The 144,179-nt window shown below is 41.3% G+C and overlaps 1 protein-coding gene across 2 annotated transcripts; it reads left to right on the top strand.

The window, feature by feature from the left end:
* The first annotated feature begins 82,885 nt into the window (after positions 1-82,885).
* EYA2 (EYA transcriptional coactivator and phosphatase 2) lies at positions 82,886-142,974 on the top strand. Of its 2 annotated transcripts, XM_075166416.1 has the most exons (16): positions 82,886-83,004; positions 84,884-84,928; positions 88,205-88,253; positions 88,875-89,017; positions 91,922-92,038; positions 107,868-107,935; positions 109,892-110,069; positions 111,715-111,842; positions 112,346-112,429; positions 126,226-126,315; positions 133,107-133,165; positions 135,400-135,560; positions 136,569-136,683; positions 137,292-137,413; positions 138,228-138,328; positions 142,493-142,974. In XM_075166416.1, the coding sequence occupies exons 1-16, from the start codon at positions 82,896-82,898 to the stop codon at positions 142,571-142,573; spliced, it is 1,650 nt and encodes a 549-aa protein (XP_075022517.1). In that variant the 5' UTR covers positions 82,886-82,895; the 3' UTR covers positions 142,574-142,974. The 2 variants fall into 2 exon arrangements, with proteins under 2 accessions (XP_075022517.1, XP_075022518.1); XM_075166417.1 differs by lacking the exon at positions 84,884-84,928.
* Positions 142,975-144,179: the final 1,205 nt, after the last annotated feature.

Raw genomic sequence — 144,179 nt, 5'->3', positions numbered from 1 at the left:
TGCCCTGCCATAGCTACAAACATAACTCCTGAACCTCTGCAGCAAAGGAGGAGGCTGAGAACAGGAGCAGTTTAGTCCTGAAGGTCAACAACGACAGGATTTAATTTTGCTCCATAGAGGCCTGTGTGCCTCTATTAGCATATATACATATTCACAGTCTCATTAGTCCCTCTTCTCCTTGCTCCCTGGCTGGTAGAGCCCCTTCAGTCCTGCCAGGGCCACAACCCATGGAGGCTCCACGAAACAACACGAAACACGGCTCATCTGGGGCATCCTGAACTATCAGTGGCAGGAAAAAATGGCAAATCTAAGCCTTGTGACTGAAAAACATGAAAGCTGTTTTTCCATCCTCATCTCTAACAAATCTTGTTCTTCGTTCCTAGAAAGCAAGGTCAACTCCATAAATCAAGAAGTCTGTGGATTTGGGGTTTTACATTAACACCTTCATTCATGCTTTGCCATGACCTCTTGGATTGGGGTGAACTATTCTACTGTGCTGGGAAATGGCAGCTCCAGAGCCAAATTTAGCACCTAGAAAATTTCCCTTGGCTCTTAGGTGCCATAATTTTAAACCTGACTCCCTGCTTAAAGACAAAGTCATGCCTACATTTGATTTCAGGTGTTGCATACAATAATTTGAGAAGTTAAATGGGTATCTGGCAAGTCTCTGACTATGGAGGGGGCTGGAAAATATTATTTGGAGCCAGAATTGCAGCTTTCTTGGCTATGGTCTGTACTCTGTCTACCAACGTCAGCTCTGCATTTAGTCTTTCACTGATTTTCTCAAGTACCACAAATGGTGAAGTTTTGCTCAGCTGGAGAATCACCATTAATAAATACAGCTGGATTGGAATACCTAACAAAGGGTGAAAAACTGGGCCTGTGATAGTTATTTATAATGTCTCTTAGGACAGTTAAAAGTAACTGAAAGGTCTCTGGAGTTTTAGAGCTTTCTTCTCACTCCACTCTACGGCTTCCACTCTTTCTTTTGCTCTGTTTTTTCATATGAAATATGGCCTATCCTGGAAATTCATTTTTAAAAAAATCAAAACTCTGAAGAAACTCACAAAAGGCACCTTGCAATGGTTAAGACGCAGCGAGCCACCACAAGAAAGCTACTGATGATGCCACCATGATGCCTGCAAAGGAAAGGCTCCTGGAAGGGCACGGTCTCCCAGAGATAGCTAACTCTAACTTTGGTCACAGCAAGCGGGTGCTTAAGGTTCCTTTTAATGCTGCACAAATCCTGCATTTAAATGCACAAATCCTTCCAGCTTTCCAATGCGGAGCTGATGCTTTACTTACTGTCAAACCTGCCCACAGCCTCAGCAAGTCTGTAAGAAAGGTACCTCGGTTCTCATCTCCCTAGTCTCTGTTCAGAGCTTTTGATGTTGCTCAGGGACAAGATTAGGCTGCTGTATCTGTGCCAGAGACTCGATATTTTCCACCTGTGGTAAGCACGCTTGAAACACTATAACAAATGAGCTCTTAGAGTGCTTCACCTTCTGCAATCCAGTGCTGACCAGAGTAGATCTATATAACTCGGTGGTCACCAACACTGGTACATCTACTTTGGAGCTGCTTGTGGGATGGGAGGTGCTGGAAGGGTTCAAGAAGAAGAGGCAATACTGAAGGGGGAATGAAACTATATCATAAATTAAACTTTTACTCAGAATTTTTAAACTTCGAATTTTGTAATTTCAAAACAGCTGTAATTCCAGTGATGAATGAAGAAAGAATTTCTTTATTAAAGATTCAGCACTCCTCACTGCTTGGATAAGATGTAAGCACTCCAAGTACTCTAAATAAAAAAAATCTATTCCCAAGTCTGACCATCATGCTATAAAGGCCTGTTCCTTAACAGGCTACAAAGGCCTTGTGTTTCTTAACTTATAAATACCAATGGACAGAAAATAAGTTAAACCCAGAATACTCCTGCAACCTTCTTAATCAACTGTAAAAAGGGAAAAGAAAAAAAAAGTACCCATGGATACAACCACATTCAGCAATAACATATAGAAATCATAGTTAATGTCAGCTGGGGTGCAGGATGCTGAGAAGCTATCAATGCTGTGGTGTTAGATATACACATATCTAAGCAGAATCAAGCACTCTCCAAGGAAGCTTTAAGAGCCACGGATCTGAGCTTACTATCTGACCCCGGTATAGTGCCACAAACGCATTCCTCGCGGTCTCACACACCATATACCTGGTTCCTCTATAAAGAGATGAGATCTCAGACCTCAGATCTTCCCTCAATGAGGCAGCAGTGCCTCCTGCTGTACTCCAGGCTGCAATTATTCCCAGACTTCCAGTTCTGTCTGGTTTCAGTTACCAGCGAAGCTACGGTTGGCATTTTGAGAAGAACTGAGGTGAGTAATGGAAGATGTGTCTAACTGGCCTCAACAGCTCTGGAAACATCAGCCTGTGTCACAGAAATACACTCTGCACAATCCCGCGTGGGACCACAGCGAGTTGTGCACTGGGTGAGGCAGCCTGAAACACCCGACAGATATTCTGTTCATAAACCAGCTTTTAATGCATTTCTGAGCATGTTTGAGTATCACAGCACACCAGGGCTGATCTGTAGCACCCACAGGGTTTCAACCTACTTGGACACACTCCCCTCCTCTTGCTTTAACACGTTTCAGTACTAATCTGCAGGAAGCCCTGCTGCAGCACTGCAACCTTCTGCTGAACAGACTTTCACTTGTGCTGATCCATGACAAACTATCACAGTTGGGGAATGCTGACTGTATCATAGCCCACGTGAATGCCAAGTCTGGCTTAATCCAAAAACATCAGAAAAAGGAACTTGGGGTCAATCTTACTTAAGGAATGTGCCAAACTTCCTGGAGGTCACAGCGAGAGAACAAGCCCAATGTTTTACCTCTGAAATGGAGAGACAGAGAGGGTTTAAATCCTTTTGAGTCATCAGCCTGTAAAGCAGGTAGACTAGCAAAATAAAAGAGGGGCTTGTCTCTGCTCTGGGCTGTAAGTGGGAGCCTTTCACTGCAGAGGGTTCTTCCTCCCCCTCGGGTGGTTTTCTGCATATCAGGTACAAAAATCTCTTTGAAAAACAGCAAGTCAAATCTTTCAAAACAATCATTATGATAACAAAGAAGAATAATAATGTTAAAGACTACTCTGCCACCAGGACTTCCACCCAAAAAATTTCTGAAGGCTGTTTATCAAACCTCAGTGTGGGGCAGCTGGCTCTGGGGAAGAACATCCACAACAAGCACCTCCACAACTTGGTGTGGTCATTTCTCGCTGCAGTCAGAAGAGCTTTGCTGGTGGGGCTGCTCGAGCCAGAGGATGAGGCTCTGGGCTGTCCTCAACGCACACCGACAGGCGCTGGCAGCCCACCATCCTTCCCTCCCCAGGGCTACGTTAATCCCAATAACATGCCCCCAGTACTTAGGTCAGATAATGGTACTGCCGAGATGGATGTCCGTCTGTCCCACCCTCACATCATTTGAATCAATCTTGTTTGCCTGACTTCCAGGCTTTGGGGCTACGTAATGTCTGCAAAGTGGTTTGAGACCTTTGACTCAAAAGATGCCATGGGTGCAAAGGACAGTCTTTTCATTCCCAGGCAAGTTTCAGACAACCAGTAAGTTTCACAGCACATGTGGGAGACTTCTACATTTTATATTTGGAGAAACTGAGGCAGGAGGTTACACGGTTTCTAAAGACCACCAAACGAAACTGTGGGAGTGCCAGGAACTAGGCGTAGATAGCCAAAGCTCTTCAAATGACCTGTTCCATTAGATAAATCTCTTTTCTACTCCTTTTCCATTAAGGATCAAGAAATATCCTAACACTCCCGCTAACAGAAGGCAGAAAAGGACATTTATACCTGAAACAAGTTTCATCAGGGAACAGGGCTCCCAAATAACCTTCTTCATGCAGGTGCCGGTTCAGTGGCAGGACCTGGAAGCTGTGACACCTCCCTTGCCAGGACCGTCTGCGACCACAGGGCTCCTGCCAGCCTGGCTCTGGAGGCTTGTGCCAAGCCCAGCTCTGCTGCAGTAATCCCCTATCATCAGCACGTCCAGGAAAAATGTAGTCTACAAGCTGTGATGCCAACATCACTGCAGTGATGAGCCCTAGGAAGGAGTGCCAGGATGAATGTTAGCTCTTCTGTAACTAGAAGCTGCAGAAGTGGTAGCTAAAGACCTAACTGAGTGGTGGGCAAAGCCTTGCAAGGATGGCCTCTGCTGAGGAGAAGGTCGAAAGAGCAAGGAGGGACTCGTTTGGAGGCAAGAAGGTACCTGTGAACACTAGTAGAATCACTCCAGACTTACTCTGGGATAAATGAGAGAAAAAACTTAGTCTTGTGCATGTACAGCCAGAAGTCAATGCATGCAAAACCTGAGTAACACGGGGGAAGTATTTTTCCTCACTTCTTTCCCCCTTTTCCCCTTTTCATACTTCTTTTTTTCCTCATCCCAGAGGAAAAGCCTGATCCATCAGCTGACAGGCAATCCACATATGATTTCAAATTTTCCTGAAACTCTCCTCAGAAATACTTTTCCTTAGAAAATTATCTGCTCCCTCTGCAGACCAAAGAGAGCATCATCTTCTAAGCATCTCTGCAAACCAAGTCAGACTTCTAAATCTTAGGCAGTTCAAGATTCACAGCATAAAACTGGGAGATTTCAGGAGTTCTTCATAGCTCTGTTACTGAATTCTTAGAACAGAGCAAGCACTGCATTTGGGCAGTGATGCAAAAATATTAATTTGCATTATTAAGACAGTTTTCTTCAGCTTCATTGACTGTCGTCTTTCCAAAATTGTCCTTGAGAGTAAGCAATCAGAAAAGTAATCCTTCTGACATCAATAGGAGTGTGAACATGTGCCATCTTTTCTGAAACGAACTATTTGATGCTCATTGTCAGCCAGAGGAAGGAAGATGTGACCACAGCATCTGTCTGCATTCTTATCACAGACATTTTGTGCGCCGTAGCAAGAAATGCTCAAAGTGAAAGTTTTTATAAGGGAAGGGGAAGAGGTTTCTCTACTTCATGCACTAAGATCTGACAAAGAATATTTGCAGAAAGGCAACTTTGAATTCATACAGGCAGATCTTCAAAAGAAAATATAATGCTAAAGATTCAGCTCTTCAGAGACTAAGGAGACTGCTCCTGTGCCAACCACCTAGTACTAAAAACACAGTAAGTTCACAAATGAACTACACCTGCAAGTAATTGAAGCAACGAGCATGCATCAGGCTGCTGCAAGACAGTTCAAGAGTACAACTAGGAATATGTTAATTGCTGTTAATTTTGTGATCTGCTTCATCTGTTACACTGTCCCTTTGCTTAATTGTTTTTTACTTGCTTATCTGTTGAAATTAAGCATCCCAGCTCCCTTTCCCAGGTCACCAGTTAAAAGGACTTACCAGAGTAGGTTCCTTAATTTTGAACAGTGAGACAGGTCCAGGTATAATTGCAGAAATTCATTTATCCTGCCCAGCCAGCAGTTACATCTGACGGACTTTCTGGTTGTCACAATTTTTCTAGAGCCTTCCCGTCTTAGCAGAGCAGCAGCTTCCATGCTAACCTGAAAAGGCTCGGCCAGACTCTTTTGCATTTTTTTTTATTTGAAATAGCCCAGTTTTAGCTTTCTCTGCAGAAGAAGACTTAGGAAAGGTCTTTTCTTTCATGCATCTTCACAGCTTTGTGCCAGGATCTAATGAGACTCTGAACCAAAGCTGACACAGTCAGTCTCAGACAGAATAATCTCTTCTCGCAGTGCACAGAAGTGGTTTTTGGACTGGTTTCCTTTCTCTCAGGCAATTATAGGTGATTTTAAAGAGGCAGGTGTTGTCAGATTCCTCCTTTGTCTGACAGGCTTTTTTTTCCCCCTTGGCTTTCTCTTTTCTGAACAATAATAAAAAAGTTGGCATTTCTGGGGGACTTCCCAAATTTCTGACCACACTCACCACAGGGTTGCATTCCAGCATAAAATCCCAGCCATTTCCTGTTTTTCTGACACAACTAGTAAACAAGCACCCCAAAAGATCAGCATTTATAGGGAGGAGCTGTGGGTAATCTGCTGGCAAATGACTGCAGTTAAGTACAATTTTATATTTATGAAGAACTCTCTTCTCGTGATAAAAGACAAAGGTATTTTTCCTACTTACTATACACTTAAGAATAACATCTTAGCTGAGCATTTTGTTACAATCTGATAGCCAGAAATATCCTTGGAGGAATAAAACTACCTATTACAAACCCTATGAAGAGCCTGGCAATTAGAAGCAATTAGGATCCCCATTAGCCTTTTGCAGCTCTCACCCAGCTGCTCGCTCCAGCCTCCTGACTATCTTAGTGGCCCTTCACTGGACTCCCTCCAGTTTATTACTATCTTAAACTGGGGAGCCCAGAACCAGCGTTTCTCTCCAGGAGGGGTCACACAGCTGTGGAGCAGAGGGAAATCACCATTTTCTCCAACCTGCTGGCTGCACTTTTATTAACACAGCCTGATGTGCCTTCGTCACCTTTGTGTTCATCATTCCTTCCCTCCTCTTGCTTTCCTTGTGAAGAGATTAACAGATTCCTTCAATCAAAGATAATTTTCATGTGCTCTTTATCTTTGCATTGTACCAAAAAAAATTAATAAAATGAGGTGTTATTGGGTTTGCAAGAACCTCACAGTTTTTGCAAAACTTCAGCCTTAATTTACCCTACTTTTCAGATATACTCTGGTTCTAGGAAAGCCTGAAGGAATGGAAATGGGGCCCAGAATTGAAGGCTTGAGCAAATGTTAGACAGCTGCGTGCATCCTTCCAAAGTAAAACAGATACTGAATGTAGCTGCTTGGAAATGAGGATTTTCTGCTTCTGCTATGCTTGTCATTTTGCAAGTTCTTGTTTTATTTATCGGTTTAGATGCACCTGACCTTGTCTGTTCCATCTTGAAAACCTCCTTGTGCAGAGACAGCAGCTGGGCAACCATCCCACTCACAGCCCCGAGCAAAGCAATCAAATAACCCAACGAGTCTGTAGATATGTTTGTTTCAGACATTGTTTAAGCAAAAAGAGGGGGGGAAAGAACTTAATGAGGTTCACCAACCTTCACCAGAACAGATGCAGAAGGAAATCCCTCTGGGTTGCTCAGCTCACTATCGCTGCCGTCTCCCGTGGCTCTCTCTGACCTGCCCACCCCGTCTCCTTCTCCCCAGCTGCCCCTTCCGATGTCCTTACCTAACCGAGATGCAGCAATAAACTCACCTGGGTAAAAAACCACCCTGTAGGAAAAGAGAAGAAAAAGTCACTCTTTGTACAAATTTCTGTCCCGATGATGAAAATGTCAAATGAAAACGTATCTCCCCTCCAATCATGGCATGATGTCAAACACTGGGTCTCTTTTCCCTGCCCCTGCTTTCCGCAGTGCCCACAGGGTGATTTTGGGAGCTCTCCCCTCCACACAGGCCAGACAAGGCGGGAACCCGAGGGAGCTGTGGCTGCGCGCCCCGGCCCTGCCTCGGAGCCCTCTCGCTGCTGCCAGATATTCGCCAGAGGACTCCGTGTCCCTTCAATCTGGCTTCAGGGATCTAGATGGTATCTTCATTCTCTTTAAATGGGGATCAAAAAAAAAAGGCCCTTGGATCCAAACACACCTGAGCTGCTGAGGAGTGTCGAGCTGGCTCTGCCTTCCGCTCCTGTTCTCCGGGCTGGTGACACCACCCACCTGTGAGCTACACCACGAGTGGTCTTTGTCTTGTACACTGCCTTCCATATATACTTGTACAGTGATATGAAGAGGGACTCTATTTCCTCTGAAAGACAACGGGTAGGCGCCCCGGGCAGGTACAGAGATCAGCCAAAGGCAGTCCATGGCGCTGGTGGTGGCACCCAAGCCCTCTGCCCTGCTTAGGATGGAGATCTGGCTCGGCTCAAGGCCTCTGGCCTCATCAAGATTGAAAATTGAGATTGGACGCCCTCTTGTGCCATCCGGTCCCCTGGAGCAGGGTGGCTGGCAGGGGCTGGTGAGGGACCGACCAGGGTCACCCCAGTCCCGGCCCCACCAGAGCCCCTGGGAGCAAAGCCTGGGCTCGGCTGCAGCTCCAGCCCTGCACCCTCCAGGGACCACAACCATTAATCTCATTTCTGTCACCAGTTGGGATAGCATTGGCAGGGCCGGTCCTCAGCTGCCCTGCAATGAGGTCAGTCTTTTACACCAGGGAAAAGTCTCTGCAAAATGCCTTTAAACCAGAACCACAAAAGCCTACATCCACTTTGCAACAGGTAAATGAAAATGTAAGCGTCGAGGAAACCAAGGATCCGTCCTCTCGTGCACAGTAAACAACTTCTCCACCCCCAGGATCATTTCTTGGCTCCTCTCTCTTTAAATCATCAGTGTCACAGTGAAAAAACCAGAAGGACTCAGTCCCTTAAAGCTCTTTCCTCTTTTTGCCTGTCATTTAATTAAATTATCCTATAATGAAATCTTTCCCTAATGAGTCAGTGTTTAATAATTTATTAGACACTGAAGCCCTGCTTGGAGTCTCATCAATTATGTATCACAGCACCAGGCACTTTCAATCTCTCTTTTTTCATTTCTCATTCACTTCATTAAAAGCCCCAGCCTTGCTGCTTCTAGGTTTCAATTCACTTGTCCAGGCTTAGAGGTCAGCTCATTGATACCTGTTTTGCCCAGTGCTCACCAACAGATGTGTGTGGGCATGTGTTAGCTGGTCTAGAATATAGGTGGCATCTGTGTACATGTCTGTGCACACATGTACCGGAGCTTGGGTCTGACCTTGTCTGACCTTGGGCCTTTCTGCCTGTGAGCAAGAATGTGCATTTATCACAGATTTATTCAGATTGTCACGTAGGTGTATGTATATATGTTTGTAGATTTGTAAAATCTGTGTATGTGTAGGTGTATTTCTGTTAGTGCTTGTGCATCTACATCTATAAGGTAATATTTGCTTCTACATCCATGCAGGTATACATCAGTACTGGCATTCCTGCCCGCCCAGTGAGCCAGCACACTCTTCTAACTGCAGGGAACAAGTTTATCTTACTCCGCTATCGCTTTCATTTTTGTTCTCCTTAAAACAATAGCGCATATAACTTGTAGGAATCAGTCCGGAAATATTATACATGAGCTGTAATGAGTTTGTATCTACTGAAGTGATCAGGAAGGGACTTCCAAGTACACATTGCTGCAGTCCTAACCGTCACCCACAGAGTAATTTGGGGAAGGAGCTGACTTTTCACTGAGGTTTCCCATCCCATGCACTATCAGCCCTCTGCAGTCTGTAGAGCACTAAGCCTTTACACAGACTAAGCTCCCTTAGTTACACCGAGGTAGTTCTGGAGTCAGTAACTCCACTGACTACTTATCCTGGGAGCATTTTTCTGTGAAGATTCGTGTAAAGTACACTGCTATTAAAAAATGAGTCTAGGGGAACAGTTTCCCCAAAAACTTCAAAAAGTTTCCCCAAAAACTTTCCCCAAAAACTTCAAACAGTTTCCCCAAAAACTTCATTCTAAAACTTCACCCATTTGCTCCAGGTTTTTTCATTAAGTCTTCTCAATTACCATAAAAACGTAATTAGTTTAGTCTCCAGTTTTGGAGCGGAGAGTCAAGCTCCATTGTTTCTAACTCATGGGATGTTGTCGATAATCCTGGTGTGCTGGTGCTCAGGAGAGCTGAGAGGTCTGGAGCAGGCGAAGCCCCTGCTCCACACGCCGGCATCAGGAGCACAGCTCAGTGTGACGACACCGGCAGTAGCAGAGCAGATCTGGTGTTGAACGGACACTGTCCTGTGGAGGTACAGAGTTTTTTGGTTTCTTTTCCTGAGGAAAGCCATGCTTAGCCCGTACCCGAATTTGGGCACACTGAAACACCACTGGTTTATCACAATGGCTTATTCCAAGAGAGAAACAGACCCACAGCACATGCACTGGGTCACCGCGTGTTCCCAATGACCAGACTCGGACTGATCAGGAGGAACCTAGGGCAGAAGTAATCCCTTCTCCTCTGCACAACCAGCACAGACTTAGCACAGCCTGGTGCTGCTCCATCTGACCGCTGCCTCCGTTAGATGGGTGCTACTCCCGTCCCTGGTGACATGGGCTGGGATGGTGTTGGTCCACTCTTCCACTCCCACTTACTAATGTTTCCAAGAATGGGAAAATCACACTCACTCACATGTACATGCATTTGCATTTTGAATACTTAACTAGACAGCTGTGCATGGGAAAGATTTTTTTGATCAATTTATACCCCAAAGCACAAAATTCGATTTTCCTTTTAATTATCTTATCAAGCTTTTCTAAAAGAGTTGTTAGCTGAAACAATCTCATCAGGTCTTTCAAATAATCTACTGTGATTTTAGAGGGTTGTCTTTACCTTAAATTGTTTCTTTCAAAGTGAACACTTCCCCACAACCATAGTAAAAGAATCTGTAACAGACACCAATAAAACGCATTTCACTAATTAAATGATAATTTTTTTTTTTTAAAAAGGATGTAGCCTTCCAAAACAACCCTGTATTGGTGTTACTGGAACCCTGTGTTGCTCATCAATAATTATTCTGTGTCAATAGGCCATTAACTATTAATCCCAGTGCTGGCCATTTGAGAACTTTACATCAACACTCTTGTTATTTTACACATTGCTTCTCATCTTATTAAGTGACTTGCACATATGGACAAGAGCACAGTCTCACAAATGAGCCCATGTCAATAACGTACAGGACACCACCTCCGATAAGGAAGGGGGAGAATCGCAAGGAAATGAATATGTCTGGAGCTATCATGAGTATTTATTTACATTGAGAAGAAAGAGAAGCCACTTTTGAAGAGCTTATTGTATTACCTAAGCTGAACTTCCAACATATGTTCACTCTCAACCACATTCTAGCTTCATTTTTTTTATCCTTAAAGCAAATTTGGTGTTAGTGAAAGATGCCAGACTGACGAGCAGAGTTCACTGCTCGCCGCCCAAATGAGCTCCTCTCCAGGCTCAGCTCCCTGCTGCTACCTGTTGCAGACAGATGATTTCCAGGGTGAGAACTGAGCTCGCTGACCCAGCCCTATAGTACTACCAAAGAATATCACCTCCAGGAATGCGTTCTCCAGAATAAGAGAGACAACAAGGGAAGAGTTTAATAGTTTTGATTCTCACCCTTTTCTTCAACAGTATCTTGCAGCTAAAATGCATTCAATGCAAAAAGCAGGAGCGACATTTTACTTTAATGGTGAAAAATGGTCCATCAATAAACAGTGTTTTTTCAAATTATTTCAATATGCTGAACATTGTTGCTCCCGACAAATTCTATCCAGGCACCTAATTTATGATCTCAAATCAAACCCTGACCTGTTGATTTTAACCTGATTCTTCTGTAAGTCACCCTAGAAATATTTTGATTCCCCAAGTGGCTTTTCTCTTCCTTCCAAGTAACAGTTGTGCAAGTCCACAAAGCTTCTCCAAGCAATTATTCAACTGGACAAACTAAGAAATACAATATCCTGTATCCAGCTACTAGAGATGTCCCTACAGTATTCCTCAGGCTGTTACGGAAGGTGACTGACAAAGTTTTGAAAAGTCCTATTAGTGACGTATATGGTGAGACTGAAGGGGAAAGAATACTTACTTCTTGTTTTAACTCTAGCAGAGAAATAGAAGTGAGGGGGTAAGCAAAGAACAGAGATTCGCAGTATGTGTCGAGCATGCGGCAACACAGCAGCCAGACAAACATGCGCACACACAGATAGAATTGAAAAATATTGAAGTGGCAATTGCTACTCTGTGATTGCGTGGTTCTAATTCCTGGCATTTAGTTGGCCAGAATTCAGCAGGAATTGGTGCGTCTTCAACGGAGAGAAATGATGACAGTGCAACAGCTGTGCTCTCTAGCACACTGCGTAATGATATTCAGGTTTTATGGTTCTTTCTTTGGTTTGATTCCCAATAGCAACTATCCTATTATCCGTGGTCGAGACAGGTTAGCACCTGCTAAAAGCAATTTCTCATAAATTAGTTCATGTCAGCCCTTGAATGGCTGCTAGTTAAGCCTAAGGTTCGCCCGTACCCCTCCGCAGCGTCTCTGCTCGTGCAGATGGCCTCTCCCCGCAGCTGTGCACCGGAGCCGGGCAGCCCAGCAGAACAATCGGGGCAGTGTGCGAGCTCTGCCAGGTTGTGCGGGGCGTTTGCACGGGGACCCACACCTGTGCTGTGCAGATGGTAAATGTGCTCCTTCCCTTTGGGGGAGTGCAGAGGAGGAGTGCACAGAGTTTCTGTTTGCATCTAAACCCGGGTATCCCTTTAGGAGAGGGGTCAGCGGGCCTGGCTCGCTGCAGGGGGCAGAGCCCACACCTTGCACTGGGTCCCTGAGCAGCCTAAGGGAACTGGCACTGGAAAATGTGTCCTCTGTCAGGAGTCAGCAGGTCCGTGGCTCAGACTTGACTGATGTGTAAAGTGGGGCTCACCCAGCCACGCCGGATTCTTCCTGAACGTTGGCCATCATTTTTACATAACATATTTCCAACTCAACACTTGAAGGAAGATCTTGGACTCTCCTTTACCAAGCACCTGAGGCCAAACTCAGCCCTAAGTTAATGCCACCGTGAAGATAAGGATGGTCCTTGACTTAAGAGCAAAATTTGAGTCACTCAGCTGTAAAACGCAGGTCTGCCTCCAGTTCTCCCTGCCCTTTGGCTGCTAGAGATTAACACGTGCTTCATGCTCTCTGCGTAGACCCACGCGTGTCTGTTTGTGCCCACTCCATGTACAACTCCAGAGTCAGCATCATACAACGAGACCCATGAGCAACAGCTTTGCAGGCTGAGCTGCCGGCGTTGACCTTGGCGCGGACGAGCCGTTTGCAGGACGGCGCACACAGATGGAACATTTCCTCGACACAGACAGACCTTATATTACACAGAGTCCAGTAGGTCACTGTAAGTGCTTTGAATCAATGAAGCATCTCACGAGAGCCCGTGCAGGCCCCCGAACTGGGATGAAACCTGATCTTGCAGCTCAATGTGTTCCACAATTTTTCAACTGCATCGAAAACAAGGGGGCTACGGGGCAAGCAGTTGTCTCTCTTGAGGAAATAGCCAGACAAGGATGAGGTTTACACGAGGCATGTTCAGGATCATCAAACTAGGATTTCAACAGACCAAAACAAAAAGTAACAGTTGTGAATAGGTGGAAGCAACAAAGCCTGATGCCAGTCAGTTGACTGACAGTGGCCAAAGCATGAGTGATCAGCGCAACACATTTGCCAGTTATGGTGATTTCATTGACCTGTCATTATAGAGCAGCATTTTCTGCAGATGCCACAATTATCCCTTTGCAGACCAGGGAGCCTTGTTTTCACGTGTGCTACTGGGCTCCAGTCCTTCCCTTCACCTGCACATCCCAACCAGTGAGAGCTGCAGGAAGCCTCTACAGCCTGCCCAAAGGAGGCACAACGGCTACTGGGAAATGGTACCTTTTTCCTCACCTCCATTATCACACCTATTTTTGTTTTTTTATAACTCTAGACTCCCTTTTTTATTTCCGACAGTTTTGTTACTGCCTTTGTTTTCATTTCCAGAGGATAATTTTCTCTTTGTTTTTTCCCCTGCATCTCTTCTTCCTACACAGTGTTTCTCATTTTTCTTTTCCACTCAGTCCTACCACCTCCTATGCTCTTGAAACCATACATTTCCCCAGCTCCTTCTTCCTTTTCAATTGTAGACAGCTTTTACTTTTAACACAGCAATTTCTTTAGCTGTTGGACAATGTACTAAACACTGCCCAGAGATTTGGGTTTCCAACTAGAGGGAGGCTGAGCAGACATTTTACCCTTCCTCGGGGGTAGTGATAATGCGACACACTTTTCAAGCAAAACACGGATGACTCGCTAAGCAGTTTCGAATTCATGTTAGCTAACAACCAAACTGGACTGACACACTTCATCGACAAAAGTGGTAATGACTCTTGAGAAAAACATTAAATGACATATTTTACCTGGGAAAAAAGTGACCATCGGAGCAGACCCCGGATCCCGTTAAAGTGGTGCGGGTACGCACAGGTGCAGAGCCCTCGGCAGTCATCACTCCTACAAAACAGTATTTTCACCATATGCAATTTCTCAACACTTGAACCCCAGCAACAGCAAGTACTAGCAAGCATACAGCACGGGTGCTCAGGAGTTAGATAGTCACAGGGCTAGGTGCACCGATCATGCAGGACAGCACTTGCCATCCAACAGGCTTGGCTGTCTGAATAACAAAAAGTACCAGGAAAGTTGGAAAAAGGTATGAGAGTCAATGCAGGAAAGTCACGGTCAGCAAGAGCATAAAGACCTCAGTTTATAGCACCAGACAGGGTAAAAAAAAAGAAAAAGCCTACCAGAGCCAACTTCATCTGTCATAGGCAAGCTGATTACAATCAATAGACACTTAATGGTCTCTCAGAGTCCCATCTGGGCAATTAGCAATAGCATTAAGCAAGCAAAGACATATTGTAAGTCTGTTTGTTCAGTGGAAGTGACAGAAAAGAGAAATAAGAAACCAAATTACATTTTTAGATCCAAATTCTTCTCTCATTAATACTGCATGAAACCTACTGCCCCTGGTAAAAATGGAACAAATGTCAAAGTTTTTCTTTTCTTCCTGCAATTTTCTGACTAATTCTTTTGTTTTAAATTTTAAAAATTCAATCTCAGTTTCAAGCTGTAATAAAACCTATGGAAGTCAGGAGGTAAATATGAGTGCCAGTGAAGGAAAGAGTGGCCTTTGGGGTATTTCTTTTACAACCAAATAAATCAAAAATAATGATTTTGAATGCCCCAGACTTCATTAAAATCAAAGAGCAGCATTCACATTTTCACTTTCTCAACCCTAAAATGCAGCAAATATCATCCCAGGCTTTCTGAGGACAGAAAATAGCACTAAAAATAATTGAAAAAAGGAAAGTTTTCTGTACATCTTTTATTTTGTTCATGGCAAACACTGAAGAGTAACATATTAATCAGGCAAAAGTACTTAATGTGCTCTCAGTTTTATTAAATATGACACCGCTGCATTATGAATGACAAAATCATGTATCTACAAGTCATATAACTAAATTACTGTCTCCACTGTGATCTCAGGACACTTTTTTTGAGAAATGGAGTAGATCCAGTATCTTGCAGAAATTTATCTGATTGTCCTAAATTTTTCTCCTGCAATTCACCTGACCCACTATTGTGCAAATTTTGACCTGTGATTTCATAGAAAATAAAGACTAAGGTGGTTGTTGTATGGGGATAATATTTTCTATTATAAATTGTGCTCTTTTAGTGTCTACCAATCCAGATCTTCCAAAAATAACAGGGAAAGTAAATTATGAGTATGTGAAGTTCCTTTGTGAGATGTGCTTAATTATTATCGCACAAGCAAGATAGGAATCTGTGCACACAGCTGACAAATTGGGTGCACTCTTGCATTAAAAGTAATTACCTGTTTTGTGTGCCATCAGTGAACTTACATGGATGAGACAAATTATCATACAGAAGTCAAGTCTATAATATAAAAAAATCAATTTGAAAGCTTTTTTATCAGCTCAAGACTTTAGAGAGTCTGTCAGAGAGTAAAGTGTTAGGCTCCATAAATTCTGGCAAGTTATTAGCACCTTTCTATATCCAAGCTGAGCTACTACGATCAAATTTGCAGGAGATGCTTTTAACTTAAGCCATGGAATTTTGCAGACAAAACAGACAAATTGCACAAACGTATGTCAATTTGCCAATGGAAAGCCATATTCTATACGTAAGTCTATACATAAGTTATGTTGAGGAATTAAAAAGAACTGGTGAAATATGCATTCTTTATGCATTTGCTCCGTGGCATATCTCTGAATTGAAGATGATAATCTCAAAATGATAGAGCAAGAAAACACCACAGCTCTGAGCACGCTAAACCTGTATTATGGTAACTTACTGCATTACTTACCGGTGTAACAGAGCTCCTTTGAGCTCGGTGTTGCCCCTCTAAGAATCAAATTACATTTTAAACCTGCAGTGCTACTATTTTTCTTATCTTTGATCTACTGTACGAAGCAATTTTAAATCTGTCCTGAGTGGACCTGTTTTCAACAAACGTTTTAACTATTGCACTGGTGGTGAGCTCTGAACGCCAGCAGCAGCAAATCGCTTGTAAATACTTAGTAAATCACTTTATCTGAAACAGTTGTCAGTGAGATAGAGCCTGTGTTTCTTTGCAAAATCTTATCTAAGAAAGAGTTCTTTATAATGGCTTTATTAAATACTGTAGAAGACTGACAGTTCTCCAAACTGACAGCCATAACAACTGAGCCACAACCAGATGCCAAGAGTCAGGCCACGGTATTATATTTGGCAGGATAGGTTGCTGAAATGTTTCTAGTCATTGAATTTCTTCTTTAAAATCCCTTCCTTTCCTCTGCCATAATGAGTTTTGCAAACATATATAAAAGATGGCACTGAGACAGCTTGTAACATATTGACTGGGTTAACCAGGTCTGCCTAGAAGGGTTTTAGGTATGAAAGTGATACTGAAAGCAATCCTGAATCCTGGCTGCTAGCTCCTAATTGATTTACATAAATGTTTATGTGACTCTGATTTGATAAACATTCCGTGCAACGTTAAGGGATTTGTAGGACAGATTTTTACAGCTTACCATTTGGTCTCCATTTATCAGCAGAGACAGAGATCGGACAGAAAAGGGCCAGAAGGAGAGGCAGAGAAGGACTAGGAGATCTAGTGTCAGAGGTACTAAACATCAGATTAAGTTTATCATTTCTGATGGGCTGTTATTAAAGGTTTCTGGGCTCCCCAGTACAACAGAGACATGGACATACTGGAGCGAGTCCAGCAAAGGGCAAGAAAGATGATTAAGGGACTGGAGCATCCGGCATATGAAGAGAGGCTTAGAGCTGGGACTGTTCAACCTGGAGAAGAGAAGCCTCCTGGGGGACCTCATTAATGTGTACAAACATCTGATGGGAGGCAGATGAGAAGATGGCTCAGTGGTTTCCAGTGGCAGGACAACAGGCAGTGGACACAAAATCAAACCCAAAAAAATCCATTTAAACACATAAAACCCCTTTTTTATGGTGAGAGTGGTCAGACACTGGACCAGGTTGCCCAGAGAGGTTGTGGAGGTACTCAAAACCAACTGGACATGGCCTTGAGCAACCTGCTCTGGCTGACCCTGTTTTCAGCAGGGGGCTGGACTAGATGATCTCCAGAGAACCCTTCCACCCTCAGCACCTCTGTGATTCTGCTGTGCAGATGGGGTCCGAGCAGCGATAAACTGCCACATCATCTTGACTTACGCCATCGGAAATGTTGGATTTGTAGCAAGATACTGAAGACAAAAGTGATTTCTGCTACATTCTTGATTCTGTAGATTGATTTGGTGGCACACAAAATATGTTGATAATTTATCGTTTATTACTGTCGAACACAGTGGCAGCACTGTTTTTTTTCTGAACACAGTGTGGGTGTCTGTACGCTAATGACAATATCCTACACCTGGGTATAATTGTCATTATTAATACTGATGTAAATGAAATGTTAATTCTTGCTAATAGATTAAACTATGAAACGCTTTAAGAGCAGAATTACTACAATAAAAGCAATTGGGTTGTTTCTTTGTAATTTGATGGCCCACAGAAGTGCAGAAACATATCTTATGGCTTTACAAATCTGTGATAATTTCCTTCAACTTTTACTTTTATTGCCTTGTCATTAAATTCACATTGAGTTCTTAAAACAAAAATGTTTAAAACAGATGTGGCTGTTAAAGTTACAATATGAATTTTACAACCCTAAATTTTATGACACTGAAAGAAATTTCAGCCACCAAAGTCAGAGACAAGAATGGAAGCAGAAGGCAGCTCTAAGAGTGACAGATTTCTGTAATTACCAAAAACTTAAGCTAACATAATGCATTCATTATACACTAATTTTGTAAGTCAGTGCTCAGAAAGAAAATTATCCAAAACCCTATGAATTATCAGGACTGAATAGCAAACAAACAAGAAAAAAAAGAGAGGTAAAGCTTTAATATCTTAGTTCCACTTCTGCCCTTTATCAGTTTCCTCTATGGATCTAATTTACAGGACCTAAATAGTTCGCTGCACAGTGATCCACACAGTGTCTTTCAAGCAATCCTAAGGCAAAGATTCATTCTAACAAAAATCATAATTTTCATGATATTTTGGAGAGGAAATTCAACTTCCATTTAATCTGACTATAAAAAACCTGATATCTGATTTCACCAGAAGTTCCACTATGGAGAGACAGACAGACAGAAATGTAGACGTGGTCTCTTTATGTCTTAAAATAATTCATAACAAGTGTAGGAATGACCTCTCACAGTGTATTATCCCACACAATATGTTTTCTGATCTTTCATGTGAACGGCTCCATGCTAATTCCTCATTTCCTGGATTTGAGTCTGCGTGCCACTACCCTTCACCAGTATGCGCACGTTCCCTTCATGTGCTCCCTTTCAGCAAGAAACATCTTCTCACGTTGAATATTCTTCTCAGGTCAGGTTCAGCAGGGTTACATCATGGTTATCCCAAGTGTGAAAGGTAAAAAACTGACTTCAGCCTCCCTTCTTGTTTTCTCTTTCTCTCAATTTTTATTGCCTTTCCAGTTCTATAGATCTCTAAAGCTTTGATCCTCCTAGCAACTGTATTTCTGTCTTTTCTAAGGCAATTCATATCAATGGTCATTTGCTGAATTCGAAGTCTACATATTTCAGATATGGACTGGCTAACTCTCTTTACAATAAAACATCCATAATTTGGTTTAAAACCCGTCCTCTTTTTGTTGTTTATTAAGTTCTACACACCTCATCTTTGTAATTGATCTAAGAACTTTTAGTGAGGGTTTAAATCTTATGCTCAAGGAAAGTGGAAATTCCAGACCAAAATAATCTTTAGTGAGACTGTATCATCTCTCCGTTGCCGCGAGAGCATGCTGTGACGTTTCCCTTTTGGGTTTCAGTGGGATGTGTATTTAAATAAAGACTGGTATCACCTAATTAACCCATGCAATCAAGTTGCTAAAAAGATTTTTTTTTTATTTATATACTCTCAATTTTTAATTGGCTCGATGTTGTTCTTTAACTCGGTCTCTCCCAGAGAGCATCTGAGCAGTACTCCTGCCAGCAGAGGCGTCCCGGCACTACACTGCTCTGTGTTTCTTCTCTCTATCTCCAGCTCTCCTGCAAGTGAGTTCCTTTGGACGTTTCCCTGTTCCCCAACTCCTTCTTCTTGCTTCTATTTTGCTCAGGGCCGGGTAGAGGCTTTCCAGCCTTGTGCTGGTCCTTGATTTACTGCTTTTCCTCCCATGCACTTCACAGTAACTTCCTCGTGCTTGTTATTCCCATAATCTCAAGCACATCCTAGAAAACGCAGCTCTGTCAGTCAGCCACATTATGACGTACGCTTTTGGCTTCAGCAGAGAAAAAACCTTTTCCTCTTCTTTCCCAGTCGTCCCGAGCTCCAGCTCCTCTTCACCAGCAGCCACATTACCTCACGATTTCGGCAGCCCTCCCTCTGATCTCCCCCTTCCCTCGTGACTGATCTCAACGCTGGCCAGGTAACTTTCCATATTAGCAACTAATCTCTCTGCTCCCATATGGCTGGGGTCAGTCATCATTTCCATGACTTATTTGTTTCAATATCTGTAAAAAGTGAGGAAGTCCTTGGCATCAAGTAGCTTTAAATGATGTCAGGGGTCAACCGTGTCTTTGTTCCAGCACCGTAAATGTTCCCTCGTGCCTGCGCTCACCTCCGAACTCTGCCCTGTAGCGAGCAAGGGGGTAACACAGGTGTCTTTCCTTCTCATTTAATTTACTGCAGACATTATTATATCCATAACAGTTCAGTTAAAAATAATACGGTCCCTTTTCTATCGGCCAAGTCGTAGGTGCCTGAGAAACGTCTAAGTTAGGAGGGTAAGTCTGGGGCTTGCAGGGAAATCTGATAAAATACTGCTTCCATTTCCAGCATCACAACATCAGCAAGTCTCAAATCTCTCTCAAAATCTCGCATCCATGTGAGCTCACAAAGGCAAGAGAGGGGAAAATAGAGATATAAAATGATCTTCAAAAAAAAAACCAGTGATCTGAGTTGCCAGAAAGCAGAAGCTCCATCGCTTAAGGGATGTATGTAGCTCAGTTTGACAGCTATCAGTCCATTTTGCTCAGCTCTATTAAACTTCATCTGTTTTAAAATTATTTTCTTATAATTCCTCCCCCATTGCTGTGCAAGACCTACAAGTAAGGACACTTTTACAAGTAAAGCATATATATCTATGAGCATCTTGGCTCCTCTGTCATCTAGACATGTTCAGAGTAGGACTGAATATCTCTTTGATTAATGCTAATGCTTGATTAGCGTACTAATGCTCTTATGAATGGTAGTAAGCCATCACACAGGAAAAAGTGTTACATGAAACGTTTCTCCTGCCAGGAGAAGATGATCTAACAGACCTCTTAACGTTTTAATTTTTATAATTTATTGTAGCTAATTTATGTGCAACTTGCATGCTATAGTATAGTGTTAACATTACTCGAGAAGTCAGAAATATCTCTGATATTAAAAGACTCATGCACATATATAAAGTCACATATATGCTGAAATGCTTAAATAGCCTCCAGACGTTTACAAGCCTGGCTATTGCATGTAGCTTCAGAAAAGGTATTTCTTTGCTGAAAGTATCACCATCAGTTCCCATTCACAAATAGTTTGGACATGATATAATAGTGACACTGCTCCAAACCAGGCAGCCCCCAGATTTCACAGATGTGCTGTGTAGCTGGCTGCCACCCAAGCAGCGATATACCCCAGTCAGAGCCGTGCGAAGAGATTTCACCCAGAACGTCAGACCAGCTCCTCCCTAGGACTGCAGAAAGCAGAGTTCGAGCTGTGTTTGTCAGCACTAACCTGCACGTTTTCATCAGCAACAAAAAAAGATGGGGCATCATCCACAAGTAATACCAGCTGGGGCGTCCTCCGAGACAGCACTACGTTTCCTTTTGTGCTTAGGGAAAAAGGAATACCCAAAAGAACGATGGGAATAAATTCCACCTGCTGTTTCAGGACATGTTCAAGAGCTAATTAAGGCTCTTCTGGTCACAAGCCCACTATACAAGGAGGCAAAACAGGAGGAGCAGAGGGTCTGTGTAAGGTTTTCATCACATTAGGCTGCTCAAAGTGTTGCTTTTTAGATCCTGACATGCTGACCCACCTGGGTGATGTTTCCGAAGCTTAGAAATACTGTAAAAATAACAATCTCACACACATTTCACTGAGAAGTTCTTGCCTTCTCCCTTCTTTTTAGTAAGGACTTAACATTTGGTGTTGTAGGAATCAGCATGGTGCCTGGATCTTTTGCAGTCCCTAGTGTGACACCTTTGCCTATGTCTGACTAATTCATGCAGTTCAGAAATGCTAGTCTGCAAATACTCATCGGAGTCTCGTGGAAGCTGAGTAGCTATCTTCTCTACTTAGTTGTAAAAGGGGGCTAGTAATATGATTGACTATTGCAGCATTGATGCAAAGGTGAAGTAATTGATTCTGAGAAGCATTCAGATACGACGGTGGTACCACCACGGAAATGTACACAAGTAAATTAACTTTCATATTCCGGCAGCATCTGAATGATGTGCAGTATAAAATATCTGGGACCGCATATTAAAAGTGGATATAAAAATCCTGAATAGCCAGTGAGCATCCAGTGGATGAAGCAGTACAGGATAATGCAATTATGATTTCACTGAATCAAGCGGGGGTGGGGGTGGGGAGGAAGGCTGTATTAAACTTACAACATTAATTCTTGACTATCCTAGGTTTTGAGTGCTTGAATTAACGATTTCGACATATTTTGTAAAATGTAATAAAAACAAGTTTTATGCATATCTTAATGATTTCAATGGAAGTGCATGTAGATATTACTAGACAGCATATAGTATCCCTGACACTTTTCTCCAAGTTACATTATAACAGGGTCTTGCACATGAGAGAAAGTAGAGATACCTGTGAAATACAAGCAGGCATCCATTTCTTGTACCAGCTATGGCATTGAGGAATACCTTGGACCTCAACTCAGCTTTAAAGTTCCTGTCGAGCAGCTTTCCAGCTTCTTGCAGTTTCCCTGATAAACGCACTCATAGAAAATGCCAGTAGGAAAACTTGATATTACGTGAAACTAATCTGGTTTCACATTCTGTCATAGCCTCCAAACCAAGTACCTCCCTGCTGAAAGATTTGTGTACCTGTGTTGCCCTGAAAACTGCAAAGACAGGAACAGATGGTTTAGACACACAAATGAGTTGATTACAACAGTTTAAGCTAAGCTTAACCTCTGGATTTGGGCCTCTTTGTACTCTGCAGATGAGTGATAACCAAGTAGACACTATCTCACACATAAAAACTGGGAAACATTTTTGCAAGGTCCTGGGAAATGAAATATCAGAGCTGTAAATGGAGTCCTCCCACATCTTCCCCAATATGGAGTTAACATCCCCAATGTGCAAACAGTCAAAACTGTGTCTGCACAAAGACTGTCAAACTGTGCTTTGGGATGTGGCCCTCCAAACAGCCCATAAGCTTTTGGAATGGCCCTGCCTTTTGTTATGGTCATGCAAAACATGAAGTCACAATTGCAGAAATTTCATTCTCACTCATTCTTCCTGCTCCACGTACCCATTGACACCTGTACAGCCCCTTTCACATGAGCAGCTCAGCAGGTAATGAAGATGGTGACCAAAGTTATCGTTTGCTGATGCGTACACAGCGGCACTGGAAAATAACATTCTTGTAATTCATTCCCAGCTTTGGTAGAAAAAGCATCTCCCTGGTGCAATGTCCCTTGTCCTGCCATCCCGCGGCAGAGCTGGGGACAAACACGCTGCAGGGACTGCAGCGTGCTTTCACATATGGAGCAGCTCAGCCTGGGCCAGGGCTGAAGCACTTTGATGGGGAAGAGAAATTTTTTACTTTATTTTCACTTACCATGGGATGTACAAATGAGAACCCATCAGTGCTGCAGTGGAGGCAAAAGTACAGTTTGGCTCTGAAGAGCATCTTTATAAAAGACCATCATGGAGTATTTACTCCTTCTCACTTTGATTTCCATATAAAAATATATGTATATTACAAGTAAATATTGTTTAATAAGAGTTAAATTACCAAGATCAAAGTCTGTTTCGTGTGTGTGAGTTCTTTCAGCCCTATACCTTCATCAGCATGATTCTGTAGGTCAAATTAGCAATATTATGGTACCCCACTGCCTTAATGAGTTTAAACAGGTGAATTTAGTGAACTTGGATTTGTATAATTGAATGCTCAGTTTGATGATTCTTCATTGCTTTGGTTCTTTCAGGCTAACAGAAGTAAAAATCAGTAAAAACATTTTTTTGGCACTGGAGGCAGTGGATCTGACTGAATACAGAAAAACAGCAGATTGACTGAAACGGTTCCATTATTACATGGTCATTTTGAATGTTGAACTTCACTTTAAGCCAAAGAACATGCTAAAGAAAATAAAGCTTGAATATATTGTTCCCACATTTGCAAACCACTAACATAAGAATATTTTTGAGCATCCTAAATATTCACCATTTTTGGCTATAACTTTATCTCAGTCACCATCTCCAATGCCAAGTTTATTTTTAAAGAGCAGCCTAGTTCCTGCTCCTTCAGGTTTATGCAGACAGCTGTTTTGTTTTGCTCTTCCCATGCTATGAAAAATCTGTCATTCAGTATTTAATTCTAGCACCTAACTGCCTCTCTTGGGACAACAGAGGAGCCTCCAACAAATATGAACCCATCAAGATCCCCAAGTAGGATAAAAAACCCCAAAGTGAAGGCTAAAGGAAAACAGCAGGTCAGGAAGCTCAAAGGCTTGTAGCGTTGATTTCTTTGGCACAAAAACCACTGGGTTAGTCCAGTCCGTACTCTGATTTAAATGGAATTATCCTGAGGTAAAAATAAAGGAATGCAGTGGTGAATCAGGCTCATTGTCTAGATTTAGCACAAAGCTGAGATGAAGGCACTGGGCTGTGTGTGATGCAAGGTGTAAATGAACAACACGCGTGAGCAAGGCTTGATCTGTTCCTTATGGCGCTCGCTAAACTGTATGTCAGGTATTTGTCTGCACAGCTCCTTAGGCCACGCAGGACTCATCCGTTTTGTAATAATAAAAAGATTTGGCTGCTACATCAAGATCTTAAAAAAACAATTGGGGCCAAATGGTACAATAAGACTCCACCATTTCTCTGTCAAAATTTGGAAGAAGCCACTTTTAATTGGGGAGTGTTTAAGGCAGCACCCTTGTGTTTGTCAATATGTACTTGGGAGCAATTTGCTTCTAATCCTTTCATGTGGCTGCCCAACAACTGCATTTGACTTTTTCACCCCGTGTGAAGGTTTAAGGGCTGCTCCTGCTGCAGCTCCTCCCCTCCTCCTTGTTATCCAAAGCAATAGCTGTTCCCTGCCCTGAAAACCTGCAGAAAGCAGGGGTTTGGCTGGCCAGTCGCACAGACTGCAAAGTTTCAGGTGGGGAGAGGCTGTGGGAAGAAACCAGGCTGGGGAAGAGTGGAAGATCGGTAACTTATCAAGCCCTTAACATGGCTTTCAGCAAATAGTGCTCTACTGTGCTTTATATCCCTCAGGAAAACTGAAGGCAGGTGACTCAGCCTGACTTCAGGCTGTTTTAAACACTGCACTGTGTGCATTGGGTATCAGCACGAGCAAGGGGCTCATCAGACGTTCTGGGTGTCCTGAAACAGGACGGTTGCATGCTCATGGTAATAAGGCTTGTCAATTAGACTCGCATTTTTGTGAATTGCCATGCACATTGAGCATTTTTTAAGAGGGGCCCATAAGACAGACAGAGATAACCAGAAAAGCACCCACTGGAATACGCAGAGCTTTTGCCCAAGTGTTGCAGCATTTGAAGTTCTCTTTAAAGCAACAGCCCTAATGGTATGTTACTAGATAACGAGATATGACTTCATTTGAAATATATGAAGTATATTGAAAATCACAGTTATGAGGACGATCTAAACCCTTAAAAGCTCAAAGAGCACATCATGATTGTTTTAAGCATCAACGGACCTTTCCTTACACCAGTGAGGGAACCTCCCTGCGGTGCTGGAGCTGTGGGATTAGCAGCACTGTCAGATTAGCAGATCTGGGTGTACCCGAGACTCCCAGAGAGGCAAGTGACACTTCTTGAAGCAGCTTCCTGCCCTTACAAGATATCTTTTCTGGAGATTTTCATATCTCACTATAATCCGGTTGAATTTTAAACAGACTTAGCTGAAAAGGGGCTTCTCACTGTGTTTCACAATACCTGGCACTGGCTGCTCCAACAGTGAGCACAAACGCCCTAAGAAAAACACTAGTTCAGCCATAATTTCCTGTCTTTCTGTTTCTGCTTTTCGGGGTTATGCATACCATTACCTAGAGCTTAGCAGTGTTGTGAAAGACACTAACCAAGTGTAATGACTTGGGGAATTCAGCTCACTTTAGAGTTTCCAGAAATTTTTCTCCCCCAAGAAGTTTTTCCAGCTATTTTATAGGCACCAGAAGGAAAAACAATTTGCCCAGACAGCAGCAGCGTGAGCTATCTTTGGATTCACACTGTCAAAAGCAGAAGGCTTTTGCTGGGCAACTCTCAAAGTGTGCATGCCACCAGATTTAATCAAGGAAACTCAAGTTCATGTCCTATTTTGCAAGAGGTATATTCCTCTAGGGCTAGGCACACCTCCAGAGAAAACTCATCACTGCTGTGGAGCAAAACTGAGAGGGCAAATGCTTTAAGGTTGGAAACATCCCCACACTGCTCCTGCACTGCCCGGTGACCACTGGCCTGCAGAGCCGGGACCGCAGCTTTGCTTGGGCATTTGCAAACTGTGGGGCACTGCAGTGGGGCACTGGTGCTGCTTTCAGCACCGTGTGCCTGGCAGCAGCCCATGCAAAGCCCCTTGGTGGGTCTTCCAAAAAGTCAAGAAGGTCCCTCATGGTTGTCAAAAGTTGTAATAAGTATTCTTGGGTTTTTTGTTCTTTTGTTAGACAGATAACTTTGATTTGGGAATGTCTGTTTAACTAGGAGACAGACTAATTTGGGAAGCCCATTCTGTTCCACAAATGACACTAGGGTTATACCAGCCCAACTAGAAAAACTATCAACAACCAAGGCAGAGAAGAAGAGACAGATTCTGTTATCTTTGCTCACCTAAACTAGCACTTCTGTAAAAATAACCCCATGGAAGCTGACAGCGATTGAATGAGAAAAAGCTCAGTATTTAAATAATATTCAAATAGCGTAAGAATCCCTCTTTTTGTAATAACAAAAATGAATGTCAAGGGTGATGATGATCAACACCAGTAAGGAGCAAAGTATGCTTCTTTTTAAAGGGAAAACATCTGCTCTGTTTTGTTTTTTCCTGAACACTGTGAAAATAGTTGGGTTTGCCTCAGGAGGTAGAAAAGGTTTCACTCCTCTAGTAATGCCTTCATTTTTCTTCTGACCCCTTGGATCATTTAATTGGGCTCCTTTTAAAGCCAGAATGTAGGTAAACTGCATGCATAATTAGCCAGCTGGGTCCCCTGCCAAGAGTGTGTCATTTAGTATCTGTGAGTGCCAGCAGGGTCAGGCATGACACATGGCGCAGTTCTGAAAAGCAAACAACCTTAAGGTCTTGTCCATAAAACACGGGACACGTTCAGGGCTCTATTGGGCTCTTTCAGCAGTTTCTCATGCATGACCAGAGGTGTGGATTTTATGTGCAACTCATAAAGAAAACTCTCTAATTTGCACGCCACAAGCACTAGCAGGTGATGGCTCAGGGTAGCAGAGGAGGTGAAAAAACTGTGGCAAAGACATTAAACTGCGTCTGCATGTAAAGAATACCCTTTTCCTTTTAGTGCAGGCATCACTTGCCATTTGATGGCTTCAGGAGCTAAGCAGCAAGTTTGAAACATGGTTGGGAATCACTGCTTCATATCCCAGGAGGATTAGCTCAGCCCCTTTGGGAGGTGAAATTTTAGGAATCTACTTCTAAGTGCATTTTAATTTGCATGAAATGCTCTGGCAGCGTCCACCCTTCGCTTTCAGTGCGAACGTGGTACTTTGCACAGCCACCAGAGCGTTAACGGTGCCCTGGCCGTGCGGTCGCTGGCACCAAATCCTGGGTGGATTTTGCAGAAGGGTGTGTATAAACGAACTCCAGGCATCTCTGCAGCCACTTTAAAAGCACTTGTAGTAACAGAGCTGCATTGCGCTGTGTTTCTGCCTTTGCTGGAAGTTATCAGTCATGATAGGGTCTCCAGCAAGGAGACGCACTGAGATTTATCCAGAACTGATGAACAGAGGGACTGTTTCCTGACCACAATAGAGTAATTTAATGCATCATTACTATACCATCACTTCCATTGAGTCACTCTTACCCCAAATATCTGCCTTGCCTTCCTTTAATTTCCTTCCAAAATCCAGATGAGACTCACACATGTGACAAAGCGTTACCTGCCTGCACACAGCGAGGTGCATCAGACATCTCCTGCTTCAAGAGGCTCCTGTTTCCATCAGTTACCTTTGCTCTTGCCCTGGTCAGCTGTGACTCTGCCACTGGAGAGTCATCCACTCGTTCAAGGGTACGATGCCAAATCCATTGTAAAAAAAAAGCTTATTTTGATGAGGAGGACTTTCACGCTTCATGTGGAAAACAGAACACAGAAAGCACTCATAAAACCAGTGATTAGGAAATATGCTGACATTCATAGCCCGGTTGTGAGAGACCCAAAGCCAAGACCTAGACGTACGTCCCAGCAGTTCTTTTCTCGTCAAGCGCTCACATGGTTCCTCCTCACCGCCTCACAACCAGCTCTGTAAAGCACACTCGGAACTCCCGTGCATTTTCAAAGAGCCACAGGCAAAGGATGAGCAGGGAGTGTTTCAAGGATGCCGGTATCCCAGGATGCCCACACCGCCTCTTACCACTGACATTTCTTTATTTTGGACACTTCATAGGCCACTGCTTTTATTTGTTGAGGTGTGGGCAAACTTGCAGTTTCAAAATATAAAGACCTGCCAGATCTTTTTATTTCTTAGTATTTCAGTATCTCACTTCTAAGTAGGAAAGCTAGTATCTCGTCTGTGTGCTTGCTTATGTAAGGTACGTGGAAATGCTGACAAATTCATCCATTCCAGAAGCTGGAGATTTAAGAAAAACACACTGTGAGACTCTCAACAGTCATAAGACTTTGATGTTTTGAATGATGGCGTTTCCACCACTTCCACTGGAGACTACCCCAACAGGTCCCTCTATACTCATGTTGCTGTTACTCAGCAGTTTTGTATTTTCACTACAAAACCACTCCTTTCATATCATTCTTGACATCCCATACAGAGGAAGTCCAAAGTATGGCGGTTTCTCAATTCTCTGTAACACTTAGGGATATGAGATTAATACATTTATGTGGTCCACTTCACGTTATCACATGATTGTCTTCAGGAAATGAAAGGGGCCAGAGCTTTTACACATTTTTAAGCATATACCAAAAATAATTATTAAAAAAAAACCCTCTCCAATCTTCTTGTTTAACAAAGAAGATATTGTTTGGAAGATAGAAAATAAATTAATTTTCTACTATGACCTCATTAAAGTTGGATTTAAGTTCCAACCCAAAAGAATTTTAGAACAACATTAGTCTCTTGCCCTTAAATCTCCATCTATTGAAGCTGGTCTATTTATTAATTTCCCTGCCAGAAAGCATATTTTGACTGGCCTGCAAGCTGAGCAGACAGTCTCTCCCCAGAAGCTCACACATGAGGGCCATTTCCTTATTCATTTCTTCTCAGCAAAGAGGGTGTTTCCAACCATATCATTTTTAATCAAAGCACTCTTGACTCAGACACAATTGTTCACATTGACGGACAGATGGGGATTTGATCCCGACCCAAGAAAACAAAAAAGCAGAAAGGGCAGCGCCTCTCTTATCTGCAACGAATGAACAAGATTAGCCATAACCTGTTTTCTTCTCACCATACAACAAATCCAGTGTGTGCTCTCAGCACAGCCGTAGATTCTCATCTTGTAATTTTTAATACAAGACATATACAGCCTGAGGGAACAAATTACTCTTCTGTATTCAACATGCTTCAGTGCCTTCAGAGGACTGTGCTTGAGAAACACAGTTACTTTGCTTGGCAGGAAAAGCCTTTGAAAACAAAGGAGAGGGCTCTCTGCGATGAAAGTCAAGTTCATCCCAAAAGCAACAAAAGAAAGAAGTTTGGGAAGTTGGACATGCTTTGGTGGAAAACTGTCAAGACACGAGTTTACTTTCTAAGTGGCACCGTACATCAAATTGTTCTGTGCAATCCCAAAGCATGACTGTCTCAAAAAAAACCAAAAAAAAACCCCAACAGTTTGAAATCGGCAGGACTCTGTATCCCAACTTTCCCGTTTGGAACCTGGAGCTGAGCAGAGAGGACAGGGGAGCCCTTCTCTTCCCTCTCCCCCCTTCCGTCTGTCTGCTGCTAAAACCTCAGCTCTTCAGGACAGGCACTCTTTTCTCATGTGAAAGCGCAAGAAAATGGGATCTCAAATGCTACTGAAATAAAAATACCAGTGAGAGATGAAAAACGCGTGGGTCTCTATAAATAAGAGAGAGTGGGCTCGCTGTCTGATACCCTTCTGCAGCTGTGCCAACCACGTGTGCACTAAATCATAACAGTGTAGGCCTCCACACTCAAAATAGTGATATTAATTTAAGAATGAGATTTTAAAAGTTACAGTTTGAGAGATCTTATTTGTTTCATTCAGCGTGAGTGGGTTTTGAGCCCATGAAAGCAATGAAAACTAGAAACTCATTTTACCACAAAAAATAAAAAAAAAAAAAAGAAGAAAGAAAGAAAGAAAAGTGATTTTTGTGTAATTGCCTGTCTTCAGAAACAAAAACCCACAAACAGTAAATTTATTTTTACTGAGCTAGGAAACGGGGGTCTTTTTTATGTTGAATATTTGACAAATCACATCAAATGCTCCATTTGAATTTCCTTTTCCCTATGCTTTGCTACATGAGGATTTCTATTTCTATTTCTCTGACTGCAGTACTTCACACTAACCGACCTACAGTACTTCTACTTTTTTTGTATAAGTACTCTCCATAAAAACCTTTTTCAAGAAAAATCCAATTGCAAAGACTGCCACTTTTCTGTTTTCCAGAAATGTTTTCAAATATGATATCATTCTATTTCCATTTTAAATGGTCCAAATGAAAATATCAAAATATTGCTGCTTTATACTGCATCCGTTCAGAACATCATTTCAGGTTTGGCAACTGAACATTCTTGTTTTCTACCTCTGCTGGCAGGGCAGGAGGGTTTCCAATTTCTTAACTTTCTCCCTCTCTACAAAAAACAATATGGCTTGTAAAGAGCATGAAAAGAGAAAGAAAAAATGTAAAAAAAAGTGATATTACTTTGCTTAGGGGATGTAAATGGTGTTTATTTACCCCCTGTCTCTCTTGAAAAGATTTAATTAGAATGCCATTTTCAGATACAGATTTTTCTTTCTCTTTTTTTTTTTATAGAATTGAGATTTTCCTATGCATTTAAGTCCAATAGCCAAGTCCAAACTACAGCCCTATTTTCTCTTAAAAATGTAACCTTGTTCTATATGCCTCTCTTCCTAAACAGTTACGCAGGTTTGGGAACAATGCAGGCTGTATTTTCCAGTTTGCAAGTAATAAAGTGTAACTTCCAGGAAGGAAACCCAGGATAAAGTATCCTGTCATCTTTCCATACAATGGCTGGTATATTCATTTGCAGAACTAAGGATGCAAAAATATACACAGACATTAAATGTAATTTTAGTGTACCTACAATTGCACGGGTAATGACGATACTTTTGTTTGTTAGTTTGTGGGCATACTTGTCTAAGTGCAATGTTTTTCAGTCTGGTCTGAAAATCTGAACTCACATACAGACGAATTCTATCGAGTATCTTCCTTACTAACAATTGTCATAACAACAAAGAAAAAACATATGTAAAAGTTTACATATACAGTGCCTATTAACACAGACTCAAAAAAAAATAGTATATATGCTCCCTGCAGTGAATTTGATTTTGTCTGGTCTGTAACTAAATTCCCCTGATACTCCAGTTTTATGACGGTGTGATGTAGTGGTAAATCAGGGCCATACTGATGATCTAAATCAGAATAACCAGCATGTTTTTCATTTCAGAAGCAAAAAAAAAAAAGTTTGCGAGAGAAAGTTTGCCAGTTTCAGCACTTCCTGGCCGCCAAGAACATTTACTGAAAATCAATGGTCTGTCCAAAAACTAATGTGAGCAGGAATCGTAGTGCAGCTGTTCAGAATCTATACTGCTTCCTAGGCAAAGTTTCTAAGCCCTTTCAGTCCTTTAGAATAATAAAAATGATTAATGGTCTTGAACACTGTGAACCAAGTGTTTTGAAGTGTAACCTGCTACTTGTAATGCACTCAATATTTCTGATCTGCATTGTACTGGCATACGGGGCCTCTGGAAGTTAATGTTAAAACGGGCAACATTTGAAATGAATGAAGAGAGGCTCATGAAGTCCGACGGCAAAATCATTTTCTCCCAAACCAAGACATTATTTTCCATCAGTTTGTAAAGGCAAAAAAGAAGTGACTGTAAATATATATAAATATATATCACTTTCTATAAACATATATTCTAAGAGAGCAATGCGGATACCACACAATATTTTATCAGCAAAATGCTCCATCTCATTCAGTGCAAGAGTTTGCCATAAAGGGACCTCAACCTGTTTTGGAGAAACATAAAAGTGTTGGGTCTTCCCAGAGACTGTGTGCAGCAGAAAGAGGCTCAAAAGTTTTATGGAACAAATCTTCCACCTGGGCCTTCTGTATTCCTGCCCCTTTTGGGCGCAGCCCCAGCCGTAAGCACAACCCTTGGGGCCAGTTGGATCTATGTCAAGAGTTGGTAGATTCACCTAAATAATAAAACCCAGTGGGGCACAGTAAAGTGCTGGTGACCAGCAGACACCGGGCACCTGCAGGGTACAATCGCACGGGTCACCCTGGGGCACCCCTTTGGTTGGCACCAAGCCCGTCTCCAGCTGCCGCACGCCTGATCCCCGGGTCTGCTCGCACCCAGGCTGCGGTTGCACAACCACCTCGCTCCGAAAAATTGGACTCAAGCCTAAGCTGTTAGCTGACTCCCCGTTTACCCCGACTTGTTTGCTCATGCCCTGTACCAAACTCATGCAAACAAACTGATGAATTTGGACCTCACCTATTTCTGAGGGCCCTCACCTGAATTGAGGGCCCTGAAAAGAGGCCTTAATTGCCCTGACCAGCCTCACCTGGGACCCCCACCCATGGCCCAGGAGCTCTATTTAAGCTCAGCACCAGGATGCCTGAGCTGGAGGTGTTTGTGTCTCCAGCCCTGGCTCCTGGGTGGACTTTGGCTCTGTGCTGTAGGTGGCTCACCTCTGGTCTTCTCTTTGGCTCCTTCTGTTTTTGTACCTCGCTGGGCTCCCTGGACCTGGTTCATCGCTCCCTGTGTCTGGGGCTCTCAATGGGCTCCATTGCCAGTATCCACTACTGCCTGTGCTGGGGTCGTACTTGGTTCCTGGGTCACCTTCCCTTAGGAATCTGTTGGCATTTGCTGCTCCCTGAAAAACATAAACTTTAAGTGAAAAGTTGTTGGGGGTGGAAAAAGAGCAACAAAATATAATGGAACAGGAGAAAGCTTGACCACTGGATTGGATCTCCACCGCTGCTTCAGCATCCCTGCTGCCTGTACTTCCCCGTCTGCTTGTTGGGTGTAATAGAAGCTTGGGAAAGCATTATAAGGAACACTCAGTTAACATTTATAGAGAGGTAATGTGCTAAGTTCTTTTACGAAACTTTTTACTCTAAATTTACAGGCCTTATATGCAATATTATTTTGGGGACAGCATATTGTATTCATTAGATATTTCAAATGGTATAAACAAGGCAGTAGAAGTACTCAAATTGCTGCAAGCCAGATGGAGATCTTATCATACTACCTCCCACAATTTAGAATAACTTCTTTTTGAAAGCCCCAAGTTCCTCTCTTATAGCATAGCAGATGAGTGAATCTCCTGGGTCAATGCTGAACTGTGCCATGTGGAGCAGGTATTTGCCTGTCCCCTCTCTCCGCTAAGGACGGACACAAAGTGCAGCCTCCTGCCTGAGCACTCGCTGCACGGACGCACGCTAGTGGAAGGTGCCTGTAGGTTTAAACAAAAAGAAAGTAAAAATTAGATCATGAGAAGTCACATTTTTGGAGCATAAGGGAACATTTTAGACTAATCATCTTCTTGAGCACAGAAAGACAAGGAAATATTTTACCAGGGTCAGTTTTTAAAAGAATTATCCTAGGTAAATTGATCTGCAGAGAATTGCTCCCAAAACTATAAATCATATTGATTTACTTGTTTTACACTTCTAAAGGGTGACCAATGAGTTATCGGAAGGGTGCACGGAGCCCTTGGTCTCACAGATTGAGGATGTGTCTTATTCCTGCCTGTAATGTGGATTAGCAAGATGCAAATGATCCCTCTGTTATAATAAACAGAAAGGGAACTATTATGTTTCTTCTCAATTTAAAAAAAAAAGAGAATAGACTATTTGTGATTTCCTAGCACCGCCTGACTAGATCAGAGTTTCTTAAATTTCACTGTATTTGCATGGCAGTTAGGAAAGAGCACTTATTCTTTTAACTTGGGGTGGATCTTTACAGCTTGTAATTGCATGCATTCATTAAATGTAGTATAAGTTGCACTCTGGAAGCATATCTCCTTTGACATTTTCCAGTTCTTCAGCATATAACATTCTGCCTTTTCAATAGTTTATAAAACAAATTTAAAAGTCCAATGAATACTAATGATGGGAAAATAGCAAAATGTTCTTATGCATCTATTGTATTCTCAGTTTGTTTTAAAATATTTAACAGCCATGTTTTGGAGCAATTTTTAAAATATGTTAAATTTTCTAATTAAAGTTGTGAGGCAGCCAGATTGACTCACCTGAACAGAGCAATTAGTTTGGCAGAATTGACTCATGATCATTCTACCTGACAGCATTCCCTTTTGTGAGAATGTAACTCTTACTGTGAAAATGTTGTACTAAGCAAACCTTAGTTCCGCTCGTAAATCAGTTCGATGAAAGGTTTGAAAGCCTGTTTCTATGGTGTAGTTAAATTACATTGAAAGTACAAATGAATTTGTCCCTAGTTTTTCTATCAAGTATAATGGGATTTAAAGAAAAGTTCACTAATGATAGAGTACAGTTTAGAAAGCCAGGTAAGATTTCTTGAACGAAAGTAGATAGAATTTAGGTAAACGTTCTCGAAGTTTAAACTAACATACTGAAGCGTTTGTCTTTGATTATCAATTTTAATGTACATAGTAATGAGACTTTATTCCCATGGGGACAGGCATATTAAAAAAAGTTCCAGAGCGCTTGCATTCAGATTCCTAAAATCAAACTCCTTGCAGTCAAAATCAGATGTAAAGTTGGAAGAAGGATGCCTTTTTGTTCATGTGAATGAACTTTCCAAATACTTGCCAATTCTACAAGATAACTTAAATGGAAGATTTCTGGAAGACTAGTCAGCCACTTTGTACCAGCAGTGCTGCTGTCGCAGCAACAGCTGAGGAACTTTGATGCTCTTGCATCAAAAGCTAACCAGTGCCTCATTTGGAGCCCACCCAAAATTCAGCTTTTTTTGGCTTCCTATAACATCAACTACCTGGAGGCAGATGCAACATTATATGGGTCAGAAGCAACTTCAGTGATGTCCCTGAATTACGTTTTGCCTCATGCACACTGCTCTAGTCATAAAGGAACAGAGCCAAAAGTTGTAATTTATGAGTAGGTTTGCCAGTCTATGGGATTCATAAGTCTTCCCTGAGGAGGAAGCTGATATCTACAAAATACTTCACCTGAAGTGTAAAGAAAGGAAAAAAAGCTAATGACCCCTGAGAAAACAACTGCACAAATACCTTCCATTTTCCTTCGTAGCCACATGAGTGGACTATGTGTCGTCTTTTTGGACCACAAATACATCTTATTTTCAAAGGGAATGTTCTTTTATTAAAAATGAATACAAGTTTTCTTCATCTAACTTATAATGCACATATTGATTAGAATTGAAAACTGGCCATTTCCCAGCTCTGCTCTAGTGTAAAAAACCCACAGTCATGCACCTCCTCTCCAAATGGATCGCTGTCCAGATTCTTCCTAGTGAGTTTTTAACTACTGGTAATTGAAATAACATATCAAATCTTAACTTTAAAATACTGCTTTAGCTCTGTCTCCGGTCAGGCTTTCAAATCTCCCCTGCAGACCATCACTCCTCCCACCAGCAGAGCCGTGGCCATTTCCCATGTTCGGAACTGGGCTCATAACTGCATGTGCCGAAGTGAGTCAGCAGGAAGCGTGTATTTGCATATAATGCTCCATGCCAAGCTAAGAAGGCAGCACAACACATGAATTTTGCTCTCCCATTATGTTATTAAAAGAGCTCTTAAAAAAACTCATGGAAAAAAAAAGATAAAAATGGTCACAAAAGTTACTTTCTGTTTTAATACCTTTCCATGCAAACCAATTGTTATGCAGTTGTGCTCACAGGTGAAATTGGTTTTATTCGTATTGTTAGAGATGGCTGCCTGCAGTAAAGAGTGGCAGCATCCCACCCTGCAACAAATCATAAATTTTTTGTCAATGCATGTATTATTTGTGAAATTTCATTGTCTTCATAGTACAAATCATTTTTCTGCTAAAGCACAGGGAAACAGGAAGGACGGAGTAGAGGGATCTTTTGTTTCTACAGGAGAAATTCCAAGCAAAATAGTGGGAGGGTATTTTAAAAAAAAAAAAAAAAGTAGTAAAAAATTCTGTTTTTTTTCATTTCAAGCCAGTAGTGGAAATTGATTAATGAAGCCCGTCTGTAGCCGGTACAAAGGGCCAAATCTTCAGTTAATATAAAATAGCAAGCTTCTACTTTTAAAAACCAGAAAGAGGAAGGGGACATAAAACTAAAAAACAAACAGGCATATTTGATCATTTAGTGGTGAAAAGATCAGGCACTCCTCAGTTGCAGGGTTTTATTTTTGTGCATTGTGTCAACGATTGGAAACCATATGTTTTAAGACCAGCTTCAATAGTATCAGTAGCTGCAGTCCTCCTCTCAGATTACTTTTTACTGCCTGCCTAATTTTGAGCTTTAATAGCTAACATGCACTTTGTTTATCAGTTACAAATGTTCTGAATTTTGATGAAGCAGGCTAAACAACACATATCGGTTTATCATCAGTACTAAAGACCCAACTAACAATTTGTTTAATATTGTGGCCTGCGACTTAGCAAACAAGTATTTCTTAGAATAAGAAGAATCATCTTGAAGTTGATGGCTCTAGTTCTGAATGCTGAATGCGAGATGTTAGCACTGGGATCCTGACACAGCTCTTGTCATCCCTGGAAGAATCCATCCTACAAGGTGCTGAGCCTTTTGGCATCAAAAGTGCAACCAAGTACAGCACCGTTAAGTCCCCTCGGATGGCACTCCTGTTAAACAGCCAGGCCCGTATTAAGTGCTTTATTGCACTGAGGTCAGTCTGGCAGTATTAAGATTAAATATATGTTTAAAGTCTTTCCAGAATCAGATTCTTAGTACCTTGCAGGATTGAGCACTAGTACATGAAATAGCTCTTTTTTAAAGTAATTCTCTTTAGCTGTACAACGAAGAAATTCAAAATAGTCTCTAGCTTGTGTTATTTATCCTCTAATTACTTGAGGACAGAGTACCTCTCCTCTGTTTTTAAAGCACTGCATAAATTAACGATGTTCTAACAATAACAGCAGCAGCAATTCTGGGCATTTACCAGAGAGGAAGCAACCATTAGTCTTGAGAATGAAATTTCACTGCAGTCCACAAAATAATGTGTTAGGAAATATTATGGTTGCCAACTTTCGCAATTTTGTTGAAAGTCTTCTAAAATGTGAGGGTTGGGGTGTTTTGGGTTTGTTGGGGTTTTTTTTTCCACAAAGCCTTTTTTTTTTTCCCCCTCCACAAAGCCTGAGCTCTGGCATCATGTGAAAACATGAAAATGTGAGATTCTCAGTTTTAATTTTAGAATACAAGTAAGTTACTCAGCATTGTGGTTGCAAAGAGAAATTGAAAACATGAACCCAAGGGCCAGAGAACAATTAGTAAGAGCCCGAAATTAATTGCTTTTAAAATCTTACACTTTGTAAAGCAATTTCATGACACTCAGGGTCTGACTCAGGGTGTTTCTATGCTTGGAGTTAACCATATTCAGTACCCCAATAAATCCTCTATACCCTTTTTGAGGGCTTCTCACCTTGGTTTGTACCAGAGGGTGGCATCACATTTTAATTGTCAGAGAGGATGCTGAAGTTAAATATTGGCTCATTTTTTGTTCTTGAAAATGAAACCAGTTGTTTGTACTGATGTAACTCTGTGCATTTTGACGATGAGGTGGACAGCAGAAACCAGAAATCTTTCCTCAAGGGAAATACACCTTCCATAGTAACTAAACTTGGGGATCTAGCTCCTTGCCTCCTCAAAGGAGAGTCAGAGGTGTAGCTGTAGGCTCTCCCACACTATGAGATAAGCTCTCTGGATCCCAGGCTCTGGCAGAAGGCGGCTCCCTGTGGTCCCTAAGGATAGGGTATGGGGTGGCTGCTCAGGTTCCCCAGGGTGTCCAAGGAAGGACAGCACTGGGATCCTGACACAGCTCTTCAATCTGTCCAGGACACTGTCACCTAGCCAGGTGATTGGGAGCATTTCCATTTGGTGAATACGTGGAGCTTTCTGCACAGTTTCCCTTTATTCTTTAAGTTATGGTACATGGGAGTAAGCACAGGGTAACAAGTCAGGCAAACCCCCTTCTAAATCTGGCTTGGTCTTTGACAAAACAACTCCATCACTGAGAAATCCCTGGCGTTATATGACTGCCAGTGACCCAGGCTGATGAAATGGAGACTTTTAATTGAGCCAACTACTAGGACTTGCTCCTACTTTCTCTTGTCTTGCAGCCTGGTACCCCATGCAGCTGTATGACCTATGTACCCCAACCCACAGTCTCATCTGTGGGGCAGAAACCATTTTGTTCCCCTGCCTTTCTAAATTGCTTGGTTTACAGGTCTACAGGTATTTTGCTGGATACTAACAATGATGAAAATACTTAAAATTCCTAATTGAAAAATATCCTTTATCTTCCGCTTTGCACCCTTTTCCCACTGTGTCCTTACCTACTTTTCTAAATATTGCATACAATGTTTTCAGTAAATAGAAAGGATATTACAGTAGACAAATAATGTTTACCCACCAGCTCAAGAAAGGTGTTTCTGGCACCAATTCACAAGTTACAAAAATTACTTATACTGAAAAGGACAAGGAGTGTCTTTTTGTGTGCAGGGTGCTGTACAAACAATGAGGTCCTGGTCTCTGACTGCATTACCACAAACAATACTAATTCTTAAATACCTGCCTGGCTTTAAGCACTTAAGTAAATAATTGTATTGATTGTTGTAGGACCATTCACATGCATAAAACTAAGCATATATTCAAATATGTTGTGAAATCAGGGGTCGAGTGAATTTTGCATGCAAGGCATTTTCAGATGATTAGTATATATGAACTCACTTGTTAAGACCAACTTCAAAAGGAGCTAATGTGGCAATCAGTTTTTTGGGCAGGGCAGCGGGGGAAAGGAAAAGATTTTTTCTGAAGACGGATCTAACGGCTTTCTTGTACTCCAGAGACTCCTCACCAGAACCACGATTACAGGCAAGAAAGGCAGCAAGGAAGTCCCCCAAACCAGCGATCTCTCCGAGTTTAATGTGAGAGCGGTGTAAACTCAGAACTGCAGATAATCCATGGGGAAATCAGAGGGTTAGTGCTGAGAACTGATGGGGAATAACAATTGAAAGAGCTTTGGTTTTTCTAGGCCGGCGGGAGGTAGCTCATGCTAGGAAGCCTGCCAGCTCTGAACTGATGCTGGGAGCTTTGTCTCCTTTGGATTGTAGGAACACACTTTGCAGTCGAACTGATCTGAGAGATTTTGATAGTAAAAACAGCTGTCTCATTGCAATGATGTTTTTGTTCCATTGTCAAAATTTTGAGTTAAATCCATGAGTGGGCTGCAGCTTGTTCAAGCCCTGAACTCAACACCCTTTGTGCTCCTTTGGCTTTTCCTCTGCGGTTCATGGGATATCCCCTTCCTGAGGAAAGGGCTAGGTGTAATAAAAACCGTCAGGGCGAGGACTTGCAGGTCTCCTCCGATGCCTCTCCAGTGCTGGAGAGACAGAACTGGAGAGCTGCAGTCTGCTCAGACTAGTCAGAAAGTGGGAATAAAGACGAAGAGTGGGGTGTGGAAACGAAACACCCCAATGCCACTGTGGCCGGGCTGCATCCCCAGCAAGCAGGTACGCCGGTGGGAAGGGGAAGCTGTGTGGTACCTGTGCCGTGTGTGGGGACAGGCCGCCATGGCCAAGGTGAAGCTGTGCACATGATGTACAGCACAAGGGGATGCGTGGAGGGTGCATGCGGTGGGAGGCCCCAGCCCCATCTCCGCAGAATGAGTCCTCCGAAGGTGCCTGTTGCCCCCCTCTTGGACGTGTGGAGAAGCAGATGACGTACCTGATAGAGGCAGCTGACACCAGGCAGGAGCAGAAGTCCCCCTCAAGGTGCATGTGCCAGAGATTGCCTCTGGTTTTGTGCTGACATGGGAGATGGGGCAGCACCTCACAAAGCCACTCTGGTTCCCTTGAGGAGATCAGAGCTTGAACCAAGATCACCCGGGGGCTTTGACCCTCTGGGGAGCCAGGAGCTGTGTGACGCTCTGTGTTTGTGAGCGCAGAGGGATGGCTTGTGCGAGTGAAGCTATTTCTGCAGGTCTGTAGGACCTACGGCTCTGCGGCACAGTGTGCGTAAGAAAAACAGACGTCCACAAAAGCCCTTCTTTTTAAATTGGTATTTTAAAATTGTCACTATAGATCAGTAACACAAGGACTGTAGTGAGAATGATTATTTTCACGGAAGCAGAGCCTACAGCTAACGTTGTATTCAAGCGTCCAAGTTCTAAACCACGAATCTCTCTTAAAAACTTGCAGCTAAATGTACGTCGATAGCACCGACAAAGCTAAAACTGTCGCTACGAAAGCAAAAAAGCCTGTTAGGAGAGTACCTGCTATCAGGGAAAACACCGACTGGCTTTTGTTAGGAAACGCGGGGGAAGCGGCCGGGACAGCTCTCCCTCCAGCCAGACCGGCGGCGGTGGGTCGCACGGGGCAAGTTTGGGACAATAGCAGAAGGGCTGCCAGGGCGTCCCCGCGCTCCGGCCGGGCCCCGCGGCGTGCGGGAGCCGCGGGAGGCTCCTCCTCCGCCCCGGCACCGCGCCGCGGGCAGCGCAGCCGTGCGGGCGCTGGGACACCTCCGAGGGCGCACGCTGCGACACGCCGCGGCCCCACGCGTGCGGTAGGTGCGGCGCGGGCCGGCCACCCCCGACGGCGGGCAGCCCGGGGAAAGCCCCGCGGTGCTGTTAGGGGCCGGCGGTCCGGGTGACAGGCTGCCGTGGGGGGCGGAGGGGCCGGGTGTTCCGGCCTGGCTACCGGGGAAGCAACAGGTCAGATGAACCGATTAAAAATCCCCGCGTCGTCCCTCGTGCTGCGTGTGCCGGCGGACCGGCTCCGCTCCGCTCCGCACCCCCGCGGGCTCCGGCGGCAGGCGCGGCGGGGAGGGGGGTGGGCGCGCCGCGGGCGCAGCGCGGGGTGCGGAGCCGCCGCCCCGCTCCGCTCCCTTCCGCGGGCATGCGCGCCTGCCTCGCACATGCTCACTGCGCCCGCAGCGGGCGCGCACACTCCGCAGCGCTGCGGCTCCGCGCTGCCCCTCCGGTGAGTATGGGCAGGGGGGTACGGCCGCGGAGCGGCTTGTCTTGCGCGCCGCTTCCCGCGCCCGCGGAGGCGGCCGGCGGCAGCGGGCTCTCGAGCGGGGCTTTGCGTGCCCGCGGCTAGTCCGAAGTGTGAAACCGCCTCCGCGTGTCGCGCGCCGGGCGGTGCGCGGAGCGGCGCGGAGCGGGGCGGGGGGCAGGGCGCTGCCGCGGAGCGGGGCGCTCGCCCCGAAACCCGTCGGGGGACGGCGGCGTTGGCGGAGCGCGGTGAGCCGCCCTCCGCGGGCGCGGAGCGGCGCCTTCCGTGGCGTGAGGCGCGGCGGCGCGTTGGGGTCCTGCGTGCGGAGTTGCGACCAAGAATTAACCGAGGTAGTTAATTGATGCGCGGCGTTTGACTTTACCTTAAAGCTGGCTTCGTTTAGTAATTATTTCAAAAACTGAAGCGTGCGTTTAAATAAAATGAGTCAATGCTCTTTTTCGCGGTTGTTCATACGAGGAAAACTACACTGTGATTTATGCAGTTTAAGTAAACTTTTTTGAGTGTTAAATTATGCTTGAGCCCAGTGAATGGCCTCTAAAGGAAATTATTCATAGTATACAACTGCTGTTTTTCAAGCATTTCAAATAATGATATCTTCTGTTGTATAAAATTTTAATTGTTAAAATGCATATGGTTAACAGTTTATTGGTCTACATCAAATTTATTAACAGGAATTTTGTGCAGTGTAGTATCAAATTCACACATCTCTTAGCGCTGTTAAAGGCAATGGCAGCAATGGTTTATTGTTTAATCTTTCCTGTGGACTTTGAGAATTTCCTATCTCTCCAATGCCATCCATAGAGGGGTTTCCCCCCACCAGTATATTGAGAAGGCATATCTAAATTCTTTCTGCGTGTTTACATCTGTGTGTAGCGCGGTCTGGTCCCTAAAAGTTGGCATATATTTAAACTAGTTGTTCTATGTCTAAGCTAATGTTTCTTAGCTCCTTTCATATATTTAGTGTTGCATTGTTTTGTGTTACATGTTGCTACATACAGGATAAATTCTTTCTTCTCGTCCCTTTTGACATGGATAAGCCATTTCTATTCTTAAACAAAGCTGAATTTTTATTTCTACTTTGAAATTCGAGGCATCATGTGGCCTCAAATGTTACACATACAAATAGGAAAGACTTGCAGTACAAATGCCTTGAAAATAATCAATGCTTGCAGCTTTGGAAACGTTCCAGAAACTTTTTAAGCATGTTTTGAAAATTCACTTGAAATGGCACAGCAGCTGATAACTTGATTTAATTATTCTAACTTATGTCTCTTAAAAAAAAATCTTAATGTGTGATGCAAAATTAAATTGTGAAGTTATTGAGTCAAATATTGAGTCAAATCGTCCATGCAATTCTTGTGCCTCTTCTACTCCCCCACCAACAGGTCAAAACACTTGGCTATATAACAAGCGGTGTACTCTTTTGGTTTTAGGCTCATCGATTTGTTTTGCTTTGCTTTGTTTAGCCCATTCCCCTCAGCTCATTTTCTTTTAAAATACTACATAGAGACTTGATTCCCATGACTCACTAATCTTATCACCATTATTTGGTTGAAATGTTTGAAATGGGCTCCTGTTTCAAATATCTCACAACCTTGGCAGTCTTAAATTTCATTAGAAAAGCTTCATTAGGGAAAAATAAAAATGTTGTTGATAATTCCCCCTCCAACAGTAAGTCCCGTATTCAACTACCTGATATGTGCAGATACGCCTTGATTATAAAAAGGAATTAAACTCAGGTATTCATACGAAGAACTTGATCTCAGAATATCACTTAAAGAATCTTGTGTGTTGCTGTGTTGTGTGTTGCTTAGGTAGTTGATATGCTAGATTTTTTGAAAATTAAATAATTTAACTATCAATCCTGCAAAAATTAGTTGCATGCTTAACTTCAAGCCTATAAGGCATCCTATAAGGCATCCTACATCCATACTGGCTGTATTTGTATGTCAGTGTGTATATGTACACACTGCTGACAAAGAAAACAATTAAAGAAGTTAGTAATTTTCTGCTGTCTTCTCAACTGTTATTTATGATGTATAGTAGTAAAACAGCTATTCTGAAATCAGCTATAATTCTCTTCAGTAAGATTTGTTTCTTCTGTGCCAAATTTTGCAGTAACCAGATGGTTTTAAGGTGTCTTCAACTGGAGAACAAGCAAAACCAGTGCTTAAGACTAATTATTCCTTGCAGTAAATTTCTTCTGCAATAAATTCACAGGTTGTTAGACTTAATCTGTGGAAATGATTGTTAAGATTACTTGTGCAGTGAAAAATGCTTTCAAAATTTTGTGAAAACTAGGAAAAGTTCTTAGAATGCTAAGAAAATATTTTTGAATTAATTTTGCCTGGCTGGAGTAACTTTTATTAGGGACAAACTGTTAAATGAAGTTGCAAATTCAAATCCTTTTCATAAACCATAGAATGCAGCAGTGTTAACATGAAGATTTTTAATATATCCCATAAGTGGAGGGGTCATTTGGTAGATCAAGTAGGGAAGTCTTGTACTGCCGTTTCCTATGTATAGTTACCGTATGCATGTGTATTATTGACGGCAATAGCAATATAAACTTGATTAGTACATGGTGTAGTCTCCTAGACTAACAATCAGGTTCTTTTCATTAAATTTCATGTTGTACTACACAGGACGGAAAATAGTTATACCAAGAAGGAACAAAAAATATGTTCAGAGCTATAAACAATGGCATATACAAAATTAAAGCCATTCAGGTTTTAGATACATCTTCCTTTTCAGTGGCTTAATTTAATAAAAAGTACAAGGTGGTTTTTGGTTTTTTTTTTAAACTGTGTATCTACTTAAAAAAAAAAAAGGTATGACTCCTCAAACCTCTTGGCATAATATTCACTTTGATATAAACAGGTAGAACTGTTTTTCCCTCCCTTTTCTACTGACCATCCTGGTTGCGACTGTTTGTTAAGAGGTCTCATCAGAAAACAATTGTTCATGGCAGTCTAATTCTTAAAACAATACTTCATCTTTATTTGCAGATCTTAACTCAAGTAATGATGTTTAACAAACACCTTGTTTTAATCGGGTGAGGATAAGCCCCTCAATTAGGATGCAAATAATTGCTCATCTCGATTGGGTCATTTGGGGCCTGGAGGTGTTGCCATTTGCAGGTAGATTTGGTGCTACCAGGGTATCGAAGCAGGAGGGAGGAGAAAGCGGGAATAAGGATTTAGGACTATGCAGTCGTCTTGCAAAATATTTTTTGATCATGGCATACAAAACCAGATCCAGTTCCTTTCAGCAAGCTGTTCAGCTGCTCTTGATTTACAGCTGAAAGAGGTGTGAGAGGAAAATGGCATCCAAAATAGTGGTCACTGCATAGATGGCTCCAGTGAGTGTGTCACAGAGTGAATATTTAATTAGAAATAGTCAAACCTCTTTTCACTCACTCTTTCTACTTGGGCTCTAATTATGTATTTTAATTATTTCAAAGGTGTGTAAAATGAGAGGAGAAAGATTACATGGGCATAATCCTTCCCATTTAAAATTATTTGTCTGCAGCTGCTTAAGTCCTAGCATTAGGAGTCACGTATAAACATGTTTGTTTAACATCAGCGTTATCTGTTAGATTGTACATGGTTCATTAACATGGAGAGAATACGTTTCGTTTAATACTGCGTGGGAGCTGCCAGAGGTCAGAGGAGGTTGTTTGCCTGAAGTCGAGATGGCATCTTGGCTTTGCACTCATTCTGTTTGTCACCTCTGCTGTCTCCGGGAAATACTTCATTAGTGCCGTGCTAAGGTATTTTCCCTTGCGTTTATGTATAGAGGCTCTGTGGAAAGCCAGAAGTCTGCTGCAGGGTTGCGGTAAGGTTTATGGGGAATTTTAAGGAAGGTTTGTTGTAATTTATGGAGGATTGTTTTAGTTGGGGTTCGATTAGAAAAAGTGGCTTGGAAAGGGAGGAGCAGCAGGGGAGAGGGGAGCCCGGGACGTTGTTGTGGTGCCCACAAAGTGCGTGGCTGTAAATCGTGGGATTTTACAGAACTGGGGAGGTGGGGGTCTGATGGCTTGGGAAGTTCAGAGCATTTTGTGTGCCAGTGAATAATGTTTTGTTGGTGTGGCTAGGTCACAGTCAGACTCAAAACAGCTGTACCTGTTTTGTACCTGGTGGTGATGCTGAGCTGAGACTCAAGAGAAGTGGCACCTCCGTCTGCAGGCGACAGAGCAGGACGGGCCCTTCTGTCTTGACAAAGCTTGCGGGGTGCTGTCCGCTCTTTTGCCTGTTGACTAGGAATGTGCTTGAATATATGAAACTATATCAGGGGCACTGGAAATACCTTGTATAGAAGTAACCACGGCCTCAAGTTTGAAAAGGTTACTTAAAAAGTTTTAATATGATTTATGGATACAAGCTAATAGCCACGCACTGCGCACGGTATTGAGGGAGAGATGTGCACACGCACACGTATACACAATCTCGTTTTTTATTTGAGCTTCTTGAAAATGTTTCTGAATGTTTCCGACAAGTTGCTGAATTTGTCTAGCCTGATTTGGGTGGTGGGGGTTGTTTGGGCTTTTTTTGCCTCGGAGGGAGAAGATAATTTAAATTTCCGTTAGAAAAAAACAGAAAATTGACTTCTGTGATTTTTATCAAGCAAGGATTCCTGGTATATCATAACAAAAAGGCATTGAATAAAATGAGCATTATTGTTGAGATCAAAGTGGCTGTGGAAGATTCAATGTGAATGAAGCATACCGCAAATGTGCAGTTTTTTAAAAGCGAAACAGTAAAAATAGAAGGGATTTTAAAAAAATAAACTGAACTTCTGTGTTGATTATAAGTTGTAACTGAAGTACACTGAGAGCCTGAATATTGTTTTAAAAAAGCCAGCAAAACAGCTATTTCTAAAAAATAGTAGGTTCCCTCAGAAGGGTAGAGAGAGAGAACAAAAATAAGTGTTATGTTGGGGGGGAATGTCTGGTGTAGGGTTTTTTTTTCTTTGAATTATTTTCAACAAGTACTTACTCTGTTCTGTATTTTTAAGAAATTATGTGGACAGCAATTTTGTTTCTTTACCAAGGCAGTGAAAACACCAAGAATCCTTTTTATAATTTGGAAAGAATGTCAAAAGAATGAAGTAGTTAAACCTAAGTGTATTAGATCATACGCCTTAAATGCATAAATAAGCATAACTGCAATCACAGAAACCAATGTTAAAACCACCAGGAAAACTCACCCACAAACCCTAATGACTTAAAGGGAATGACCTCAGCCATTGTGAAATTTGTGCCTATTTGTTGACTGACATTTTTTTGTAGAAGCAGAGTGCGTGTTTCGTTGGGGTGTGGGATTGTGTTGTTTGAAAGACTGCTGGGGGATTTTTTGTTGTTGCTGCCAGGTTTGAATACAAAGAGTGAAAACGGGATTGAGGCCGGGAGAGCCTGGATATGATTTGGGCCTTAGCAATTTGAAAAGCAGGTGAGGGGTTTGTTATTGATGGACAGAGACTGGTAGAAATTGATTGAAGTTTGTTTTTCAGATGTTAGAAACTTCCTTGATGATAGCCCATTTCGAACTTATTCCCAGCTGGTTTCCTCTTAAGGAAATGAAGGTTTAAAGTATTTGGTTACAAACCTGAGATTTCTTCACGTCCGTGTCTTTGCGTGAGTGCTGCATGAAATGCCGGTGTCATTCATCTCCCCTCTGCTTTTTGGAGAGGAAATTGATGCACGATAGAACCTCAACTTGCCTTTGCTGCAACACCACTTAATAATTCAGGGAAATGGAAGTCTTGAATTATTTCAACAATAATAGACTTCTTTGGGAATGTTTTTAAATAAACCAGTGCTACAGACTGCAAGCCTGGCCAGAGCCCAGTCACTCTGCAGACAAGGTTTCTCTCTGCCCATTCCTGAAAGTGGGCTCCTAATTTTCTGGGTTGCAGTAATTAAAGAAGGTCCAGATTTAATTGCCCCTTCTTAGATGTGCAGAAAGGTTTAAGAAAATTGGTAATTTTATGCTGTTTTGTGCCTAACTCTAGGCGTTCAGTCTCGTGGTGCAGAAATTCTCATTTGCCATCCCTGCTGTTGAGAAGGAAAACAGTCCAGCTAAATAAATAAATAAAAATCCTAAATAAAAAGAACAATTTCATGCGAGTCAGCCCAGATAGTAACTAGTTAACCCACAGGGAGCTGACGCCTCACTCTATGGGGGAAAGGGCAGACTTCGCAGAGAAGCTCAACTGGAGTAGGAAAGCCTGGTACTTCCAAACAAAGACAAGGGGACATGGGGAAAATTTCTTAAACTCAGCAAATGCCTTAAAAACTGGAAATGCCTCTAGGATTACTCAGGCACCCACAAGAAACAGTGAGGGGAAAGTGGGACAGGCATCTGAAATTTTTTTGTTTTTTAAATAGGTTGAGTAAGCAAAGCAATCTGGGGGCCCCAGTTATTTACAACTTAGTCTGCGCACCAAACAGAGAGGCTCGTCAGCTGTCTTAAAGGCAAGTTTTGCATCTATTGCAAATTGCGTCTTTTGATGACACGTTTGATTCAGCTTTTTGCCGTTTAATTGTCCTACAGCTTTTTTGAAATAACTTTGATCAGTTTTGAATCACCAGTTTGATTTCCCTTGCAACCACTCTGCTGTGCTAAATTACCATCTTTAGAGTTTAATTGTAACTATCTGATGAGTCTTTGTAAGTCAAGTCAAAATGTATTTACAAAATACTTTATTTTCAGTAAATGTTGACAAAGTGTGCTTCAGTTTTGTAAACACACAGTTTTGTAAACTGAAGTACTGCTACGCAAATTTATTATTTTTTCCCATTTCTGTGGCTGAAACAACTCAAAAACTTGTTTAGAATTGAGCAATACTTTTTATTTTAAAAAGATTGTTTTTCCACCCTTTAACAAACTAAAAAGCACCATTTTTAATGAAACATGACACTTTTATAAGTAAAACATTTGAATGTTATATTTGCTGTGTCCAGATTTTCCCTTTTTTAATAGGCTAACTTTATTTTTTGAATTTGTAAAAGCATGGGTTTTGCTAGCTTACATTTGGTAAGTGCTACGTTGATACTACTACTCTCCACTGAGATACAGAGGTAGGAGTAAGTCAGCCTTAATGCTTGTAGCAAAACAGATAAATTTTCTCCTTCCTTGTGTTTAGCTGTGGGTAAATATATTAGATCCAGTCCTGCTGCCACTGCAGTTCTCAGTCATTTCACTCAAATAAGGGTTGACCCCTTATTGAGAGGGAGCAGTTTTAAACCTTCTGATCTTTTGTACTTGTTGCACAAGTGCATTTAAAAAAAAAAAAAAAATTAAAAAACCCCACATTGTAACTGCTGTCAATGCAAGTCCAATTGACTTCTTCAGTGCTTAAGCCTTGCAAAACAGGAGCAGGAATCACTGTCTTTCTGTGGTATCCATGCTCATAGGCCTTATTTGCAAAGGTTTTCAGCGGCAGTTAGCAAAAGCTAACAAATGCACATTGGGTGGGAAGCCAGTACAGGTCCCTGAGAGGGAGGTACCGCAGCCCCTGCCCTAACAGTGGATGTATCTTCCTGCACCAAAAGACCTTTGCAGTGGTGTGACTTAGTACTTGGTATAACATCTCCTCTGACCTAATACTCTTAAATGTGCTGGTGGAGTTAGGTCTGCACCAGGAAAATAAGGCAGGTATTAATTTGCTTTCTGTTTATTGAAATAAAATTATCAAGATCCTCATTCTGTTTAGCCTTGGTAGCCTGTTGTGTAAATATCTGCTTTAGAGGAATCTTGTTTTTAACAAAATTCAGTTCTCTCTGAATAAGAGGCAAGCTTAGGTCTCTGACCTGAAATACGTAATCGTTCGGCAATGCTGTAAATGTGTGTAACCCTGTACAAGGCAATGTAAGATATCTTCTGTATGAAAACTTTGACAGACCTTTGCTGTCTCTCCTTAAAATGACTTTGCCCTCTTCAATATCTCTGCACCTGAAAGTTTTAAGTTGTGGTTCAAAAGAAGGCATATTCTGCCCATTATGTATGATTTAATTTTGTTTGTTTGGCAACCATCCTTCCTGTTCACTGCAGCAGATGAATATAATTTGGGGAAGAGAAATGGATGGGGAGGGGTACTAGGGAAGCAAACTGAGTCTTCTGTAAAATATGAGATCCAGCAAAACTTCTGGGCTAGATTAGTTTTGAAACACCACTTATGCCCCCCTGCAAAGTAGGGGTGTGGGGTGGAGACAAATGCTTGATTTGGAATTAAAAGTAATAAAGGATGCTGCTGCGAAAAATCAGATGCATTGACGTTGGAGCCTGGCGCTTTCCTTCTTAAAGCCTTCTCCTTCCCGCACTCCCCCCTGCCACAAATCAGGATTATTCAATCACAACAGCGGTTTAACCGTATCTGCGGTGGAGCGGGATGGTAGCTTAACAATGCACAGAAGCATTGTGCCCTGGTTTAGGACAGGAAGTGGAAAATGAATATTGTTTTGAACTTGAACTTCGTGAGCAGACAGAGAGTAATTATCAGAGCTGGAACTCCCCTGGGAGAAGTGGGGGAGTGATGCACTGTGCTTGTAAGAAGCACTGTGGGATCTTAAATATCTAGTAGAGTTAAACGCTTTGGTTTTACATTTCTGCTTTTTAATTGATCTTCCGCTCCTCATTTTTTCCTTGGCAAATAGAGGAAGAAACAATTGCATGTAGACTTCATGTACTGTTTTTATTGATAGACACCCTCCTGCCCTCCCTTTGCTGGTCGGGCAGGACTTTTAAATTTCTGTCTTGGTCCTGGTATTATTTTCAGTTGTAATTAATGGGGTTACTTAATGGGCCTATTATAACATGGAAAATTGACTTAATTGTTGATTAAGAGCGCATACTTATATGTGAAGCCATTTAATCGGAAGCCCTAAGCCACTTGTGTAGTATTTAGTATTAATTATAAACTGTAGAAGTTTATCTGTCTTATACAGTAGAAAACCCCACTGAAATGACACAAAGTCTGCATAGTTGTGAAGTTAACATTTTTAGTATCAACTTTTTAATAACATATTACTATTAAAATATTACTGACCACTTTCTAGAAAAAAAAAAAAGAAAAAAGGCAAAGCTCTGCCTTCACTGGCTGTTTTTGCCGTATTTCAATGTCTGTGACTTCAGCAAACTGCCTAAGTTTTTTTTGGTTTTTTGCTCTACTTTGGCTGCTACTTTACAAGTTCTTCAACAAAGAATAATCAGTGCAAGGCTTCACCTTTTCTTACAGACTGTGTGATATCTTCCGCAGATTTTTAAAATACTATTCCCTATTAAGTTAGGTAATGAAACAAAGAAGGGAAAAGATTTTTTGCTAACTTTTTGAAGGTGATACTTCTACCTATGGTAGGTATGTGTTTTTTGGTTCTCAGAAAGGAATAATTTGTTATTTTAAAAATAACATTTAAAATGTAGAAGTAAAATTAATTAATTTTCAAAGTAAAATTAAGTACATGTTCTTTATGATAATGTCTCCCTGATCAAGTTCACAAGACTATTTTAATCTTATATTAACACAGTTTTGGGATTCTTTATTTGTGGTGAAGTCTTAAAGGTAGTAAAATTAAGTCACTTTAAAAGAAAATTGTGTGATGATTTATCGTAGTAGAGTAGGCAAAATTCCTCTAGAGATTTTAATATCTTCCACCTGGTATAGAAATGAAAAGAAAATATTCTTTAGCTGGTGACTAATTTGTCACTAATACCCAGGGGTTCCTTCATTACAATGCAAAGATGTCAGTTTTAAGAGAAACGTACAGTGAAAAGACCGAGTGCAACTTCCTGTTGCAGACACTTACAAAAAGGAGAAAAATAAAGGCTGGAAAAAAGCTGAAGCAATGTGAAGGAAGGCTGTAAAGCTATCAATCAGGGCAAAATGGTTGGGGAAGGATTTTACCTGCAGGCTTCAGTGGAATTCGTTAGGATATGTTCGAGGAGGAAAGCCACTCAATACGACTCCAGAGGAGGAGCTCTGACATGCAGTAATACCCAGGCTGATGCTCAGTTCTCCTCCAAACTGCACGTACTGCATCCTGGTAATTGTTTGAGGAGGAACTGTATTGTTTAAAAAAAAGTCACACTCTGCTTACTGATGGCTTTTATACTTTATCACAATGTTAAATGAATTGGGTCCAAGACTTCTAGTTCAGATGAAAATGCTGCTAGAGGATATCTGCAACTACTGACAGCTCAGACCTGACAACAAAGATCACGGTGTCTCTGCCACATCGGTGTCTCTGTCACATCAGTGTCTCGACAAGTCATTTTTCCTAACGGAGAACTCTTCCAGTGTCCAGACATTTGTGTGGTGTCATCACTTTGCCTTTTGCTGCAACAACAAAACTTTGACTCCCCTTCTGTCCTTCTAGTACTGCAGTTTCACAACAGCTCAGTATAAGGAGGGGGGAGCATGAGCTGTCGCAATACCAGGAGAGAGCACAGTGAGGATTTCGGTCTCCCTCCCTTGGGAAACCAATTCTGCACTCATGTCGTATGCAGGTAGGCACAGCAAAACATGAACATGAATATTGGATAGAAGACATCTGCTTATGTCCAGCTTTAGAAATGTGAAGTAGGCGATTGGCAATGGCAGCAGTGTCGGCCTGCGGCAGCAGAATATCTGCAAGCAGCCTCTGTTGCCCACTTTACTGGTGCAAGCATCACAGCAACTGGTCTGGTTTCCGCCGCAGGAGTGGATGCTCTCGGGTGGAGCAGATACCACTATCCCGAGCCCCTGCAGCAGCCGCAATCTTGCTTCTTGAAGGCTTTCTGGTTTACTTTTCCCCTACTTTTTAGTACAACCCAAAAAGTCGCTCAGGAAGCGCGTTAGCGGTAGATGTCTACTACAGAAGTAATGATTCAGTGTTAGGACTGCAGTGATGTAGAGATTTGGGAAGAAGTAGTCAGTACTGCCCCAAACAACGTACATGTTGGAAACAACATGCGTGACAACTTTGTGGTATAAGTGGTTATGTAGCAGAGGGAAGCCCTGGCATGTCCTGCAGACTCCAGGCCATGTTAACACAGTTCTCTGTTTCTTGCTAGAGAGTAAGATTTAATCTCAGTCATTCTACGGTTAGTTAGAGAAAAGGAAGATTTTGTGTTCTGTCAGAACCAGATTATTGGAAAGGAAATTTATTGGTTTTGCTATGTTTCTTTCAGTTTTAGTGTATTCTTCAGTCAGAGCACTGAAGTGAATAAGAAACATTTTTCTATGTGTGGTGGATTGACCTGGGCTGGTGGCCAGATGCCCACCCAGCTCCTCTCCCACTCCCTATCCTCAACAGGTTGGGGGGAGAAAATTAGATGAAAAAGCTCGTGGGTCAAGATAAAGATGGGGAGATCACTTACCAATTACCATCACAGGCAAAACAGACTTGGGGAAAATTAATTTATTACCAGTTGAAATAGCATTGGATGGTGAGAAACAAAGGCAAGAACTAAAACAACTCTGCCTACCCCCTTTCCCAGGCTCAACTTCGCTCCTTCATTCCCGATTCCTCTACCTCCCCCAGAGCGGCCTGGGGGTGGGGAATGGGGGACTGCAGTCAGTATGTAACATTTGCTTCCTAGCACTCCTTCCTCCTCCTCACACTTCTCCCCTACTCCAGCACGGACTCTCTGTGGGCTGCAGTTCCTGTCAGGAGAACTGGCCCCAGCCTGGTCTCTCCAGGAGCTGCAGGGGAATCTGCTCCGGCGCCTGGAGCACCTCCTTCCCGCCTTTCTCTCGGGCCTTGGTGCAGGCCTCGCAGGGCTGTTTCTCTCACGTTTTTCCTTTCCGCCTTGCTGAGTTTTGCCCTTTCGTAAACATGTTTTCACAGAGGTGCCACCGGCTTCTCCGATGGCTCAGCCAGGTCCTGCCGTGGGTGTCTTGCGGATCCGGCTGGAACCGGCACGGGGCAGCCCCTCACCTCTCCTCACAGAGGCCCCTGCAGGACCTGGGTACAGACACCCCAAAGAGTATGACGAGACCAGCACTTTATTAACTCATATCGGGCTGTGATCTGGAGTGATTGCACATCCCATCCGGTGGGAATCGCTGCTGGTTATAGTGTGTTTTACAACAGGGAAGGAAAGGGAAGCGTGACACACAAGGTCAGCCTTGTTTATCCTCCGTCCCACCTGAGGTAAGAGACAAGTCTGTTAATAAGGACGATCCCTGGTCGCTGAAAGCTAAAATTAGATCGATCTTTTCAAAAGTCTCTGAGTTGATGCCAAAAGGCTATTCGGGCATCTTGTGGGCACAAGTGATCCTGCACAGAAAAGTGCACTTGTGCTTTACTAATGTTTAAGGACTGATTTTTTTCGAAAATAATCTGATTGCACTTGTATGCAAGGGCAACATGCTGGCTGTTGAAATGCGTTGTCGTCTTTTAAATGACTGTCTGAACTAGGGCCATGTTTTTTCCATGTTCAGGGTCTTGCTAGATCTGTTTTCTTGAGAGTTTTTTTTTGTTTTAAGTTGCTTGTAATTTTGTAACTGCTCTGAAGATGGGAAAGGCTACTGTAGGGGACCCATCCTCCTCCCCGTCTCTCCAGAGGTCAAGGCTTTTTATACATTTGAGTTTTTGTGTGTGTGTTCTGTTAATATTCATATCAAGAGTGTAGAAACAGGTGAGACGGTCTTGCCATCAAATGGCGGCCATTCTCTGATTTTAATCCTGTGTCCAGGGCTTAAATAACATTTAAAATTTCCTTCAGATGTTGGGCTTCAGGGCTTTTCGAGCCATTAACCCAAAGCTTGTACGGCATCGTTCTTCTACCTGATATATGTTACAAAGGAAGATCTGTGTTCAGTTCCTTATGAGCCACTTGCTATTCCTGTTGGTGATGGCGGCTCTGTGCCTAGGAAGAGCCTGGAGTGTGCAGGGGAGAGTTTGCCTGAGGAGGGCAAAGGATCCTGCTGTTCTCGGTGGAAGTAGGTTTACTTTGAGAGGGATCTTGCCAAAGATTTGCCTGTAGCTGCTAACAAGGTGGTAAGTGAAGATGACTACATGGTGCTAGTGTTATTGCATATATTAATGTGCCAGATGCTCTGTTGGCGAACTAACATTTTGTTGGGCTGCTGCTTCTCAAGAGAGCCTTACATTTATGCTTTTGTCCTGGGAAGCAAGTTAGAAAAGTTATCTGAACGGCAGTCAGTTCAGGAGAGAGCTCTGTGTAAGCATTTTTATGCTTAACCTGACAAGACAAAGTCTTGCCCCAAAATATTGTCTGCCACTCTACAAAGAAACTGTCTGTCTCTCATTAATCATTCAGTGGTCCTTTAACTATATGGTAAACAAAACCCACCAGGCCTGTGTTGTCCTGCTTGCAGCCAATTCTCTTTTGCTCAACACCTCATGCAGAACTTGGTTTGAAACCCAATCTAGCGAGGTGCTGCCTCCCCCAGCAGACATACTATTAATGGCCCAGATGTCTCCTTAATGAAAGGGTTTTGTTGTACCAACATGATGCTTTCTGTCCTTCCTCAAATGGATGTTCTCTGTGTTGATGCAGATACCATTACCAGAAGTAGTAGTATGGAACCTGCAATCTTGTGGTCACTGGAACTTAAAATTCTGTAATTATTCTTGGCATATACTCTTAAAGGTTAGTGCATACTGGGCTTTTTTCAGTGCAACTGAAAATCAAGCCCTGAGTTGTCATCTTTTTTCTTTGTAGTGCCTCAAATGGTTGATACACCCTTGTGACCTTTGGAAGTGCAGTTTGCATTGTAATCCACAAATCAAATGTTAGTAAAGAAGAAATAGCTGGGACTTGTCGAGGCATTTTTCAGATGGTCCCCTGACAGTGAACAGTGAAGTGCTTAGAAGTTGGAGTATTACATATGGCAAAAGGGAAGCCAGGGTTTAGTTGCCAAAATCTGACTACTTTAACTTGCAAGTTGACTGAAAATAGGTATGCTTTGCCCTGAAGTCTTAGCCTAGAAGTTACGCAGCAGTTCGCGACACTGTAAATTTGAAGATTTCCAGGCTCATTTAAGTGCTGTCAACCAAGGCTTGTGTTCAGTCTTAAGCATTTTTCACTTCAGTTAGGAAGACCTGAAATAATCAGTCCTTGGAAAGGAAGCTGTGTTATCCTGACATGAGTTTAAAAGAAATATTTCTCTCAGATTGTAAATGTCCAAAATACACTCCTCAAATTCGTTCTGCTGAATGTTAACTTACGATAGTGAAGGTAAGTGACTGTAAAGTCAGTTTTTGTGTTTAATTAGTTGTATGCATGATTCATTCGTTTTTTTTATTCTCATTCCTTGCCAGTCTTGTGTTTTCACACTGCTGTGAATCTGTGAGTTTGTATTTCAAGGCAATACTTGTGGAATGATGGCCATAGGCTCTCATATTTCATGGACATACTAAGTGCATTTTTGATCTGAGGATTTTGACTCTCTAGATACTGACAAGTCAGATTTTTTTTTTTATACAAGAGATGTGATCCAGTTGTCTTTAACAATGCGCATAATCTCAAAAGAGTAAAATCCTATGCTTACCCCTTGAAAAGCTCTTCAGAAAAAGAATTGCATGGAGGAAAGAACCTGCCAAGCTTTCTTCTGCTTAAAAATGCTTACAAGTACCCTATAGCCAGCCACTCTGTTCGCTGATACTAAACACCAGTGAGCAATCTCCCACCAATTCCTAAATGCTATTTAATTTTCCAGTTATCTAGTAGAGCTTTTTGGCTCTGTTTTTAACTGCAGTAGATGGCTGCCAAGGTATATGCATGACATGAAGTAAACCCCCAAAGTAGTTTGATACCCCTGCAAATAGGACAGTACTGCAAATACCTAAAGTAGATGTCAGGTAAGAATTGCTGACTCAAAGTCTGCACATGAGTGTAGTTTATGGATTAGGTGGAGTGGGCATGGTCCTCAAAGCCTTGTTAAATTAATCTGTTTGTCAGTTAACATTAAAATAGTAAAAGTGGTGCCAACTTCAATTGTATTGGAGTATTTAATTGTAATCCTGTGTTTACAGGGAAGTACAGGTAGCTGTCACCTAAGCAGTGGAGTAATTTCGGCAGACTGTCTTACTTGGCATTAGAACTACAGTCACCCTGTGAGCAATGGGACCCTCCTTATAGCAGTCGTGTTGATAGATTGCAGGTATGGTTTCAAGACTGGCTTAAGCTGACTGAGAGCTGTGTTGACATGGAAAGAAGTGACCTCCTCAGCCTAGCTGCATGTTCCTGTCTCCTCCTCTGTGTTGGCGCTATTGGACATGCTACAAACTGGATCAACTTGCTGATCCAGCTGAGAAGAAGACCAGAAGAAAAATCAGTTTGTTGGTCTGGCTGTAAACAGACTTGCATGGCTGCAGGAGTCTGCTGGAGCTTGTGGCTGGGCTTGGGAGAGGACAGGTTTGCATCTTTGGTCAGTAGTAAGGTCTTTGAATTTTTACAATCATTTGAAGCTAATCAAATCCCGAGATAGATGATAACACAGTTTTGCTATATCCGTTGGTAACTGAACTGCCAGGCAACAATTTGGGAAAGAAGTCAATTTACAAGGTGTAGTCAACTTAGTTGTTGAGGATTAATCAGCTTGATTCTTTAGTTCAGGCATTTTTTCATGTTCCCTCTTTTATTTATGCATTTAATATATAAAATTGCAACCCTTACCTGACTTGGACTTCCAAGAGCATGTGCCAAGTCCTTTCTTGGTCCTTCACCTGGTTCCCGAGGGCACTTTTGCGTAGGTATTTTTGAAATGTGTATGTTAAGCACATTCCACTGGAGGTTCAGAGCAAGATGTGAAGTTTACTGCTGCTTTCTTTTAAGACAGCCAGAGAAGCTGGAGGAGAATCATGGCTGTGTATTGAATGATAAGAGCTCTTGCCCCAGTCATAGGAAGCCCAGGGTGATTTCCTCCAGGCGCAGGCTGTGTGTGATATCCTCGGTGGATAATAGTAACACACTGATTTCATTCCCATTTGGGATCTTGTCAGAAGTGACTTGCCAAAAATCTAACACCAGGTTAGCAGGACAGTGATGAGAATCAGGAATCCTTAATTTCTGGGTTTCTGAAGTCGTCGTGCATTGGCTATTTAAAGACCTCACTAAAATGAGCTGTAGCAATCCCAATTTTTTGGTTGCAATTTGTACAATTTGGAAATTGTATTTTAAAGTAGCATTAACTGTCCCTTCGAGTGGGGTTGGTAGGATTGACTGACTAGCTATTTTAATTACTGAATGTAGGTTACATATATACAAGAAAAACTTCTCTCTGACAAAAGTATATTATATCTTGGCTCTTAGTACTAACCAGCTCAACTTTAATTTCACAGCTTGTTGCCAACAGCTGCCTTACTAAGACATAGTACTCATAATAAATGAAATTTCATGAAAAAAGAAAAATGAAAACTTTGTTCCAGCTGGATTGAAAAGGCAGTTGGAGCATTTCTATCCTTCATATAAAGCTGCCATCCACATAAACATTTCAAATTACTTTTTCATTTTTAATAATCAGGATCAGACCTTTTCTTATTATTGAGGCAAATGCAAGATATTAGAAACATACAATTTCATTCAAAGTCCATTAGTTATTGAATCCTATCCAAAGTTAAGCATTTGAAGTGTTTTGGGAGAAACTCACCTTTTAGTTTCAGGTTTTTGACAACCTACTTGAATGAAAACCCTGAAATGAGCAGACCCCTCTAGTCCTGCTTGATAGCGCTCAGAGGGATGTTAGTTACGTCATTTGCTCTTGGAGCTGTTGCTTGTGTATTGTTGAAGGCTCTGCAGCTGATGAGTGCTTGCCTGGACTACCAACGAGAATCTCAGTTAAATTATCACACAGCCTCTCTGCACATGGAAGAGATTAATTCTCATAGCCACAGACAGAACGAATGCTTTGTACTTAGTACTGTAATGTAAGTTCATGCTGAAATACAGTGCCAGTAACCAACTCCTTTACCAATAAATTCACAGTTCTAATAACCATGTGTTTTAACAGCATCATGATCCCAAAGGATCAAAGAAACATTGATTTATTTAGCTTTGGGTCCCATCCCCCGTTGTTCTCGCTCCTTCGCCTTGCTACCCATGAGCTCTGAAGAGCCATATATGAGATGAAACCCAACAGTTGTTGTATAGTCCACAGCAGGGAGGGACACTTTGCAAAACCACAGAAAAGAACATTTTAGCCAGTAGAAATGACAGGAAGTGTTGTGGGCAGACAGAACACAAACACTAGAGCCTGCTTTGGCCAAGAGTCGGTATCAACCTGTCTAAACTGCCATAAAGTTCTTTATTGACGATAAATGGATTGAAAGTTAAAAATTCAACATCCAAAAAAATTACACTATGCCTGTGGCAAACAACTTTGCTGCTGTACAGAGAAGTTCCTTGGAGACAGCACTGATCTTCCCAAAACCTGGTTGAGGATGCCACTAACGATTTTAGTTCAACAGCGAAGTGTTGGTGTGAGTGTCTAATAAAGCAGGTATGCATTACTCAGTGGAGGTGCCAGCCGCAGAAGCGTTATGTCCTTTACTTCAGACAAGGTGAATAATGCTCACAAGGAGCATTACCGCCCTATAGCTGAGCTATTGGTAATGTGATCATGTGTCCACAGACCTCTGTAAAGGCCCCTTGTCCTATTGCAAGCGTGTGCTAAGACATCGTGTAACATCTCTTGTAAGTAGTCCCTGGGGGCTGTTAGGATTTGTGCCCCAAGGGTTTCCAGAATTGTAGGACTGGTTGATGTTCCTCCTCAAAAGGCCGACCCAATACAAGGTTTCTGAAAATGTGAGTTGACAAAACTATTTAGCAAGCATTACTGAAATTACTTTTTCAAAAGGGTGGCTCATGGTTCAGAGAGTATTTGGTGGCTGTTGTATTACAGCAGCAGGTAGAGGTCCCAGCCCCACTCTGTATGTAGGTGTAACTAAAGTGCTTCTTGCTCCAGAATATTTATTTCTCATGACCAGAGAAAAATGTGTGGAAAACCAGTGTGGACACAAGATACAAATTGCTATGACCAGGTCATTATTTTGTTACAAAGTAAACCAAATATTTGGGGTTTGCCTCTGAATTATACAGCTTTGGGAAAGCTCAATAATTATTAATGGCTAAACATTCTGTTTCTAAGCCTAGAAATCCTGCTTCTGACTAAAAAAAAAATTCATTTGAAAAGAAGAACCTGGGGCTGAGTAGCTGCAACTTTCATTGTGTTTTTCAATCCCATCTTAGATCAGTGCAATGAAATAGAGTTATTGGTTGTATGCAGGCCTATGGGTCTATCAGAACTGGCAATTGTTCGGGCAAAAATAAATTGATACACTGAACAAAAATCCTGTGAGCAATTGGAGAAAATCCTTTTCTGGCATAATTCTTACTTCAGCAGCATAACCATCTTAAAGTATATTGTCACCTTGAGCCGTGCTTTGTTTGCTTGTTTACTGCTGCCTAGGGTCTATAAAGTAGAGATTGCAGCCGGTACTTGAAGCAGCATAAATTTTTGTTGCCAGCAAGAGCCAGAAAGTGTTGTGAGAGGGAGGGAATGATGACATGTTTCTGTGTTTAGGAGCATGTTTCTTAGTTATTTTTCGAAAGGGAAGGTCCAAAAACATGTGCTGCAAAAACATCATTACTTTGTGTCTTTGTAGATGGGAATGGCAGAATTACGTACATGTGTCTGTTCCTATATAGAGAATATATGCTGGAAATATTTAAAAATGAGAATGATTGAATATCTAAAACTGTTCCAACTCTCATATTTTCTCCTGCATCCAACATACAGTGTAAACCTTCTTTTACATTTGATCTATACTGTTCGTAGGTCTTTTATATACACAGAGGGATTTACTGCTTTGTAATCAAGCTGCTGAAGAAAAACGTTGTCCTTCTATTCACTAGGGATGACTGTAATAAATTAAAATGGTTTCCCATTAGCCTCCCCTACTTAGTTGAACCACTTAAAATTACTTTGGACTTTGCCCTTGTCTGACCTCCTCACCTTTGCTCAAACATTTCTGCTTCCAGGAGTGCAGCAGTGTTGGTCCTAGAGCCTTACTTCTGTGACTGAAGCTCAATTAATTTCAGGCTGGAAGCAGAATACCAAGGTGGAGCCCATTTGGAGTTAAAAGAAATGTTTAGTAGTTTTAAAAGCCTAATGCACGGCCTAACTCGCAGGTGATCTCTGGCATCATAGATTCCTGTTAGTGTTAAGAGCTGATTATATCTTGATCGCCTGCATATTTTTCAGTAAGACTGTGTGCATGCAGATGAAGATAGGTTGTTTTGGTTTTAGTTTTTTTTTTTTATTGCTCCTGTGAGGTTTCTGTGGCAATAATGGCTTTACCAGCTTGTGGACAGAACTGTAGAGTTGAAACAACCAAATCTCTGAGGCTTGTCTGAGCACGGAAGTACATTTAAACAAGTATATGTAAAGTTCTCTCTTTGTCCTGGCTATTAAATGCAACCAGAGTTACACTGATTTACAAAACAAACTGCAGGTTTAAAACTTCTGTTCTGTCAAATGTACAACTCTTGTTTTATAACTGATAGTGCCCTAGTGTTAAATGCATACACATTAATCAGTTGTGCTAAAGTAAAAAGAGAGCCACGACAATTATTAGACAGTATATATGCAGTTCAATTCTGGATTGTCATTTTTAGTTACAGTATGAATGGAAGGGCTGGATTTCTTAGTGAGTTCCCAAATCTTGTGTCCTCCTGCCTATTACTTCTCTTTGTATTCAGATTCTAAATTCAGGCTTTATACTTCTCGTGGGCTTGGAATAGTAACTTGGAGGTGATTTGAGATGGTCTCAGTGCACTGTCGTAATCTGAAGAACCTTGGAGAAGATGCCATGCTTGTAACAGTGCAGAGAAATACATGGCATTACTGAATGGGATTCTTTGAAATATTTCAGTGAAATAAATGTGTACGAGGAATGGATAGAGGAATAGTGATAGGATTGAGAAGTTTTTTTAACAATATAAAAATCACTTGTTTACATATAGAAGTCTGACCAGATTGACTTGTTTCTGTGCCAGGAAAGCATGCAGGGCAGGCCCAGAATGACCCCATGTTTGTGGCATGCAGGGTGGTTCAAACGTCTGACTTTGGAGGCACCGTGGAAAATCCCCCTAGCTAACCTTGGGCATGCACATCCTGATAGATGGCGTGCTTATTAATGCTTGCAAATTAATGGCTTATTTTATAGACAATGAAACTGGGTAGAGCTCTAACTATGTCTCAGCACACCCATATTGGCGACAAGTAAATGCATTAGGGAGAGTGCTAACCGCACCCTTCGGAAACACAGCACACTTGTGAGAAGGTAGCAACTGAAAAACAAGCTCAAATGGCATTTAGCAAAGGTATCTTGCAGTAGCCTACTTTTATAGGAATTATATACAATCCATATGATTCAGGAAAAGTTCCAAAACTGTCCTATAAATCCCTGCTATTCCAATTTTGAAATATTTTTGTTAAGCAAGGGCTAACTTGTCAGAACAGAAAAAGCAGCCATAGGATTCTTGGCTGGTCATAGTGAAGGTCTCACATCTTAAATATTTTCAGCTATCTGTGATTATTCCACATAGGTAAAAATAACTGATAGTCTGCATAAATTCGAATAAACACAAGGAAACCACAAGCAGACTGCAAACGTTGCTTGAAGAAAAAAAAACATATCCTGTATGTCATTGATCAAAGTAATCAAACTGTAACTGAGAGCAGTTTGGTATCACTGGTGTTTTCTGGTCAAGAGGATGCTGGGACTAGGGTAACTCGTGGGGGTCATATTATGGCTTTCAGGTGAATTGTATGGCATAGGGAATATCTGCCCAAGAAATGTGAAAAACTACTGAAGTTTCTGAAACTATTTTTGGAATCTCTACTCATGTATCTTGGGCTATTGGGGTGCCAAGGGCAATATTGTGAGCAGTTGAGAAAAGGAAACATGTTCCCTAGTTTTGCAATTGCTGGTGCGCACTTGCACCCTGGGAGGAGAGCAGACCAAGCAGAGCGTTTGCCCAGTGAGGCTTGTCTCCGTTCCAAAGCAAACTCTGGGCTTTTTGCATATGAAAGTATGCAAGAATTCATAATCTGACCCTCTATATTATTTGTGTGTATACATAACCTGCAATTCATTAAAGAAATCCTTGCTGCAGCTCTCTGCCTCTGCAGTGTCTGGGAGCGATGCAGAGATGAAAATGGTCTTAGCAATTGCAAGAGGTTTCATACAAAACCACCAGCTTGAAAGAGCTTATCGCTGGTGAGAGAATGATCTCTGGCATTTCATAAATCATCAGCAGTACTAACATGCTGTTTGGAGATTTGTATCATTAGCAAATTAATCATGTTCAGGAACACTCCCGTAGCAATGTTGGATGAGACGCTGTGCAATGCCTTTCTGCCAAATAAACTGCAGAGAGAGGGGTCTGGGGAATGGGAGGTGGAGAGGAGAAGCCAGGCTCAGCTTTCATATTACCTCAGTGTTATCCTTGATAGCAGTCTTTAAAAATATTTAAACAAAATGACAGTGAAAAGCTTCTTAGCAGCCTGACTTATGCTATTGGCAGAATATAAGGAAGAAATTATTTCTGGTTCTGACATCTTTAGTTTCTGTCCTCACAGGAAGCATCCACAGAAGTTTGCTCAGTTGCCTTCCAAGTCTGTAACATCTCTGCCATCCTCCAGCCCTGGAGTGCAAACGGTCATCAGACTGCTCTAATGTAAGGAAGAGTAGAGATAGTAGGAGCTGCAGTATTTTTATAGGCCACAGGAAAACCTCATTTTGGAGTGAGAACTATACCTGAAGTTCTGCCCACCTGAGTACGCCTGTTGAAAACCGTAGAGCTTTTCTTGGCATGAACCCAAAGTTTTGGTGTAACGGAGGGTAATTTTGCCAGCCTTTCTATAATTTCATTTATACGCTCAGTTTTTCGTAGATCCATGCGGTATTCATGTAACTGTTTTTCCCTTGAATTCACCGAGCTTCAATTTTGAATTCCAAAACCAATTAGCACTATTTCCCATGCATTGCACTCTTGAATGCATACTTAGATTTAAGTTTCCATACAGCTAAGGATAATGTTTATACCACCACCTCTCTGATGTTCTCTCCTCTTCCCTTTAAAAGATAATCATAAACATATACCATAAAAAAAAAAGTGTTGGACTTTTAAATCATGCCAACTTTCAGTTGCTGGGTGTTGCCTGCAAATTCAGTGCTATAGCAATGCAAAAGACCAACAGAACCATTCTGTATCTAGATATTTGATAAACTGCTTTGTATGTAGCCTTTATTTGGCTTTTTTCTTTGACTACACTTTTGTATTAACCAAAATTGAATGCTTCCACTAAGAAGCAATGCAACTAACTTCAGCAACCTGGAATCAGGAAAGTGTATTTCAGGTGTTGTCATACATTACATCGGTCCAGAGACCACCACTACTCATTTTGTGTTCTGGTATAAGTCAGACAACTACAGTTAATGACTAAACCCACAGTATAAATCTGCTGTGTTTCAAGACAGCTGTTAGATTAGTTCTCTCAATTCTTCTGCTGTGCCAGTGGATGCCAGCAAGTTCCAAATTTAAATGCTTTTTAATGCTTTGTGTAGCACTGGACACATTTTATAGAGCTGAGTTGGAGATATGCTATATTGTGCTTAATAAACTACTCTCTAAAATATCCATGATTCAGCTGCTTGTATGGAAAAATGTATGCTTAGCTTTGAGAAAAATCTTAACTCTATAGCTCTCAGTGTCAGGCTATTGTTTTTAAAACTTGGTTTTTTGCTTAAGGTGTGTGTACGTGCTTTTCAAAGTATTTGTCCCACATATTTACTGGCGAAGTGGTATGTGACAGAACAAGGAAAAAGTTGCCTTTTTCAATTAGGTGTTGTTAACCTTTTCCCCAACAAGCCAGAAACTTGAGTTCTTGTGGACAGTCCTATGATAGAGGGAAATAGATGGAGTGTAATTCTAGCAGAAACTTGTTCTGTTTGTTTATAATTTGTACTGAAAGTTTTTGTGGTTTTGTGTTTTTTAATCCAGTGCACAGAAAGGAACAGAGATTATGTTTTTCAGTAGTACTCTGTAACATTTCAAAAGGCTTTTCTCAGGCCCATGTTTCAGGAGCTTTTTTAACTGTTATGTTATACATTCTTCTGGTTTTGTGTTATTTTCTCACTGATTTTTGTCTCTCTCAGTTTCTACTCTACTGACACATGCACACTAAGGAGGTAGTTCCTAGACCAGTTTTAGAGGGAGAAGTTCTGGTACAGGCTCTCCTCTCTTGTGAAAGCTTGCAGTTTGGGATCTTTGTTGCACCCATTTACTCTGCAGTATCTATTGCTGAAAATGCACCCTATTAACCTTCAGGAACTCTGTTAGAAGTGAAAGATGCAGGATTTTAAGGTGTTAGATGAACCTTAATGCTAGTTTGTGAAGGGAAGCTAAACTAAGAGAAGCTGGTTCTCTTAATTGTGGCATTTCAATTCCATGCTTAAATTTGCAGCTGAACTGAATGAATTCAGTTGCTGGGCTCCTAAAGAATCAAAATCCCACAAGCAGGCACACAGGCAGTCTTTGTGATGACAGCCTGTAAAACCAGCAGCTGTCCAGGGGTTAGCAGATTGGTTATGGTTAATGTGAACCATGGCAGGACATGTGCTAATAGAAGATGCACGACATACCTAGCACCTATTGCTCAAGGGTAGAAACAGACCAACTGGGGTAGAATGACTGGAATGGAAGAGTTACACAGCCAAATGTGAATTAAAGGGAGAATTTAGCCATGCAAAAGTTGGGTGTAGGAAGGAAGAGAGATGTTATGTGGTCTAGGAGAAAATAGGAATGTGAGACTTAAGCTTCTGTTCTGTATTGACAACTGCAGGCAGTGTCTGCTCTCTGCATTGGCAGAAGAACAGAGAAAAGTTGTGAAGTAGTAAGGAAAAGTCAGAAATATGCTGGTTTCATGGCATTTTCAGTAGGTGTAGGGTAGCTTTTCTGTCTTTGGCGTTTGTATAGTTTTCTCCCTCACGCCCTTGTGCTGACTTACCTGAATGCAGCACACTATCTTCATGGTTTTGAGTTTAGTATGCTCAGAAGTGGAAAAATGTAGTAATCCCTACTTTACAGAGAAGGGAAATAGAGGCAAGCAGATTAAATATGAGTTGGCTTTGTAAAATACTCCGGTAACAGGAAACCTGTGGCTGACACAGAGCTGAATCCAAGTCTCCCTAATGAGAGCCCTAGCCACTGGACTATGGCATCAAATTTGCCATTTCTGACAATTCCACTTGAGAAAAAAAGTAATTTTTTTCCTAATTGCAGTTTATTGGTGTTAGTATTTTAAGGTGGCCCTCTAATTAGTAGTTCAGGAAATTCGTGTATTACTGTAATACTGTAATTTGTCTGAGCTTAAACCCCTTTACTCCAATTTTTGTTTTAGTCTTGTATATGCACTAGTAAAAAAACCCTGAAATTAGGCATACTTTTCTTTTTTCTTGTTTTTCACGAGAGTTACCAGGACTACTTTTCTGGGAAGAGGGAAAAGAGGTGAGCCGCTGTACTTCCTTTGAAGCCAAGCACTGCATTCAGATATTTTGCACAGTGGTTTCTTGGGTTTTTTGTTTTTGTTTTTTGTAGCTCATTGCTGCAAACAGTGGGGGTCAGCAAGAGCATCTTTGCATGCTGCGTATGAGTGAATTGGTCATATCTGTGCCATCCTGTAGTAGCCGGAGGGAGGAAATTATCTTGATTCTTTTGTCTGTTGTAGAAGTTATTCCATAAAAGTGTCAAAGATAAACTGTGCTGAGGGCGATGAGCTGAAGTTAATCCAATGTCAGGAAACGCATCAACTATTGAACCAGGCTGTCGGGCTACTCTTCTGGTCTGTGAAAGGTTGAGGGCCTTTGAAGTCCCATGCGTGTGAGAGAAATTTGCCTTTAAGCTAGGGATATTGCAGATCAAATCTGAGTTTTAAGTCTGAGGCAATCACCTTCTTAGTGGCACATATAAGCTCAAATATCCAAGAAGCTAAAGTTGGCTTTTACTTGTAGCTGGATTTCTTAATCTGTACAGATGATAAAACTCTTAGATTATTTGAATGAACTCTATCTAGGTAGCTGCCATTTTCTGTACCTGCAAGAAATTTTCTTGAGCTGCCTTGCAGTCCTGTAAATGAAGCAGTCATCTCTGTTGTTGTTTTGAATCCCAGCACTCTTGTGTTTACAGCAGTCCCCTGATTTGGCATTGTGCTTGAGCAGTTGCTGTTGACAGGCGGCCTCAGAGGTCATGAGCTGTATTGCAGAGTAGCTTCTTGAGAGTTGGACTGGTGATCCCAAGGGTAAGTGGTATATAACATGATAGGAGAAAACTGCTCTTTAGTGGAACAAAGTGGGCTTTAAGATGCTAGTTTTGTCACTGAAGCTGTAAACATCTTCCTGTAAAAGATACCATGGTTTGTGGTCATTAAAGTTGTCCTCAGTTTTCAGATTTGACAGGTGTTTTTGAAGAATTTGAAGCCGTCAGAGAAAAAGTTAGGTCATAGTAATCAGATTCTATTCTTTTCAGTTTGTTTGGTTTTTGGGGGTGGGGAAAAAAAAGGTCAAGTTTTCATCTTTAAACCAATTCTTGCTTTTCAGCTATGCCTAAGTAAGTTGCAACAGAAGGCTGTAACTTTTAGATGCCTCCACACACAAATACCATGTTGGATATCCCATTAGGAGTCCTTGTCAGTACTATTTATGAAAGTGCATGGTTACTACTGAGGATCAGATAAATCACTTGAAATCTGCCTTGAGTGTTCTTACATGTTTTGGTGCTAACCAGGTTGGCAAAAAGCTGTTATGGCACCACAAGTGCTTCTGACTTTTATCTGCCTGGTGAAGGTGGTCCCTTGTTTAAGAGTTGGTGCTTATAGAGTTTTAAAATTTGGGGAAATTTGGGGTGGAATATGGAGGTTTTCTGATAGAGGTAAAGAGACTAAAAAAAAAAAAAAACCACCACAACACAAAAACAAAACAGTAGCAGTTGAAAAATGCTGCTATTACATGGCTGTCTAGTTGTCTGTGTGAAATAAGCTGGTGGCATCTGTCCAGTTGCAGGCAGATGTCCACATCACAAATCATCAGACCCTTATATAAAGCAGAGAAAATCAGCCCACGCTCTTTCAGTTCAAGCTGGGAGAGAGGGATACGGTGAAGAAAACTTGCATTTCTCTTCTCCATTCCATCTGCATTTAAAAAAGAAAAATATGTCTACACATCTCTTTCCAGAGCAGTGATCCAGCATCATTGAGTAGGAGCAAATTCCCTCTCAGGAAAGCATGACTGAAAAGTACTGGAAAGAGAAATTTGTTGAGACAGATGTGTTCTTGTATGGATCAAATATTTTTCTTTGAATAATCTAGTGGAACTTGGAGTTGTGCACAGAGATTCTCCTGGCTGATAGGTAGCTAGCTGGTGGTTTTTGCAGGCTCAGTTTGGTATGATGGACATATGAAAGGCCCTGTTATGTTACACTTTGGTCCCTGCTACTGCCCTTAATTTTGACATGCCATTGTAAAACTCTTTAGTTTTCATATATAAGTAGGTGCTAGATTAAGTGGTTAGCTAATCAACGTCTTTGTTCCAGTAACAAAACCATGGTCTCTTTCAGCACTTCTCCGTTTACTGCTCTGTATGCTGTTTATGGCAGCAATGGCAAACCTTTTCAGTGTGTCTGCCAAATTTATTTTAAAGATCATGGTGTTTGGTGCCAACCCTAATCTCTCTTGGTGCCAAACTTGGCTCCCGCAGCAGTAGCTCTACATTGTTAGTCTTGTGCAACAGTTGCATTACATCATGGTGAAAGGAGGAAAAGGGATTTTAAAAATTCCAGTTATTCAAATGCAATAGTCACAGGGGGGAAAAAGAAGACGGAAAACAAAACTCCTGCAGTTCAAATGTCAGTGTCCGTCTGTACTTTGGTAAGTTATTTGAGGCCTGTTTAATATCATAAAATGGCACTTTCAGGAAGTGTTTTTCTTTATCAGATCAGACTTTGCAAAGGAAAACAAGGACGTTTGTGTGAATGGCATTGGGTTGGTGCATTTGTCATTTGGTATTTTCTCTTCCATGCTGCCCTGTGATGTATTAGTTACTGGATGGCAGGATCTCTGCAAAGGTGTTCCATAATTCTTCCTTGTTTGATAACATCCTCTGTAAAAATCCCTTCCCTCTGCCTGGAAAATAAACCTGATGCTAACAGCTTTGGGATCTTGGGTTAGCTTTCACCTGGGCTTAAAGAAAAAGCTTCAGCCTACTGTCACACCAAAACTCTTGGGAAATCAGAGCTCAGCCCACCTGAACCCACAAAGTAAATTAAACTGTCCCATTTTTTATTTCTATGTTGTTATTTTAGCCTGACTTTCAAATATCCACAGAAACAAAATACTAATGGAATAAATATAAAGGAAAACACCATGTAGACATACGCTCTGAGTAAACTCCTCCTCCCCTTGGCTGTTTCCACACTATTGATTGGCATGAGTGACAAACAAAGTGCAGTTATTGCTCAAGCATTGCTTTTGATTAGTTGTCTTTTTTCCTCCCAACATCACCAAGATATGCAGCAATTAGATTGTGTTACTTTGCTCATTGCTGTTGTACTGTAGCTCTTTAAAATGAGAAGTCTGCTCCACTTCAGCTGAACGATAGCCTTCTACGACCACCCTCTGCTCTTTTCAAACAGAGCGAAAGGGTTGTGACTAAGTGAATGTTAGAAGTTTATAAATTTGATTTATTTAACCACAATATTTACTAAATACAGATTGGTAACCTGACTTACTTCAAATCAAAACAGGGAAAGTATATCAGTACAGTTGGATTTCATAATTCATGAGCAAATCAGCTGTACATTCAGGCCATGCACTTGGAAAGCAGCTTCAGGGTTAAGTGGTCATGAACAAGCACCTGCATTTGTAGTACTCTTCATAGCAACTGCATTAGTGCTGTACAAGCTTTGCCTACAGCATTTATGAAGAAGAGTGTGTTAAGCAGGATCAAAAGGAGGGAAGCAGCTCTTTTCATATCGTTAGGCTTAACTAGTTTGACTCAACATGTTTGAAGATGATCCAGCCAGAAAATCACTGTTGATCACAGGATGGTCTAAACTTTGTGAATCTGGTACTTCCATAAACCTTAGCACTAATAGAGCAGTTTTATTCAGAAATCTCATAGACTTACCACCATCATTCCTGTTTTATCAGTAAGGAGAGCAAGGCAGGAGGGTTGAAGGGTGGCTTTCCCTAGCGAGAGCACATGGGCCTCTTGACTTTGGTATTAAATGTGCTGTCCCAGTTTTGCAGAAGTGGGGCAAGAGAGTCCTTCCCATCCGCACAATGTTGAGCCTTAGGGTGAATCCTTGGCCCTGGCAGGCAAACTGCCCTCGGGCCAGGTAGCAGGGCTTGCGTCCCCCTGCTGTGACAGACATGCTCAATCAGCAATTACTTGGGAACCACCAGTTCTGATTTAGTGATGCTTTAATTAAGACCACAGCAAGGAAAATCCAAAATGAAAAAAGAAAAACCCAACCCCCTCCCCCTCCAGCCCTGAAAAGCCTAACCCAAAAATCTATCAGGCAAAGAGAAGCAATTAGGGAAGCCAACTTCGGGGGGCGGGGGGGTGGGGGGGGAGGAGGTTAGAGTTTTTGTTCTCCTTCATGTGTAGTAATGGATTACCACAAAGATTTTTTTTTTTTTTTTAAAAAAAAAAAAAATATGAGGAGCTGAGGGATGGTTGGGAGGCTGCTTAAATTCCAGACTACAAGACCAAGCCAAAGCAGTACAGGGTTTTCAGACACATTGTTAAATTATATTATACTTCAGTTTCTTAAGAAATTGTCTTCAGTTTTGGAGAGACCGCAAACTTTGTTGCATTTCGTTCTGGTATGTAGGGCATCAATTGCATTTAGGACAATGATGCCGGCATTTGTGTTTTCCCTCATCAAGATACTTCATAAATAGATGAAACAGTGTACTAAAGATATAAAACATGAGGCTTTCGTTGCTTCTGAATCCTTGAGAATGATCTTTCTTGGTTTATTCCCACAGACAGATGAGATATTTTTCTCTTCCCTCACTGGGGGCGGGAGGGGGTGAGAAGAGAGTCCCAATCAAAGAAAGATGCTTTCAGCCTTCTACATGTACAACAGACCTTCGTCTTTGTTGTCTTCTCTGGTCGGAAAAAGTCTGACTTGGGGGATTTAACCAAGGAGAGGGTACGTCATTCTCACTCCAGCCTCACCTGTACTGTTATGCTAGACTTCTCCCTCACATCCAAGGTCCTTTTACTAACTTACATTTCATAGTTCTTTTCCCCGTAGCTCTTTTTGAATTATTATTCCCTGAATGCTACTCCTTTACAGGCTGAGAATGGAGGTGCTGACACAGGCTTGTTATAAAGGGGCAGCTTTACCTTTCTCACTGGGTTGTTGGAGCCATTGCAGGACTCTGACAGGTTTAAGGAGTAAATCAAAAGGGTGAAGAAATTCTCATAGTCTAGGAATGGAGAGCTTTTGGACCAAAAATGAGTGAGAGAACATGCCCTGAAGGACAGCTCTTGTGCATCACCTCCTTCTTGGCTGTCTCATGTTCAGGATGGTCATTATTCATCAGCATGGATATTGATATTGCAATGGTGTAACAGATTTCACCTGAAGATTTCAGAGCACTTTCCGGCCCCTAAAAAGAGCTTAATTGGCAGTTTATACTGTATTTCCCAGTTTTACAGAGGCCTTAATGTAGTCCTGAGAAGCTTGCCCAATCTGTTAGTGACAGAGCTTGCGAGCAAAACTGGAATTGCAGTTCTCAGTTGTCTCCTTCAACAACTACACACAATTCTCCCTAGCTGGTGTCAGACCCACCCTTGTGACAACATGCAACCCAGCACTACGTTGCTGTTTGTAGGGGCAGCTGCCAGCCATACAGCATCTAAGGCCCTAGTGCACATGGGCAGCTGAGGCTGCCTACGACATCCTTCTGGCAGGGGTTGGTCAGGGCTTTCTAAGAGAGTCTGCATTATTCAGTCCATCTTGTTTTCCCTAGATCATTCACATGATGTAGCTGCAAAGGTAAGTATGACTGGTAAAGATATCCAGGCCAGTACAAAGTGTGGGTCAATGCACGCTTGGCTCATACAAGGGTTAGCACAGGTCCGTGTCTTCTCTGTCCATGAAATGATGCTTTTGTGGGACAATTTTTAGCAGTATCTTGCCTGTGGACAATGTGGATGCTAATGTGCTCAAGACACCCAAGCACATTTTTCTAAAATCTCCTGCTATTGATACAGTGGTGGTAGCAGTGCCAAGTCTGATGTGGTCCAGTCACAGGGGATAAAACAAAGTGCTTTCCATATTGGAAGAACTCAGTAGAAGCTGCATTGTGTTACTTCAAGATAAACTGCAGCCCTAGGGAAAATTTTATATATATATATTTTGTTATTGCTATTTATTTAGTACAGCAGTACCTGGAGGTCCCACTGAGAGTAGGACACCATTGCACTGGTCAGTGCTTCACATATACAGAAGATAAACACGTGTCCTGCAGTCTCTGCAGGGAAGGCACACAAAGCTCAGAAAGCACAGTGGTGGCACAAAGGACTTGCCTAGGGATCAGCTGAGTTACCAGGCGTGGAGTGGGGAAAAAACTCCAGATTTTCTGAGTTGCAGACCAGGGCTTGATCTGCTATTTCTCTGTGGCAGAACTAATTTTTCTCACTGTGTTCTCTGGGAGAACTGTCACCATGTGAACACCACCCTTTCCTGCACACAGTTACCTGTGGGTTTTATTAAGAGTGTTACCTCTCAACTATTGTGGACAAGTATTTGCTGGTACATTCACTTTTCTGTGGAAACTTCATGAATGATGCCTCGTTCCCCTTTGAATCAAGAGTTCTTCCTTAGGATCTGGCTGGTATAAATGTTTATGGGTAACTATGCACATTTAAATCCACAACAATGTGGAGCCATCCATCTGCGGAGAAAGACAGCTGCCGGCGCTCCCTGTAGCCAGCGCTCCTCTCCCCAAGGTAAAGCTGTCTGGCACTAAACTTCCTGGAAAATGTTTGCCTTTGGCACTCGTTCCAGCTAATGGCCAACTTTCACTGCGTGAAACCGTCTTCATGTCTCTTGGTGTTAAGAAACTATCCAGCTCCTCTCTTCCTTCCCTTGGCTGCTGAGTAGCAGAAGGAAAAATGAAGTTGCTACTCATGTTCAGCTTAAACTGAAATGGAGTGAAAGGCTCCTGAGTGGGACACATGGCTCAGAATGGGTTGTGTTTGCGGTGAGAGGATTAATGTTGCCACATAACTGATGGATGTGTTCAGCCACCAGTCGTAGCTGCTGTAGCAGCTCTCTGCTACTACAGGCCTGTCTGGCAATGGCTTTTGTGTGCTGTTTGCTCGGTGCTTTCCCTCCTGAGCCCTCTGCAACTTGTGATGACTTCTTTGACTTGTCCTGCTGCATTGAATATAGTTTTGCAGAAATTATAACCTGCTGCATTAAATATATAGCTTTACACAAATTATTACGTGAAAATAGGTTCTTTCACGCCATGCTGCAGCTTGGCCCCTGGAGTCTGGGCAGGTGTACTCAAGGCTCCACGGGTGGGAAAGGAAAGCTCTGTTTTCCTCTTGTGATCTTTTCACTACTTTTTGAAGCAAATGTTCGTCTGTGATATTTAGTGCTTTATTTTCTCTACTTCATCTTGCTCTGGTAGAGTTGAAGTAGTTTCTGGCTGCTTAATTTTGCTTGTGTAATTGCTTTACGTTACAATGTATTAATATGAATGTTTTATAAAATAAGGCCCCAGCTCTGCGAACACACACATCAGTGTTTACTCCTGAGAATGAATTTTCTGCTGATAAGACCAGAGTTTCATGTCCAAACATAGATGCTACTCTTTCCTCATCGTGGCATGTGTAAAGCAAAAAACTGAGTGAGGGGAAGAAAAGCCCAAAAAACAACAAACAAAAAATGAGGTTCAAACCCTACTGGCAAGAAGTGATTAAAAAAAATAATTGAGAGAGGCAACAGGGTAAAAATACTAGCCTTAGTCCCATGGTGGCAAATGTGGAGGTGAGCCACTAGCATAGATGTGGGGGAGCATGCTCAGAGGAGGATCGTGGGCAATGGAAAGAATCTTTCATGTCTACAGCTTCATGGCTGGAAAATTTTGACATTTTAAGAAACGATTATGATGATTTCAGCATTTCTCCCACTTACCAACCAGCATTGTTGAGAACATTCTGATGTATTCTTACAGATTTGACAGAAATTACTAATTCTGGTTGCAACCTATTCAGGTTTCCCTTTTGTTTTGCTTCCCCTGTGAATTAGCCACATGCCTGCTAAAGGCCCTGCAAAATACATATTTATCCCAGTGAAAAGGTATGTTAGAAAAGCAAAGTTTTTCCTCATTCTGTGTCAGAATTGTGCTGCTTTTAGTGAAGTTAAATCTATAGTTTTTCTGCAATTGCATGTAGATAGCTCCTGCAGTAGCAGCAGGCAGAGTAACTGCTTTCATCTGTTCTTATGTGGAGCATGGGGTGCATGGGAGAGTGCACTGCTGCTCACACCCATCCCTTCTGTAGTCCCATCCCACAAACCCCACAACTCTGCTAATTCTGAGCACTGCAGAATTTGTGGAAGGAGTTATTTTATTTGTTTTCTTCTCTGTGGAGGTTATTGTTGTTCAAGAATTGTAGGTGACTTAGTTTCTCAGAGCTCCTTTGTCTATAAATTTCAAAGCTAAATGAAATCAGTGACTTGACATAGAAGTAACAAGTAGGCTACAAAACAAAACACATTCTTGCACAGTCCTGTCACAGAACCCAGGTGATTTCAGCATGAATATCTAAATTATCAGCTGTTATTTCGTCATTCCAAATCTCATGATTTTTCTTAAATAATTTTCTTAAATTTTTGTGATTTATGTTTAAGTGAGTTTTTAGCACTTGTGATTCTGAAGAGAAGGGATAAAAAGCATAGTTCTTCAGACTAAAAAGAGGTGCCTAAGTAGTGACAAATAAGTCTTATGAGCTGGACCCTACAGTACCTGGTTTGTGAAGCCCTCCTGTCTTTGGAGGGAGTTGTTTTGTGTTATGGGCCATGATTCTGCAGCTGGAGCTGCCAGAGTGGTTTTCTGCAGTCGCATGCAGCCCTTGCACGCTTGGGGATCTGAATAGGAAGAGGTGTAATGGAATTAAAAAGCTTGTGAATGTCAAAGAGAAATGTGGAGCCTGAAAGAGATTATATATGTACGTTTGTGTGTATGCATATATATGTATGTATACACATACAATTTTATTTTTCAAATGTCTGTAGGCTATAAGCTCTAGCGTTTCTTTACCAACTTAGTCTGTTCTGTGTGGTACGTGTAAGACAGTCCACAGTAAGACAGCTGAGTAATTTTATTCTTTGGCAAATAATAAGATCTTTTGCAAATGTTGCTCCATTTAGCAAACAGGTTCAATAGACCAAAAAAAAGGCATTCTGAAAAATTCAGCTTTCTCATTTTGACTTACTCTAAGTGAAATACTAGTGTTGAAATGAATTTTAAAATACCTAGTGACTCAAAGCAATTATGTAATTAATTTCCTGGTTACACTGCCAGATTGAAAGTCTGTGGTGTGAACCCCATCATTAGCTCACTTTGAATTTTCAAGCTACCTTTCAGACTTTGCCTTCATAATAAACAGTGAAGGTAGCTCGGCTTGTTTGTTTTTATGTGCACTGAATCCCCTTTACCTTGGACTGCTCAACCAGAAAACGCTGATGCTTCCCCTGGTCTATCTTCCTTCAATCTCTTCCCGAGTTAATTGCAGGAAATACAGGGAGGGATCACAGCCCAGCCCGGCCCCCCTCTTTCTTCTCGGTATTGCTCTGTGTCTGCAACGTGGGGATCATGGAAAGAGCGCCTGGAGAAGGGAGTAGTGAAGCCTTGCTAAGAGTAGGAATAACATTTATATGAAGACAACCTGCTTTTTTTAAATCAACAGGTCTGAGACAAGAAAGAAACTGCATCTTTAAAAAAAAAAAACAAACATTGAAAAGCAGTCTAGAATAGCAGGTGATGAAGCCTGGTGAAGCAAGCCAATACTTTTGGAAATTCAGGACTTCCAGGGAAACAAGGCATGCAATTATTTTTGCCAGTCCCGAGCACTCAAAAATTTTAAGGCAGGCTTTCCTCAAAAAAAAAAAAGGTGAAGTTGGCTCAAAAAATTCATGAGACAGGATTTTTCATCTGTTTTTTACTGCCTGGTAGAGCAAGACAGAAAACTTCCAGTGAAAGTAAAATTTCAATCAAAAAGACTGTCTCATTTAAAAAAAACAAAACAAAACAACAAAAAAAACATGGGGAAAGATTTTAAGCTGTTGGAATACTTTGGGTATTTTTAAACAATAGTGGTTTCAGAAGTGTGACAGAAATGGTCTATTTTGTTATTTTCTCAGTTATTTTTCTTGAAATTGTTTAGAATTAACACATTTAAAAAAGAAAAAGGAATTTGAAAATCTTAATGTAAATCCAAACCAATTTTTTTTTACTGTGAAGTGAATCATTTTAGATGTACATGGAATTAATATGGAAAAGGAAGGGCTGTTTTTCTGTGTGAAAAGTTTTCCATTTGACTACTGAATTAACAAACCTATTTGTGATCCAGGTCTTACTTGGATGCTTGTGCTCTTATTTCAAGTTTTGGGGTGGTTGTTTTTGTGTTGGTTTTATTTGTTTAAACTGAAGCACTCTGTGTGTATCTATTACTCGGTTAGAGTTGTAGCTTTTTTTAACATAACCTTATGGCCAGCTACGCCAGTGCTGGACTAAACAAAAGATGAATGTTTCAGAAGACCAACAGTAAGATTTAAAAACTGGGTGACAATATGTGCACAAGGGGAGCGATGAGGGGATGCGAAGAAGCACAGCTCAACACCGCTGTGCCACAGAGGGCTTGGGTGTCCCTGCATGCTCCGTGTGCAGCCTCTGCCCAGCTTTCTCTGAGCCACACAAAAAGCGAGTGGCATCCTGCTTCAGTTGAAATAAAGGTTTTCCTTGCTGTGCGCTCGAGTTTAGCCAATACACCTCCCAGCTTCTTCTTTGTCTTGCCTATTTATTTTTTCTCATCTCTCATACTTGACTCAATCTGATCAGCAGTTGCAAGAAGGGTTAGCTGTGTGCCTGTCATCTGGAGCAGCCTCACTACCATCTCATTTAATTTCTGATTTCAGTCTGATGTGCCTATCTATCACAACTTTTCTTTGTTCCTCTTGGTTTAATCCTTAGCCTGAGATATTCTGTGCTGGAGAATAATGCAACTATGTACCCCCACCCTCAGGTGCTGTGCTACAAGCCATACTACTAGGAGTTCTCTTACTTTTTGTGTCTGGAATAGGCTGGGCAATGATAAATCCAGACAAATACTGCTGCTTTTATTGTCCGATTACGTCAGCGAAAGGCAGCTCTCAGGAATATAAACAGCCTGAGGCACGCTGCCCTGCAGGTCACCTTGAAAGGATATCTTGTCATCGCGGCTGTACTGTCAGTCTTGTACATAAGCATTTACGCCGGCTCAGGTTTAACTTTATGCCTGTTCAGGCCTTTTCCTGCATACATCTATCAGATGTACTTGTGGATGAGCTAAGATTCATTATAAAAGAGAAAATAGCGTCATGGTTTTCACCTGCTGAAGCATTTTTGAGTTCTCGAAATGGAAGGAACAAAGGATCTATTATAGATGGAGAGAAAACGTCCTAACAGTGTGAGGAGGAATGTACTGAAGAGGAAATGAAATTACGTTCCTTTGCTTTTGAAATGTGGATAAAAGTAGCCAAAATCTTCAGTACAGGAGATTCCCTATTATTATACCACATGGAAGGTGGCTGCAAGATAATAGCATTTTCCCTGCTTTTTTTGTGCAGAAGTGGAGTGAAATGGGGAGTGTAATTTTGCAAGCAGTTAGTCCTGGCAAAGCTGGCTAAGCTGCCATGCTTTCCAAGAAGTTAAAACAGTAGAAGTCTTAATTCCCAATGAAAATTAATGAGACATAGCAGGTGCTTTTGAAAATTTTACCCATATGGAAAAAAATTACAACAAATCTCATATTTCTTAGGAATGAAGAAAAGAGAAACTTTTTAGGATTGGGGTTTTGTTTGTTTGTTTTCTTTGAATCAGAGATTGAGAAAGCGATCTTTTTTTTGCAGTTACCTTTTAGTAATTCACTTCTGAAACAAAGTGGGGAATCAGACTGTCTGCTTTTTTATGATGAGTAGCACTGGAGTCATAAAGTTGCAGATTTCTACTTGGTAATCTGCACCATTTTTTGAGGAGAATAAAGGTGAAAGCGGTTGATCAAGTAATTAAAACCAGATAAAGTCATGGAAGCAACACAAAAATGTTACTCTTGCAATTAGACTGCAGTCTCTGTCTCTACTCCTCCCCTTCCCAGCAAAGCTAAGAGCAGAGGACTTGGCTTGTACCACTCCTGCCTAAGGCTCTGTGTTGGCATATGTGTATGTTTAGGAAGATCTAGTGGTTTAAGCTTGTATCTGGCCTCTAGCCAGATACAAGTAAAAATTCTTAAGAAGATCATCACATGGTGTTGTTGCAGGGAGAGTCATTTCTAGATTTGCCTCTCCCCTCATGGACAAACTTTGCTTGCAATTTCTTACTCCCTTAAAGTATCTTGTCTCTCCCATTGTAGGATCTGGAAGGTTTTTCTCAAGGGCAGGAGTCCTGTGTTCTGTTTCTCACCCGCTTCATTCTGTGGGGCTCCTAACTCATCAATTCCTCCACTGATGGCAAATACAGAGCTCATTCTCTTTATTTTTCCCACAACCATGCCAGCTTTTTTCCCCCATACTGTCTTTTACTCCTGGTATGTCATTTCTGAACTGTACCATCAACCTCCTGTTGCTCAAATACTCTCCTAGAGACTGCTGTCATTACAGGGCAAACGCTCTTCCTGGCATACGTTCTCTCTGAAATCTCTTCATCACTTGGCCATTGAGTTTATCCCAGTACTACTTACTGCCCAGGTGTCTTATTTACTGAAAATGCCCTGGAAGTGCTCTTTTGAACATTTGTTCCACTTCATGTACTTGTATGTATTGAAGCCAGAATACTATCTTCTCACCCCGGAAATGGAGTAGAGATGAGTGAAATACGCAGACTCCCGGGAACAAGTCCACTGACGTCACAGTGGGGGTGGAAATGCCCATGGTCCTGAGATGATGCCTTTAGTATGTTGTGGTGAGGATGTTAAAAGCAAGTTAGAACAGACTAAGAGATGCTTTAAATTATGCCCGAGCAGCAGAGGCCCAAGCTTTGGAAGGAGTCTCCTTCATCTCTTGCTGGTGCCTTCTGGCCTTTCAGCTGTGTTGAGCAGATCTGTGGTTGCACCTGCCCACAACGCCATGGTGGTTTCCTGTTTCATCCGTTCAAAATACTATCCATCAGGTTCTCATCACCATCAGTATCCAGAGCACCTTGCTGATTCGGTCTGCACACTGGGTCCCGCTTCGGCATTGCACTTATGCCCATCTTTGAGTATTTGCTGGAGAGAGATGGGATTGCCCAGTAGTTTGATCTTCAGCACACGTTTGAGTGTTTTGAGTTGGAGTCTGGAATCACTGCCTTCGAAACATCATTGTAAAAGATGTGATCAAACATCTTGATCAAAAATTTGAAACCTTAAAATGTTTAATTTGGCATTCCTAGCTTCAGAATGACTGAAAAAGACTTTTATTTTTCTTTTTTCCTTCCTAAACATTAGTAAAGAGAAAAGTTTCTGTTCTTGGCAGAGATTTTGTGGGCCAACTTTCAGGGCAAAATATTGGTTTTTGAGTAGGGGATTCTAATGGAAAAGCTGAGCACCAAATTCACACAAGGTTCTTCTTAATTATAGAAGCCAAAAGCTCTTCCAGATGTCTGTCAGCCCAACATGCTAGATGCTGCCATCACTGGTTTTAATAAAAGCTCATATTCAGCAAACTTTATTACTGATTTACTGTACATTACTTAACCCAGAAAATGTTTTTGCTCTAAAAAGCAAGCAAACAAAGGCCTGGTATTTTCATCAGTTGCACTCCAGCATGTCATTTACTGTGTTAAATACCATCCCGGTTCCATTATTTTACTGAAGATTTTGTGTAGATTGCCATTGTTAAAACTGGAATTTCAGAAACTCTTGTGAAGTGAGAAATGCACATGAACAAATTGGTAAATGGTGCGTGCAAAACAGGCAAAGCCACTAACAATGCAAACACATACATGATATGCACAACCAGACAGGTATGTCTGTGAAAAGTTACCTGTTTGTACATGCAACTAATACATACTCTAAAGAAAAATGGAAGCTGGAAAAAAAAAAAAAAACAGGAAAATGTTATAGAACAAATACAGGGAAGTGTGATGTGACTTTGTGGATACAAAAGTGAAGAGAACAAAACCAATAGAAAAATCATCAGTCAGAGAGTAGCTAATGAAATCTCTAAACAATGATGTAATCAAAGTGCATTAATCATTATAAAAGATCATTTCCCTTTAAACATCTGCTCCCATTCACTTGGCAACAGTCTGGGCAGTGTCATGAATGATGGGGTTTTGGATTATGCTGAAGGGCATGTGTTATCTGAGAAACAATGTAGAACATCCCCAGCTTGACAGGGTCTGGGGCAGCAGTGCTTTTCCTCAATTCAGGTATAGCATTAAGGAAATAAGGGGGGGAAAAAAATCGGACATTGCTTACAGTGGAAGGGAAAACCTGGTATAAAACTGAACCCTCCCTTCTCAGCCATGCAAAGAAAATTTAATTTGGTGCCAATGGATTCGAATAAAGTATTTCCTCTGGGAAAAGAGCCCCTGTCCAGCCTGGTGCTTTTAAGAGAGCCTTAGGAGCCATAGTTGCTTGTAGGAGAGACCTTGTTCCTCCCCACTGAGAAGTAAGCACCACAAAAGCCTTCCTGACCCCTTTCTCTGCGGCAGCCTGGCTGTACCAGTGAAAGAGTGAGATTAGCCGTTTCAGGAGAAAAATCTCTTTTTTCCTCTGGCATAAGCAAAGTGTGCAGAAGGGCCATGACGATCCCTTACTGCCTGACAGTCTGTGGCTCTGAGGCATCTGCCTGCCTCCCTCGTGCCTGAGACTGCCTGTGAAGCGAATGCACATGCGCTTCGGTAAAGCCTCTGTCTGCAGGTACCAGTTTGGAGCATAACTTGCTCCAGTGCTATTAGGACTGAATAAAGTTTCTCGTGGGCTGTGTTTTATTTAGGGTTAGGTCAGGACTCCTGGATTGCCATTTTGTCTCTGCCATTGGACTGAGTCAGTTGGAGAGGAACTTGTACAGCTAGGGACTATTTTTTTATCCTTGTACAAATCTGGTACCTTGTTGCATTTCCATGCAGTTGGTAGCATGGACATTGCTTGTGGGCACAATTGGTGGCCCCTGTGCACCTCCATTTTTACTTCTCTCTTGCTGTGCTTTAGTGTCTGTGTCTAAGGCAGGGAGGGGGAGGCAGGAGTCGTGCTTGTCTTACAGGGACACATCTGACGGTGGAGCCCTTTGAGGCCCACTAGCAACAAAGATCCTCCAGCTGCAAAGCAACACTGATTTTTATGGTAGTCTTGTTTTCTTAGCAAATCTGTAACACATAGCAGTTAGGGAGCATGGATCTCACAAGTGTTGGATTCAGAGTACTGTATTTCTACCTCATTGGTCATTTACTGCTGACTTAAGGTCTCCTTCATGGCACATAATCAGGAAGCCTTTACCAACCTCTGGACTTGAGGCTACATTGGTGGTGAAAAAGCATACGCCCACATGGATTTCCAAGGGAAGCAGACAAGAGGAGCTCAAATCCCATCTGGAGAAAGGAGGACTGGGGCTGCGGACATTGTACATGGTTATGCCGCTTCATACCCATTTTTGGCAATTCTGCAAATTCACAGAGGATGGATGCTTTTTCTGCCTGGGCAGAGTGCCTTTCCAGCTGTTAGGTGGGGAAAGTGGAAATGAACTCAGCTTTGGTCTTTGCTGTTCAGTTACGGGTAAGATACTTAATCTGGTTTGTGCCTGTTCATAACAGTACTTACCCTCTTTGTAAGGGCTTTGTAAAAGTGATTGGAGAAGTTCAGATAAAAAGTATGTGGTTTATTGTTCTCTGTTTCTCAAAGCTGGTAAAGTCATACAGTAGTATTTAAACAGAAAATCAAAACAAACCTCTTTTCTTCTCACGGAAGTGCGTAGATTAGTATTGCAGCAGCCTAGTGTCAAGATTTCAGGTTTAAGTGCCGTTGTCTTTAATTTCATGATGTTTTAGGTGTGCTATAGATTGCTACCAGCCTGTTGCTGCCATGACATTTGCTAGCTTTACAGTCCAGCTCAGATAGGTCCCAGCCTGAGAGCAGGGGTGTGCCAGCTGGCTTTGCAGGTAGTGTGTTCAGTGCTGAGCAGAAAGGGGAGCCCATGCAGGCTGCAGCCAGGTGCCTTGAATCCGCTCGCCACCATATGCCCTCTCTCCCATCTGGGCCCTGCTCTGTCCAAGAGCACAGTTATGCTTTTCCCTACTAGCCCTGATTCCCCCTCAATAGCCTCCAGGGGACTGAAGTGAGGACATACTCTATGTGGCTGCAGAAAGCGAAGAAGGACATAGCGTCTTGAGGAGTCCTCTTTTCATCATTTGTCCTGGACCTGAACCAAAAGCTGCAAAATATATTGGTGTAATCTTAGAAAATTCAAATAGGTTTCCATGGCATTGTGTGTATTTTAAAAAAATGAATACAATTAATTGACAAATTTAGCTTCAGGTTTTCTTTGGCCAGTGGGTTCTTCACAGTTCCAGCTGCAGGCATTGGTTGCACAGGAAACAAAGGCAGAACATTTTTGGGGTAAAGGTGTCCAGGAAACCTACCTTGCATAAAAGCCATCGTGCAGATATCTAATGTAACACACAGTTTCCTTACTGTACTCACCCTGTTGTCGTTACGCAAACCTGCAAACATAGTTATGCAAATCTATGCACTTAATGCCATATTTTGTACCCATCCAAAACATCCAACACTTCCAAGGGAAGCAAGCAGCTCTATTTCAAGCAAGTGTCTTTGGAGCCTAGTTCTGAAAAGGTGTATAGCTGGAGTTAGACACATATATTGAAAACGGTAGTATTCAGATGAATAGACCTATTCACGTTGCGCATAGGGTCTGAAATAATGATTTAGTCGTTTTCTTTTCTGAGCTGTTTGTGTAATGCAGAGTTTGTAAGCTTTCATTATAGTGTAGGTCATGCGCACACGCAATTATGTTTTTCTTTGGAGACTCAAATCCTATATATTGTTCATGTGAAATTTTCAGTTAAATCAGATGAGGTTATTTATGTGAAATGGACTGTCCTTGTATCACTGCCACCTAATGGTCAGGACATTGTAGCTAGGTGCCTGGTTTAGGTGTCCTCTGGAAAACTGATCTTATCACCAGTACTAACCTTATTATCTTGTAAGACTAGATAATGCTGTTAACTGCCCTCGACTTCATTTTCAGCCCATAATAGTCTGTTCTGGAGCCTCACTGGACACTGGTGTGTACATTCTCGCTCTGATAGCATATCAGAGATAAGGGAATTTAGTTTTCAAATGGCAAAATCCAGGAAGAAAGGGAAAGCATTAATCAGATGGGTGTAATCTCCAAGGGAGCAAATACTTCATTTTAATTCAGCATTTCCCTTTGATGAAAACTTTAGTGAATGTTATTATGTGGAATTTATATGAAGCCTGGGTTTAGGTAATCAGCTTTAATATTTATACTCTTAGGGAAAAAAAGTTGAATCATTAGTAAGCATGCATAATTAATGAATAAATTATATTTTTCCTTTGTTTTCCTTCAGGTATAAGGAAATGCTAGATCTAGTGATATCACCCAGCCTGACTGTAAATAGAGAGTGCCCTGACAGACTGAAGCGTAACCTTTCTAACATTTATGCCACGGCTCCAGATGACATAGAAGGTAGGCTGCCTCTTTTGCTTACTGTTTACTGGCTTTAGCATAATGTGTATATATACATGTAACCAAAGGGAACTGGCCACATCCAAGGCCTTTGCCTCTGACAGTTAGTTTTACAGTATAGTGAGCAACTGAGATTTTTGAGTATTTTTTTGTAGACTCTCCAGTTGTGGCTGAATCCTTTAGAATGCAAATGGAATTGAAATGTTTTATATGTAGATATATATCTCTGTAGAGTAGGTGCATACATATGCACAGGTGCATGTATATGTTTGCTCTACTGGAATGATTACAGGTATAAAACATATTTTGTGTAGAGCTGGTAGTTTTTGTTTGGACCCCACTAGAGGGGTAAGGAGCCCCAGTGGCGGCATGAAGGTGAGCCCTGTGCTTCGGTAGCTGTGCTGCTGCTGTTGGGGTGGGGAGCATTGGGGCTCCCAGGCCCAACAACATATCGTGCAGCTAGACAACATTTTGCCAAAGCAGCCCCGTGCCCCAGTTTACATCGCTCTGAGATCATTGCTATCATCTCCAAACGGTTAACCCCGCTGGCCTCTGGTCTGAAGTTTCACATTTGGCAGGTACCAAGGACAAATTCTTTCAGTGGTTGAGGCTCTGATGGAAATTTATCTGCTCTTCTCCTCCTCCTTCCCCCCCATCATACTGTTCAAGTGAAGGAAACAGAAGAATGTTAAATCTGCTAAAAAAATTATTGGCAAGTGATGCAGCTGAACTAGTTCTTGCTAGTACAATCCCAGCTATTGTTTGCTGCGGTCAGGATCTGTCAGCCTTCCTGTTGGAGGGGAGTTAGCAAAAGGCACTGGCTATTATGTTTTAGTAGTATGTTAACCCTTCATTTATAGGCTCTTAGAAGCCAAGATGTTTTGCTTGCATGTTTGCTAAGGCATTAGAAATTGCGTGATTAAATCACATACATCATGACTGCCTATTTACAAGAGCAGTTGAAGGGATAACAATCTAAAGGAAACATCCTTTTAAATGTACGTGTTTGCAGAAAAGATTAGAGCTAGAAATGATTTTTAAATACATCATTTTGTAAACTTCTTGGTACGGGAACGGTTTATTATTATGCGATACAAGTAAGCACCAACATAGCACTTGTACAGTTGGACACCAGTTTGCTAGTGACAAGTCGTGTTGATACATTTCTTATAGAAATAACATGGTTATTTTCCTACAGAATGATACCCTGTGCTACCAAGATTATGCTCCTTCCCTTGAAAATACCTCTTGTTAATTTGAAGAACAGGAAAATACTTGTGTGTTTGTCAAGTCTAAGACTGCCAGAGCTTTTAATGCAATAAATGCACACAAATGTATGCCCTGTATTACACATACAGTTTTAATTTTAGCAAGTCTAGTCTCAATATTTACTTATGAAGATGTCCACATAGATGTCTGGCCTGCTGTTTTCATGAGTGCTTACCATGAGATGTGCAATTATATCAATATAATTTTCAAATGCACATTCTGCCTGTAGTCCTACACTTTTGGGTAGAAACACATGTAGTTTTAACTTGCCTTTTTTTGGCAATGACAGTACCATATTGCATATTCACATGCAGTAAATCCCCACTTGGCGTTCTTGGCAAACGTATTTATTCTGTATTTACCTCTTTCAAAAACAAAAAATTTGAAGATGTAATATTTTTCAAATAGAAAAGAAATTAAGCTTGTGCTCAAACTGTCTGTTCTACTGTTTTTCAAATGTAAAAGGCATTGCGAATTAAATGAATGAAAACTAAAGAAGTATATTTCTTCAATGCAATTCTGTTTGGCAATGCAGAACAGTGTGACAGAAATGGTATAGTTTTTGTTTTCACAATTAAAAAGTCTAATTTTCTAAACTGTTTTCTTTCAGGTAAGTCAAAGCAAATTTTTCAGAGTGAGTTTGAAGTTGAGGCAGGTAAGCCCAGCTTTGAATTTAAAAACAATCTTATTTTCTATATCTGTATGTGTAAATGAATATGTACATTTGTATAACACTATCCTTTGTCAATTTAAAAAAATTTTTTTTTCTTTTTTTAACTAAACCTCTCTGCCTGTTGCTTGGGAAGTAGGTTACTGTTACCCACATTTTATAGATAGAGGAACTGAGGCAGGGTTGCTGCTGGGTTTTACTTTTCTAAGGTGTTTCAGAGTTGTAAGAGCGTGAAGAAGGAGTCCTTATGGTTTTGTTTCAGTCAGTGATTAGGGTGATTCTGTTAGCAATTAGGGCTGTATAAGTTGCACGATCCCTCCCCTGGCACACTCTCCTCCTGCCTGAGCTGTCCTTTGCAAACGGGTGAGTGCTCAGAGCGCGTAGTGTCTGCAGGGGACCCTGGAAGAGGAAAAAAGGGGTTGTAGCTGTGATATTTGCCCTTCTGTGGTGTTTTGGGGGTGTAGTCAGCCAGAGGGAGAGCTCTGGCAGAACTGGGGGACAACTTAGGAGATGGGATCAGAAAGGGCACAAGGCTTGAATTTGTTGTGGAGGAGGGTGCAAGGAGAGGGATGTGGCACAGGAAAGCACTTTGGAGGAGGAAGAGCGAGTGATGAAAGTGTGTTTGATCACAGAGGTTGTATTTGGGCGAGTTTGTTCTGTTTCTTCTTCATACCCAGAGAGGAGAGGAAGGGGGTGGAACAGATGTCCAGCATGGTGCTAGGAAAGACATTAGAGTCCAGCGCATAGGCTTGTGGACAGATGATTCTTGGGGTCTGTTGCTGCACAGATAGATGTACCCAATCTGTTTTTTTCTCTTAATAATAATAAGCAGCAGTATCGATGCAGTCGTGGCCAGCTCACTCTGAAACCTGTTCCCCCCAGACATCAGTGCCTTTTACCAGAGCCGCTTTCCCTAAAGCAATGATGCTGCAGTAACACTGCTCTGATACTGCACGTGAAACAGTTGGGAGACTCTTAAAGGTATGCATGGGGCCAGAAAGCTGTCGCAGTTGGGTTGCAAGCGCTCATCTGCGTGACAGGTTGCTGGGGAGAGAGCTGAGAGGCTTGGGAACATTACCGAAAACAGGCTGTTTGCTTTCAGGTGCAGAGAAGAGTTCAGTAAGCACCTAAGCACAGACGCCTTTATTTTCACATTTTTTATCTATTCTAACTTAATGTGTAGTTCTTATTAAACAAGTGCAATTATCCTGGAGAAGAGAGAAAGGAGTACATGGATTTTATTTTTTATTTTGAGTAAAGTTATCTCTGAAGATTTCCGAGTTTGTGGAAAAAAGGGCCTCCTTTTTGAAGAAAGGGTGCTTTTTAGGTGTTTCCATCTTTTAATCAAATGTTATTGTTTCCTAGGAAATTCAACTCAGTCTTATTAAGCTCAGTATTATGTTTTCTAGGAAACTTAGAATTTCAGTATTATTATTATAGACAGTAAACATTATACAAATTAACATTCTAAAAAAAACCTTGTAATTAATAATTTCAGTTTATTTACATATAGTAGACATTATATAAATCGACATTCTAAAAAAAGAATAATATCTAGTAATTAATGTTTTTAGTTAGAACTCATGCACCTCCATTGGGGTTTTTCCATAAACAAGTGAATAAAGATAAAAATGCATTTTTTAATGAAATTTAGTTTAAGAAGGTATCAGATTAAATGTTTGTGTTTTTAATAATAGTTTGGTGTCATCTCCATGTTATAATGTAAAATGATAAAGTCATCTAAAATGTTGTGGAAAAGGGTTGTGTGGGAAAGAACAATTTCAAAAGAGAGTTAAATCAGGAAGAACGAACATTTCATATATGAGCATGTCGGATCTTTTTGGACATTCTCTCCATGTTTACAGCATAACAAGTTACTCAAACCCATAGGACTATTTGCATGTATTTAGACTTATATGTACTTGCATATTGCATTAAATAAAACATGCTTTAAATGTTTAATTCACCAACTTACAAATGGCTGAACAAATGAAGTGGTGCTGTTTTGGACAACTTCATACTGAAGATAATCCTTCTACAGCATTGAAGGTATGTCCCTGTCAATGCATGGCACAGCACTGCAGATGTTTCCTGCCTGCTGGTAGCAATGTGCAGGCATTGGGGGCACTGCCAGAATCTCCCTTTCCACCCAGCATGTGCACCTGCAGTTGAGAGATCATCTTCTGTGTGAGATTGGGTGATATTTCCTATCCCGTGTAACAAATTACACTATAGATGCCAGCAGCCAATGTCAAGGATGGTGGCGCTGCTGTCAGCGGACAACATGATGCTTGATGTTCTCCCTGTGTGGAGAAGCTGTGTGCAATTAGTCTGGTGTGTTCATTGATGCAGCCAGCAGATAGAGAGGCTGAATCTGTTGTGCCTAATGTCATTACTGATGATTGTGAGGGTGTTTTGGTATTTATAGTGCTGTAATAACATCTAACAGCTCCAGCTAGGAACCGAGAAGCAAAATTTGGATGGCGTTATGGAGGCAACCTGTGTAATACTCATGGTGGCATTTAGGTATGATGTTTTCAGAACAACTTGCAGGCAGCTTGCAGGTTTTAATTTAGATTTTTTTAAAATTTTAATTAATTAAGCCTAAATTTATCTCTGAATAAAGATGGTGGCACATGTTTCTTTGGTAGTGTTGCAGGACACAACAGTTTGGTACATTGGAAGGCAACCTGCACATATAACCTGTGTGATACGTTTTCTACTGGTTTAATATTTTCATTGCTGGCAGGTCAGTAAGGTAGGTTGTAGTTAACTCAAAAAATTCAAGAGTAAGGAGATTTACAATGCTGTGGTTTTAATATTTATTTTGATTTGATGTATTTTAATGAACATTAAAGAAAGTGAGTCATGGTCTAGGAGAATACCAAAAAAAGCAAAAGGGCAAAAAGTACAGTGAGCTTAAATCACTTCAATAATCATAGTAGTTGCTTTTATAGCCTTTAGCAGATGAGTCAGCCCACCAAAGCCCAGCCTCATGATTGATATCCGTCCCGTGAGAAGGAGAAACTGGTAGCTCAGTCAATCAGTATCACCCTCAGTTAAAAACTAAATATATATTTATTTGTTGTTAAGTGGAGAATAGCTTTCTTATCTACTTCAGTTTGTGGAGATTCACTAAAAACAAAGTCTTCTAATTCCTATATATTTTTCTCAAACCAGCAGTGGTAAAAACAGTGGTATCAGCTTGGCCATAGAACAGAACATGATGAAAATCTAAGATCCTTTAATTTTGTTTTCCAGGCAGCAGCAAAGCAGCACCACAGTGTCCTCTCCATCTGTACTCCACAAAGTGAGTGCTCGTGCCAAGTGCTGTAATTTAAAAACTGTGTTTTGCTGAACAGCCATTTTGTGCAGACTTCTGTTACCTTAAAAAATATTCGCCTTAAGCCCATCCACCTGTTCCCCTGCACGTCTCTGGCCCAGTGAAGTAACTGGTTCTTAATCTTGTTAGATATGGAGTGAAAGAAGGTTTGAGGTACTGTGCACTGTATTTTCATACCCCTGTGAATCCAAACCTTATCAGTTTGAATATTGTTGTGTTTATGAGTGACCACAGAGGAGTATGTTGAAATGTCAGAGGTTTCCCATGACACTCGCTTGTTTGGCAAACTCAAAATGAAACATGAAAAATCATAGTGTTGATTTTATTTTATTTTTTTAACTTACACATATTTTGCACAGTCTTAAAGTCCCCATGCATTTAGGTAGCTTAATCTTAATAGCTCATATCAGGAGCTGTATACTGAAACAAACTTTTGCCCCCGTCTAATCAATTCTGAGTTCTCAAAATATTCACCATCATACTTTGGGTATTATTTTATCAAAATGTCTAGAAATGTTATACATGTGCTCTAGAAGATCATGTACAGTAACTATTGCCTTAGACCTTCTGTTTTTTTGTTCTGAATAGACATTATCCCCATATAGTGACAGTCCCATCTTTCCCAACAATGGCAACTTATGGACAGACTCAGTACAGCGCGGGAATCCAGCAGGCTGCTGCATATACTGCCTATCCTCCTCCAGGGCAGCCCTATGGCATACCCTCCTACAGTGAGTACTCCGACATCATGTTACCTTTGAGGACATCTGCCTCTTGCTCCTAGAAAAATATATTTGAAGTCTTAAGCTTTAGAATGAAAGGTCATTTCTGTCTTGGCAATGTTTTCCTCTTAGGCTTAGAGGAAAATCTGACTTTGTTAGGATTACTTTGAGCTATCTATCAGCTCTTGATATCCTGGGTTATGGTCTTCCAAACTAGGTAAGTTTGGAGCCAGTCAGCAGTAGGACTATGAGGCAGCATGAGAAACTCAGATTCAGTAGGATGTGCCACTTAGGAGTAGTAGCTGGTGGGTGTTCCCATGTCTCACTGCCAAGACAAAGTCCCTTGCAGTAAATATGGTATTTAGGTAAACTACATTTTGCCTTCCTTGATTCTTCCTGGGATTTCAATGATACAAGCTACTTTAAGGAAAACTTTTTGTATATTATTATGGAAGAACCAAGACAGGTTGTATATTATTATGGTTAGAACCAAGGGCAGAATAAGACATGGGTAAAATGATACAGAGTACTTTGGTTTTCGAAGACAGTCCGTATTCAAATGGATGGTTGTTAGCTGTAGGTGCAGTAGATATTTCTAACCCCAGTCAGCTTTGTTCCCTGCTTTCCTGCCTTGCCAGCAGCTGTGGGGAGATGGTGCTGGACAGGAGCAGCTGGGGGATTCAGGCAGGGGACTAATTAAACTAAAAGCACTCCTGTCAGGGGAATGCCTGGTAAACCAAGTGTTAAGAGCGTCCTCAAACTCTGCATGGAAATACTGAGCTCTTGAGGGAGCTGGGAAGTTCTTTCCACTCCTAAAGACCAAAGAGATATTGCTCTTGCTTAGGTACAGCTCTTTAACATAAAGCTCTGGGCCCCTTATTCCCAGCTGATCCTGTGAGTGCTGTGTCTTGCAGCATTAAAATGGCTTCACAGTTCTGTTTCCGCTCCTGGTTTCTCTTGTGCTCTTAAACACCTTCGTTTGCTTGGCAAATACAGTATCCCTTCCCAACAAGAAGCTTTTATAAAGCCATTGACAAGGCTTTTACTGAAGGGGAATTTAATGCAATGGTCAGGAAGGCCAGGGAAATGGGCTTTGCAGAGCTGAAGCTCTACCAGGATGATGAGAGGAATGTTTTGAGACCCTTTCCTGGAGCTACTTGTGTGTTTGCATCAGCTGGCTGATTTCCAAGGCAAACTCTGAACAGTTGTCCTGTTAGAGCAGGTGAAAGTAGAGCCATTTGCTACTGCCTAGAGTCTTTAGGGCATACATGTGTCAGGCCCATATGCTGCTTATAAATCCTGTGGATGACCTCTTAGCATCCTTGAACAGTGATTTCCCTCCCCCAGCCCATATACCCTCTCTAAGATACTCAACACAGCATATGAAAAACTCCACCTGGCTGACAACCAAGAACAATGAAGCAGTATTGTTTTTAGGCACAAAAATAAAACTCAGCCGGTTTCTAGACAAAACAGAACATTGTGTGGAAATTAATTTGGTGTTAAGTTATTTCGCTGTCTAACAACAGTTTTTAGACTTCCAAAAAGGCCCATTCGTTGAAGATTAATTGTAGCTGGGGTAGGTTGAATGCTCGCATGCGGAGTGCTGATGTAATTGAAAAGCATGGGATGTTATGAAAAGCAGCTTCCCCGCGCACACTCACAAATCCTTTTGCTTCCCCAGCAGTAATGGAGCCGGACGCTTGCACCAACACATGTTCATTCACTGTCCAAATAAACCTCCTGCATTTCACCATGCAGCATTGTCATCTTGTTGCTAACTTATACTCAAATTGCATTGCAGCTATTCTCACCTAAAGCTAAAAGAAGTGATTTTTATTAGAGAAAACATTATCTGGGAGAACTTATTCCCAACTTGAGCAAATGCAGACTTGTTGCTTTTAAGAGTCATTAAGCTAGAAAACAGCATGTTTGGGGAAAGGCACATGAATTCGACTTGTCTTTTGGCAAGTTTGCCTACAAGTGCTAAAAGATGACAACAGCCTGGGAAGTGTATAAATCCAAAGTCAGAACATCAACAAGGTCTTTGTTTAGTCCCAGCACTCAGGGTGTGTCCAATGGCCGTTTTTTGTTTTGTGCAAATAGGCATGCAAAGGAGGGAAGGATCACGCCAAAGGGTTCATAATGAGACGCACCTTTCAGCTGTTTATTTTAATAATACAGCTGTACAATCTCGGCAGCATCTCAGAATAAAATATCAACCCCTTTCACTACCAGCAAAGGTTTCATCTTGCAATGTTTAATTCAGCTATTGCTGTTCCCCCTGTAAATTGTCAGTTTAATTGCCTGATTTTTAGTAATGAAAAGATTTTTGTGGCTTCGGGGCTTACCTATTATTTCTAAACTGTATGTTATATCTAACTGAATAATGATAATCCTCCTGTATGACTTGCCAATAAATATTTTGCTACCAAAGCTGAAAATATAATGCAAGTAAAAGATAACTCTGTTGAGAACAGAAGTCTTGAAGTTATTTTGCTGAAGGTCCTGTTGCTTTGTTAATCATTGCTTGCATCTGATAACTGTTCAGAAAGTTCATGAGTCAATGAGTTCGTTTAATTCTAAAACAAAACTATTTGTTCAGAAATTGGTTTTGAAAATAATATTATTCATGGTTGTTTCCCCATCTTAGCAAAAGTTCATTCAGGTGTGGATACAGGATGTAGCTGACTCAAATATTATTTGTGATGAATTTACTTGACTCCATTATTTAAGAGTTTACCTGTTTGGTAATGCAGATAATTAAGAAAAAATATAAGAAAGTGTAGGAAACAAAGAGTTTATTAGGTTAAAATCTAGCTGAAAAATTGTTAATTCTTAAACCTGTTTTTTTACACCTTTATGTGACAAACACTCACGTTCTGCTCTTGGTTCCTGCTATATGCCTCAAAGGCATCAAAACAGAGGACAGCCTGAGCCATTCCCCAGGACAGAGTGGGTTTCTTAGCTACGGATCCAGCTTCAGTACCCCGACGGCTGGACAAGCACCGTACACGTACCAGATGCATGGTGAGTATAGCTTGGTGCCTTGCAGGATGTGCTATAAGAAGTCAGAATCCTGTATACCCCCATATTAGACCAATTCTTCTTCTTTTGCAATTACAACAAAAAGCTTAGGTATAGGCAGTCAGGGTAGGGAAGGAGGTAAGTCTTCATAGATCTGTTTTGCTCATCAAGGAATTAATTTCTGGCTGAGGTACTGGATTTAGCACTAGTATACCCTAGAAAAACTTCACATATGATGAATATAAGCTTTGCCTTTCTCCAGAAACTCTGTCTTCTTTTTTTTAATTAATTTTGTGACTGCATACCTGGGATGATTGTGTTAGTGTGAATTCCTAGATTCTGAGTGGAAGCAAAACAAAGGTGGTTTTACACTTCATGCAAGCAGTGATGTTAGTGTTATGCTTCTGCCCTATGCTGTCCTGAACAAACTGCTCTGTGGTTAAACTGCTGTATATTCTCTCCACTATTTTTTTTTTAAAAAGCTGATACCTTGATACTAAAAAAATATTTTTTACTGTTAAGACATAACTAATACCTGCTAAGATACATCTGCCTGTTTTAACTCCCAAAGTACCAACATCATTAATTACCCAGAAATTACTGAGGTAAGGTTCAAAAAAGCAGAGCTGAAAGCAGCTGTTTTTTCCTCAAGGTTACTGAGCTAAGATTTAGTAAGTTTAGAATAACTTTTATTGTTGTCAGAATAATAACTGATTATAAAATAATCAGTTGGATTCCCTTAAGGCTTCAAAGTTAGTGCGTTGTGCTCGTAGCTTTATAACACTTTGTTTTGTTGTACAACCAGGAAAGCCAAAATATACTTTTATTTCTAAAAATAAAACTTAAAGTTCTTTTCCATTTGAGAAGCTGTATGAAACACCAGCTCTCAGGAGACTGAATGTTGACTTGCCAACTCCAAGAAAGTCATGAAAGGGTTTAAATCTGAATTGCCAAGAAGTGTGAAGTAAATGAAAATGGTGGAATTTTGTTTGTGATTCCCTTTAGCCCATTTCTAGCATGGTATTTGATTTCTTTGAGCATTTTGGTGCTGTTGGTCAGAAACCTGAACTGCATACGGCAGATTTTCATTATTTGGCTGGTATTCCATATGCTTTTTCCTCCAGTGTGTATTGTTCCTGATCTTCGTGAATTATTTTGATTTTTATTTATTTATTTTTTAATTTTCCTGGGACTTGCTGAGTCATTAAGCATGAATTGGAGGAGGAGTACTAAAATTTGGATGTACTCTGTGTAATCTGAATTTAAAAACACCTCTCCAGGCAATCCTGCAAAGAATGATGATGAATTCTAACACAACAATAGCAGATGAGAGGAACTGTAGCATAACCATTTCAGCTTTATCAATCATTTTACATGCAAGAAGAATAATGAGTATATTCTGAGAAATAGATTATGACCTTAAAATGTCACTCCATCTCTGTGCCTCCACCTTGGGTCCCCTGGGAGTGCAGTTTCATTCCTCACCCGGAGGCCTCATATTCTGAGTCCACTTTGGTGTTTGTATTGAACTTGAGTAGTAAAAAGTAAAGATTAGATTTTTGTCTTCTGCTAAACCTCAGTGCACCTGCGTTTGAAGGTGCCTTGCATTAAGCATGAATTGCCATGAGTGCATGAACTGAGCCAAGCGTTAAAAAGAGATCAAAATGCAAATATTCTTGGTGTTTCTTAGCAAATATCTTCATTACTGTCAAAGATGTGACAGTAGCACAAATGGACATACCTCAAGTAGTTTAAAATTACCCAATTTATGTGCTGGTGAATGGGAAGATTCAGGAAGCCCATCAGCTGCGCAGGCTAAACGTGCTGCACCCTTTCCTGCTGTGGCTATACATATCCAGACTCACTAGTTTAAAAGCAGCTCAGGTACAACTGCAGCAGCTCTCCCGGCAGCAGTGCTAGTCCGTCTGTACCACATGCACATGAGCTCTTTGAGAGGCTGTTTCACTGGAAGAAAAAAGTCACTCCAAGGGGAGTGACTTGGCTAGAGGGAAGGCAAATGCACACGAGGATAAAGCTCTGCCTTGGCTTTATCCTTCCCTCAGAGATTTTCCAAGGGTTGGAAAACCAAAGAGGAATTGCATGGCTTTCCCAAGTTCTTGTAGAAGCTATGGAAGGGGAGAGAGATCAAGTCTCTCACTTTGCTTTTTGATATTGTTGGGAGTCTTTTTTAAAACCTCTAGGCAAAATGCCCTTTTGTGTCATTACACTTAGCTATAGCCTTTGCAAAACCATCTCTGTCAATTCTCTCAATTCTTCTCAACCCTGAATGTGAAAGGTGGACAGACACATCCACTTCTATTTTAAGTCTGAGAGCAAATAAAATCCTAAACAGTTATGAAAGCTGGGAAACAAGGTAAAACTCATTTTATTCTAGAAACTATTTAAGAAAGCTGAAGACTGAGAGGTGACCCTCTGCTGAGAGTTCACGTGCTAGTTTTGTCAGAGCATATATCTCTAACACTAAGGTGGTTTTGTGGCTTGAATCCCTCATGGGACATGCTGGAGACACCCAGGTTGAACGTGACACAAAAAAAAAAAAACACAACCCCCCAAAAACAACAAAAAAAAACCCTGTAGCCTATGTTTTTTCTTCTGTCACCTTGACTCCTACAAGCTTCATGTGTCCTGCTCCTAACAGGAGTTCAGTTCTTGGCTTCTGTTTTGCTCCTTGAACATACTGATCTTGTCTTGAGATTGTGTTACACTGTCAGCAGTGGAAGTCCTCTCTTTTAAGTAAAACTGTGGCTTGCAGTTACCAGCAATTGTAGGTACTGGAATGTCACAGCTTTGTCGATAGGCTGAAGTGCCAGGTCTGAGCTCTCCCGGAGCAATAGCAGCCATGCTGCCTCCTGACTAACTGCTATATGGTTAGATACTGATGGCTGTAACACCGCGATTGACAAAGTACTGGCGTTTTCTTTTGCTGCCTTGGAAGATCAGTGTATTCCTGTCAAGGTTTCTGTTGGGTTTTCTTTCGCCAGAACACAGCTTCCACAGGTGCTTGGTGTCAGCTTAGAAGAATCTGAGCTGTTTGAGAAGGCAACTCTTGACTCATGTGGGACTCAAGTTTTTAACATGGCCCCTTTGTTCCATCAAGAGGTTTAGACAAACAGATTTTGTGCATCAGCACTTGAAAATGTTACACTTGCAAACAATAGTGACACAACCATGTGTTATACCAAAACAGGCTGGAAGGAACTTCCTGCATATGTATATGAGCATGAATGTGCCCAAAGAGCTTTCAGGTAATGTTCCTTAGGACGATGCTATGGTATTAAGTGAAATCACTTCTTTTCAGATTTTTATGTCGAGAAGAACATTTCAGCCAGCTCACTGAGCCTTTAATGCAAAAGAAAACAGAGAAAAACAGTTTCTGCAAGTGGCAGGTGCTTACTCCAAGGCAAAGCGAGCAGGAGTAAATGTGTCTTCCTGTTGTAAACAAATATTTCCATCTTTCTTCTCCTTGCTCATGAGAGGAACAGTCTGAAGCTCCCTCACCGTATGGTTTATTTACCTTGCTGAGTGCTAGTGAAAGGTTTGAGTGAGAAGCCAGGAGCCTTCCTGTGCTGAGTGCTACCGAGGAATGTGTGCTCAGTGCTTTCCCACGCCACAGCACTTGGGGGTGGGGAAGTGATCGCTCTTCTCCCTACTGCGAGTAAACAATTCTCCATGCCGTCCAGCTCCAGGACCATTGAGACTTTTGCTAAGTTCACATCAGGCCTTTCGGTTACCCCGTTGCTGTCCCAGGCAGGGACTCTGGGTGATGGGCTAAACCAGCTGAAAAGAGCAAATTTTTATTTACATATTTTTATAGAATCAAATTTCAGGGGGACTTTAAGAGTCAAGCTCTTAACCCCAACTTCAAGGACAAAATGTTTATTGCACTGTGTTGAAAAAGAGATCTTGAAGAAGGTGGCTTTCAGGGGATCAGCAAGGAAAGGTATCTCCAGGAGAGTGTGCTGCTTACTTCTGTATTTTAAAGTGTGAGCAAAAAATCGTTTTCTTAAGCTAAGCTCTGCACGTCTTGTAAGATGGTAATAGCTCAAGTGCATAAGTGAAATAACTTTGGTATTGTTTGCCTCCATTGAGAACCAGCTCCCAGAGGAACATAGTGAAGTCATCTGCAGGCGGGCGTGGGTGGTCAGACTGTGAATCTTGAGCAGATTGTGCAGCCTGTGCGATTCCTTCTCACTGTCCCCTCATTGATGAGTTACATGGTCCAGCCAGCAAATAGGCACCCATCGTAGGTGTGTTATGTCAATCACCAAGAAATAAATGACCTCTTGGGTGACAAATACTTTGTCTCAGAGGGCTCTAAGACAAATGTTCTCCTTCAGTAGGTGCCAACGTAGTTGGTGCTGGTTTGTTTGCTGTCATGTTTCTTTGGTACCAGCATTAACTCTGGCTGGGATACATGTGTCGGGTTGCAGCCTCACCTCCCTGGTGGCTATTGTCAGTAACGTACTTCTGAAGCCAAATTCTGCTCTCATTTAAGTCTGTTCGTGTTCATTACAAGCACAGATGATGCAGGTGTAATGGAGTAGCATTCAGCTTTTCATCTTTAATTCCAATTATCAACTGTATGCTGGTTCTTGAGCAAGAACAGAGTCCACTAAAAAGCAAGAATGAGGATAGAACGTTCGTTTGGTCATTAAGCATGTAAAAAAAAAAACCCTATTTTACAGCCAGCCAGAAGGGGAAATCTATTTTCATGCTTCCCTGGCATGAAAATAAATTAAATGTGGAAGGGTTTATAAGCTACATAGCTAATGCAGTATGTCACACACATATATAAATATAAAAGATGAGATTGGCAAGTTCCATAGCTCATAAAAATGACTTGAAATTATATCACAAAGGTACTATAGATTGAAGTAATTATTTTAATTGCCATGTAACAGTGGATATGATAGTATATCATCAGACTTTGAGTAACATTCAAATAGACTGAAATCTGCTATTCACTTATTTACTCTGAAGGAGTGACTTTCTCTTTTTTTTTTTTTTTTTTTAACCAGTGCTCTATACGGTGTTGTTTCGAGTCATTATTGTATTTACAAAATTAATTTGTTTCATAATGAAGTGCAGATATTTGAAATATGCATGTGACCAATCCGGGGATGCCACTCATTTTTACAGTCGTGAATCGGAAGAGGAGGCAACAGCTTACATTAGATTTTTGTCTTTAAAGTGATAAATTTGTAATGCTGGTAAAGAAATGTCGCTTCAAGGTCTGTGCCATTTCATGTAAGCGTACAATTACAGCTCCAAATCCCCAAACAACATCCTAGGCTAGATGTTAGAAGTATATTGTGCTTTTTAGCACACTTTTTTCTAAGTTTACATTTTCTGACAATTTAGCAGTTCAGTGATTTGCTCAGACTTTTGGTAAAATTACTATTCAGTAATGAAATTGAACATAAAACACAAAGATTATATTCAACTTCTGCCCCAAAGAGCTTACCGTCTTAACTGGCAATTGAGGAAACTGCTCGTTGTTGCTGGGGGTGGGGAAGAAATCTTTGGAATATGAGAAACTTATCATTTAATGAGCAATGTAAAATGCAAAGAGAAAACTGTGCCAGCACATTAGCGAACATAGAAAACCATCAGCTATGCAGAGAGAGCAATAGCAGCCAGCTTATAGAGCATTTCCTGTGGTCGCATGAGCATGTGTTACCCCCTTATTGCACATCAGGCCATCTCTTCTCAGCTTGTCATTAATTCCTACACAATGCCTTGCTCTTCAGTTATTACTGCTAAAATGACAGCTGGTATGAAACTATGAAGTTGCACAACAGTTAAAACTGTGGCCAAAGACCACTGTGGATACTGTCGGGCAGAAGATTTGACCACTTTTTTTTTTTTTTTTTTTTAATATCCAAATCTATCTACCCACAAAATACTTTTTACATTACAAAGGAAAATTCAGTTATGTAACAGGGATAACTTTCCTTTGCCAAGGAATTGGAAAGCAGCATGGAGTTCAGTACGGACATAAATTTGGGGCCAAAGACCTACGCAGTGAAATTCTTTGCTACTGCTGAGCATTTGTTTTCTTTGTAGAGTCCATTCTGATCAGCTGTCAAATAATGAATGAATAGAAAGCAGCATTTCTTTTGTGCAACGCTTATTTGAAAAGGACTAATTATATATGTTGCTTATGTTTGTGGAATGAATTGCTTATGAAGTGTTCTCCTGGCCTGAGACCAAGTAAAATCTGAATATTTAATCAATTTAAATGTTTTGTTATGCTGGAAACATTTTGGCTCTTTTTAATATCTGGATAATCTAGACAAATTTTGTTCTGAGAGATGCCTGAATTTCTTGCAATTGTGTGTCAGTTTGCGTGTTACATATTTAATATAAGCCCATAAATATCTATTTGGCATCAATAGTTAGCTCTGCATGCATGAAGGAAGTGGCATGTTTAATTTTAAGCTTGATTCTTTAAGTACTTAGTGATGAAATGTGTGAGAAGGGAAATTTCAATCTACACTTGAGAAATGTGGGTCACACTTTGGCATACAGATAGTGAATCCATCTGAAGTCTCAGAAAATATAGAAGAGCGAGAGCATGTTCTCAGCAAACTGTCACTCAGATGCCTTAGATTCATAAAATTAAAACCTCAGTAGAAAATGAGTAGTCTCTTTCAAAAGCTTCTGCTTCACAGCTGGTTTGCATTAGTTGCAGTCTAAAACTGTGGCAGCAAAGCTGTGCTCCACTCTGTGGTGAGTTCAGCAGGGAGAGGCCTCTCTTCAGGAGGGGTCAGACCTCACTTTTTACAGTGTAAATACAAGGTTCCTCAAAATAACAGCGCAGTCTCCCTTTCAAAGATTTTTAAACACCAGGGGCTGACCATGCTACATTTACTTTGTTTTAAAACGAGCTGTCTTACAGGAGAAGGAAGTCAAGGGGAGAGGCAAAGGTGTTGACAGTGATGCACTGTAAGCTGCAAGGATCTGTGCTACTGTTGTCCAAGGAGAAAGCCCTGCTCTAACTTTTCCCATTTACTGCTTTTTTGAGGTTCCATTCAGAACTCATTCCTTGGTCATTATTAAACAATGAGGGACTTGGGAAGAGGATATGCTATTGGAAGGAGTAGACACCAGGGTGCACGGTCCTGAAGCTAGGGGAGCAAATGTGTGTTTGCAAGAGAGAAATGGTCTGGCAAATCATCTGTAACTTCTGCTCTGTCCGGGTTCATCATGGGTTTATTGTCAATGTCTTTGTCCCTGAGGAACACCAGGATTTGTGGTAAGACTTAAAGCTTGTGTGGGAACACAGGTTCTCATGGCTGAATAGCACCCATGGAAACTCAGAAGTAATGGCAAAATGTTATTAACTGTAGAGATGATGGTGGTACAGCCAAAACCAAGGAATCTTCTCTGAGACAGAGCATTTACTTTGGAGGTATCTTGCGTCTGCTGAGGTGCTCAGGAGGAGGTTTCACCAGAGGGGATGTGTGGAGGAGGGCTCTGCCCACACCCAGCTGCCTGTTGTGAAGAGCTGGCTTGCACTTCATGAGGTTTCATTCTTCTAGTTTGTTTCCTACATTTCAGAGTGTCTGTCCAAATCTCTGTGCTTAAGAACTGCTACAGGTAGTTTTAGAGGGGTATGTTTGAGTGTAAGAAAAGTCATTGGTTCAGTGCAGGAAGTGTTGGATAAAATTCTGTGGTTGTCCTGTACAAAAGATCAGACTTGATATCCATGAAGTCTAGCTGGCTGTCTGGGTGTTCACACTGAAACAAGATGTATGAGTGCTGCCCAGTGATGGTGGTGATACTGTTTGTACATCATCGCTGCAACTATGAGCCTTGTTCATGGATTAGGGTAGATAAAGAGTTAGGAAAAGTATAAAGGAAGAATAATAATACTGATCTGCATTAGAAGCGGTAACTTAAGCACCTTGGCCTCCTACCCAGTGTCAGAAGTTTTGGAGAAATTGCAGAAAATTATTATTTTGAAAGATAAGTTTTGCAAATATTTAGGAGGAACTCTTTCTTCAGTGTGAAAAGCAGTATGGGATGAAGCTTGACAGTTTTGTTTGGCTGTCTGTTATCAGGCTGGCAGAGGATGGCATCAGGGAGATGGAAGCAGGCATGACAGTCATGAATGAGAGAGAAGCAATAAGGTAGGGGGGCAATAGTGAAGGGACTGGATAAAGAAAATACAGTTTGCGTATAGTATGATGAGGAGGTGGGAGCCAACAGAGAAAAAAGGAGTGACGTTTCCCTAACCTGCTGCTTGACTATCTTGGGAGCATTTGTGGAGGTCAGATAGAATACTCAAAACATGGATTAATGATCAAAATCAGCACTTTTGTAGGATGTTAAAAAAAAAAAAAGCATAGGATGGTAACAGCTTGGGAAATTATGAACTTGGCCTTGATTATTCAGCTTATAGTGCAGTTGGCATAGAATATGCTAAAATGTTACAGAAGCTTCACTGAATAATTGATTATTAGTATACCTAATAATGTTTTCTTGAAAATATCTAGAAGGCAATAGAAGAGCTAGTGTAAAATTACATATAAAAATCTATATCAAGAAAATTCATACCTGCATAGTCAAGCACTTGAAAGTTAGGAAACATCAGATTCACAATGCTGGTGCAGTATTTGTACTGCTTTCTGTTGTATCTCATTTCTAGTCACTGTCTGAGGTAATGCTCTGGTGGAAAAAATAGAATGCAGTCATACGATCAAAGACTGTGATGATGTTTGTGGACAAATAAGGTCTGACCCTGCTTCAGTTAGCACAGGCTGTGCAGCTGAGGAGTTTCTTAACTGCTGTGCTAGCATTGGATAACGCTCTTGCATGGGCTTTTTAATATGTAATTTGGATGCACTTTCTATTTATATTGGCAGGGTTTAAACACTGAAACTTCTGCACTACAGTACTGTGACCTCTACGAGAATACCTGCACTGTCTGAAGAAAAGTCCATTGACAGTTATTAAAGATAAAAAGAAGAGGATATAAACTTAGCTTACAAAGTCTGTAACTGGTGGATTAATTGAAGCTGACAAAGCAATACTAGGGCAAAGATCACTCTGCTTTTGTCCTGTTTCTTATACTTTTCTCTGAGCATCCACTGTTGGCCACTGTTGTGTTTTTTTTCCTGGAGGCACTGCAGTACTGAAGCAGTGCATAGAGAAGCTGGAAAAGCCTTGGGGCAAATGCTTGGCTCTAGAGTGTTCAGTAGAGACTTACCATGATCCTAAGTGATGGGTCAAAGAGTGGAGACACAGTGCCCAGATCGCTCTTTTCTTTACCATTGGTATTTAGAGATTCACCTTGCTCAAGGGGAAGGGAATTGCTAAACGTGTGGCTGTGCTTACAGGCCAAATTTTTTACCTCCAGTTGCATGACAGCAGATCTTAATAGGGCTAGTTAGATTTTAATTCTGACCTGGGAACTGGAATCTCGTAGCCACTAAACAGCACAGGAGATGGCAAATCCAGCTTTCCTTTATCATGTCTTGTTATCTGTCAGTGGAGGATTGTGTCCAGGATGAAACTGCAGCTGGAGGAGTCTTTAATCTTTGGAGTCACCCAAATGAAGTCAGTTTTGCTGGTCGTTTTTTCAGCAAGGGATTGCACAGAAACAGTCTACATCGTTGTTGTAATGATGTTCACTTTTTGGGTCAAAATATTTCCTTGTGATTTGTTTTTGAAGACAATCCAGTGTGATTTCCTTCTATAGCTGCAGCATCATTTGATAGGAGTGGTTAAAAGGAACACTTTCTCAAAATATAATAAAATTTAATTGCTTTCCCATGGTTCAAATCCTGAGAGTAAATATAAACCATCCCAGCACTTTCAACGCCATTGTTGAGCTGGAATTGAGCTATATGGGTGACCAGGCTCAAAAGGATGGTAAAAGCCAGGCCCTTAAAACTGCTCTGGTCATCACTTGTTAAAGCTCTTTGAGGCTCTGTGGGTTGAGTACTCCCAGAAGCAGGCAGCAGGGGAAGAGCTTTGACTCAAAAAAACTGTACCGTAAAATGTGTTTTATATCACCATTCAGAGTGCCCGCAAACACCTGGTCAAGCTAGCAGGAGTGAATGGGATTGTAGTGGGAGACAAATGGACGTATTTTAAATGGGTTGTGTATTGGCGAGTATTATCTGCAGGAGGTGTTCATATGCTTCTGGGAGCAATGTCCTTTAACAGACACTGCTGATGTCAAGTGCTGTAACATTGTAGAATCATGCTTTTCATCTAGGTTAATATAGTGTGCTCTTCCCTATACTGTCTGAGCCCTTCCAGACAGAAATACAAGACTGTTTTTGGGGAAGGGTTCATTATGCCTAATGGCAAACAGTTGAGCAATATGCTGCAAAGTACATATGGGTTGAGTTTTTCTTCTCCTTTAACAGGTCAGATAGTCTTGAAATACCTCCACAGCTGACAGCCATGCAACATTTTATGAGTTTTCTTGCCCAATAAATGCAGGCAGATGTTGTAGGATTTGGAACCTTACAAGGCACTGGAGTATAGCTGGTGGGAGGTAGTTTTGATGAGTGCTTAACCTCTCACTAAAAAAGTAGCAGCTTGAAGAAGGCAATATTTACTGCAGGAAACATTAGCTTGTCAGAGACCTAAAGCACTGCAAAGAACCTTTCTGAATGACCATGCAAATCTTCAGCCAGATGTTCTTCATAGCATAGGGTAATGCACACTCTGCTGGGAGTTAGACTAAGGCCTTTCCTTACATCACTCACAGTCAACATTGTTTCCTGTAGGAAAGCAGCTTGCCAATGTAAGAATACACAAGCCATTATATGCAAGCTTGTAAAATACCATGCAATTCAGCTGAACCCTGTAGGCATTTATTTTATTAGTGCTAAGTGATCAAATAATCCTTTGAGAGAACTCTCTCTGGAACCGCTGTGTGATTCGTCTACCAAGTTAGAGGAAACCCTTGGATCTAAGCTTCGTTGTTCTATTTCAAGCATATTCAGAAGTGCTCATGGTAGCCACTCTCTGAATATCCTCATCTCAGTCCAGTGTTCCATCTTCTGAGTGTTCATGGACTCACAATTGCTGCTGGCTACCCAGAGAGCTGTGATAAAAGCCCTGCTGTCCACCTATGTTGAACCTGGGTATCTCCTCCTCTGATTGTTGAGTATTATATTGAATATTGGAAGTGCAAACCATCTGTTCTTCTAAATATAGCAGTGTATTCTTTTTTGAGCAGCACAGGAGACTTGGAGAACACCTCCCTGATGTCAAGGCCCCTCTGACCTGTGAAATGCAAGGACACAAACCTGATTTTCAAAGCTTGCTGTGGTATTGATCTGAACTATACCACAGGCCCATCCTGTCTCTGTAGTCACAACTCCCTAAGACCCCAGTATTCCTATGTCGTACTGTGTATCCATAAGCTGAAAGAAAACTTTTTTTAGCAATGCCGGAGCTTAGTTCTGAAGATACTGAAAATAACCGTGAATATTTCCTTATTTTCTTTACTTGCTCTTACCTGGAAAGGAGGGGAAGAAATGCAGCCTGTTATTGTGGTGACTGAAAGACAGAAAAGGAGAAACTGAGAGGAAGGAGAAGCTGGCAGGAAAGTTTTTGCAGGAGCACAGTTCAGATCACACACCATTGAAATTATCATTGACCATGGCATAGATTTTAAAAAATACTTGAATTAAAAAGGGAATGAGGGGAAAGCAGCAAATGAAATCCATCTGTATGAGAACAGGGATATACCATCAATCAGCTCACAAAGAGTTTCTCTATACGTGTTGCCCTTGGACACTCATATAGAGAAGGGCCACATCTACTTATCAAGGAAAGTGGCACTGGATATGTACAGCATATGCACGCCTTTTATGCGGTGTCTTTTCATGCAAGTGTGTTTGTGATATACATACTTTACAGGAACATTTACAGTACCATACATCTGAAGAGCTATCCTTCTTTAGAGTCCAGATTGTTTTATTACCAGCTAAATGTTCTTTAAGCTACCTGTGAATGAGGGCATTGTGACATTTAGCAACTGGTTTGATTGAACACAGATGTGAACCATATTCCATATGGAGAAGATCCAAAGGGAGAGATCCTAGGCTTGTTTCTGATTTGCAAGTAGAAGTTTGAATGCAATTACTTGACATTGAGCTACCAAGATACATGGAAACAAATCACTTGCTCGCACATCTACAGTATTACAAATGTAAACTCAGCAGCAGTTTGAGATAGTGCACTGTCTTCAGAGGTCAGGGAAAAAAGTCAATGTATGTGAAAGCCAAAGTCCTGTGGAAATGGGCAGTACTCACTCAGAAATGGGAGGGGGCCAGGCATTTGTGTACATTGCTTACCAAGAGGCTTCCTAGGCATGCCCCATTCCATATAAGCACCGCTTTCTAATGTCATTCCAGTCTATCTCTGAATATTAGAAGAAGTGCTGTTACCTGGGGAAAGCATTTGAAAAAAATGGTTACATGGGGAATAGGACTAAATTGATAATGCCAGTATGCAAGGTCTGTTGATAATTTCCCAGCGTTTCTTGAGTGTAAAATTTACTGATGCAAAACTGAAATTGCGCGTGGCAGAATTTATTTTGTTATGGAAATGTTTATTTCTTATCAACAACTTAGGGAGGGAAAGCAAACAGTTGGGGCCAGTTCTGATATGTGTTCTGAACTGCTGAATTCTACAGGGCTGCTCACAGAAACTGTAACTAGCAGGCCTCATTCTCTGCTCATGAAGAGAGAGGGTTTATCCTTGCCTTCATTGCCTGTGGTGCTTCTTTGTTTTCCTTCCATTTGAACTGATGGTGCATCATTAAAAATGTGGTCTCTCCAGTCTAGCCTGTAAAGTGGAATATGGACTGAGCTATAGTAGTCCCAATGAAATAGCTGTAGTCCCCAAGACAAATGTTGTTGAAATGAAATATTTCTGAACCTGAATCTTCAAGAACTTTCTTTTCCATGCAGATAATTGATGTTTTTTTTTTTCCTCCCAACTTTTCATCCTTGTTCATCTGGGAAGAAATTCCAAGTTTTTACTTTGGTTGTTTGGTTGTCTAAGTGTCCTTATCTATAACTATTCTGCTATAACAATACTGAGCTGCCAAGAGACACTGAGCTTAGCAGCTCTCAAGGTATACCCCGGGTAGGGGGGGGTGTTGCATTCTCTGAATGCAGTGCTGTAGAGACAGAAAAAGAATTGTGTTTGATATCAATTTAGACAAACTATACTCAAATGATACTCTTGCTTGGTCAGGATACAATGACAAGGGCCAGAATAAGTGAAAAACCTGAGTTGCCAAAATCTGTTCCCAGGCCTGTTGAACTTCAGGTTATAGGAAATACCAGTCTTAAGTACTTTCACAAGTATGTAAATATGCAGGTAAAAAATCAGGAAGTTTAGTTTCTACCTCTGCACCACATTCCTTCCTTTTGAAAATCCCCTGGGCAGAGGCAGCAAGACTGCAGCAGCCTGTAGGGACACCTGAACTTGGACCTGGGTAGCTCAGCTAAAACGGCAAAAATGTATTCTACGAAACCACAATGTAAAATCCACCACATAGGGTCTAGTCACAATGTACTGTGGGAAGCTATGGAGCATGAGTCGTTCCCCATCCTCTCACCCCTACATTTCTACCCTCTTCTCCCTGCTCACATACCTGCCCTGTGTGTGCATGGACATACTCGCTTTGCACAGCTGGTACAAAGTTCAGAGTAAGTTCATTCCAATTGTGCAGATCTCTCCTTTTTATAATACTCTCTGATTGTTTGGAAACCAGGAAGCTATGGTATCATGTGCAGGTAGCACAGCAATAAACATGTTCTCATCACAATTTACACATAAAGCGTGAGTCCCTCGAGGTAACTCATCCCCCTCTTGACAGCTTTAATAAAGGATGATGGATTGTTTCTAAATGACAGTTTAGGAAGATCAAAAATTCCCCCCTGTATTGTTTTGAGCTCTGGTGTACAAGAGCTGTTTTGTGTTCTGTGAAAGTTGTTTTTGCCTGTAAGCACTGGGGCTCTATTACTCCCCTTCACGGTGGTGAGAAAGGCGTAGTTACCACAGGAATATATTCATCCTGCTGCATAGTCGTCACTTTTTGAAAAACTCTGCAGAAAAGCAAAGCCTAGCGTGGGTGGGAGATGGGGAAATGCCAATAGCTGAATGCGTTGCCGTCTTCGGGATGCTGCTCTGGGCAGTCTCTCCATATGGGTTGTGGGGAGGAGGACAGATTGGATACTGATCCACCCAGAGTTGCCTCTGAGGGGTGAATGCCCGGAGGAGGCATCACCTGAACCCACCTGTGCTGGCTCAGCTTCCCAGTCAGCATATGCAGGGGATTTGGGGAGACCCAGGCCTCCAGGTACTTGGCAGTCACCTGCATCCCCTCTCTGCCTTTTTCGTTTTAAAGACTACATATGGCAGCAAATTAGTTCTGGAGGGCAGAGTCCTCCCTCTTGTTTCTCTTTGGCTTGAGATTTATTTCTCAGTGCATGTGCTTTGTATCTGCACTTGGCAGAGTGGAGTTTGTTCAGCTGTCCGTTCCCTAGCTAATCTGGCGTCTTAAAATAAAAACAAGCAAGTGGATCTTTGGAGAAGGGTTGCCACATGAAGACATGCAGAGAGTCATACGGTTAAAACAGTACTGTTCAAAGTCACTCACGTGGTAAGAAACCAGATAAGAAAAAAGAGCTGAGTGCCTGATGAGGGGTTGGTCTGATGATACATTGAGGTGACAATATGAAGCCCAGACAAGAGCATACTGTGGCCATGCAGCACCAAAATCATACGTGTTTCACTGTGAAAGTAGTGGGTCCAAGTGCTCTTTGGAGCCTGTCGCCTTCCGTTAGGATGGAATATGGCATAGTCCAGCTTTTGTACATGAACAGTCAGCCCTTGGAGCAAGCGCTGTTGCAAAACACTGGAAGAAGACGTTTGGTATAGATTCTCATCAAACCGCACAAACTCAAGAGGAAGTTCTCCACCCCTGTGAAATGGAAAATTTTGAAACAGAAAACAGCATAGACTGGAGTTAAATCAAGACTAGAACTTGCCAGGGGTGCACGATCCAGGGGATGGGAAGCTTGCAGCTCTCCTACCACTTCCCTGTTGGGAGGCAAAGGAGGACTGTCCCTGTAGATCTTTTCTGAACCTTTACTTCTCCACCCATAAAATTTTTGTGGTAATGTTTTCTCCATCTAAGGAGGCCTGGCTGGACATCAGCTGCTTCATTTGGGACAGAACCATGTAAATTCACCTGTCCGTCATTTCTCTTCCTAATATCCCAGGATGAAGCAATGTTTTTGTTCCCTGCTGTTCCAGAAATCTGAGCAATATTGTTTTTATGTTTGGGATATCAACACCAGGGAACAAATTTTCAAAGTCTTCTAAAAATTCCCAGGTACCTGGTCCATAGTGACAGATTCCAGGACATACCTATGCATGAAAGAGTGTGTGTATGGTTGTATACGTAATATGAGGACTTTTCCTACAGGAGGAGATGGTAAAAACTATTCTTCCGTTATTTCTTGGAAAAAGAAGTAACTGAATTTTAAAACTGAATTTTGGGTTGAATCCTTGTTTTCCAGTTTTGTTTACCAGCTCTATAAGTGTGTGTTTTAGTGTATGTAATTGTTGTCTTTGAATGCCTTTCAGTAATGAGACCTCAGTAATAGTCCTAAATCTTTACAGCCTATATTTGTCAAGATTTGTGATACACTTTTTTCCTAGTGAGCAAGTACGTTACTTCCTGTTGGAAATTATTTATATTAATATATCCTGTTACTTTGATTGCTGATGTGTTTTATGACTGTGATATTCTTTCCCTTAGGCACAACAGGGATTTACCAGGGAGCCAATGGCCTGACAAATTCTGCAGGATTCAGTGCTGTGCATCAGGTGTGGTTCAGCATTTATGATTGGCAACTTTGTCATTTACTTTAAACACTTGGAAGATTGGTAGATCAGAGAGATTATTCTGGTGTTTACATATATTTAAGGAAGGTACTGCCATGTGTTTTGCTGAACACCATTTTGCTCTATTCCTGTGGCCTGTCCGTTTGCTGGACTTCTAGGTATCTTGATTAATTTTAAGATGTGTGTATCGATACACAGGCTTGCACAGAGTGCAGTCCTTGCAGGAGGAGGATGTCCTGGCAGTCTCTGCCATGCTGCTGTAGCAGTGCCAAGAGTTTCATCATTCCTCTGCCATCTTACAACTTTCAGATATGTTTTCCATCCTCTACAGAGAGCTCCACTTCTAGGATCCTGTTGTCTGCTGTCTTGGCACTGTGTAATAAATGTGAACAATTTGAAAGAGGCGTTGGCAGGCCCTGATGAATATTGAGCCATCTGAGCTGTCTGTGCGCTTCCTTCTTTGAGAATACACCTGTCTGTGGGCTTCATGCTTCAGATACCTTGATAAATATGTGTGTATAAATAAACAGCATGCATATATACACAAGACAGATGTTTTTCAGTAGCAAATGGCTCTTCTTGATTGGACCAAACAAATGAGTACACCGTCCCAGAAAATGTGTTTTGGTTGGCCAATTTCAATTCCTTGTTTGTAAGGTGATTGTTGACTTGCATTTTTAATGACCACAGTGGAAAATTTCTTTATTACTTCAGTTTTGGCTAAAAACATGGTCAGTAAATGCTGATAGAAGTGCATTTGATTGAAGTGTGAAGGTTACCTAAAAAAGGGAAAAATAATTGGGCTGTTTTCATTATTTTGTGATATTTTTCAAGAGAAAACAATGAAATTCTCTCATTTCTTTTTCAGTTTAATTCTTATTATGACAACTTGAGTCTTTATTCTTGAGAGCTCCCTAGTGACTGAAAGTTAATGAAATAGCTGTGTTACAGACAAAGATGTTCAGGAGGAAAGTGGTTTTAGTATTTCTAAAGTCTATTTGTTATTTAATTTTATTTAATACCAGAGACTAATTAGTATTTCTGAGGAAATAAAAACCTTTTGCTGAAAGACAATCCCCAGAGCATGAACACAGTTCACTATCTGAAAAAGCAAATAGGTAGACAAGAGCAGGAGTTGCAATTAAAACGAAAAGAAACAAATTAAACCTTTTATGTTTTAATTGTCCAGAGAGAAGTTTTCTAATCCATTCCAGTGTCCTGCTTCTCACAAAAAAAAGAACATGTGGGGATAATAGTATGAAGTTTGTTTAGGAGCCTTAAAATCAAGACAAAGGGTTTCATGATACCTCAGCTCCGCAAGATATCTTGCACCTTGTATTTTTAATTCATTTTTCTGTAGGTAGGGAAGATCACTCAGGCATTTAATTCTTGCTGAGATAGTTGGACAATCTCAACTGTGAACATTTCTGCAAAACAATTGTTACTTTTTTCCTTCATTTTTGCAACCTATTCTAACAGCTGATCAGAAAATGTTGCTGGTCATGGGAAAATGCAGCCTGTTTTGCTCCTTTCCTCATCCAATTATTCATTCTGTTCTAATTTCTCAGGTATTTTGTTGTTTACAGAGACTATGTGTTCCATCATGGCTCTTTTCAAAAAGCCGCCCTACTTCACTCCTATATAAAATTGTTGAATCCTGTAATACAAAATGCGTCAGCACTGATGACTAAAATCCTATAGAAAAAGCAGAATTCACCTGATTTCTGACCTCTTGTTGATTGTTGACCCTAATAAAATAGGAGTATGTTTGGGAGAAGCAAAAAATATAATTTCAAAGTGAATGAAACGTGGTTCTTTAGTGAAATTCTTGAGTCATGACTTGCTGCATGTATAGATAACACTGCCTTTGTGGTGCCTTACTCATTTATAAGATAAAACCAGATATACAGAAGTTAGATGTTTCTTTTTTCCTCAAAGGAATATTCATCATATCCAAGCTTTCCTCAAAGCCAGTACTCACAGTATTACAGCTCCTCCTACAACTCTCCATACGTGTCTGCAAACAGCATCAGCCCCTCAGCCATTCCAACCTCCACTTACTCTCTGCAGGAGTCTTCTCAGAATATCACCAGTCAGAGCACAGAATCGCTGTCTGGTAGGTGCATCTCTTCTGTTTTCAGTTTGGCAGTCTCAGCCACCTGTAGACATAAACACTATAACCTTGTTGTTGGAATTTTTTAAAATACGTATCTTTACATGGATAAATCAGATTTCCTAGCACTTAACAGTTCTGCTTACACGGTGCAACACAGGGTTTTGGGAAGAGATTAGAACATCCAAGCTCTCTAAAACCATCCCGTGTCATTTTCATGAGTATGCGAGGTTTGATCTCCTCTAAATGTAGTACAGAAAGATAAAACAATTACATACAAAACCCAGATCAGTACTGAGGCCTAACGTGGGTAGCAATGAGTTCAAAACAAACAGCCATGCTCTGAAAAAGCCCCAGAGTTTCCTGATTGTCTAATGACTTTTTAGCCCATGTCTCTGTCAAGGTTTATATTCACCTCTTACTACAACATGTAATATATGCATTCATAAATAAGTACATCAAGAGAAAGTCCCTCTTTAAAAAATCAGCACAAACTGTTTTTCTAAGTTGAAAGTTCAAGATGAATTCCATGCAAAAAGGCTTCAAAATTGGTGGCCTCTCTTTGAGTGCTTAATTTTTAAAGTCTCAAAGCTTAAATGGTTTATGGAATTACTGATGGATTATGATCCTCTAATGCATTGTTCAAGTACAATCTTCAGATATCACTTCCCTACTGAAGTTTTCATTGGCATGCAATAACATTTATATAAAACGCCACATAATATACGGATGATCACAGCATATGCCCAATTTAGGTCTGCTGACCTATGAAACAAATTTGAACATCTGTGGTTGCTCTAGAAGAAAAATAAACTAATATGTTTTTAAAAAGAAGCAGTCACAGATTGCTCTAAAAGCAGTTGGAGGATTTTCTGTTCCTTAGATCTTATCTCAGTCTTTCTGAGAAAGGGTGATTTCAAAAAGGCTTGTTAGGCACAATCCAAGCTTCTCCGAAGAAGATGATGGTTATTATAGGAAGCTGGAGAGGCCACAACTTAGCAAGGTGAAAAGAAAAATGTATTTGAAATGGATTTGTAGTGTAAGGTAAGTGAAATCCAGACAGCTTTATAAAACTCAAGCTAATCAAAACAGATACTTTATACAAGGGAAGTTCACCTTTGACTGTCTCTTCTCAGTTATTTCTAAAATACTATCCTCTGTGAGATGGAATATGGCTAAACAGGCTAGTTCTTTATTTTTAAATAAAAGTTGATGTTGAAAGTATATTTTTAATCATGAGCATTCATCAAATTTAAAAAAAAAAAAGAAAAAATTTCTTTCAGAAGTTGAATTGGTCTTGGTTTCCTTTTCGATTGTCTTTCTAATTTCTCTTTTGAAAAGCAGGAGGGGAATAAAACTCAAAAACCTATTTTTTTCCAATGAAAAATGTTATAAGGTTTTTGAAGTGACATATCCATTTTAAAATGTTATATATGCAGTCTTGGTGATTTTTGAAATTGTTTTAACAAATCTTAGGAGTTAAAAGTTATTTCTCTAACAACGTCAGCTATTGACATGAAAAGAGTAAGATTTTCTGATGGTGTTTTCACAGTGTTTCTGGTGCTCTCCATTAAAAGGTTTCATGCTTTAATTACAATGCTACAGTGCAAAATCTAAGTTTACAATGGAATTTCTTTTTTCATAATAGGGGAATATTCAACAACACCAGCAAAAGATATAGAAACAGACAGACATCACAGAGGGTCAGATGGCAAGGTACGAGCCCGGTCAAAAAGAAGCAACGATCCTTCCCCTACTGCTGACAGTGAGATTGAGGTAATAACTTTAATTTGTATTCCCTTAGTAAATCCAGCAAAGATAAATGATTGCGTCTATTAGCAAATCCCACCATCAGACTTGTGGGTTGTAAGAGCCAGAATAAAATCAGTAATATAACTGGAGCCTACAGGCATAGGTGGTCAAAATAATTGCTCAATTTCTGTATTATCAGCATCTCAAACTATTCTTTGTATGTACATTTTTTTTCCTTTGGGCTTTTTAGAAGTCTGCTGTTTTGTTCCCCTGACTTGACATGCAACAGGGGATTTCTGTGGTTGTTAGGAGAGCAGACTCTCAGGATGACCAGCACACACGTAGTTCCAAAATTCCTGATGTTTCATTTTGCCTGCTTTCACAAAGCATCTACAGTCAGTGCTCCAAATGGGTTTGAGATCTTAAAAAGCTCTAGTCCAACAGGACATATTTCGTGGCTGAACGAATTCTTGCAATTGCTTAATATGTAACTGTATTTCTTTTTTCTACCCCGTCTGTCATCACAGCGTGTGTTTGTGTGGGATTTGGATGAGACGATAATTATTTTTCACTCCTTACTCACGGGAACCTTTGCATCCAGATATGGGAAGGTAAAATTTAATTTTTTTAGCATTACTGCTTGTCCAGCCAAATTGCATCGGGAACTGTGGGGGCAGCTAATGAGACAGCTTTTCAAACAGATGCTGCCGATTTTATTCAGACACATTTGTATAAATATGTCCTGTGGTATTTCCTTCTAACATGTGAAAAATTAATTTACCTCCCTTTCATGTTGCAAGTAGCCCCTTGTTTTTCAAAAGCTTGTATTGTTCAGCTGCTGCTAGATAGGACATCAGGATGTCTGTTTTCTGCAAGAAAGAACTTATCGAGCAGCCAGACAGCATTAACTCTAGCCTGAATGAGGTAACACATTTTTTTGTTAGACCAGTGTTTTCTTATGAATTTCAGACAACTTTTTAAGAGAGATTTTGTGTTGGTCAGTCTAGGTTGCCATGAAGAAGAGTGACTGTGCTTCCCACATGGCTGCTGAAGCTCCCATTTTTAAGGGATTTTAGGACTATACCTTTAGCTATGCATACTTTCGATACCCCCTTTGAAATGCAGGCAATTCCATTTTTTTAGGTAACTCTCTCTGTGGCTCAACAGACTGAACTTGGCTGCCAAGGAGAAAACACTGGCTCTTGGATTTAGTACCATGTGCTTCAATTTCTTCCTAAGGCAGCTTTTTATGATAAACACTTAAGTCACTTTGAATTACAGAATGTCAAACACTTTTAAATGGGTAGGAAAAAAGACAATATCATTACCTAATTAAAGGTGGATGACCTAGTTGGCAGCTGTTTCCACACATGGCTTTGAACAGTAAGCTTCATCAGGAGACTGGAAAATAACCCTGCTTCTCTCTAGAAAGCAGAAATATGATTTGACATCATTTCATGGCTTTACCAGCTGTACTTGTTTTACGATGGTTATAACAAGCTGAATGTGTAATTAGTAAGATAGATTTATTGTTTGCTGTTAGATGTGCACAGTTGTAAAGGATATAAAATGGTGTTTGTGGTGTGGAAGTCTACTGCAGCACTTGGAATGCTGCTAGCACTTCTAACAGCACCCTCTGAAAACCAAGCACGTGTTTCCAAGCAGGGATTTATTCAGACCCATGTTGTACAAGGTAATTGAAGCAGTTACTTTTCCGAGGGAATGTAATGAGTGAGGCAGTCTGAGGTATACATGTGTAAGCTCAAACCTACTGCCTGCAAAAAATAGAAAGAATTAGGCAGGATCAGGAAACATAAACTTATGCTGCGTAGATCTGCTATGTGGTCATGCTTAGCATTGCGTAGGGGCTGCAGTATGCATATGGAGAATTCCGTTAATGGGCTGACTTTGTCCTAGCATAAAATCTCTGAAGCAGATGCCTTCAGCTGCTGCCTCCTGCACAAGTTTAAAGGTTGTGGGGTTGGGATCTGCTGCATGGGGGCAGATGGTGATGGACCGAGGCGTGTGATGGCCTCGTGGAGGTGAGAAGCCCTGCCACCGCACTACCTGTGAGCTCTTGCTGATGGACTGCCACAAAGGCAGAAGCTGCCATCTCTAGAGCAGCTGGTGTGGGGATGAAGTGGGGTCAGGGAGTGGAGCCAGAAAGAGTTTGTCAAAAGCACTAACCAGTGGCTGAGCTGTTCCTGTGGCCGTGAGAGCAGAGTTAGCCTGCAAAAGGGACTAGGGAGAGAGGAAAACAACATGGAAAGTTGGGGGGTTGTCTGCTTTGGAAGGCCTTTAAAGGTACAAAATTACAAACTTCTGTTGGCTGTTTCCTTTATACAAATGTAAAGCATGATACAAACAGGAATATTTTTTTTGAATGAATGAATCATCTTTTCTATTAAATTACAACAGGTTCTTTGAGAAGCCTCTAGAAGGATTTTTTTTGTAGTTCTTCATTTGTTTCATCAGTATTACATTCCTCAGGGCTTTCCTATAAGGGAAATGGTTGTGTTATAAAAGTATTATAGGCTAACGGCTTGATCCAAAGACAACCAGAGGCTTTGGTGGGCTTTGGAACAGACCTTAAACCAAGAGGGAAATACAGCACACTCAGACAGGCTGTCCTGGGAACCGTTAAATAGTTACACAATTCAAAAATGTTTAAGTGAGCTGAACTATCAAGTACAAGTGAAGCAGTGAGCCAGAGGTTAATAGAGTTTCGGAATCTCTTACTTGAATAATGTAGGAAGCGTTAATCTCAAAGTAAATTAAGTATCAAGGCCTAAAATTCTTATTTTTGTCCATAATTGATCATAAAAGATTCATGTGCCTGTAATTAGACATGCACATGCTTTGAATTGAATCTTACACATGGAGGTCTTGGTTCTGTAGATCTTTCTCCAGAAAAAGTGTCAGTTTATATGATCTTCACCATTCCCCTGACCAACATTAAGCTCCCAGTATCTCCTATCTGTTGCACTGGTAGAGCTGTTGTGCAGCCACTCAAAGAATTGGTCTATAAAGTTGATCAAGGTGAAGAATAACACCTCTTTCTGGGGTGATTTTTCTGGGAAGAGGGAGGAGGAACATCAACCATAGTTTCAGAGATTTGGGTCAAAACTCCTGTGTTATTTAGCTACAAAATCTCAAATGGTTCTGCATGTTGCCCCTTCCTTGGTGATGGCAGCAATAGGGAGCTGTCCAAAAAAAATCTGATTTGGGGGAAAAAAAAAGGAGGGGGGGAAGAATTCACAAAAAGGATTATCAGTTGTAGTCATATTATTAATCATTAATGTTTCGATGTGTGTTTTCTGACCTGATTTCACATGAAAATCCTCTTTATTTGGTTTCTGAGGGAAATCTCTATGGTCCTTGCCACAGATATAGGCTCCTCAGAACATGGACAGTTCATCTCAGGTGTTTAGAAAATAATTTGCTCATAGCAGTAATAGAAGTTAAAACACAAAATTTACTCAAGGTTGAAGCATGAATGACTAGCCCAGCCTAGCTTGCTCCTTTTTTGTCCCCTCTACCCAAACTCTGTGCTCTATCCCATGGATTACACAGTCATCAGACATTTGGTCTTAATGTCTTTCCCATACGGTCACTGCAGTATAACCTTTGTAGTGGCAGTTAGTGGCCTGCAAATTCACATTTCTTTTTGCTTTCTTGCCCATGGTTGAATGGATGCATACCTGCACAAACATACAGAGTCACGGTCTAAGTGATCGGGGCAGCAAAGCTGTCAAACCTGAGGAAATCTCTCCACCCTTTGGTTTCTCAGCAGGAGGCCCTCTGACAAGAAAAGACCAAAAAAAAAAAAGTTCCATAGGCAGTTAACCCTGGATATTATGTTCAGGAGGGTTTAGAAACCTGTTCTGCAGGCTTCTGATCACTGTATGGGTGCAGAATATTTACCTTGTGCCTAGAGACCACAACAGATGTAGACCATCATTATAGCTTAATGTACTGTCCACCCAGCCCTTTTAATCCCTTCAGGCATGTATAACAGAGCTCCCATTCAACAGGAAGATGGCTGCAGTCTTTAATATGTCTGCAAAGATCTGCCCGTCAAATCACTGACAAAACATAATGGGAAAAATGGGTCAAAATCCGTAACAGTGCTGCTGGGGTTTCACATGAGTTGGGTAAAAGTCAATGGGCTTTGGCCATTTGTTTGAAGCAGCTAGATGCAATATAGAAAGACTCTTCTGGTGGTATTAATTCAGACACAATAAAAAGAGATTGCATGCACTCCCGTGCCAAAAAAAATCATGAGTCTATTCCCCTTTCCCTGACTGAGATATTTGCAAGCTTGTTCCATAATCTGTGTTGTCAAAGCATTAAAAAAAAATTTCTGCATCTCTTTCAGTCCAATAAATTTTAAGTATTGTATTGCAGATTCATTCTCATGCTTTTCGAAGGACTAGTATCAAGAAGAAAGGGGGCACTGGATGCATTGTTTTCCCTAGCTGAGGGGTATATGTGAAGCTAATACCTTTTCTCAGTATTTTGTATTGTTCCCAGAATGTGTATTCTTGTTCTGTGTTGGTACACTCCTTGGGATTTTAGGAATTGTGAATAAAGTAAAATCTGGAGTTAAAATTCATCTTCACGTGCAAGTTACTCTAAAATCCTGGAACCAAATAGAAATTTTAGCACTGACTTAAAGAACTGAATACATAGGACAGTCTAAATTCTTGAATTGTGTTGGATCTTTATCAGTACTTTGACAATGTCTGTTGATACCTGTAAGATGCATAGCAATTTCTGAGATTGTTCAGCATCTTGAATTGGCTTGAATTAAGAAAAACATACTGCAAAAAATAATAAAGCACATTATGTCCCAGTTTTAAATCAGAGTCATGCAAAGTCATGTTCTAGATTTTAGTTAACCTTAACTGAAAGATGTTTAGATTGCCTGTATTACACTGTGTCCCTGTGAGCCTGGACTATGTGGTCGCTTTGTCTGGAGTGGCCACTCTGGCTGCTTTCGGTGGGGACTTGCAGTTTGCCTCGTAGTTGCTTGATTGATGTAGAGGGTGGTTTTCTATGATAGACTTTTTTTTTTTTTATTGCTTTTGCGTTTCAGAATGCAACATGAGATTTACCCAAGTTGTAAACAGATAGGTATCAGTGGGGTAGAGGCAAGGCATGCAGTCAAGTTTCCAGCCTGTGCAAACATGGGCTCTGCCTCTCTGATGAGGGACTTGCAGTGGCACAGGTATTTGAAGAACTAGGAGAGGGTCCTCCAACGATAGTGGGGCCTCAAGACCTTTTGGACAGAGCAACTAAAGTTGCTGCTTGGCCCAGTTGAGGACAGGACATAAACATGATTTTCTAGCATTTCAAGGAAATGTGATAGCTGCTGTATGTTGGCTGTCTGTGAACCGGACTGTCTTGTTCTCACCAGAAATGATGTTGTGGACCTCAGAAACCTTATTCCTCAGAAGTTTCACTGGCAGTTATAAGTTCTTACAAAAAGTTTTCCTTTAAGTGAATTATAATTTCCAATTAAATAAAAAAGTCATTGAAAAGTTCCTCCTTGGCTCTACTTGAGATCCTTGTAAAACCCTTGGGTTGATTTTTTTTTTCTTTTTTTTTTCCTACTTTCATTGAATGCTTCAAGTAGCTTTGCTTTTCCCTGCTTTGTTCTCTCGCAGGACCCTAAAGCCAGGACCTGATTGAAACACCATAGGGATTTAATCAAATCTGATGGTGATTCATGCTTCTAATGGCCGAATCTGTCCTTTACTGCTTTACAAACTGAGAAGGAATAAAACCCCATTTTATTGCTCGGCTGTTAAAAACTATTTGTAGAAGTTGCTAAGGTTCAAATCAAAAGCGCCCTCCCTTGAGAACTATTAGTTAATTCTAAGTGCCATGGCGTAGCTTTTTTTCTTCTTCTCTCGCTTGAGATGTGGCCTTATATCACTACTGCTGTTCAAACATCTGAGAGTTTTCCATTCCTTTGACAAACATGAGCCAAAGTGCTTAAGGACATCTGTTTATTTTATTTCTTTAATGAGAAAACCTTCCAATTTCTTACTGGCTCAGCTGTGTTTATTTACATTTTGTTAGTCATATGTGTGGGGCACCTTGGGACGTTAAAAACCTGCAGAGGCCTATGCTGAGGGCTGCTAGCAGGCATCCTGGTCAGAAAGGCAGAATAAGCCCTTCCTAAGGAAAACACAGTCCTTGGAACTCCATAAAATAGATTTTCAAAACAAATAGAGCCTAATTCACTCAGTAGATCATGGATTAAGTCAAGATGAATACAATTTGGAAAGGATTTTCTGAGGAAGTTGGAGGTTTTTTTACCCACTGGAGGCTAAACCTTGTATTTAATGCCTTTTTAAGTTAAATTAAAAAAGCATTCAATCACTACAGGTAATAAAAAAGTCTGTTACTTTAGACATGCTGCTATATCAATTATTAGTTCATTATTGGAGAGAAGGGAGTAAATAATTCTAGCCATTTGATTATTTCAAATGTGTATTTCGGGAGCAAACATCTGTGTTTATCATCTGTACTGGTTGATGAGAAGCAGCAGCAGAAACAGCAAAACCAGATTCACAACAGCTTAGATGGTGGGCGTGGGAGATGCTCTGAGCTCATGTAGATGTAACCTCTTGTACTAGAGCTTAGGTGAGCAGAGGGTTTTCTAAGCAAAGTGCACGTGTGGCATTTGGAAGTATTAAAGGATTATTTTTGACATAAAATATATATCAGAAACAATGCTGGATTGTCAAACAAGCATGAGTAAAGGGAACATGCTTTCCAGTATCGCTGAATTGTGACTTGATTTTAAGGGAAAAATAGTTCAAAAAAACCAAAGGGACATAACTTGTGTTAGGAAGTTGCATGTGCAAAATATACAGTTGTGGAGGATTACACACCATGATGTGTTTCCACCAAACTTTCCAGGAGTTTTGTATTTTTCACAGAGCTATCAAGGGCTTATGTATAGAAATACAGTGATTTTCCTGCATTGAAAGGGGAAGGGAATGAAGACGTATTTGGTTTAAATTCCACTCCCTTTTTTGACATTTATGCCCTGTATAATAAAAAGAAATTATTTGTAGATTTTTGGTCATGAACGTTTTGTATTATTAAATAAAAGTAATTTCCATTTGTTCTCAAGCATCATGGCCCAGCTTTTAACCTGTATTTAAGTACAGTATTCCCACAGGACTGGAATCCATTTCAGAACTCATGGGTTCAGACACTGGATAAATTAGTGTAGTCATTACTGCTTGTCCCTAAGCATAGTTCATTTAGAGAGGGAGGAGAGCCTTTTCAACCTCTAAGTGCTCTTGAATATGGGATTTAGTGACTGAAAGCCCATTTGCTTATTGGAATAATTTCCAAGGTGTAGTCCCCAACCATTTCTGAACAGATACATACCAGTAAAAAGAGAGTCCTTCAGTAAATAATAAGCAATCCTTTGGAAGCACCTCTCAAGTCACAGTAAGAGTGAATATGAAAAGGTATCTGAAGAAAAGGGATTAAATTATATTTGCTTTCTGTCTAGCATGGACTTTTCACAAGGTCACACTGTGATGACTGTAGATACTATTCATTTAAATTCGGTAGATTGTCTCATAAACCTGGATATATCAATGTTTAGGTAAAACAGTATGTCTTCATTTTGGGGGAAAAAAGTTCAGAGCCTGAAAAGCTGAGTGATTCTATTTGAAAAAAGACAATCCTTTTTTAAAAAGTCTGAAGTGTAGTCACTTAAGTCACTTCTGAAGCGGCTCCTGAGCTACTTTGGTTACTTAAAACAACTTTTCTCACAAATACCCGCTCTCTCACTTGAAAAGCTGTGAGAAGCTAGGTCTAGCTGTAGCCTGTGTCTATTAAAAAGATAAAATTGCAAGCTAAGCTACGTAAGTGTAGTAAGAGAGCTAAATGTGTTCTCTTCCTCAAAAAGACATGGACTTACTTGAACTAGAACTGGTGCACATGGTTAATTTCCCATTATTATGGGAAAGCCTTGTTCATGTCTCAAATTCTGATCAAGGTGTAAAATATTGCAAACAAAGAATGATTATTCGCACAGACTCTTTTTGTTCAAACATGTGTCCCAGGCATTTGTATCTTTGCTTTTTTTATTATTATTATTATTTTTATACTACAACCAAGCTGGTCCATTTTGCAGGAGTTTCCAAGTAATTAAACCCAATTAAAACTATTAAATTCTTTCTTTTGGTGACAACTTCATCATTAACAGCTAACCACAAGGAGGAGATTTAACTTAGAAAGCCCTTGATTGTATACTAATCCGTCTCTCACCTCTGGCTGACACCTGTGGCAGATAAACCCTACAGAATAGGAGTCTGATGAATACTCTTAATTAATACTTTCTTCCTTGTAGAAAAGTAATTATTTGCTCACGGCATAAACAGGTATTTGGCAGGGATTTAAAGAGACTGATTAGTTTTAAATACTAGGGCTTTATTTTGGTTTTTTTGAAGCGGGGGTGGTGAGGGAGAGGTCTGAATCCAAGATCCATGCTCAGAATGACTTTGTCCTAACATTTTGAATGTCGGGTTAATTGGCACATTGCTAAATAGAAGCAGAGTCAGACAACAAGATGATTTGTTACCCGTCTCAAAGGAGCCAGCTTTGCCCCTTTGCTAATGGCCTGCAAGTCTGAACAGGGTACCTGTAAGGCAGAGGCTTGGAATGGGCTTTGGAGCCAGGATCGGAGGCGAGAGTGACTTGCACTTGAGAGATTGCCAGAGATAAGTCTGCTTCTCTCTTCCTTTCAAAATTTCAGTGTACAAGAGGGGAGAGCTGGCTGTGGACATCCAGCCAACTGGATTAGTAGTAGCTGCAGGTGTTAACAAATACATGTCTTTTTAATGCATACTCTAGGGCAAGTATAAGCAGTTTATGAAAAATAAATCTCAGTGTTTCAGGAGAGCAGTGGTAAGAAGGTTTTAATGCAGAACCATTTGGGAGGATGCTGACGGTGCAGTTTGAAGTGTGGCTGCAATGCACATGGGCTTTTGTGTAGGTAATGCCAGTACCTGTAGTAGTGAAGATAGGGCAATGCAGGCTTCTGTGCAGGTTAGCTCCTGAAAAAGGGTCTAGGGACCTACATAGTGCATGCTGCAACATACTTGCAGCTATTTGTACCCACATTCAGTAGCTTAAAGCTAATTTGGGTATGCCTATACATGCTGCATTCCCTTTGCTAAAATACGGACTAGTCGGAGTTTCACAAGGAGTGAGCAGACCTAACTTCCCACTTTAACGCATTGCTGTAGTAGAGAAATATTTGTTCTTTGCTCACCTCCAGTTTTTATGGAAATCATCTTTAAGCAAAGACAGACTGAAGGCTGTTCAGCAAGCTCCTTTTAGCCATCTTCTGTCATCCTATTAATCAAAATGAGGGGACAAAATGAAAACAGAAACAGAAATTAATTTTAGGTAAGGTGTTATTAGCTTGGAGGACATAACTGAGCTCAAATTGTAATTTTAAAATGCAGTTCACTTCAAATATACAGAACAGATTAGGAACAGTGCATGCAACTAGCCAACATAAAGCAACATAAAGAGCAAATGTCTCAGCTCATGCCATTGGGATATGAAAGAAAACGTTCCCCTTGGTGAATGGACACTTTTGTCTTCCTCTGCAGCATGTTTCACAGGCTTCTGTTGCCCATGTTTTCCTCTAGTAGGACTATCTGCTGAACAGGCAGCAAAATTACCCCGAAACAAGCAGATATGGAGCTGGGAGTTGGCAGTGCCACACTTACAGTGGAAATTAACCTTGCTCACAAGGTGTGGCTGTTGTCAGCAGTAGGCAATAGCGCATCAGTCCTTAGCTGAAGGTCACCGCTGTGACAGAAACAGCAGAGAGACATGTCCAAGGATGCGCTTTAGGGCAAACATTTTTGATCCAAAATGTTAAAAAAGGGCTTATCTTACTCTTTTTATGTTTTGATCCTTTATTGTTTATGAAGGAGTAGTAGGGAATGGGGGCTTTTTACCTCTCAGTTCCCTCAAGATGTAGACTAATGGGCAGAGAAATGGGCAACTGTGAAACTAATGCTCCTGTTCATTAAAAGCGGGAGTGAAGGGTGTATTGAGGAAAGGGAATATCAATCTCTTGAAGAATGACCACTGCTCTCCTGGTGCTTATTTCCCCCAGCTGATGGGAAGAAGCCTGTTAAAGCTGTGTGTTGAAGGGTCAGGAGTGCCTGGTCTGTCATGTCCGAACACCAGTGGTTAGCACTAAAAGTAATCTGTGGGGCTGTTTAATTTCGACCCTGAAGGAAGCTCCAACAATGGTGCGTGGCAGAGGTGAGGCATATAGGGGTACACTGTGGTGCTGGAGGTTTTGTTTACAAAAGGAGTTTATTGCCTGTTTTCTATCCCTGCCTCTCATTGTCCTTGTTTGTGAAAGCATGACTCGTAGATTAGCAGAGGGGTAGGACCTCGCTCTTCTAAAGTTACTAAACAAGCACTCAGGGCTGAGTTTTTAGATTAATCTGTTTTCACTGTAAAAAGTGGTTCCTGGAGGAGATTTGATTTCAAGCCATTTGTGGTCCGTTCTTTCTTGGGCTTCATATGCATCAGAAAACATTGGCTAGACCTGTTACCCAGGAAGCTTGTTCCCAGGGCTCCAGGGTGCACTTTTCCAATGGAAGGACATGTTAGCAGGGATCATCGGTATGAATGCGGCAACTTTACATTCCTCTGCTAAACTCGCAGTACTCCAGCGTAGGTATTGGCAGTCCACCAGGGCACCCCCTGCAGCGTAGAGATATCCTTTAGTGCTACAGGATTTCTGTGCCTAGGAAGAGCTCTCCATCAACATCTTCAGATAAATTTCATAATTCTCTTTCAGATTACTTATACACTATACAGAGAATTTGGACAACACATTGATTGATATACCTATCTCATTTTGGTGCTTTCCCGTCAGTCTGATTTTCCTGTTTATTCATACTTCAACTGAAAGCTGTAGCAACTGTGTCTTTCCTCTGTGTGGGTACAACCTCTAGCACAGTGGGGTTCAAGTCTGCGACTAGTGCTTCTAGATGCTACAGTAATGCAAATAAATAACTGCCAGTGGAACCGTGGCCTAGTGCCTCTAGACACCTATATCGTACTGGGAGTGCTGATTTGCCTTTTAACTTTATCAGCCTCTTTAAGACTTGGAAGCAAGCCTTGCTATAGAGGAAATGTCCATACTGTGAAAGCAGTGATGCCAAATCATTTCCCCAAACGACTTCTCCTCTGGGTGGTAGAGTGCATTTTTCTGTTTTATTTTCATTCCATCATATTCTGTATCTCAAGAGAAAGATTTTTTTTCCTCTCATCTACAGTTCAATTTCCATATTGTTTAGTTTAAGAGAAGGTAACTTCATACACTGTGGAAATGTTTCCTACTCCCCATTAGTGATTAATACCAATAAAGCTAAAGACAAAACTTACAGGATAAATGACAGATACCAACCAATGAGATTTCCTGAAAGAGTTTTAAAGGCTAATGATCCTTGAAATGTATAAAAATAAATTGCTTCATTAAAAACTATTTTACAAAATAATTTCTTCCTAGCAGCATATTTTCCTTAAAACAGTTCCCCCGTGTAACTACACCTGGGTAGTAAAATTTGATTCAGTGCTGTTCGCATGGGGCCACAGTCAGATGCCCTGATTACGCCTGTGTCCCTGTGCCTCGTCAGGGGAACAGGTTTGGGGCTTAAAATTAGAGACATGTTCAAGGCAAGTCTGTTGAAGTTTACTTTTTGCCCAGAGGAGAAAGTGCCCTTCTTTCTGGGACAGCAACAAGCATGTTTAAACATGAGTGACAGAGCTTTTCTTTAGATGGGCACAATGCTTGTGAGTCACACACATGGCTGAAACCACAGCCATTCTGCTCTAATTAAAGAGAACTACACCAAGAATGCGTAATAATTAGGTTAGTGTGTAATACACCATCCATGTCAACAGCATCTGCCGCAAAGGTTGATTGAAATGTATTCGTCCTCCAAACATTGTGCTCCCTGTTAGAGCTCCTCAACTAATTCATTGCTGTCCTGTCATACAATAACATGACTCCACAGAAATCTGCAGAAAATTAGAGCAAAGACTACATATAAATCTGCCCTGGTTTAGCATGGCTTGTAACTTTAGTGGAGGAAAACCACCCACATAAACATAAAGATGAGAGATCCCTGTCCTAATGAAGATGAATTACAAATAAAAGCCTGTTGTGGGAATGTTCTTTTTTTTTTTTTTTTTCCTCCAAGTTGTCTGTTGTTGTTTAGTTTGAACAGGCACAATGCTTTTGAGCTATGAGTGTTTATCAAATTAACCACAGATTATTTTTGCTTGTGTTTTTGAAGTATTTAATGAATAAGAAAATGTTCTGCTGGCAACCTTGTTTGCATCAGTGCGTTTCTATGCTTTTGCTGTGGCTTTAAGAACAAGGTCAGTTGTTTGGGGCTGGGAGGGCTGGTTAACTTTATGCATAAGAGACATGGAAAAGTGACTAAGACTCATTTAATATTGCAGTGCACCAGGCTGGATACAGCAGGTCACTTGACTGTTTCAGAGTAACAGATCTGCAGAAGCTGTATCCAGCACCCACTGTGCAGCTTTGAAGCAGTAAGCCATGCGGCCGCCATCCCCCATCCAAGGGGCAGCTTGGAGGACCAAGTAGATCTGCTGTGCACATGCAGTCAGCTGTTAATGTAGCCCTCCAAGCCAGAAGAAAGGGAAATGCCCCAGCCAAAAGCGTCAGTCACTTCTGCCATGCAGGATTGTCTGTGGGTGGCTTCTCTGGCCAAGCAGAGTCAGCCCCGTCAGCTTGGGCTGATTTAAGCTTGCGCTTGCTGACTTGGCGAGGAAATAAAGTGACAGCCCTCTCACAGGCAGTTGTGGTGTCTCGGCTGGGTAGCAAGGGGCAGGGAAAAATTCATTTTCTAAAACAAACCAACTAAATGCACTAAAGTAGAGCTGCAGGTAGTGTAGTCCTTCTCAAGGGGAATTTACTTAAGGTTTTGCCACTGGTGTTGGTAGGAGCAGGATCTGGATTTGAGAAAGTTCACATGTGCTTAAGAACATGTAGGAGCCATTTTAGAGCTGCTGGCATGTGCATTTTCACATTCTCTTAATCATTAAAAAAGTGTGTTTTAAAAATGCTGCAGGCAGCCAGAGCTTCTGCATCGTGTCCTTCCCTTTTAGGAAGCAGTTTGGGACCCTCTCGGGGAAGGGCCAAATTAGACCCACACCCAGCTAGGCAGGGGGCTGCTGATACAAGAAAATGGCAGAATGAGCAAACCGTCACAATCAGCCAGCCCACACAGACAGGAGCATCGGGTGCATGTCACCATTTCTAACACTAGCTAGAATGACAGATGAACCCAGCATCTTAATGTGCTGTGTCTTGTCTTGTTTTGTCTTTTTTTTTTTTTTTTAAAATCGATGTCGTTATTTGGGTGTAACTGCCATTATGGCTACAGTTCTGGCTCTGCAAGCATGCTTTATACCACTGCAGAGCACACTCAGTCCTGAGGAGGAATAGTCATACTTGGACAAGCATTTTATCGTGTTATAATTGGGTTTGCATGGTAAGGTGGAATTGTTTTAACTCTGCTGATGTTGTTAAATAAGTAGACGGCTTCGGTGTGGATGGAGAAGGTTTGCAGTAGTGTGGCTGCTCTTGCATCTCTTGCCCAGGTGCACATGTGCTGTCGAGGACAGTAGATACTGTACCACATGCTAGGCTCTGATGTGGGAACAACACATCTGCCTTTCTGCCCTGTTCTGTGCTGATCACCTGAGTTAGCATGGCAGTAAAGACCTAAGCCAAGTGTGCTGAGACACATGGTTTGCACCCTTTAGAGAAAGAGACTCAATTTATGTTTGAGCTCCTGGGTTCTGTTTTCAGATTTTGCTCACCAAGTTGCTGTTGGACATTAAAAGAGAATAATGCTGATCTTCTATGGCTGGTTTGAAGGACGAAGTCAGGAAAGGATCGCCCTCTGTGTGCTCTGTTGCTCGTAACTATCCCCTAACCATTCGCTAATGACACTATTGGAAATCAATTCTTGGTCTAACCTACTGAAGTAATTCTTATATAGTCTCAGGTGTTTAAAGGTTCTTGTTATATCGTCTGAAGTGTGTGGGCTATTATTGGTCAAGGCGAGCCATAGACATCCTTCAAAGAACAGAATTTGATTATCTAGGAGAGCAAAAGAAAGGATGGGAAAATCATCTTAAGATACACTTGGGAAATAAAATTACTTTAATGAACATATCTTCAGAAGCAGGAATGTGTAGATCCTATGTTTACTCTAAGATCTTCTACCCCCCCAAAAAAAAAAAGAAAAAGAAAATCAAAGTGAATGGAAAAAACCTGATTTTCCCCTAACAGGACACTACAACGTCTGTGCGGATAGGTCTTATGATGGAAGAAATGATCTTCAACCTTGCAGATACACATCTGTTCTTTAATGACCTGGAGGTATGTAGCTGCTTATTTTATTTAACATCTCTCTCTCTAATCATTTGCATCTGGTCTACAAACTTGTTTTTCTGGCCAAGAAACTTTCATTTTTGACCCCAAAGAAATGGGCCTTAGATGGCTTATTGGAAGCATACTTTACTGTGTCCCTTTGACATCTTCATTCTGTTAAGGAATTTTTTTCTAAATACACAGTAACAATGATGGCTTTTGGCAGTTTTACTAAATCTAATAATGAGGACATTGCTGCTGCTTCTCCTGAAATTTGCTATTTAATAATTTTATTAAGCTAAATTAGCATAGATCCTATGGGGCAGGTAGCAATTAGTATGAGCCAATGCAGAGGTTTTAAAAATGGTCTGTGTTCTTGAGGAAGCTCTGTTTGCACACACAGACAGAGCAGGAGGTCTGCTCAAGCTCAGGCACACTGCAGGATGAAACTATGGGAGTTTCAACATAAAAGACCAAGAGGAAGAATCCTTCCTGTTTGTGGCACGGTTAGATCTGACTATGCCTTATACAAAGTGAAAATCCTTTTGAATATACGATAAAATTCAAGCAAAGTGATGCTAGCAGAATTCTGTCACCAGCTGAGAAACAGCTTGTACACTGCTGATGAAAATTTGTTTGCATTTGCAATCAGTAGAAATAGTCTGAATGAGTCACATCCAAAGTGCGTAAGATGGGGTTTGTGCTTTGGGCACCTTGAAGTCAGAATACTGCTTGGAGGTGTTTGGAGGAAAAAAATCCGGCATCCCTGTGCAGACTTCTATGGTCTTTTTCTTCACTTGAAAAAGGAAGAATTTGTTTCTGTGCCAGATGAAATGAGAGAACTTTTTCTGTGCCTGATGAGTTCAGTGAGAACTTCTGGTTCCTTCGCTGTTTAATTGCAGTGTGGTCTTCTGCATTACAGGAGGTACAACCTTTCCTGCCACCTGTCTCCTTACAATCTGAGGTTTCACTTGCTGAGAATTTTCATTTCCTTTCAGAGACAAGTAGTGGGTAGCACCTGAACTGACAGATTTTTCCTCTTCCAGCTTTTTTCAAAGAGGGAATTAGTGATGAGGGTACAGAAGGTGCAAAGTGAAAAAATCCTTCTCGTAGGAAAAAAAAAAAAGGAGAGCTTCCGTTTGAGAGTCCAGGGCACTATATAAGTAGTGATAGTATTTAATACGCAACTAGCGCTTTTCATCCATCAGATCTCAACATGTGGTGCAACAAAGCTCCATGTCCTGCACAAAGCCACCCTCCAGAAACCCTCTGCCGATATAGACTTTGGCAAGAGTATAAGTTGGCAAATCATTTTAAAACAAGTTTTCTCCTTGCTTCACTTACCACACTAAAACATGAAATGAAGTAGCGAATTGTCTGGCCTCAGTCAAATTCTGCACGTTTTATCAGTCAGTAACAGCTTTGGCTGCTAGAAGCAGAGTCCTTAGGTCAGTTTCGTCTCACATGGCCACTCAAGTTCTTCTTCAGCCACTACAGTAGAGCAAAGTTTTTAATTATAAAAAGTTGGTATGTTGTGTTTCTTTTTTCTTTTATGGTTTCTAGACATTAAGGAGGCAAAAGCTAAACAAAAATCCCTCAGGTATGGGACTCTCTCATTCCAGCAGGACTATGTAACTGAGTAAGAACTAATCCAGTGAAGAGCTAAAGTTTAGCAGTGTGTCTCCAAATAGAAATCAGAACCTTCTGCAAAATACCTGGGCTCCATCTCCAGCACAGAAAGAGAGCCAGGTGCTACAGGGTACATCTGTTCAGCAAAATATTACGGCAGGTTGTCTCAACGTAGTTTGGGCTACAAAGATGATAAATAAAAACATTTATGTTACTAGTGCTATTTTGTTGCTGCATGAGAAAAGAGAAGCAATTTTTGCTGATTTCCTAGGCTATCTTATCAGCTTACCTGCTTTTACTAAAAAATTGAGAAACACAAAGTTGGCAGCTGAATAAGTGAGTCAATATAGTTTTAATGGACTTGCCAGAGGGTGTAAAGGGTCAGCATAGGCACCTAAAGGTGAGAACAACTTGCTGCTGGACTTGGATGGCTCAAAACCGTGAAAAACATTAAAAACTTCTGAAAACAAGTAGTGTTCCAGCTAGCGAGAGCAGAAATGAGCGAAGAAATAGCATTGTGACACAATTCTGTCTTAGGTCCAGCACTAAGATAAAAACGCTAAGCGTTCTAAATGATGATGCATGGAAAGAGAATAGCATTTTCTACTGAAAAATTTCAGTTTTCCCTTTTCACACATGCTTGATAAGTGAAACAAACCAAAGGTTTTTTTTCAAACCAAAACCAAACCATCTTGGCTTGGTGAGCTGAGCTGAGCCTTTTCAATGAAAAAAAAGAGGGATAAGGGAGAATTCAAGTGAAGTAAATCTTCTTTACAAAATTTCACTTTTTAAAAAAAGCCATTTCTGTTTGGAAGAATTTGCAACAACAGAGTCATCCATCTCTGTTCGTTAACCATCCTACTCCTTCACTTAGGATGATAAATAAAAGTCAGGTTTGAGTATTCACAAAGTGATATTTAAGGATCATACATCACCAAGTGTTAGGCTTTAAAAAAATGCAGTGAATTATATTCTTAAAAAAGAAAAAAGAAATTGATAAAAAACAAGCACAGGAGCTGATTCATTTCTAGACCCACAAACATTACCATATACATTAGCACCATCATGTGGTATAACACTGGCCTGTACAAGACAAAATAAGCTAAAACCGCACAGGGCTGAAATCATTTCTGACCATTTTCTGTGTTGGGGCAGGGTGAAAGAAGCTGTAACTGAGAAAGCAGGATAGTTGCCCCATTCGCGACCAAAGCAAGAATACTCTTACTAGAAAATACTAAGCATAACAAAACATTGCCCTGGCACAAATCCATAGCCAAGTTCAGGCATTTTGGGGGAGCCCAGCAGACTGAACCAACCAGAGATGGCTGGCCTTGGTCCTGCGGAAGCAGGGGGAGAAGTGAAGGAAGTGTCACCTATCTTTGCCAGAGAGTTGGACAAGGAAATCAGTTATTGCCTTGCTTTAGCACAGGGGAGTGGTTTATTTGGCTGGCTGCAGTTTTCAGTGCTGTGCAGAGCAGAAGGTGCTGTCAGGGTGTAAAGCCCTTTTGAAGCATTCCTACAAAGTGCCTGATGAGGATGCAACGTTTGTCCGTAGGTACAGCAAGGTTTGCACAGCCCTTACTAGCATTTGTGTGATCCTCCTTAGTTTGGTGAGGATGTGATTTCACATCGTAGCAAAAAACTGGCTTCAGAGTCTGAGTGAGGAGCCTGAACTGGAATACTCTCTTTTTTCTATCAAAAAATGATTCTGAGACTCTGTGGTTAGCCAGGGCTTTATGTGTTTTCAGGGTTTACCCAGGAGGGATTCAGGCAACTGTTTTCTGGATGCATTGTCTGGATGCATTTTTCCCCGCTATGCTCGCGAGTGGGAATCTGGGATGTGTGAAAAGGCAAACCAGCATATCCATTCAGATAACCTGCTTCAACCCATGCTCTCTTAGTGCTGCAGCCTAGTAGAGAGGCCAGTTTCCCATTCGATTCTCCGCAACCCTCAGGCTAGTTGGATAGAAGGAGGCTGATCACTGGTCCCCAGGGGAGGTGGGTGACTGGAGAAGCCTTAGACCTAGACTCCTACCAAACACTTTTTACAGAAGGGGATTCTCTGTCAGCAAGTTAACTCTTAAGTTACACAACTTAGAAGCTGGACTTTTTTCCAGCTGATTCAGGGCAGGGGGGCAGGTTGATGCTTGTTGAATCACAGCTTTGAGGTGTGCCTGCCCCGTAGCAAAGAATCAAGGCACCAAACCTTGACAAGGGCAGCCAGTGTGTAGCACTTCCAGGGCATGCAGTGACAGAAGCATTGCCCCATTCTGGAGGTTGTTAGCAACACAACCCAGGCAAGCGAGGCCTATGTTTGCTGAGCCACACGTTGAAATCATACAAGTGTTGTTTTCCCACACTAATTCATCCACTCATGTAGCACTTACATGCCTGTTGCCCAGATCATCTCTGCTTGCAGTTGCAACAGTACAGGTGGATTCAGTCCTATGGTCTGCAGGTATAGGCCGTACAAGGTGCTGTGTACAATGGGCTCTGATCACACTGCAGAATATATCAGCAAATATTCACTTTAAGGAGGTATTCTCACTCTCTGTTCTTCTTTTGGGAAATCGGGGAGAAAAGGAGCTGCCCAAGGTTACAGCTCGCAGTGAGGTTAAAATATGAACTCTGGGCTTTCCAGCATCGTGCTTTTTCTCCCAGATGCCTTTTGTTCACAGTTCAATGCTGGCTCAAGAATAGTACCTTCCACCCCCAGTCCCTCTGGAGATATTATTGTCTAACACTCTACCTGTCTAGCACAGGTATTAAGGACAGAGGAACTGACAAGGGGATGAGGAATTAACAAACAAGGGGATTAGTGTGTTTACAAGTTACTGCCTTTCAGAGCCATCCCTGGAGGTTTTATGTTCTGGGAACTGTTAACCCCCCGCCTAATGAGGGATGCAACTGATCAATGAATCCACAAAATGTTTAAAAGTCTCTAATACAGTCCTGATACACAAATAGACAACCTGTGTGTTCGTAAGTTGTTTTCATGTGTGTACGAGACATACCTTGAGAGTATTCAGAGGGAGCGCAAGTGATAACAGAAGGAGCTTCTCCACGTGTCCTCAGGAACAGCTTGTATTTCACAAGGAGGCAGCAGAGGCTTTCTCCAAGCCTGCAGTACCATTTCAAAGCTGCATTAGCTCAGGCTCCTTTACATGTGGGTACAAGGGTCTGGTCCCACCTGGAAGCAGGTTGTGTAGCACAGACTGACCTAGAGATATCACAACAGTAAAAACAGTTCAATTCCCAGAGTTGCAAGGGTTGACTGAGGTTTTACATGTTTGACTCAGTTACAGACTGTACGTGCCGCACATCATATACCTCTGAGATCCTAGAGTATCATTTTAAAAAGTCAGCAGATGTGAAAACTGGGATATGTCCCCATTGCAGACTTCCATTCGAACAATCTGGACCTTCTTTTCAGCAGCCCAGATATCCTGCCTTGATTCCCTACTCACTAAGATTTCAAGGAAATTCTGCAAGAATGAAAAATTAGTCTCGTAACCAAGTAGTAAAACATGGTCCACATTCTTGCTTTAACCAGCTTCCCTGTGTTTCACCCAGTAACACGATAGGCTCAGCCGGTGGACTATGAGGTAGCGTCTCACCAAGTGTCATGGTATTTTATTAAGTTAGAAATGTGATAGCTACTGTTGTCACACTTCAGTGTACAGAACAATTCATTCACAAATGAGAAAAACAGATCTGTCCACAAATACCTTTCCGCTGACTTAATGCCTTGCATCATACAACTGAAGTGGAGTGGGCTGCATCAATATTATCCCCAGCATGGCTCACAACAGCTATTGGGAGGGGGGCTTAAAAATGATAGGGGTGGAGGAGAGAGAGAGGTGCCAGCAGAGATCTGCTATTCAGCTGCTTGTCTCCAATTATATGCAGAAATATACGTCCCAGTGATAGGTTGAAAAGAGGACTGATGAGACGAGAACAAGATAAAGTCGTGTGTCTTTTTGAGAGTGCTGCAGAAAATCTCATGATTATGGACAAGAGCTATCTGTGACGTTATGCCATCAATAGCAAGTTTGATTACTTATTTGGGGATTTTTTTCTTTTTTTGAAAGGGGCTAGTTTAAAGTAATTCATAAAACTCATAATTGTGTAAGGAAGGTAAGACAAATGCTGTGGTTTACAGAATACTGAAGTGGTGAAGAATAACTGTACCTTGGTTAGCTGCAGTTGTTCTGACTTCAGCGTCCTGTTGTACCAAGTGCTTTTACCTCTGTTGAAAAATCAACCAGAACAATAGATAGTGTTCATCAGCTTGAAGGCTTTCTGTTTTGTTTTTACCTGCAAGGGTCATGGAGAAGGGAGGTTTAAGGTGGTGGGAGAAGCTTCCTGATTTTTCTCTTTCTAGTCTTAATGCTAAGACTAGGAAAGAAACCAAAGAAATAACATTTCTCAAATTTTTGAGGCAGGGCCTCCACCATTCAAACAATGAAGAATTTTGGAAGATAAGATCTAGAGTACATACTTCATGCAGGCTGAGCTCCGAGTATATGTTCTGGTTAAATTTCCTGTGCATAGATTTCCTCATTACTGACACACATTATTCCTTAACTCTGTCTGTGGCTGAGGCTATGAAAGGGTGCTGCCTTCAGTGCTTCAGCCGAGCTTCCCTACACATCAAAGGAAGCTTAGCCCCCATCAGAACAAACTGGGAAAACACCAGCAGGATAGATGTCTCTGGAAATTTCTTTGGGACAGATCTTCTCCCCTTGTAATTATGTGGGCATACACCTCCTGTCCAAAACAGTATTCTTATAGGGGGAGAGGCTGTCAAATCTCTGCCTTATCAGCATACAAAGTTTTAAAAACACAGTTCTCCTGGTTAAAACACAAGCATCTTTCTCCCTGCTGTCTGCATAGGAAGGAGTTTCACGTACTGTATTATTCAAGAGCTATTGTGTCCTTAGATAACAGCAGATCACACACACTCACACTCTGTCTATTCATATTTTGTGCAAGTGCTATGTGATACTTGTTCCTAATAATTAACTTACTAGACTATGCCAGACAATACTAGCAATATGTAAGATTTTATCTCCTTAATATTACCCTTAAAGTAATTTTTCATTACATTCTTTCAAAATTTTTTTCAAAGCATTTACTTACTGCTGTATTTTTTTTCATATGCTTCTCAGGACTGTGACCAGATCCACATAGATGATGTATCATCAGATGATAATGGTCAAGATCTAAGGTACGGGATCTCCAGGCTGGAAGCTGCAGGTCAGGTAGTCCCCAGCTGTTTGAAAATAGCAGGGGGCTAGTCAGTGATGTAAAATAACATACTCAGCCATGCGCCCCCTTCCCTCCCTGGCTCCGTGCTGTCTGCATTTATTAAGCACACAGAAGCACAGAGTCTCCTTTCTCACATTAATATGTCTGTGCCTACTGTCAAGGCCTGACTATACTGAGCTTTGAACCATTCTGGGAAATATATCTGAAATTAGGTTGAACTCCAGTCAGACTACACTAGTTTCTGATATGATTTGGCCAGCCATTTGGCACAGGTGTGGCCAAAACGCTTCAAAACGAGATTGAAGCATTTTGCACTGCCCAATCTGTAATGAATGGGCTTAGTAGTGAGGATTGTGGACCTTGCCATGCCAGAGCCTTGTCACTGGTAGAAACTTGTACCTAAACTGCACCAAATTTTGTTATTATTATCTGTGTAAGTTAGATCATCATGTACATAAAAACAACTTTTGTACAATTACGTCTACCTTTCCCAAAGTGTTGCCTGCAGAGTCATGGTAACTGGCACAAGAATGAATTGTGCAGAGCTCATATAAAGCTTTATATTTTGTGGGTTTATGGCTGGTTATTATGAGAAATTGGTGCAGAAACAGCACAGAAAACAATGAAATGTTTTAGGGAGGAGACTTTTCTTTCTGCAGAGAACATCTGAAAGATTTTTTGCTCTAATTGAAATGCTAGTTTGTGCTTTGCAATGCACTGAAATGGCACATGTATATTTAGGTCCTTTGGCTCCAGTGGCCTGTGAGCAGGTGAGTCTGGATACTTGTTCAGGCATTGATTAAAACATTAACTTGGGTTTTATCTCAATCAGTGCATTTACTTTGAGTGAACAAAAAAATCCATATGCTAATTGCATATCCTGAATCCTGTGAAAAGCCCCTGCCTGAGTGGTTTCAGTTGTTTCACAAATACTTCTCAGCTGCTCATGGCTTGTCTGTGGGAAATGAAGCTGAGCTGACTGAAGTATGTTAAGCATGTTAAACTCCTATCTGGATGCTCTGAAACAGAAATAAAGTGGCATCAGGGCTTTCTAGAAGGGGAAATTACTGTGCAGTAAATCAGGGTGTGAATATACAAGCACTGGCTACTCCCCCAATGAGGTGTCAGAAGCACGATAAGCTGAACTAACCTCAGGCTGCAGCTGAGAAGGGTAGGTCTGTGTTTCTGAGCCTTTCTGTCCCTTCCCTTGCTCTGGTTCAAGCTGAGTTTGTCCAAATCCGCTTGGTCTGTGACCTGATCCAGCCAACTGTGCCCCATGAGCTGTGGCTGCCTTCTTCCATCGCAGCTCAGTCTGAGATCTGCTCAAACTGTGAAACCCATCCTGATGCTGTCATCCGGCAAACACTTTAAGATGACATGAACTGGTACTGCCTCTGCATGCCCTGCCTCCCCCAAGCCAGGGAACTGATCCAGCTGAAAAGCAACTTCTTTTTTTTAAAGCTGTATTATCTTTTAACTGAAACAGTTCCCTGATCTGATTCACCTCAATGCTGAAGAAGTGCTTGTGCTGGTACAAAGAAAGGGACATCGAGGAGGGCTGAAGACAGGAACAAATGCCTGGTAGAAGGCAGGATTGCTTCCTTCAGAGAAACTGCCTGTTTAAGGTGTTTGTGGAGCTGTCACTTGCCCCCGATTCATTGTGGTAATTACTCTAGAGTTGCTTTGAAATATTAACTCAGTTTAAAAAAAAAACAAACTTAACTGCCTTACATGTTGCAGGCAGTTAAGGCTCCTTTAGTTTATTTCTTAATTTTTTTTCTTGATCTAATGTGTATTCAGAGCCTGTTTAGCAATATAGCCAAACAGTCAGAAAGGTAATACCAGAATTTTCTTCTTTAGGATTTGAGTATTTCTGCAGTTACCTTAGCAGCCTCAATGAGAGGCAGGTGAAGAGTTTCAGTGACCTGAGGACAGTCAGACGTTTTGTAGTCCAAAGAACCTCAGAACTGGCAGGGAGTTCTAAGTAACATGCGTTGTGTTTACAGTAAGAACATTTTTTAAATCTATGCTAGTAACCGTGCTAGAGATGAACTCCAGTTCTGTACAGCATGTCCTGTGTATATCTCTGCTGCCACTTGTCTCCACATTTCTTTTCAGTTGTTTCCACTCCTTGCTGGCACTGTATTGACTGTAATTATACTGACCTCTCCCCTTCCCTCCTCCCTTTCCCAGCACATATAACTTCTCTGCAGATGGCTTTCACAGTTCAACTGCCAGTGCAAATCTGTGTCTGGGCTCAGGCGTTCACGGGGGAGTTGACTGGATGAGGAAGTTAGCATTCCGCTACCGTCGGGTGAAAGAGATGTACAACACCTACAAAAACAATGTAGGGGGTAAGTGTCTATGGCCAGACAAGTGTGCCTTTCATCTTCCCAAATACTTCTGACCCTGCTAGAGACATGCTATGGAGGAGGTGTAGAGGGCATCGTGATAAGAATATTTCACACTGAGCAGAGCAAGTGTTTCAGCAGTCATCCTGAAATAAGGTTCTGTACAGGATTTGCAGGAGGTATGCTAAAATGCCTAGTTTAGTGGTTGGAGGACTCAAGTCTGAGTGTGGGGCTTTATTTTATAATTTCTTTGGCAGGAAAGCAACCTTCTCCAGTTTTCCAAAATGCTTAGTAAGCAAGCGATCAGTTCAAAACTAAATACGCTTTTTTCCCACAGAACACATGGCTGATCTCTGTCTGAAGGCATTCTTGTATCATAATAGCTTGTTCTTAACTCCCCCAAAAGAATACCACCACATATCAAGATGCTCTGGGTTCCTTCATCTCAGCTAGTTCTTCCAATAGGCTGCTCTGTGTCTCTTTTAGAACATCAGTGCCAGGTCTCTGACTAGAAAGAAAAAGAAGCAAAACTCAGAATATCGCCACAACATATTTTTTTTTAGTTGGAGGAATAGCGTACCTGCATGTACTGGAAATGGTGCACAGCTTTTCAGGAGAGACAAAACCATCGTGGCTTCAGATGTCTCTTAGCTCAGGCCACGACCCTCTATACACGGCTTTTTTTGTCCTCTTGCTCACTTTCCATACGAGCTTTATGCTAACTCCAAGAAAGGTGTTTTAACGAGGTCCCACAGCGTGCAGGTGACTGATGCCGTTCCACCGGAGAGGAAGGAAGCGGAGCTGCGGTAGCAGACAGGCCTCATGTACCTCAAGGCAGAGCCTTGGTGTGATGTGGCAGTGGGCAAAGGGAAGCAGCCTGCACCAGGGCCAAGAGAAGAGCAGTGGGAGAGATAGGGTTCAGAACACAGACAGGAGCCCTTTGGCATTCTACATACAAAGCCATGCAACTCCCTTTCTGTGCTTCTGCAAAGATGCTTTCCCTGCTTACAGGTTTAATAGGAGCTCCTAAGAGGGAAACCTGGCTGCAGTTAAGAGCAGAACTTGAAGCGCTGACTGATCTCTGGCTCACACATGCTCTGAAGGCGCTGAATTTGATACATTCCCGGTAAGAACAGCTTAAAGAATTGCCTACAGGCTTGATCCAGGATCTCCTTTGCTTCCCTTTTTTTCCCCCCTCTAAACAAATTGAGACACATTTATAGGACTTTGCTGGCCAAACCTGTGGGAGGCCAGTCTGCACATGTCTGCCAGACTTGAATTATCAAGGGTTGGGGTGAGCTTGAGATGATGAACTGAGCAAAAGAAAAAACAGTCCTTTTTTTTGCCTTGGCTACCTCATCTGTGGCACACTTTTCATGTGAGCAGATTTACAAAAGAGTAGGAAAGGGAGAAAAGGGCCCTTCTATCCTGAACATGTTCACTCAAAGAACCCAGCACAGACATTACTACATGGTGTCTAAATTTCCGTAAAATAGATCCTGGCATGCATGCAGTAAGGGTGTATCATTGCTGCTAGTTTGTTTTATGTTTTTTTCATTCTACTAAGTTGATAAAAAGCCACTACCAGTACTCACATTATCTGCCTCTAGCTCCATATTCTCCCAATGGCTTGGGAACTTCCGGCTGCAAGAAAGGTTTGCTTCCTGCTATCTTTCAGAGTAGAGTGAAAGAGAGAAACACAGATTGCCACTTATACTAACTTTTGTTTTCTAGGCCTAACTGTGTGAATGTGTTGGTCACCACAACTCAGCTTATACCAGCTCTTGCTAAAGTGCTTCTCTATGGACTGGGCACTGTCTTCCCCATTGAAAATATTTACAGTGCAACAAAAACAGGTAGGAGCAAACTAACTTAGGCCTCACTGAAGATAGATTGAAGTTTTATCCCTAAGTCAGGCACATCCATCCAACCTGATCGCAACAAGCAATATATGAGCTTTTATTTTTAGCTCCATGTTTACAAATCTCTAATTCACATCCTGACTGCCCACACTTAAGCTAAAAAAAAAAAAATCAAAGTCTTCCCAAGTGTCTCCATGGGGGAGTGAGCCTGAAAAATACCCACCCTATGGAGCATCTACTGCATGTGGGATGTTCAACTGCACCCAGCTAGGAGGAAGACAGTCTGGTCATACAGAAATGCTGTTTGGATCCTCTTACTCTTGCAGAGGGGTCAAGTGTGCTGAATGAGCTTTATGAAGCTGTGTGAGTAATAAATACTGGTAGGGTTGGCTTGGGGCTTTTTTTGTGTTCTGTCCTTTCTGGTATAAGTGTTTGAACCTCTGAGGTTTGTATTTTTATGATTTTACTGCAACCAGAACGAGCAGAAAAGGGCTCTTGAAACTGAATACCATGAGTGTCACATCGGTCTACTAACTGGCCATCTAAGCAATGCATCAGAATCACAAAGCTTATGGAAAACTGGCAGCACTTAGAAGTCCTTGGCTGATAAAGAAAATGCTAGTAGCTGTCACAAGATGGAGAAAATCCTTCTCAGATGAAGATTCAGTTAGGATCTGATTTCAAAAGAAAACGAGGAAAGTAGCAGCGAGTTCAATTAGGTCCCAACTCCACTTCCAGTACCTGAATGTCAGCCCCACCTGCTGTATGTGTTCAGATAAAAAAACGTGTCTTCTCTTCTGTTGCTTAGGGAAAGAGAGCTGTTTTGAAAGAATAATGCAAAGGTTTGGAAGGAAAGCCGTGTACATTGTAATAGGAGATGGTGTTGAAGAGGAACAGGGAGCAAAAAAGGTACAGTTTGTGGATACCGTGCTGGATTCTTTCAAGTTTTCATATCAATGACCCTTTCTTTACTTAAGCATTCAATGAAGCTCCCTCCATTTGAAACAGTTTATAGTTGGTCTCATTTCTTAATATGCAAAATACTCAACAACCTTGTGAGAAATTTCCTACTGTAAATCCCTCCACCTTGGGAGCTAGCGCAATTTTTCAGGTAGTCGCTGTATCACGTGTTCCAGGAATCATTCTTGCCTAATAAAGATGGCTTTAAACAGAAGAAAAGGAAAACTCTAGTGTGTGATCTCAGATGAGCAAACAGAGTGAATTTCTGATCTACACATGTTGCTTTTGTAAATTCCAAATTATTGGAATTAGTTTTGAATTAGTTACTAGAATATGCGTATGTACATATGTATATTTATATTTATGACTCATTGAGATCATAGGGTGTAACATCATTAGAGTGAATACCAAAGGGACTAGTACTGAGTTGCTGCCTTTATCAATGATTTATGGATCAATGTGATTAATTTCACAAGCAAAATGAAATTGGGAAGATGTACTGAATAGAAAGTAGAACAGAAACTGCGAAAGCAGTATGGTCAGGAATAACAAGCCCTCGGTAATATTTCATGCTCAGTGCATAGATGTAGCCCACTGACATAAGTAGCCTTAGAAAGAATTAAATGGACTAACCTGTGCATCCGATTGAGTCCTCCAGTCATTAGTATCCACAGTCCATGATTGGGAAATGAGAACTGAAGTTTTAGGGTCCAGTTGAAGCTTCTTTGTTTTGGGTAGACTGTAAGAGGAAAGAAGCCAGAACCCCAGAGCTTGGAAGAGATAAAAGCAAATTTATCGCATTCTGCTTACAGTGATTTGGGGGTGGGGCAGGGCTAGAGACCCAGCAAGGAATACCTTCTGCCATACACCTGGGCTATCAGCGCATTACAGAAACCCAGGAGTGGAAGAAACATGGAGAACAACAACGACCTGAAGGAAAGCAGTCAGGTACATCAACTGAATTGTACAACATGAGAAATGAACAGCCAAAGTTTTATTTTCCTAATCTTTAGAACAGAAGCCTGCCTGGAATCTCCATTTATTTGGCTTTACAGTGCCAGGAATACAATTTGTTAACGGCAAGCATTATTTGCAAGATGTCTTTGTGCGTCCAGAGTCTTGTGCTCCTGATGTGACTGCAGAAATGTGATTGAGCTGCATTTGCTTCAGGAGCATTGCATATGAGTTGAGATGCAGGAACTGACTGTATGAGTCCCATCTTCAGCAAATTAGTTAATTTTTAATAGGCACACAGATTACTGTTGTAGCTCAGGTGATATACAAAATATTACATCACAGGAACTCAGCCATACAGCTGAACCTTGTGCTGGAGGACCTCATTCTGAATGAAGATCCTGCAAAGACTTTCCAAGCAAATTTGAGCTCATTGGGTGCACAAGCCGAGGAACAAAGGGATCCCAGCAAATAAGGTGATCGGCACATGTTCTATCCCCAGAATTGTATCTCAAGTCATCTTCAAAGCAGCAGAAACCCTCTTTTTTATAGTGCATTTCCCCTGGCCAATGGAAATAACAATACCTGCCCCCACCTTGGAAAACTAGCTAAATCTGCAGATGGTTTTCTAGTTCATGAAGGGTTAAGGGGTTGTCAGAGAAGAGTCCACAATGCATGACTGGGAATGAAGTGATAATAGCCTGCCGCTTTTGACAGCCCAGTGCCATACTTCAAAGGTAGTGGGTCAGTGAACATGACTGCATCAAAGGCTGCAAGGGCTCTCTGGCTGCATGAAGAAGTGGGAAGGTTCAACAACCTTCTACAGGCAGGATTTCAAGAGCCCTCTTGCTTGTGTCTCCTGGCCTAAGCAGCTCTCCCATTAGTAGAGCACATTCTTTGCTGGGCTGTCGCCTTCTTTGATTGATGACAATCATTAGTCAAGGCTTCTACACACCTGAGCTTTATACAAAAAAAAAAAAAGCGGGGGGGCAGGCAGAGAGCCTTTCACTGTTTTGCCGACAGCACTGATAATATCTGCATTTTGGTGGGTCGTTTTTCTTCACCTGTCTGACAAGTGATAAATCTGTAAATGCTGAACAACAGGAGTGGCTGGGAGGCCAAGTTTTCTTCTTGTTTAAGAAAGAAAAATAGATAATTTAATGGAAGGGGTTTAATAACAACCAGGGGGAGGGAGAAAGAAATAACTTTTCCCCTTAAAGTGAAATTGCAGAGCAATGGATTCCAGCTGCTTCAGATGTCTGTTTGCTTGCTGTCTCTATACACACTGATAAATAGCTTGAAGGAAACATTTGTTTACTGATAGGCAACATACCAGAGGGAAGCTTGAGTTGTATTTAAACATTAGAGATGTGTAAATAGACACTCTGTAAAACAAACATCTGGAACCACTGGAGTTTTTTTACACAGGTAAGTACACTTGGAAAAGGATTCTGATTCCCAGAATCATTTATCTAGGATGATATATATATTATATATTCTTTAAATCTTTGTCTAAGCTATTTTTCCAGAAGCAGTATGTTTACAGTTGAATTATTTATGGTGGTAAAATACTCAGAAATTTTATTCCTATACTGGGAGGGGAGTAAGCTCTGTCACTTAAGGCTTTCTATATGTATGTTACTGCATACATATCACTGACTGTACAGAGACCAGTATTTTGGGAGGAATCTAAGATAATCACAAGCCCAAAATGTTGTTATAAAATCTAAGTGCAGAAATGAGCTGTGTCTTTGATCTAAAGTAAAACTGCTTTAACTCTTTTGGATAAAAAACAAATCCAGTTCAAACTTGGGCTCACCAGAACATACCAAGAAAAGCTGTATTTCACATCTAAAAGCAAGTTCTAATTATTTTGAGGTTCTCTCTTTGCAGGCAAACACCGGGATAATAGCTATTGGTAATGATTGCAGAACTATGTTGTTACAATGATGCCTTCAGAGTACTGTGTGTACCTTACCAGATTACAGCTCCCATCTCAGGTCCGCTGCATAATTGAACTGCTCTTGTTTCACAGCACTTAAAAAAGTTGGTACTTTGTCCTCTTTCAGATGCAGGTGTGGTTTTCCTAGAGTATATTCACAATTTTCAAGAGGTGAATCAAGATATTATAAAGAAGATACAGTAGGTCACAGATAGTTGACCTTTCCAGATTTTGTCCAGATACTAAGATTTCAAGTGGAACTGACTGGTTAGAACTTGGATATTTGTATACATGACTTTAGATTTATCACAGTAAATATGAATTGAAAAACAGGGAGACAGGAGAAGAATATAAGATAGTCTCTCAAAAATGGGAATTAGGAAGGTTTCTTGAGGACAAACTGTCATATAAGCTTTTCTCTGCGGCAGCAGTGTTACACTAAATGAGTAATTGATCTGAGCAATGATACCAGTTCCTACATTTCCAGAAAATGCAGTATGACCTACTGTTCCAGTTAATTTGGAAAGGGAACTGTTAGAAAGCATTTTGACTCTGTGTGGTATTATATTCTTTCGTTTATATTTTTGTAAATTTTAATAACTTCATTTTATGATATATATTGTTTACTTGTGTGTGAAGCACTGGCAACAGCTTGCCTGTTATGCTGATACATAGCCTTTTTGTTAGTCTGTTGCACATAATAAGATGTGATTTTTAGTTTTTTAACCTTCCTAGCAGTAAGAAGGACAATTTTGAAATTGTTGTTATAGGACAGGATTATGATGCTTTCTGAAGAGTCTAAGATTCTTTTATAACTTGTTACAATAGGTGAACATTACTAAGTGGCAAGAAAAGTGTTTCTAGAAGTACTGCAATTCTAGAAACATTCCTAATTATTCCATGAAAAAATAGGAGAGTGAAGTTTAGTAGCTAGTACATTCAGAAAGTCAACCCGCATCCTACATCATCTCTGAAGCAGGACACTCCCAAATTGTGGAGGATCTGTCTTCCTCTCTGCATAGGAGAAACGTATCAGCAAATAGACACTCCCCACTCCCACTCCTTCCTCTCTAAGATGAGCCTCCTTGCCTGTGACACCATGACAACCTGGTGGCCCAAGTACAAAGCTCTGATCCCGAGGGTACAAACTAAGAAAGTTGTTTTGATCTCAGTATTAAACAAAAACCAAAAAATACCCTCTTTTGGTTTCACTCTAGCACAACATGCCATTCTGGAGAATCTCTTGTCACGCTGACCTGGAAGCTCTTCGGCACGCCTTGGAACTTGAATATTTGTAGCAGATCCCAACATCTTAGCACTGTGAGGGCTTCACTCAAACTATTACATCGGTTCCACCTATTCCTCAACATTTTCTTATTAAAAAAATCCCACAGCAACTGCAGTTTTTCTTTTTTTTGAAGGAGAACCCTTTCAGTGGAAGCCTTTAAGAACTTGCAGCCAAAGAACATTGTGTCAAGTCCTTCTTCCTTTGGACAGAGGAAAAGCCTTCAGATAACTTGCTGGGGATCCTCAGTTACATGGTTAAGCTGAAAGCATAGAGCTCTAACTGCCTTTTTGCCATCAACAACAAACACTAGAAGTCTTGGGTCTACTTGTCAGTTTTCTTGCTTTTGAAAGGGGAAGAGGACATAATAAGGAGTCTCTGCACAGTACATCATATCACATGGGACTTTCTGAAAATAAGAGTGAAACTGTTGATTTTTTTTTTTTGTATTTTTTTAATTTATGAACTAATCTCATTACTCTGGTATTAAGCTCTGTACCTGTGTTTTTAATCTGGCTTTTTGGGGTGGGTGGGTGGGGAAAGTTGTACCATTCTAAATTAATAGTTCATTTCTCCAGAACAAACTCTGGGGGAAATCATATTGTGTACATTAAAAATAAGGGCACATGGTACTGTTGGTAAGAACTATAGCTGTGTTTTTAAATCTTACATAGATGGTACGTGGACTGTGCATGTGTCTACACAGTGCCTTATGCTGCCATCTTGGTTTTGGGGGTTGGGGGTGGGGAAAAAGTACCTTGTGATGAGTGAAAGGCATTAAATAAAAACATGTTTACATTTTGGGGGACTAGATTACCTGCCTTCTCTTCTCTCCAGCCACGCTTGGATGTAGAGGTTATGTAGAATACATACTCCCCGTTTCAAGGTGGAGTTAGGCTAGAAGGACTCTGAACAGAGCCCCTCCGGTGCAAAATGGAGCCTGTAGCCAGCTATTCTGTCTGTTGGTGGGGCAAACACCGAAGACAGTCAGTGACCGTGTCCACTGGGAGAGAACATGGGCACTCGGCAAATCTGACTTGTCATGCCAAGGAAGGTAAAGGGCTGCCGGTTTGCATATTTATTTTTACGTAAATAAATGCATCTACAAGTAAGCTTCAGCTTTAGGATTTCTGCTGAGCTGGCCTGTTAATTCTTGCTGTCAGAATATTTCAATTCTCTGGGCCTGGATGAATCTCTGATTCACTTTCAGAACTGCTCATTCTTGCTTGCTGTGGCACCGAATAACCTCAGAAGGATCAGAGCCTCACTGGAACAAGGTGTTAGAGAGAGAGATGCAGCAAGTAATACAATCCCCTTATCTATCACATGTGAAACAAGATCAAACTACTAAGTGTTACACAAGTTACTAGTGCGACACAAGTGCTACACAAGCGCGAGTGATACTCCTAATGTCTAAAAATATTTACCTCAGGAAACAGATTCGTTGCTAGATCTGAGAGGGGATTTTCTGCCAGACTAAAACAGAAAATTTGATCTCAAAATAATCTGATCTCAGTCTTTGGCTCAAGAGGTAGCAGCCATGCAGCAGCTGTAAAACACGTTAGCTATACTTGCCAACAGCAGGCGTGAACAAAAACATCCTTTAAGTACATGCTTTG

Source organism: Calonectris borealis, chromosome 17 (genome assembly GCF_964195595.1).
Source record: "Calonectris borealis chromosome 17, bCalBor7.hap1.2, whole genome shotgun sequence".
NCBI classification, from domain to species: domain Eukaryota; kingdom Metazoa; phylum Chordata; class Aves; order Procellariiformes; family Procellariidae; genus Calonectris; species Calonectris borealis.
Note: the sequence above shows the minus strand (reverse complement) of the source record. Positions and strands in the feature narration are given on the sequence as shown.

Coding starts and splice junctions, on each gene's coding strand:
- EYA2 (XM_075166416.1), top strand. CDS start 82,896: ATGCTAGATCTAGTGATATCACCCAGCCTGACTGTAAATAGAGAGTGC. Junction 107,936..109,891: donor GATTCAGTGCTGTGCATCAG/GTGTGGTTCAGC, acceptor TTTTCCTCAAAG/GAATATTCATCATATCCAAG. Junction 110,070..111,714: donor GAGCACAGAATCGCTGTCTG/GTAGGTGCATCT, acceptor TTTTCATAATAG/GGGAATATTCAACAACACCA.